The sequence below is a fragment of the Puma concolor genome, chromosome B1 (genome assembly GCF_028749965.1).
Source record: "Puma concolor isolate L17-30 chromosome B1, mPumCon1.1.hap2, whole genome shotgun sequence".
NCBI classification, from domain to species: domain Eukaryota; kingdom Metazoa; phylum Chordata; class Mammalia; order Carnivora; family Felidae; genus Puma; species Puma concolor.
The window spans coordinates 148046234-148190412 of NC_141670.1; the positions used below are offsets into that span (position 1 = coordinate 148046234).

At 39.3% G+C, this 144179-nt stretch overlaps 1 protein-coding gene and 1 long non-coding RNA gene across 6 annotated transcripts; one reads left to right on the forward strand and one right to left on the reverse strand.

Annotated features, from left to right (window-relative positions):
- Window positions 1-476: 476 nt before the first annotated feature.
- COX18 (cytochrome c oxidase assembly factor COX18) lies at window positions 477-90787 on the forward strand. 5 transcript variants are annotated; one of them, XR_015250413.1, is made up of 14 exons: window positions 477-1001; window positions 2154-2254; window positions 4735-4898; window positions 6111-6235; window positions 7999-8106; window positions 16325-17801; window positions 47346-47492; window positions 49888-50057; window positions 50444-50595; window positions 77179-77316; window positions 77899-78098; window positions 84122-84227; window positions 88666-88835; window positions 89190-90787. XR_015250413.1 is itself a non-coding variant. In XM_086704873.1 (7 exons), the coding sequence occupies exon 7, from the start codon at window positions 65988-65990 to the stop codon at window positions 67014-67016; it is 1029 nt and encodes a 342-aa protein (XP_086560999.1). In that variant the 5' UTR covers window positions 11112-11680; window positions 16325-17220; window positions 17696-17801; window positions 47346-47492; window positions 49888-50057; window positions 50444-50595; window positions 65939-65987; the 3' UTR covers window positions 67017-68828. The 5 variants fall into 5 exon arrangements, 4 of the variants coding, with proteins under 4 accessions (XP_086561000.1, XP_025777859.1, XP_086560999.1 ...); XM_086704873.1 differs by lacking the exons at window positions 477-1001; window positions 2154-2254; window positions 4735-4898; ... (5 more) ...; window positions 88666-88835; window positions 89190-90787 and adding exons at window positions 11112-11680; window positions 65939-68828 and having other exon boundaries at window positions 16325-17220; window positions 17696-17801; XM_086704874.1 differs by lacking the exons at window positions 16325-17801; window positions 47346-47492; window positions 49888-50057; ... (4 more) ...; window positions 88666-88835; window positions 89190-90787 and adding an exon at window positions 10943-11399 and having other exon boundaries at window positions 480-1001; window positions 6114-6235.
- On the reverse strand, window positions 27139-54286 carry LOC147581936 (uncharacterized). The gene is made up of 4 exons (XR_015250414.1): window positions 54248-54286; window positions 53788-53912; window positions 32864-33010; window positions 27139-27509 (listed from the first exon to the last, which is right to left on the reverse strand). It is a non-coding gene; the product is annotated as an uncharacterized LOC147581936 (long non-coding RNA).
- Window positions 90788-144179: the final 53392 nt, after the last annotated feature.

Below are 144179 nucleotides of genomic sequence, written 5' to 3' on the forward strand. Positions count from 1 at the left end.
GAATAGGGGCGCCTGGGTGGCTCAGTCCGTTAAGCGTCCAACGGGGCTCAGGTCGTGATCTCCCTGTTTGTGAGTTCAAGCCTCCCATCGGGCTCTGTGCTGACAGCTCAGAGCCTGGAGCCTGCTTCGGATTCTGTGTACCCCTCTCTCTCTCTGCCCCTGCCCTGCTCGCACTCTGTCTCTCAAAAAAGTGAATAAACATTAAAAAAACAAAAAACAAACAAACAAAAAAAACCTACTAAAGTGTAAAGGAATGGAAAGGCTCACGCCTCACACCGACTTAAAAGGCGAGGGCTCCTATAGACAGCCCGGTCCCGCCCAGGGCAGCAGGCCCCGCCCCCGGCAGTAGGCCCCGCCCCCGGCTCTACAATTCCGGTCCAGCGTCCGAGGCGCTCCAGGCCAGCCGCGGGAAAGTTTTGTGTCTGCGCAGTAGGCCTGCCCAGTGCCGCGTGGGAAAGGCGGGACTTTCCTACCTCCTGCGTCATCGCCAGTGCGACGCAAGACGTCACTGGCTTGAACGGGAAGGTCAATAGTAGTGGAGCGAGCGCCCGTTTTTCGCTTTGGGTTTCCGGCGCGTGCGCTTGGCGGTCTAGGTGCCGCGGATCGTAGCCCGATTCTAACCTGTGATGCCTGTGTTTTAGCTCAGCCCCGGCGCCCACATGCTGTGCCGGCTTGGCGGTAGGTGGCTGCGGCCGCTGCCTGCACTGCAGTTAGGAGTCCGGGTCCCGCCTCTTGCGCCAACCTCGACGGGCGGCATTAAGCACTCTGCTCTGCCCGCTTGGGCGGTGGCGTCAGTCTCTGCAGTGGGCTCCGGCGGCCCTGGCAGCTGGTACGAGGCCCTGGCCACGTCGGCGCCGGTGCAGGGCGCGGAGGAGGTGCTACTCGGCGTGCACACCGCCACGGGCCTGCCTTGGTGGGCCTGCATCGGCCTCACCACCGTGGCTCTGCGCGGCGCCGTCACTCTACCCCTGGCCGCCTATCAGCACTACATCCTGGCCAAGGTGAGGGCCACCTGCACCCTGCGCATCAGCTTCGGCGGTGAAGGGTGGTAGACGTCTACCGGGGGCTTAAAATCCCTGGCTGCCGCCGGAGTGCTTAATGTAAATCATCGTGACCGCCTTCTTTGCTAAGAAATTTAACTAGCACTGGATATGGAATTGAGAGATGTCTGGTGATATGTGTACTTGTCATGTCGTTTACCCTGCTGGGTTTGTGCTCCAAGCCCAAGTGGTTGCTGCTGCTTGCTGCTAGAGAATGAGAGAAGTAAAAGAATTAGCCGAAGAAGTTGTGTGGAGAAACCTGTAAAATTTCCGTCTTAAAGGTTGTAGTAGCCTGTATGCCTGCAGCATCTTTTGTCCCCGAGTATTCCAGTTCACCTTATTGAAAACAACTACTAAACTAGCGATTTGCAAACTTGGTTCCTTATTCAGGCCCTGCTGCCTACGACTCGGGTTAGTCGCAGCCACTTGACCTTCAGTGTTTCGTTATTTTTTCTGTGGAATCAAGTAGTAATGCCTTCCTGGCCTACTTCACAGTGTTATATCAAATCAAATACTGTAGGTTAAAGTGCTTTGAAAGCAAAATATTATTCAAATGGGAAACTTCAAAAATAATGTCTTAACGTGTTTTCAAATAATTATTGAGGAAGCGGAGACCCGGAAACAAAGGAAATTATCACCATTAAGACAGTGACGTGCTGTGCAGAATTAACACAGAACAGAAATAAATACAAACTTTTTGTGGCTCTGTCGCTGTCACAGAGCGTATTAAAGACTCTTAATTAATAGACTTCTGTTTTCTCAGTTTACATTATTGGAAGATCCAGGGGTGAAACATTCTAGGATTCAGTTCTTATTTAATCCTTATAATAATTCTGTGAGGTAGGTGTTGTTAAACATTTTATATTACGAGGAAACAGGGTTTTACAGCTTAAGTAACTTGCCTGAAATCACATGGCTAAGAGTATGAGCTGGAATTTGAAATTTGGTTGTAACTGAAGATTTCTTAAGCAAATTAACATCTTCTGCTTAGACTTAAATTTTCTTGACATGATCAGTAAACCACATTTCTGAGTGAGTTAGAGGAATATTATGAGTGATTATGGATAAGATCCTTTATGTGCTCATAACAAATTCTACGTTTTCTTTAGCTAGGTGGAAAATTTGCAGCCAGAAATAAAAAACATTGCAAGGCATCTTAACCAAGAAATTGCAATTCGTGCAAATCAGTTGAAATGGTCCAAAAGAGCTGCAAGGTGAGCTAATTCTGTGCATATAGACCTACATATGTATGTATATATATACGTACACTTACATACATACCCAAATTGTGTCTGTGATTATGTTAATTAGAGGTTTGAGTATTCTGTAGCTGTAGCAGCAAAGTAGTTCTTTCACTCTTTAATATTTTAATGCGTTTGTGTGGTATGACAGTTTCATATAGTGGACTGAAAGCAAGAAGTAGAAAAACAAAGAGCAAGTTCCTTCTTGAGGGACTCCAGCCTCCTGAAAAAGACCTATAATCAAATAATGACATAACAATTATAAAAAAGGTTATGTACAAGTTCGGTCATCATGGAAAGTCAGGGAAGGCTTCACAGGATGAAGGTACCATGCCAGTCTGTTGGAATTTTAGTCAGCAAATGATACAGAATATTTATACACTTGACTGTTTTGGAAAGAAAGGTACAGCAGACAATAACCCACAAGAAGGGGGAGGTAGAAAATGTGAATGTGTGAATGCCACGGTAGAAGAAATTAGATAGCCAAGGTGTTGTCTGTCCACTGTGGTTACCCTGTGTAGTTGTCTACCTGGGCTCTTAGCCCTTAGAAAGTGCTTGAATGGGCTGCAATTCTATGCCTGCACTCAGCCACTGGGAACTTCTAAGTCCTGCTTCAGTCAGCCTAAGTTACTAGTCAAATTCTGGTCCTTACTAGACTAAGTGTTCACCAGTTCACAGCAATGAGAAAAATAAGGGTTTTTATTATGAGTATATGATGTATATATGGTTGTTCATATATTTTTACCTATATGGGTAGACATTTGCCTACTATTTTCAACATGAAATTGCTTCCCTCTTCACTTAGTGTTGAAAATTTGGAAAGACCTGCCATTTATTTTTATTTCAGAGAGAGAGAGAGCAAGCAGGGGAGAGGGGCAGAGGGAGAGAGAGAGTCTCAAGCAGGCTCCACACGCAGTGCAGAGTCTGACTCGGGACTGGATCCTGCAACCCTGAGGTCATGACTTGAATTGAAATCAAGAGCCAGATGTTCAACCGACTGAGCCACCCAGGTGCCACAGAAAGACCTGACATTTAAAAAAAAAAAACATTGTGGTAGCTTAATATCTTTACTTGATAAACTTAACAGTGTTTAAGTTTTATTGATCAGAGAAATCTAAGGACAACAAATCTAGGCCAAAATAACAGATTCATAGCTGCTCATCTGAGTTATAAATGCAGCCTAGACAAGCCTGATACCTTGCTTATGCAGTACTGGCAGAATGATTTTCCAGATACATCCTCACACAGATAGATGACTTTCTAGAAAGACACATCTGAGGGTTTCCTGCATTTTCAATGGAACTGAGTCTTGAAGGGTAAAAGTGAGTTTGTCAGGTGGATAGCCAGGTAAGCGGACTGTCCACGTAGATGATTTAATGACTTCCAAAAGCATGCTGATGTAGAAGTCTGATTTATTGGATAACCTATGTCATTTAGGCACCAGAATATATAGGTGTGCGTACAAGAGTAACAAAAAATAAAGTTCAAACAGTAGGCAGAGTCTAAATTACAAAGCTTGGGATATCTGTGTACTGTCTTAATGTAATACTACACTATAATTGTGTTACCTTCAAGCGTATTAAATGTCTACCTTGTACAAAAACCTGCTACAAGAGAATTAGAGATGAGTAAGACCCAACAGTTGACCTTCAAGGAGACTTTGATCTAGAAAGTGGGACTTAAGGCAAGAGCAGGAATAACTAATAGGATTAACAGAGAAACATGAAGAAAATCTTCATGAAAGAATTGAGGGGCACCTGGGTGGCTCAGTCAGTTAAGCGTCCGACTTCGGCTCGGGTCATGATCTCACAGTTTGTGAATTTGAGCCCTGCGTCAGGCTGTGTGCTGACAGCTCAGAACCTGGAGCCTGCCTTGGATTCTGTGTCTCCTCTCTCTGCCCGTCCCATGTTCATGCTCTGTCTCTCTGTCTCTCAATAATAAATAAACGTTAATAAAAAATTAAAAAGAAAAAGGATTGAAGAATGGAGACCATTTTAATAGGTCAAGAACATACATATTACAGAACCACATTGCTATAAAAGGTATATTCAGAGATCAAGTAATTGAGCTTGCCTGGAATGGAGGGGTTTTAGTTAAATGTGCTTTCCCCTTTAGAATTTCTGGTACAGACTGGTCAGACCATGTCAGTAGTGAAATTTCACTTGTTAAAACCTAATTGGCCAAAGACCATCAGAGACAAAGCTTATAATCCGACAATGTCAGATTTATCAGATTGTTATATAATTCGTGTACATTTCTAGAGAATTTTCAGTAAAAGGCTTTATTTGCCTTTTGTTAGGCAACCCCTTAATATAGCCTATGAGAACTAAAAATCCTGCACAAAACTTTAGCTAATAACCACGACATGGGTGTGTTTGTACCATGGGTATGAAGCACTGTTAGTCAAATGACATTTTCTCCTTTCCCTTTTTTTCCCTCTTCCTTCAAACTAGACTCACTTATCTAAAGAATATGCGGAGGCTTGTTTCAGAGCTGTATGTTCGGGACAACTGCCACCCTTTCAAAGCCACTGTGTTGGTCTGGATTCAGTTTCCAATGTGGATCTTCATGTCCATTGCCCTCCGGAATTTTAGCACAGGAGCAACACATTCAGAAGGTAGTTATTATAGAAGTCTCTTTCCCCCAAATAAGTTCTCTAACAATGTTTTTGTACTCAAAAAACAAAAACAAAATGTGAAAAATCCCTATACTTTTTATAATTAGTATATTGTCACCATCTTTCTTACAAGGGTATAGGTTTTAAAATATCACGTATTAGCTAATTAGCCATGTTGAGAAAACAAATGAATATAGAAAGGACAATAGTAATAGAATTGACCCTTGAACAACACAGGTTTGAACTGGGCAGATCCACTTATAGGTGGGTTTTTTACAGTACGGCACTATAGATGTATTTTCTTTTCATTATGATTTTCTTTTTTTTTTAAATTTTTTTTTTTTCAACGTTTATTTTATTTTTGGGACAGAGAGAGACAGAGCATGAACGGGGGAGGGGCAGAGGGAGAGGGAGACACAGAATCGGAAACAGGCTCCAGGCTCCGAGCCATCAGCCCAGAGCCTGACGCGGGGCTCGAACCCATGGACTGCGAGATCGTGACCTGGCTGAAGTCGGACGCTTAACCGACTGCGCCACCCAGGCGCCCCTCATTATGATTTTCTTAATAACGTTTTCTTTTCTCTAGCTTTATTGTAAGAATTCAGTATATGATACTTAGGTTATAGGTAAGGCTTCCAGACAACAATAGGCTTTCAGTAGTTAAGTTCTTGGAGAGCCAAAAGTTATACACAGATTTTCAGCTGCTCGGAGGGTCAGCACCCCTAAGCCCTGAGTTGTTTAAGGGTCAACTGTACTTCTTCATGGAAGTCATTATAAATTTAGTGTTATAATTCCATGATTAAGTTTTCTGGCCAAGAATTTCTTCTGTATATAAAATTAAGAGCTCAGAAAAGTTTTCACAGTTATGAATGTACACATTAATTAAGAAACAGTATAAACGAAAGCATGTATTTTTTACTTTCATTTAAAGGCATTTCTAACCAGAAAGTAATCTGAACAGAAAGAAAGTAGCCTATGGACAAATAATTATACAAACACAAGTCTGAAAGAGTGCTGCTACTCTATGCTCCTACAACTGCTACAGAGAGCTTCTTGCCTCTTTCTCAGCACAGGAAGGACTAGTTTATGTTGTGGAATGAAAACGAATGAAAGCAATACATGTCTTCAGTGTGAAAGACCCCTTATTTGAATTAGACTACTTATGTCTTGTGTATTTCTTCCTGCTATGTTTTATTTATGAAACTGTTTTAGCAGGTTTTTCTGTTCAGGAACAGTTGGCTAATGATGGGATCCTGTGGTTTCGTGACCTCACTGCACTAGATTCCACTTGGATTCTGCCTATCTCTGTTGGTGTCATCAATTTACTAATAGTGGAGGTCAGTGGTTTTAAATGAGATTTGTTTGCCATTAGAATCATTGAGATTTTTGTTGCTGTTGCACCATTTGAATTGTTGGTGATAGCTCTGAGCTAGAATTGAGATTCGTTGGTTTCTGGTCATAGATCAGACATTGCCAAACTCTGTCTGTTTTAAGCCAGTTCCTTAATCTTTCTGGGGGCCACATGCTTATAATTAGAATGGAGGAGCTGAATTAGAACACTTCCAAAGTCTCTTTCACCTTTACAATGATCTGAATCTAATACATACAATTTTGTGATTTGTTTTTGGTAAAGAGAGTAATTAAGATGCTTATCAATCTGGTTTTATTCTTCCAGTAGGTTGGCAATTTGTGTGTATATTTAAAATGTAAATTTGTAAGCAGGAAACACCATATCTGATTGTCATTTTTTAGCTGTATGACCCTAGAAAAGTTAGAACTTAACTTTATATGATGGAGTGGAAAAATACAGATATACAAAATATGAATTGTCAACTATGTCTTACCTTTATCCCATACTGTGTTACTCAGCAGTTTAGGGAAAGCAAGCTTTTAGTTGTATGAGGAGCTGTTCCCAGACTTTGAGTAGAACATAGTCTCTTTGAACTGGAAGAAACCTTAGAAATGATCTTTAGAACTTCAGTTGAGATCTCACAGACCTGTCACTGGTCTCTGTTTGGGGAATCTAAAATACCATCCTAAAATGATGGTACTCTAATGTCTTGGGTTAAAGTTTCTTGAGAAAAGACTCCATGTGTAGTCTAAGTGTTTTCCTAAGATCACCTAGCACAATCTTATGAATGTGCTTGGTACTTAGTGAATATTTGTTAGAACGAAGGAAGTGGTAAACACAAGGTCACAGTGAATTAATGTCAATCCTTAGTCTTTCCTTTTAGTGACTAATGACCCAGTATATATAAGTTTAAAAAAACTTATTTTTTATTTTTTTAATTTTAGAGAGAGGGAGGGAGAGTGCGAACCGGGGAGAGGGACAGAGGGAGAAAAGAGAGTCTTACGCAGGCTCAACGCTCCATGCGGAGCCCAATGCAATGATCTCATGACCCTGGGACCATGACCTGAGCTGAAGTCATGAGTCGGATGCTCAACCAACTGAGACACCCAGACACCCCAAGAAAATTTATTCTTACTTAATATACACCATGTGGCAGGCACTGTTGTAAGCAATTTACATGAATTAACTTATTTAATTCTTAGAATAATCCTGTGATGTAGCTACTAATATTACCCCTGTTTTAAGTTAGAGAAAGTGAGGTACAGAAAGGTTAAGTAACTTGTACAAAGTCACATAACCACTAAATGCAGGGCTGTTCACATGAATCTAGACAGTTTGGATGTAGATTCTGTGTTCGCAATTATTACACTATGATGCTGCCTTTTAAGTAATTCATAATCATAACTGCTTTTCCTAGCCTGGTTCTCCCCTTATTCCATGGAGTCAGATCACAAACCTTGGAAGTACCTATTAAGTTCCTTCTTTATGCCAGGCACTGTATGTAGGTGCCAAAACAAGGGTAGTGATTCATACATAGTAGCTATCTTGAAAGGACTTTCAGTCTTACAATCTTTAAAAAAAAACCAGATGATCAACCATATGCATTTATCAGTGTTTTATTTTTAACTTTTTTGCTTCTATTAAAATATATGTAGGTGGAGGTCAGTCAAAAATCAGGTTGTATTTTAAAGCTTGTCTAATTTAATATGCTTAATACTCATTGTGTGTGTTTATATTCTACTCTCTCAGATTTTTGCTCTGCAAAAAACTGGAATGTCTCGTTTTCAGACGTATATTACATACTTCGTTCGTGCAGTATCAGTGTTGATGATTCCAGTTGCTGCGACAGTACCTTCAGTGAGTAAGCACCGGCATTGTGTGTAGTGTGCTAAATCCTCTCTGTGCATAGCTTACACTGGCTAGGATTCTGCCTCTTTTTTTTAATGTTTACTTATTTTTGAGGAGAGGAAGAGAGATCTGAAATGGGCTCTGCTCCGACAGCAGAGAGCTCCACATAGGGCTCGGACTCATGAACCATGAGATCATGACCTGAGCCGAAGTCTGACACTTAACTGATTGAGCCATCCAGGTGCCCCAGGATTCAGCCTCTTCTATTGAGCTTCATTTGACTAAGTCCCTTACTGGTTTCCAGGTTTCTGTAGTAATTAATCTATCACCAAGTGACACTCGAATATTTCTTGGGTTGGTTAATCTTCCTCTGTGTGAAAGTGAGTTAACTGTCAACTCTGTTTCTTTTTTTTTTTTTTTTTTCAGTCTTACACAGCGCTGTGAACATAGTATTTGCTCTGTTTAATTAGTTGAAATATTGAATTCCTTCTATCTACATAGACTGGGCCAAGGAATTTAGCTCTTAAAAAAGAAACAAAATTTCATGCTGAGTCCATAATGGCTCATATATAATATCGCTTAACCTCATAAAAATTCAGTGAGATAGGTACATCTGTCCCCATTTACATGTCATTACACTCTGATAGAAATGGAAAAAAATAGTTAACGTTTGCAGTTATTTCCTATTTTCAGCTTTTGTTTATTTCCCAATGAAACTTTAGTGCAAAGAGGGCAAAAGCTGTATTTGGCATTATCTCTGTCTTTGCTGAGGGCCAACACATAGACCATGAAGTAGAAGTCATTTGTTGGTGGTATGTAAAGTTATATCTGCATATATGAAAGTACTTCATTATCCTAAGAATCTGAACCGGTATGTTTTTAGCATCAAAAATGTATTTTTAAAGCTGTCTCTTGGCCATAATACTGTCACTAATCCTGTGTAAAATAAGTAAGTCTCCACATTTCTAAAATAGACATCGTAATGTCTGTGAGAAGTAATGAAATAGCAACAAGTGCTTATTATGGTACTTTTCATGTAATAGTAATGTTGTAAAATACCCTGTGAAAATAGAATAGTACAGAGTCATCGCATTTCTGGGGGAAAATAATACCAGTTATAACTAAGGAAACTCCCTGATCAAATAAGATAGGAGCAGTGAGTTTTCCGTGAGGGATTGGGTTTGAAATGGGTGACAGAGATCTACAGAGCAATGTCTTAAGTACCCAAAAGTTTATTCTCTCCAATATAGGAAATTCAGAGTTAGGCAGTTTGGGGTAGAGCTGGTATAGCAGCTGCGTGAAGATAGGAGAAACCCATCCGCCTTCTTCTCATGGATGATGTGTTCCATCATCCACAGCCTGTAATTTCTATCTGTAAGGCCACAGGATGGTCATGATGGCTGCTGGAGCTTATCTTGCAGGATTGGTAAAAGGGTGTTTCAAGTGCAGTTATCCTCTTTAAGGAGCCTTGCCAGAAGTCACACCAAACACTTGTGCTTACGTCTGACTTATGTGGGTCATAACCTAATTGCAGAAGAGGTTGGCAAGTAGTCTTTTTTTTTTTTTTTTTTTTTTTTAAGATAGCAGTATACCCAGCTAAAAAAGAGAAGTTCATTACTAAGGAAGAATTACTGTTAGTAGGCAATTTCAGGGTAGTTTTTGTGTCCTGGGTAAGTTCAGATGATGATGGCCACTATTTATTTGATATTGACCTTGTGCCAGGCACTGTTTTAAATGGCTTACATATTTTAGCTCATATAATTCATCCAGTGTGCACCGAAGTGGGTGCCATTATAATCTCCACTTTAGTGATGAGGAAATGGGCACACAGAGGGTAAGTAACTCACCCAAGGTCACTCATTTATTAAGTGATACTTAACATCTCTTAAGTATCTAAGGCACATCCAAGCAGTTTGGCTCCTGCTCATAACTAGTATGCTAATCTCCTTTGAGGATGTGTTACGTTCTGCCCCTAAGAATTTACTTTGGAACAAAGGCAGGTAGGTCACCTACTGTGCTTAGCAGTCTCTGTAAGTTATCACATTTTTTCCCCCCAGCAACCTTCTGAAGTAGGTATAGTTCAGTTCCCATTTTACAGATGAGGAAACTGAAACAGAAGGAAAATAACTTCCCCAAAGTCAAATAAATGGAATTCAGATTCAGGCAGTTCTACTCCGGGACCTGGACTAAACCACCATGGGGTCATGCCCCTGGAGCCTGATCACATTCTGATGCCAAAGGAAAGTTTGGAACAGGGATGTATGTATGGGAATATTTTGAGAGGCTACAGAACTTAGTCCTTGACCTAAATAAGTCACCCTGGATGGAAGTACAAGAGAAAGTGGAAGAGAGACTGTCTCTGACAAAGGCTAAGATACTACATTCCTGACTAAGAAGCTGATTACTGGGGACACTATAGACGATAGATCACTGTGTGGAGGGAAATGGGATCCAGGGAGCCTGAATGGCTGTGCCCCACAGTACCCTGCCTCCAGTACAGCAGCTTGTCAGGACTCTTGTTCGGGGAGAAGTGTGCTGTATTGCCAAAGAAGGGAGGTGACATCTGTCTTGAGTCTCTGCCTGGGAGATGCTCTCTGTCATCCACTTTCTATCATGAATACCTCTCCTTTTGCTTTCTTTTCACTTTTTGGTCCTTTCAGCCTCCTTTCTTACTTACTAGATTCATGACAGGTATCTAATAGCCGCTACAGGTCTTGCTCAGTCTGGTGCACTGCTATTTACAGAGATTGTAATTTTCCTTTTTTATTGCCTGTCTGTCTCTGGACGTCAGTGTCCTTGGAGAATGGAGAAGCACTAACATTCACGTCCTTTCTTCTCTTTACAGTCCATTGTCCTCTACTGGTTGTGCTCCAGCTTCATGGGCCTTTCACAGAACTTGCTGCTGCGTTCTCCTAGGTTTCGCCGACTTTGCCGAATACCATTGACCAAGTCAGATTCAGACACTCCTTATAAGGACCTCTTTGCTGCCTTTTACGCCAAGTTCATTTCAAGAACATGATAGGATTTCCAGTAATTTTGAAACAATTGGAAGTATAACTATCACACTACATTTAAGTTTAGAAATTCAGATGTGATTTAATTTGTCTTTATTTAAAATCATGAATTGTGTGAAGTACTGTGGGTTAAGATATAATACAAAAGTAGAATCAAAGTGTCTGGTTCTGCTTATAAAATTACAACTTGCTAGAGGTGCCAAAACTTTGGAAAACAGGATTAGATACTGAATGATGTTAAATTACACTGACCAATCTCCTACATTAAAGTTTTTTAAAGTAAGAGAATCCAGTGAGGTGATTCTTAAAATTTTGGTGGTGTGGAGGATCATAGACCCGTTTGCACATCTGCTAAAGCTATGGTTTTCTTTTCAGAGAAATCCTGGAACTCACAATACGGGGGCCTTCATTGACAACCCCTCTGCCCTACACCAAGGCTCTCTGGTGATTTCCTGGTTGAGAACTCTTATTCTCATGGAACGTACAATGATGAGTTAATGTGTGACTTTTAAAAAATGGACTTAAGATACATGCAGTAGAGTAGTCCATACAAGAAAGTACCTAATATGGTAGGTGATCTTGCCTTAAGACCTGCTCTGAAAGAATACGAAACGGGTACATTCCTTTTTCTATAATTTAAGACATCTGGAATAGAGTACAGCACTAAGTATTGCTAGAGCCCAGAGTGGAAAATCTTAAGCATTAAGTTTATTTAGTCAAAGGAAGAAAACTGGAATGGTGGCTACCTATTGTGGATGTGATTTTATAAACTTTTTTATTTGGAAGATTAAGTACTCTAATGGGTTTATTATGGTAGACATATAGGTGAAATTAACAGGTAATATAAATGGTAGATCCAGTTGTTTGATTTGAAAAGATGATAAAACTAATTGTGGAATAATTTGACAGTTACTTAAGAAGGTGATAAATTGTAAGTTTTCATTAAGTTGGAATGCGAATACAATCCAAGATGCCCTGCCATCCCAGCTCATGTTTTACAATAAAGTAAAAACTAAAGCAAAATCAATTCTTTCTTAAATAATGTCTATTACGTCTTAGCCATTTTGGTTGCCACCTAATTGAGAATTTAGAGGTAGCATTTAGGATCTGGTTTTCTTTTCTTGACTTCCCAGTCCTGGGTTGTGACTGCCCTATTGATGGAACTGTCTTTCCAATCAGTGAAGGAATTGAAACATATGTACAGTCAGTCCTCATTATTCACAGATTTTGTATTTGCCAATTTGCCTACTCGCTAAAATTTATTTGTGACTCTCAAATCAGTACAATGCTTTTGATGCCACAGAGTGGCAAAAAAATTGAGTCATTCGAGGTACATGTTCCCAGCTAGGTCAAATAAGGCAGCACTGTGCCTTCTTGTTTCAGCTTTCATACTATATAACCAAGTGTCCTTTACTTGGTCTATTTAGTGCCATGTTTTTTCTCATTTTTGTGCTTTTTGTTGATGATTTCGCTATTTAAAATGGCCTCCAAGTGTTGTCATACTGAAGTGCTGTCTAGGGGCGCCTGGGTGGCTCAGTCGGTTAAGCGTCTGACTTTTGCTCAGGTCATGATCTCGCAGTTCACGAGGTCGAGCCCCATGTCAGGCTCTCTGCAGTTAGCAGGAGCCTGTTTCAGATCCTCTTGTCTCCCTCTCTCTCTGCCCCTCCCCATCTTGTATGCTCGTGCTCTCTCCCTCTCTCCCTCTCTCTTTCCCTCTCCCTCCCTCCCTCCCTCCCTCACCCCTCTCAAAACTAAATAGATATTTAAAAACAAGTCAGTCAATCAATGAAGTGCTGGCTGGTTTTCCCAAGCACAAGAATGCTGTGATGTTCCTTAAGGGGAAAATACCTACATTAAATAAACTTTGTTCAGGCATGAATTATGGTGTTTTGGCCATGAGTTTACTGTTAATGAATCAGCAATATATTTTATTGAGTTGACAAAAACGTGACAAGAGGCTTGTGGGAACATGACCCTTTTTTTTCTCTTGGAGCAATGGTTTATGTTCACTAAGTCAGTTTTTGTGGTAACTTTGTAGAATATAACAAGAATTGACTTTCTGTAATGTGCAATCAAGGAAGCAGAGGAAGAAATGGGTATGCTAGTTGTATTATAGCAAAAAGAGGAAAGGGAGTTTGAAATATTGGAACAAGTTGACTCTTGCCATGTGTATCATTGTGTACTGATACATACATTTTTCTCATAATGGGGTGAAGGAATTCAGCCCTCTTTCCCCATCTTACTCTAAGAAGTTGTCACTTTCTGACAGTAAGAAATAAAGGAATGCCGTAACTCCCTTTTCCAGTAGGTGAATGTGCTTTCATGAGCATGCTTTTCCTTGTTTACTCTGATTCCTCTTGATTTCTAAATATATACTTAACATCTCTTTTCATATAGATAGTGTACCTAATTTCCTATTGCTCTCCCATTTTCAGACTTCTTGAATTGCTGTTACAATGTATGTAAGTTTATTTAAGAATATTTCTCCCAGATCTTAAAATAATTTCTGATAGGGTTGGAGGTAGCTGGGATCTTGGAAAATACTCATGAATAAAGAAAACTGATATATTATGAACAGAGTTGAATCAGTCACCTGACTTCAGGCTGGTAAATATTCCTCTCATTTCTTTCTCTAGGCAGAGTTGTTAGTAAATAGCAAGTCCTAGTTCAGAAAATTTCATCTGTGGTCTTTGCTCTTACTTCCCCAGCAGTTTGTCATAGTCTGGAGTGTTTCCAGAGCCTGAGGTCAGGGGAGGTGGGTACTGGATGCACACAGAGGACACACATGCTGTTAAGATCCCTTGACAACTTCCTGTTGGATGCTTCTCTGTCCTGTGCCGCTGAGGGACTGGCAGAGCTCTGTCCTGGACACTGCAGAGTTCAGGAAATCTTTCTGTCTTTTCAGATGGAGAGCATAATCTATTTGTGTGTGTTACCCTTCCTCATTTCTGGAAGTCAGTCTTCTTGTTTGTTTGTTTGTTTGTTTCAGGTGGGCCTTGTTTTTGTCTCTCACCCAGATTCACTTTTTTTTCTGGGTATGACTCAGCCCAAGAGTTAGGAAAGAAGTCCTGGATCTGTTTATATTATACCATGATGATACTGGAGCTCGGAAGTATGTTAGGAGATGGAACTGTCATACCCAAATAACTAAATTAGTTTTCCCTGGAATCTCTGTAAGAGAAAACCTGAACAGTCCTATCTTGGCCAGATGACATAGGTGGGAAGAGGAGGCTCACTTAAGTTAAAGGCAAAATCCTTGATTGCCACCTTCACAGATAACCCAGGAGAGGATGGAGAGCAAACCTTTCTAGGTACATTTAAGGTGCTCTAGGTACATTTAACCTTTCTAGGTGCTCAAGAGCTAAAGAGCAACCCTCCCCTCTCAGAAGAGGTACAGCTAGTTCTAGACTATATTGGGGAAATTGTAGTTTCTGAGGAAAAGTGGGAAAATGAGGGCCCACCTAAACCTTAGTAATTTCTCTGTTGTGCATGTATGCTTCATTCATTCCGTGTGTCTTCATAGGTTTCTCCTCTGAGGATCCCAAGAATCCCCCCGCCTTTTTTTTTTTTTTTTTGAGACTCAACCTGTTAAATTGCTTCAATACCAGAGTAAGCCCTGAAAGCAGTAGGAACTCAGATCCTAGAAAAAAAACTAAAGCATGTAGTTTGTTTTTCTCCTGGGATGATAAGTGAAGTTACGACAGAATGCAGAATTTTAAATTTCAAGTATGACCTGTGAATCCGTGCAAGAATTTGGGTTTCCGTATTAAAGCTAAATATGCAAATGTGATATAAAACATGAGACCGTAGTTATAACAGATCATTACCAACACTTGTCTGTTTTTGTAAGCTGATTCTACCAGAACACAGATTATCTGGAAATGCTGCGAATCTATAGAAAATATTCTGAATGAACCTATGGATATATATAGTTTAAAGTTGTAATAACTGATATTTTCTAATTATTTTTATTCTTTTCTTTTTATGTATTCTGTATTTTATGAAATCAGTATTTAGCTTTGGGACATTTGAATTTGTGTAGTATTAAAACCATAGATATTTCTGAAATTTTGGACCTCTGTGTTGTTAAACAAGTAAAATAAGTATATTCATATATATTTTTAATATATTCATATATATAATATGTATGAATTTTCGTTCATGAACATTTCAGGCAAAACCTAAAGACTTTGGGGGTACCTGGGTGGCTCAGTCGGTTGAACATCTGACTTCGGCTCAGGTCATGATCTCACGGTTTGTGAATTCGAGCCCCGTGTGGGGCTCTGTGCTTACAGCTCAGACTGGAGCCTGCTTTGGATTCTGTGTCTCCCTCTCTTTCTCCCCTTCCCTGCTCACACTCTGTCTCTGTCTGTCTCTCTCTCTCTCTCTCTCTCTCTCTCCCTCTCAAAAATAAATAAACATTAAAAAAAAATTTAAAGAGAAAACCAAAGACTTTGAATTTACATGTATTCTTTGCTAATTATATGAAATACAAAGGTACAAAGGTACTCTCTCAAAATCTTTTGAAAAAAATGAAAAACTGGCACTGTGGTCAAGCTAGTGCTAATTGGGGGCATTCTTTGTTTTTCATCAGGTTTTGTTTTTTCATAATGTTGATCAGATTTTTTGTTTATATAATTATTTTATTACTTAAGGTGTTTCTGTACCCATATATATACTTTTAAATTTTAATTTGAATATAATTAACATACAGTGTTCAATTGGTTTCAGGCATATAGTATAGTGATTTAGCAGTTTTGTACATTTTTTAGTACTCCACATGACAAATGTATTCTGCATTGAATTGGGGAAAAACCTTTAAACCTGTAAACCTTGGTATGATGATACATTACATTAAGTTGGTATAAGTATCTTATATATTTCAAGATTTATGGTATCGTAGCTTGCAAAAAGCAAAATAAGTTTAAAAAGCTTGAAAAAATCAGGGTAGTACTTAGCAAATGTTTAAAATAATGACAGTATATAAAAGTACATTAGTTTTAATATTACTAAAATTAAATGATGGGTGAAGAATTAGCTTATTCAGCCAGAGAGTGTGCATAGGAATTATGTATTTGTAATTATGTATTCAGTCCTTAGAGAATGTAAGTAGATCATATAATTGTGAAATTAGATTGTTGTGCAGAATTCTGGAGACTGGGGCTTTGAGTATTTTACATCATCTCAAAGTACAGTAGACTTTGTTCTGGCAGGTGACAGCCACAAAAGAAAGCCACCTCGTAAGAGCTTTGAACTATCAGTGGCTGCAATGCCGACAAAGCAAACTGAAATAAATGAACCAAACGTCATCAGATAAGGACAGACATTGTCACGGAGAGGAATGGTGACTCTTGAACAAAAACAAAAGGAATGATGAAAAAATCTTTATTCAGTAATTGTGTTGCATTGTTATTTTGGAACTCTTATTGTTAGGTAAAATATATAACGTCTATTGGGTATCTTAAGTTTTCTTTGGATGCTGTAACACATTCCTTTATGGCACTTAGGCAACTAAGAGGAAGATGTTATTGACTATATTTGTTGGAGATTTATTTTAAAAATTTGTAAGTGAAGTATAGTTGATGTACAGTATCATATTAGTTTCATGATATTGCAGCACAGTGGAGATACGTAAGATAAATTCTTTTCAAGTTTTTCTTTTAAGATAGCTTCAGGGATCACCCCTGAGAAAGAAAGTGGTCCCACAAAGAGGGTCCTGCCTCCCTGCAGTTCACCACCACCGTACTCAGAAAGCCTAGCCTTCATACCTGTTTGACTTAAGACCTTCCACAATCTCAGTTAGGAACTATACATAAAAGCATTTTGGTCCTGGTTGATTTCCATCCATAGGAACATAAGACCCGGCCAATACCACAAGGGGAAAAAAGTTACCAGCTTGGCAATGGCAGCAAAATTCCCACGAATCAGCTAAACCAAGAAAGTGCTTTCATACAGAGGCCTTGCCTAGTTCTTAGAGCCATAACCTTATGCTCTTCTGTAACTTGAACGTGAGGGAGATCCTGATACAATTGCCCCAAAGGAATTGCAGAGAGAACCCTGGCCCCTTGCGTTCGATCACAGACTGCCTTCTTGAACGCCCTGTGTTTTGGTAAGTTTTACAAAGTCTTACCTTTAATTACCTAGTCCTATACCGCTGGTTTTGTTTAATAAAATGAGGACTTCTGGGTGTTGGGGAACAAAAGCGCTGACAGAAAGACCTGAAATAAAACTAAAAGTACTCCTAGAAAACATCACTTCTACTGAGGTATTCAATCTAAGGTAACAAGACATTTCTATCCTTGAAAGTCTCTGCTAGACTCCAGAGGGCCAAGAATTTCATGAAAAAAGAGGCCTCCGGGGAAAGTGCCCAATTTCTATCTTTTCCATTTCTAGGAAATATCACAAGCACACTTCTCTCCCTTTGCATCCCTGATAAGGCAGTTTACATTTGTTTTGCCTTGGTTAGGAAAGCAGCACTGTATTTAATTTAGCTTTGATTTTTGTCTTCTGGCTAAATTGTAGCTCTCCAGGGAAATTTAAAAATGCATTATGAAATACACCTAACTCTATTCCTTTCATTGCAGCTGCATTTCTGCATATTCCAACCGTAGTACAAATAATTTGAGGGATTTCTTCTAATTACAACCTCAAGCCTCCTGGATCTTCTGTGAGTGATGGCTGCTTCTGAGGGTAAGGAGTATTAAAAATGTAAATTCTTTATCTATGAGAGAGCTAACAGCTTCATATTCCATGCTATTTAAAATTTATCCTATGTGTTGCTACAGGTAGGAACCCTCATAAAATTTTATTATAGAAGCTTCTGTTGTGCTTGACTTTCCTAATAAAACGTCTCTGGCTATATCCAGCCTGATCACCAGCCCTTTCTGTCATGTATTCTCCAGAATTTTTCTTCTTCTCATCTAGGCTTCCTTTTTCTTAACTAAGTCTTCCACTGTGCCTCTACTCTCCCAAACCTTTCCTCTGTTCTTACGTCCATTATACAGTAAACAAAATTCTCCTTGCAACTCAGGATGATGGAAGGTGAAAGACCTTTAATTCTTATTAGTGGATCATTATTTCCCTACTCATATGTAAGAAAACCTTTCTGTATACACACCAACTGGATCTACCACTACCTGCGCTTGTTTCTGGCATCTATTGGCCGTCTGGTCACCCCTGTCATTTACTGGCTTCCTCTCTATCTTCAGGGCTGCCATCACAGTGGATGACTTCAGTAGCTAAGTGGACGTCTTGTTAGGTTAGGCAGTTTGTTAGGTTCCTAACAGGATACCTGGAGGTCACTAACGAAGAAGTCATGGCCAGCTATGGGGAAGGTCAGAGGCCTGTCCTGGCAGCACTCCACAAGAAGCAGGATCAACCCAGACAGGCCCAAGATGGCAGATGCCATGAAAGGAGACCCTTGGCCAAATCAGGAAGAAAAAGCTCAGAAACCCTGCTTCCCCACCACTACCCAAGTAATAAATATTCTGCCACCTACTTCACTGTCAATAAAAGATAGAAACCCGACCGCCCGCGTACACAGCTCCCTCACTGGCCAGCTTAACCTCCCCTTCTCTCTCTCTGTCTTTCCCTCTTTCCTTCTTTCTCTGTGTCCCTCTCTTCCCCCTTTTCCCTCCCTTCAGCTCGCCTGTCTCCTATCTCAAAAGCGTACTTTTCGCTTTAATAAACTTTGCTGCTTGTGTTACTCATCTGCTATGCTATGTGTCTGTCCTCGAATTCATTCTTGTGACAAGACCAAGAACCTTTGGCAACTCCTTTGGGTCTGGCTGGGTCGAAGCTCCAGGACCCAGGGACTCCCCAGTTCACCTGGCAACAGTCTCATCTGACAACTTTGTCACCCAGTCGTTTCACCTGCTACCTGAGATATGTTAGTAATTCCTTTCCAGTCTTCAGGACTAAGTATTTCACCAGGTGATGACAATGTGTACCCTGTAGGCCATAGATTATTGGATCTGGGTTGTTCATGTAGCCCAAGCAGGACCATCAAATCTCTAGGAAATTTAATCTAAGAGCTATGAAGACACCAAGTCAATTGGGTAATTGGTTCATGCTAGACCAGCCATCACACCAGCCCAAACCCACAGGCATGCTACAGCTAAGACTTTGCACAGAAGACAAGGGTAGCAGACAAAGCTTACGCAAGAAGAGAAGAGACAAAATAACACCATCTTGCAAAAGAAGCTGAGACTGAGAGATCCCAGTCTCTACTCCCATAAGAGATAGAGTGGGTGGCCAAAATTCCAAAATTTGAAATTGCAGCCACGTATTACTTTCCTATTGCTGCTCTAGCAAATTACCATAAACGTAGTGACTTAAAACCACACAAACATTATCTTACAAGTTCTAGAGGTCAGATGTCTGATATTGGTTCCACAGAGGTGTGTTCCTTATAGAAACTGTCAGCGAGAATCTGGTTTCTTATGTTTTCCAGCTTTTAAAGGTTCCAGCTTATGACCTGCCTCACTCTTTCAATTGTTGGATCCCCTTTCACTCTCACCCTCCTGACCCCCTCTTATAAGGACCCTTGGGATTATTATATTTGGCCACCCTGATAATCCAGGATAATCTTCCCGTCTCAGGGGGCGCCTGGGTGGCTCAGTCTGTTAAGCATCTGACTCTTGATCTCGGCTCAGGTTATGACCTCACAGTCGGTGAGTTTGAGCCCCACATTGGGCTCAGTGCTGACAGCATGGAGCTTGCTTGGGATTCTCTCTCCCCCTCTTTCTCTGCCCCTTCCCTGTGTGCACTCTTTCTCTCAAAATAAATAAAATCTTCCCATCTCAGGGTGCCTGGGTGGCTCAGTTAGTTGGGCATCCAACTCTTGATTTTGGCTCAGATCATGATTTTGCGGTTTCTGAGTTTGAGCCACATTGGGCTCTGCCTTGGCAGTGCAAAGCCTGCTTGGGATTTTCTTTCTGCCCCTCCCCTGTTCTCACTCACATGTGCGCACGCACGCTCTCTCTCTTAAATAAATAAACTTAAAAAAAAAAGTCTTCCCATCTCAAAATGCTTAACTTAGTCACATTTTTGATCTCGTTCCTCAGGTCCAAGCACATCGTGATTAAGATCTGTGGAGGTGAACATGCATCTTTATCTTCCATGCCACAGTGGTAGATAGTCCTGCACTCTCTACGTGCAAGGAGTCATTCCGTCTCCATCTGCTCCCTTTGTCTTCCTATCTGTAGCCCCCTGTTTGCTTACAAGGGTGGCGGTAGGGAGAGCAGGGCAGCTGTTTTTACTCTTAATTAGAGTAATCCCTCCAATTTTTGTGTTAGCTGATGTCAGTGCCTTAGGCGGGATGTGTTCTCTTCCATCCTCCCTTGGGCAGGAGGTTATTAAAATGCCTTTCCAAGAAAATCCTGACCTTCGCTTCTGATGCCGTCCATCTCAGGGAGACTGCTCATTCTACCACTACATAAATGAGCTTACAGTGGTCAGTTGTTTTTTATGTCTGAAGTGCACAAATGCCATTTTGGGGCTTTTACCTGTCTTGCCATACCTGGTGCTACACCAGAGTGACAGATGTCTTCTATATCTCAGTGATGTGCTGAGGGATCAGACGTTCATTTCCCCCACCCCACTCCACCCCACCCCCAGCTTAATATCGCTGACACCTTGTCACTGATCCTAACATTGTTTAATGGAAGCAGGGCACACGCTCAAAGATCAAAAATGACAAGGCAGTCATGCAGCTGGTAATTCCTTGTGGCCTTGTAGGCATGGCAACCCACACATTGACTCTATTGTTATTTTTGTTCTGTATGCAGAGTTGCTGACATCGTTAGTGAAGTTTTGTTAAAATCCTTGGGTTCCCCTGAGGATAAAAGGGAATAGACACACACACACACAAAGTCCTTCTAAATGGGACATTTCATATGGCCACTTTTCACCTTTCAATTTTTCCTTTGATCACATAGAATAAAAGCAAAAATACTTTTCCCTATTTTTCTCTACCAGAAAGTTGGCATAAAATGATCCATCAGCAAAACTGTGTATGCAGATTTTATTCTCGGATTTTCTGAAAAAGGTCCCTGGATACAAATTCTATGGGTTTGGTAGTTAAAATCAGGTTACCACTGTGGTGGGTAATATGTTCAAACGAATGTATTGGCCACAGGAGTCACATTTCAGTCAAAATGGTCAGTTCTCTTTGGCCTGAAGAGGAATTCCTATATGAGCTCTCAGAGTTCATTTGTTCCCCACTTACACACAGAATGCTTACCTGCAGACTTCTTCCCCCCATAGGACCAGGAGGGAGTGACTCCACTCTTCTTCCAGTGCCCATGGCCACCAGCGGTCATCAGGAAAGAAAAGACAAAGTGGTTACCTAGTGAAAGAGTAACCTCAAGTGAAAATAGAGAAATTCAAAATCTGAATTCTTGAAGGAAAAAAAAAAACCAAAAAAAACCCCACCTGTAACTCCCAGGAGTAATATCTCTAGTTCTCTAAAGTAAATGGGACAGGGCCAGGGTTTCAGCTGAAGTCTTCTAAGGGACAGATACAATTTCTTCCAGATTTAGTGTTTTTGTTCCACCTCAAGTAGGGTTAGCTCTTTTTTTCTGAGCTAGACCTTTATTTTATTTCAATTTTCTTTACTTGCCGTAAGACTGCTATTGACTGTTTTATAGGGTTATTCTTTTAGTCCCAGATATATTCAGATATTACATGCATACTGCCCTTTGTCTGAGGCAAGGGTCTTCAAACAGGTCTAAAATGGAGTCAGTTCGGTTTGTCTGAGGGGTCAGATCTCAGGCCTGCCACCATCAGTCAATCCTTTGCCCACTTCTGGAAGAAGGTGTTCTTTCTTGCTTTCTTTCAAGAAAAAATAATGGGCCTGGGGAGGTATTAAATCAAAATTTTCTTCTCTCATTCAGTACACTGAAGAGAAAAGGTTTTCCTCCTCTCTTTCTGTTGTAGACAGTAACCATCCAGAGCACCATCAGCATAAATCTTGATCCGAAAATGCTGGGCCTGAGAAGAACATTCTAACTTGGGGGCCGGGAGAGGGGTATAAACTTTTTCTTGAGGTTTAGCAAGAAGGGGCACTTGACAATTAGGCAGTTTGGAGAATTAGGCAAGGGTGTTCTGAAGGGGAGGAATAGTTTTCAGATTAGTAGCTATGGTTTGGGCAATTTGGATTTTATCAAGAAGAGTGGAGAGCAGTGAGGGGCTAAGGTCATTGTGTAGGAGAGAATAGATAAGAATGGTTGCAGGAACTCTGGAAGCTTCTCAGTTCCTCAGGGCCTCTTCCACTATTTTTAACACATAGGAAAGCAAGAATGTTTTTGCACATAAAAAGGAGGCTATTTCATAATATTTTGTAAGCATCATATATTCACTTTCCTTGTAGCATTATGTACCTCTGGCCGAGACATAACAGATCCTCGCAGTATGTTGTGGAAGAACAAGAAACAGTATTCACAATCTACCAACTCATATAATTTACAGGAGAAGGAAGAACTGTTCTGTGGTAATAGCTGAGAGTCCCGGTGTTTCCCATAATAACAGTATGAGTCCTCTGGGAAAATAGCCATTTCTTAAATTTAGAACTGCCACCGCCACCACCACCACTGAGCACTTGGCTCAACAGTTGGGGCATTTTGAATTCCCAACAGAAAATACTGATCTATTTTAGCCAATTTTTCCCATGCCATATTCCATATGTATCTTAATTTTGCAGGACTCCAAAATCCAAATACTCTGGTATTAATACATCAGTAATATGGTTTTGTAAGTCAGTAATTTTCTCTAATGAAACAATTATTTTTCTAGGATACTCCTTAAAAAGTGGAGGGCCTCATATTGCTAATGTTATTTCTCTTTAACACATTTTCTATCTGATTCAGTGATGGATAACACCTAAATTCCAATTGATCATTTGCTTTTCCATTGCTTAGTTTCATTACTAGGCCTCTTTTTATTATAATGGATAGCAGCCTAATTCAATCTAACTTCTATTAGAAGGGGAATCAGGGGCGCCTGGGTGGCTCAGTCGGTTGAGCGTCCGACTTCGGCTCAGGTCATGATCTCACGGTCCGTGAGTTTGAGCCCCGTGTCGGGCTCTGTGCTGACAGCTCAGAGCCTGGAGGCTGTTTCAGATTCTGTGTCTCCCTCTCTCTCTGACCCTCCCCCGTTCATGCTCTGTCTCTCTCTGTCTCAAAAATGAATAAAACATTAAAAAGAAAAAAAGAAGGGGAATCAATTTATGTAGCTAGCTATATATAGCTATAAGCTAGAAGACTACCTTATGTAGTCTAGGTAATGTTGGTTTTAGGCATGGGTGGTCCTGGAGCTTAAAAAATATTATCAAGACCATTTTCCTTTATCTTTCAACTTTGTTTTCCTTTGGGATGCCCTGATTCTTGTCTCAAGTGGCAGATATGGCCACTAGTAGTTCTAGGCTCATGATATTTCTTCAGTTAGTGTTTTTTATATTTCTAGAAAATGTTCCAGGAAAGACCTTGATTGGCTTATGTGGTAGGTGGATTAATGGCTGCCCAAAGATACCCATGTCCCAATTTTTAGAACCTGTGAATATGTTACCTTACATGGCAAAAGGAACTTTGAAGATGTGATTAAGTTGTGGCTCTTAAGATGGGGTGATCAGGGGTGCCTGGGTGTCTCAGTCAGTTAAGCATCCGACTTCAGCTCAGGTCATGATCTCACAGTTTGTGAGTTCAAGCCCCACATTGAGCTCTGTGCTGACAGTTTGGAGCCTGGATCCTGCTTTGGATTCTGTGTCTCCCTCTCTCTCTGCCCCTCCGCTGCTCATGCTCTGTCTCTCTCTTTCAAAAATAAATAAACAATTAAAAAAAAAAAAAAAAAGACGGGGTGATCATCCTGGAGTATCCAGGTGGGTCTGAAGTAGTCACAGGAGGAAGGCAGGAAGTCAGAGAAGAGAAAAGATGCTGTGCTACTGTCTTTGAAAATGGTGGAAGGGGGCCATGAATCAAGGAATGAGGTGGCCTCCAGAAGCTAGAAAAGGCAAGGAAACACACTCCTTTCTAGAGACTCCAGAAGGAGCACAGCCCTGAAGATCCATAATAGATAATAAATATATAATAAGTTATTTTAAGTCAGTAAATTTGTGGTAATTTCTTACAACAGTAATAGGAAACAAACACAGCTTTTAATGATTGCCCATCCCCGAACCAACTGGTCAAACCTTAGTGTAAGAGTTTAGGTGTAGTACACTGCTCAGATATGGGTTATGTGCACTCCCAGAACAGGGTTGAGGTAAGTCCAACCTAAATCACATGTGTGGAGTGAAGGAATGAATCCATCCTGTTCTTAACTACTCCGCAGCATGCATATCCATATGTGTGTGTATTTATATACATTTGTATTCTCATGATCCAATTAGCAGTCTCTTTGGCCTCTTGTTGAGTGATCAAACACTGGTATGAAACTTCTCAGTATTTTTTAGTCTTATATGAAGGCCACCAATCCGTCATGTATCAAGGCCAATGCATTTGTGGCATTTAACCCACATATCACCTTGAAGGCAGAGGCTACAAATGTTTCATAACTCTCCTCTGTTTATAGTTCTGATACATTTTATTCTTACTCCTTATTCTTACCACAACCTATAGTCCAGATTCAGCCCATCTGGGAACCATTTTGTGCTCTGACAGATACCTTTAGCTTTCTCTATCTAGTAACATACAACATAAGCTACCTTAGCTCTTGCCCTGACCATCATAGGCCATCACATTGGTTCTGATGTAATCACTGCATATCTATTCCCCCGGTCAAATTCTGTGAATGTATCTTCCCTTTCTAGAAGTGATCCAGATTTCAAAAAGAACTCATCAGTCTGATAATAAGGATGTATATACCACTTTTCCTATATTGCAAAGAAGCTCGGTAAAGGAATTGACCTATTGGGTTTGAAGAAGGCATGGTTCCAGTCTTCTCAGTTTATATACTCACTCACTGACTTCAGTGACCAAATCACAAAATGAAACACTATTTCTCTCTCCTTATGAAGATTCCAAACCCCAAAACCACCTTATTTTGGATCCACTTCTCTTGGTACCATTTGGCTAATAATTTTGGTTGCCAAGGTGGATTGTCTCTTAGCTCAGTTCTTTTTTATGATTTGCTTCAGGCACAACTTGACACTCACATGCCCCTGGGGACACTCCTGTGGGAAGCTGTGAACTATAACTTGGTCACTCTGCATATTATCTTAGAGATAGAAAACTGATGATAAGGAGAAATTGTTAAAGGAAAGTTGGGCACTTGTTCCAACATGGCTTTTTTTTCCCCCACTGGAGAAATGCAGGTGTCTGCTGTTAATTGATGAGGGAAAGCATGCCCTACCTCTTTCTCAGCTGAAAAAAAAAAACAAAACAAAACAAAACCACAAAAAAACAAAAAACACAACAGAGTTGCAAATGAGGTTCATTCAGCTCTCAGTTCAGGTTTGCACTATAATTTAACCCATATAACATCCATTGGGGGTGAGAACTTAAGAATGGCTTTATTTTACCCATTTCATTCTCCATTTATGTAGGTGAGCTTTCACTTATAGCCTCCAATGGGGGCAGGGAGGGTGGTGGCATAAGTCCATCCCCTTCATCACAGAATCTCATCTGGACATTCTTTTTTTAAGTTTATCTTGAGAGAGAAAGCAAGAGGGAGGGGCAGAGAGAGTGAGAGAGAGAATCCCAAGTAGGCGCTGCACTGTCAGCTTGGAGCCTGACACAGGGCTCGAACCCATGAACTGTGAGATCATAACCTGAACCAAAATCAAGGGTTGGACGCTTAAACGACTGAGCCACCCAGGCATCCTGGACTCTCCTTGAGCTATTCCCACGGTCCTTGCTCCTCTTAACTACTTCTCTTTCATCCTAATCCCAACCTACTCTGTTGTGGGTGCTCCTGAAATAGGTCTCCTTTTCTGTTCCCCAAGATTTCTGTGCTGGCCAGGTCCAGAAGATAGAGGAGGGTAAAAGTGCTAGTCTGGCTGGAAAGTAGAATATAAATTTTAAAAAGATCTGACACTTTATATTATAGATGTTTATTTCCTATCAACATATCCCTTTCCTTTTATATCTTACGTTAAAAGCCTGTCCTCTGCCCAGCACAGACAGCCCGCATTCTATCACCTAGGTGTAGAAGCTTTCAGCTTCCAGGAAATAGGGATGGGTGAAAGAAAAACTCACCTCACTATGTCGAACAAAAAATAAGGTGGCAAATGTTAGCTTGGTCAACTTCCTGACACCAATTTACAAACTTCACATCCACTATCTTTACCCCCACTTTCTCTCCTGGTACCATAAAACACATGTCTTTTTTATTATTTATTATTATGTATCATTTGTTACTCTTTTTTTGATGATCCCTCCAGCAGGGACCTCACTGCCATGCTTAACTTAATGGTTCTCCTCCATCATCCAGCATTGCTTAATCTGTATCTTTCAGTATTCCATGTTATTCTCTCTCTCCCTCCTATCTCTCTTCTCCCATTCATACTCATTTTATTTATAAGTCATTCATACTAGCTGTCTCCACTCTCTCATTCTTCATTTCCCCCCAGTTTTCATCACTTTGACCTTTTGATTTATGCTCTAGTTCACTAATTTGTTCTTCAGCTGTCTCTGTCCTTCAGGTGTGTCTACTCAGTTCATCTACTGAGTTTTATTTCAGTTACAGAATTTTAAATTATAACTATTCTTATATATTTTTGCACCAGCCTATTTTGCTACAAGAATATGGTATCTTTTTTTATTAAAGCTTCTAAAGATAATTATACTTTAAAAATCACTCTCGGGGCACCTGGGTGGCTCAGTTGGTTCAGTGTCTAACTTCAGCTCAGGTCATGATCTCATGGTTCATGAGTTCGAGCCCCACGTTGGGCTCTGTGCTGACAGCTCAGAGCCTGGAGCCTGCTTCAGATTCTATGTCTCCCTCCCTCTTTGCCCCTCCCCTGCTCATGCTCTGTCTCTCTTTCTCCCAAAAATAAACATTAAAAAAAAAAAAAAAAAGAAAGAAAAATCACTCTCAGTTTGTTGTATTTATTTTATTTCCTCAGGGGTTAGTTCTGCGTATTCAGATTTATGCTTATGTTTCAGGGTGTGATTTTTGCTTAACTATTTGGTGATTCTTGGTTGTGTTTTTGTCTTTGACTTAACTTTCTCTCCTAGCTTCTGTTATTGTAGCATCTTCCAGTAATTATGAGGAAAAGATACCAGGTCTTCTATGGAGAGTGCTCCTTGTAACTCTTGGGTGTAGCTAGCCATTCAGGACATAGCTTTGCTTTGTGTGAGGGCACGGCAAGAGGACAGCTGTCTGGGAACCAGGAAGTAGGTTCTCAGCAGACACCAAATCTTCTGGCATCTCATCTGATCTTGAATTTCCCAGTCACCAGAACTGTGAGAAATAAATTTCTACTGTTTATAAGCCACCCAGTCCATGTATTCTGTTCTAGCAGCTGGGGCGGATTAAGACAGCATCTGAGTTGGTATAAGTCAAGATTAGAAAACTCACCACCAGCCTTCTTCAAGTATTCAGGAATCTATTTAAAACTGTCTGAGACAAAGACATCTGAACTTTGAAACGACTGGAATTGTTGCCCAGTTTTTCAACCTTCAGTTATGCTCAGATAGCATATCAGAGACTTCTCACTAAGGATATTCATTTCTGTGTGAAATTAGAAATAATCTTATAGGGCACCTGGGTGGTTAAGCATCTGACATCAGCTCAGGTCATGATCGTGCAGTTCATGAGTTTGATCCCAGTGTTGAGCTCTGTGCTGATAGCTCAGAGCCTGGGAGCCTGCTTGGGATTCTGTGTGTCCCTTTCTCTCTGTCCCTCCTCTGCTCACACTCTATCAAAAATAAATAAACATTTAAAAAAAAAAGGAAGAATCTTAAGTTTCCAAAAAAGAGAGTTGACTCAATTTTTTCCTGTCTTTATAATGCAATACAGTGGAAATGAATGAGGCTGATGGAGAAGATAATGTCATTGAAATATTCATGACAAAATTAATGAGAGAAAATCACATTATAAAACAATATGTGCAGAGATTCTTTAAAAGGAAAAGCTAGGGGCACCTGGGTGGCTCAGTCGGTTAAATGTCTGACTCTTGATTTCATCTCAGATCAAGATCTCATGGTTTGTGAGATTGAGCCCTGTGTCGGGCTCTGTGCTGACAGTGCAGAGCCTACTTGGGATTCTCTCTTCTTCTCTCTCTGTCCCTCCCATGCCTATGCTCACACTGTCTTATTTAAGTAAATAAACTTGAAAAAAAAAAAAAAAGAAAAGTTAAATGCTTATAGAAAGGATAAACTACAAAATATAAAGTGATATTTTCAAGATGTTAAGATTTGGGGGATTTATATAGCCTTTTCTGTGAAGCTAAAATTTATTTAGTGAAATGTACTACTTTTGTCATCATAAAAAGTGTTGTTATACACACATTTTCAGAAATCTATCTGGATAAATCAAAAACCTATATAATTGTTCTGGATCATTAAATAACATCCTAATTCTTTCATGCACAATTGTAGTTTTAAAGAGTTGCTATAATAATTTAGGTGATTAATTAAAGATTGAGCTAAAATTATACCACTTAGGAGACTCATGATCAACTTATGGTAAAAACAAGAAAACAATGTCTAATGTTGAGCCTTTTATTCTTTAAATTTTAGTTTTTGTATCTTATAGCAATAGCAAGATAGCAATTGCAGCAGTGGGTAGGTGGGCACAGTTCTGAGAAAAATATTGCAGAAGTGGTTCTTCATTGCCAGCGGAAGCTCATTGCTCACCCTGCAGGCTGTGTCTTAGGCAGTAGCCCAACACTGCCCACTAGTGGTTTGTAGAAACAAAGCATCAATGCCAATAAAGGGCAGGTGTTTTGCGTAAGCTTTCTTATACCTAGGACTTTTAAATTAGAATGAAAAGTTGTGTATGCTTATAGAGTTTTGCAATTCATAATAAACAGCCTCCTTATTTTATAGATGAGAAAACTGAGAAGTTAAATGAATAGCCTTAGATCCCACAGCTACATCGTAATAAAGATGGGAGTGGAACCTGGGACTCCATTGTCCCTAGCCAACATAATTTTTGCCAATCTGAGCTACCTTAGCTTTAAATTAGTTGGCTGATCTCTTAGAAGTCCAAGGTATTTGTCAAACATAGTCCTGAGTTGTAGACTCAATTATGCACAGGAAGCTCATGGCTCCTCATTATTTTCAGCCATCCCTTAACTTTGCCTGGTGATTTGTGATACTTTGGATATAGATAGACCTTTGAATTTTGGGGACCTATTTATTTATTCAAGTTAATGTTACATAGATGAGATGTGCAGATGGTTAATTTAAAACATCACCCAGATATTTGGTTATTGCTGATGAGATAAAGCCAGCACAGGAAGGCTAAACTCTGGAATGCACTCCTTGTCCCTGATAGCAATGGTAACTGGCAGAGTCTAATAACATTTATTGCAGACATATTTTCATTGTTAAAAGGGCATGTTGTTTGTTGAGTTAAGGCTTGTGTGGAATTATTATGGTTTCAGTTTCTTGATCTCCTTGACACCCACAAGTAGAATTGTGGCCTTTATGTTGTGCATTTTCTTGTGGAAGAGGCACAAGTGAAGAAACCACAAAGGTGTTAACAAGTGAGATGGTGATACAGCAAGTCTAACAATTTGACAGGATGTGTATATTTGCATATCTCCTCTTGATTTGATCTTACTTCCTCCCCCGACTGCATTTAGATATGGGAGCACTTGATTAATTTTCAAGTCTGTGATTAGAGGGAAACTCAGCTGCATTTTGAACTGACTTGTAGATAGAGTTCACTGAAATGAGAGTCAGACTTATGATTAATGCCTCTAGGTGGTGCCTGTGACCTGTATTTGGATTCAGTAGCTTATCAGAGACAGGAAGAATACTATAGAGGAGTGTGTGTGTGTGTGTGTGTGTGTGTGTGTGTGTGTGTGTGTGTTCCACTTTACAAGCTCTGTAGGGAAACAGTGTTAAAGACCAAAGAGTGAGCTTGGGGACCCTTTGTGGTTACTCAGTTTTTATTTTTCCAATATCCTTTGTTTTTTCCCTCCTGGGAAGGAGAATTCACGAAGTTGACATAAAGAAGGAGGTGAAACCCAAGGAAGAAATTTGGAATTTTTAAAACTTATGACTAACAGTTTATGTTTTTAGGGGTGAAAAAAATGACTCTTTCATGTATATATTGCATCTAATATTTGTCTAATAAGCATATGCAGAAGGCATTCTGTTAGCATGCTACTCTTTTTCTGTGATGTGTCTGTATAGCCAGTCTTTTTCTCTCCCATTGTTTTAGCCCTCTCTACTGTGCAGCTTGGGAAGGTTGATTTGATCACTCAGGTGTTTTTTCTGAGTTGACCTCCTGTGTGATCTGGAGGTTCTGTTAGTGTTACAGTGTAACTAAGGTGTGTGTCCATGTATTAGTCTAGAAAGCAGAGCTGGAAGGACCTTCAGAGATGAGCAAGGAAAGGAGTTTTCAAATTCTCCGTTTGTGTGATCAATAACATTTCAAGCACAGATTGCCTAATCATATCTTGGGTTTAGAATAATTAAATAAAACAAACAAATAAAAAAGTCGCATAAGTCTGTAATTAACAGAGCCTGGATTGAATTAACAGAGCCTCTCAACTGTTTACAGATTTCACTATCATTCTACCATATCCACTCTTTCAGTGAATTTCAGTGGATTTTCAGTGATTTCATAGACCAAAAATTTGGGGGGTCAGTTTAGGATTGGCAGTGTTTTACTTAGGACATTAAAGCCACCCCTAATATCATGTCACCACTACTTCACAAAAGAAGAGGTATTTTAACACCATGTGGGTAAGAAGGATTTAATCTCAGAATTGATGACAGTCTTTCGATTTAATAATATATGTAAAACTGTACATTGTTCATTTCACCAAGGACAAATGAGCTCCTCTTAGTTTATTGGTAATCCATGAGCAGCAGTAGAGAACTATCTAGGACAGTCTCTTCATTTTTTGGGTGGAGAAACTGAGACCCAAATAAATTGACTTGTTTAAGGTCATATGTCTTGCAAGTAGCAGAGAAATGAGTTTTCCTTATTAGTTCAATAGTTAGAAAATTGGATGGCCCTCTCCCCATTTTTCTCTTTTTTTCTGCTGTTGCTGAGCGAAGGACACATACAAAAGAAGAGGCAGTGTATGTCAGGCAGAAAACAGATCCCATAGTGGAATTTTCAATTCTATGTCATAACGGTATTTTTATTTTCTATGAAATCTAACTTGTTTCTTTTTTTCCTTTGTCATCTGTTTCCTTCTTTTCCATGTTTCCCCCAGATTTACAGAGGTATAATTGAAAAATAGAAGTGCGTATATATAAGGTGAACAACATGATGATGTGATAAGCATATACAATGTGAAATGCTTATCACAATCAAGATAATTAACACATCCATCACCTCACATAGATACCATTTTTTGTGTGTGTCATCCATTTTGTTTCTGAGTCCCGTTTAGAAATATATCAGTACGTATTTAAGAGAAAGGAATAATGTTTACTGAGTACTTGCTCAATTACAGGGATTTTGCTAGGTGTTTTGCATAGTTATTTAATCTTTGCCTGTCTCACAGCAACATCTGAGATCTGGATGAATAACATTAAATGCCAAAATTTCCCACACCATTGATTTTCCTCCTGTTCGGTATTTTCTTTAGAAATACAGAACAGTATCTTCTTGCCATCTGGAATTAATTGTATTATTGCCTATATATCTACACATTCTCCCTCAGTCTTCATTTTACTACAGCTGTGGTCAAAGGAGGAGCTTTTTAGAATTACCAGACAGTGCTGGTGGAGGGAAATAAATCTAGATGAGCTGCATTTGTATGCAAATTAATGAAGGGGAAGGAGAATCAAGTCAATGAATGCCATTTCCTCTTTGGGAATCATTCCCCATGTAGCAAAATGGGTGAAAGTTCCCAAGTAACCAGTCTTCACTAATATGACCACCAGGGGGTGTTCAATACTGTCAGATTCTGGTGGTTCTATCTCCAGCAAAATCACAGCACAAGTTTTCTGTAATTATGTCTTTTCTCTCTGTCCATCCTTTCTGCTTTAGAATGGGACCATGAGGCAGATGTTTTATCTTTACTATTCCTTGACTTTTGGAGCTTTAATAATATTCCATAGAAAATAAGTAGTCCTTTTATGAGATTAGACTATATATTATACATGAAATTTTGAATTTACTAATTACCTTGACCATTGCTTCTTAGACTTACTAGTTACCTTAACCATTCTAGAACCCTCCATGAAATGATGGAGGATAAACATGCCACTGGAAGGCCCTCTGCCTCTCACCTTTAATTTTCTCATTTTATTTTATTTGGTTCCAGGCCATCCTTTACATCCACATTTAAATTCCTTTCTTATTAATAAAATATTTTCTGGCTGTTTGATTCTAGAGAACTTTCTTCTAAACTCCTACAGTTCCTAATTCTCCACATAGTCCTGTATTGTCTAACACCATTAGCTTCTGCAGTGTTTCTTTCTTTCCTCTAGAAGGTTAAGAACTCCTGGAGGAAAAGCCCTGCAAAACCTTTTCCTCAGGCCACAACAGTGTAGGAGTGAAAATGTGGTCTCAATGACCATGGCAAGACATATTTTCAGGCTTCATCCTCACCCACTGTGTGAGAACTCCAGCTCCCCGAGATGTGTCCAAACTAGCTCTACAGGTCTGCCTGAGCTTACTTCACCTGTCGGTCGCTGTCAGGAGGAGGTGGTTCTGGCTCCTCTCTCCTTCAGGGATGCTGTTGCTGGGGCCACCAGAAGCATCTAGAGTCCCTGCTGTTGCATCTGCAGTGCTAACCAGCAAGCTGGCCTCCTCTCCGGTTCCTCCTGCAGAACAAGATTTTAGTGCTTATTGACCTTTATTTACACCTTTTTTTTTTTTTTTTTAATGAACAGCTATCTCTCTTTTTTTCTCCAGTTTACAAAATCCAAGGCCCTTAACAAAAAGTTTTAAATACAGAAATGTTTTTCTCTGTGTTGAGGCATTAGTGTATGTGTACGTGTGTATATGTGTGTGTGTTTACCTAAGACTTTTTGTTTTTATGAAACAGGTATATTACTGTATACTTTAAATAATTTATTTCACAAAAGCCTGTGTCCATAGAGTAAAACAGTCTTTCTATGAAACATTCAAATAACAATGGCTTGGGCACCAACCAGACACAGGAGCAAAAAATTCACGCTTTTCCCTGGGTGTTTTTTTCCAAGTATCTTGAAACTTGCCAAGGTCTCTTATACTCTCACCTCAATTCCATTCCCTAGTTGCTTACCCGCAGCTGCCTTCTGAAACTGAATAGAGCCCTGAGGGCCATAGGCTGCATCCCTAAGCCCCAGGAGAATTCTGCTATGAACTCTACTGCAGCCAGGCATTTCCTCAATGTGGAGGCACCACTGTCATGGTGTTCCTAATGGCCTACTGCTCCTGGTGAAAATATCTATGGAGCCATACTTTGAGGTTTGAAAGAGGATACTTCTCAGCATCATGTTTCATTGAGGTTTCCACAGTAAAAATACATGCCTCAGGCTAAATAATTTTTGATTCACTTATTGATTCATTGACTCACATGTTTTTTTTCTTTCATTCAAGAAAAATGTTCAATGAGCATGAACTCCATGTCAGGGACAGTGCTAAAGAGCTGAATAGACATTGCCCATCTGGTGTCCTCAGAGGACCTGGGGGTGGTGGTGGTAAGAGGCTGTGTTGGAACAGGTTCCAGCATTAGATACACACTGGTCCTGAAACCCACTTTCCTTTCAATGACTTTGGCCTTAGATCTCAGTTTGGGTGATCCGTGGCCTAACCTTTCTTATGTGAGCTTCCTTGTGGACAACACCTTATCTTGTTGACATCTGGCTTGGGTTGGGATATCTCCATATTCTCCCACCCTAGCTCATCAGACATGTTTTTATATCTTTGACTCTCTCAAGAGTATGGCTTTGGGATTCATTTCATTTTTTACCAGGACGCCCTTTTACTTCATACACATTTGTAAAAGCAAATGGTTCTACTCTACCAAAAAGACCTGGGCTCTAAATTCAGTTGCTGTGTTGAGAGAGACATAATTCTTTTAATCTACAGAATCTGAGCCCTGATTCAGATGTAATATCTTGTAATAACTGTGTATATAATTTTGAATTCTTTTTCTCCTCCTCTTCTTCCTCCTAACTTAACTTTATATATAATAAATGCTAGCAGATATTATTAAAGATTCTTGAAAACAAATTTTAAAACCTGCATAATCACCCTTTGTGTGAATGTCCCATAAATGATTTCACCATATGATTGGGGAGTTTGTGTTTTGTTTGTAAATTTTTACTGTTATATAAAAAATCTTGTGATGAGAAACTTCAGATATAAATCTCAGTCCACACGTATTTCTTTAGGAATAACTTCTAAGAGTAGAGTTACTTATTAAACAGGAAACTTTTTTCCATAATTTTTCACCAATTTTTCTTTCTGCCAGCAATGTATGAGAACTATCCCACTGCATCTTTATTAACTTTTAGCATGTATTATTTTGGCATTTTGATAGAGGCATTGTTTTAATTTATATTTTTTGGTTACCACTAAGAATGTACATTTTAATATGTTTGTTGGCTTTTGTATTTCTATTAGTTTTTAATGCTTTTCGTGATGATTTATGAGCTTGCTTTATATGGTAAAAATACAATGACCCTTTGTCATAATTGTGCCAAGAGTTCTTTCTCCATTATGTTGTCTTTTCATTTTGGTTATAGCATTTTTGATATGTATAAACTTAAAATTTTTATATGTCCAAATTTTTTCATATTTTTTGTGATTTCCTGACAAGTATAATTTACATCCAAATATCAGCAAAATATTCACATATTTTTCTATTTAATTGTTTTATTTTAAAGCCATTTAAAAAAAATTTTTTTTTTCAAACGTTTATTTATTTTTGGGACAGAGAGAGAGACAGAGCATGAACGGGGGAGGGGCAGAGAGAAAGGGAGACACAGAATCGGAAACAGGCTCCAGGCTCTGAGCCATCAGCCCAGAGCCTGACGCGGGGCTCGAACTCCCGGACCGCGAGATCGTGACCTGGCTGAAGTCCGACGCTTAACCGACTGCGCCACCCAGGCGCCCCTAAAGCCATTTTAAAAACATGAAGTTTACTAGATTTTATAGAATAACCTCTTCTTCCTCAAAGATTGATCTAGTGTACCTTACATTCTTTGTTGAATAATTAATTTTCCCTCTTGTTATGATGTTGACTTTATGATATGTTCTTTTATGAACGATGGTTATTCTGAGTTTGTCAATTTTGTTTTAGTAATCTGCCTGTCTCCCAGTACAACATTGACTTAATTACTATGATTTTGTTTTTAAGTTTATTTATTTATTTAGAGAGAGATAGAAACAGCATGAGTGGGGAGAGGCAGAGAGAGAGAGAGAGAGAGAGAGAGAGAGAATCCTAAGCAGACTTCACACTGCCAGCCCAGAGCCTGATGTGGGGCTCAAACTCACCAAACCATGAGATCATGACCTGAGCCGAAACCAAGAGTCGGACGCTTAACTGACTGAGCCACCCAGGTGCTCCAGTATGATTTTACAATAAATGCTAATATTTGGTAAAGCAAGACTCCTTTATTATTGCATTAAGAAGTTACTCTGCACTCTTGTCTATTTATAGTTCTAGGCTAAATTTAGAATAATTTTATCCAGTTGGGATTTCTCATTATTCCATTCAAAAAGTGTTTATGGAGTCCTTCACCGTGCCAGGCATTCCTTATTCTAGGTGCCGGGGAATGGAATGCACTTGTGTCCAAGATAGACAATCACTGCTGTGGTGGGGTTCATGATCTCTCAGAGGAGACAGACGGTAGACAAATAAGGAATGGCTGTACGGCGCAGTATCAGGTGGCGTTGGTGTGACAAACAAAAAAGCAGGGCAATGGCAGAGAATGATGGAGATGGTGTCAGAGAATGTTGTTCAAGAATATTTCTCGGAGGAGGCCATGAGAGAGTGAGTGGAAAAGAGTAGTCACAGGCAGAGGGATCATGGGTTCCTGGTGACAGAGGAGCGGGAGGAAGGCTTGTGTGATCCGAAGGAATGAGGGGTTATAGGGATGAGGTCAGGAATGGAGTCAAGGACCAGATCATGTGCAGCCCTGTAGGGCCTGAAGAATACTTTGGATTTTAGCCAACTGTTTTGATTAAGATTATGAAACATTTATAACTTACTTTGGGAAAGAGTTGATATATTTTCAGAATTCCATTTTTCCTTTGAAGAAAGTAGTCTCTTACCATGTTTTTGTTTCCTTTTATCCCTCCACCTCCTTCTACTTTACACTTTATAGTAAAAATATGTCATTTTGTTTATGTAGGTTCCTCACATGTTTTTAGGTCATTTCTAGATATTTTATATATGCTTCATGGTACTGTCAGTGGAATATATATTCTATTGTATTTTCTAACATACTTTCTGGTATACAAGAAAATGTGGATATACATTGTATATCTTACACTTGAATACTAAATTTGAAATTTTCGATTAATTCTTTACCAGTTTTGTATAAACAGTTTTAATTTCATCTTCCATCATAATGACAGTATGTCCTCTCCATTTACATAGCTCTACCAGATCAAGAGTGATATTGGATAGATATCTTTGCCTATTTATTATTTATGTAAATGACTCTAGATTTATTTTTAATATAAGGTTATTATTTTAGAATATTTATTTGCACATTAAATAATTTCCTTCTAGTTCTAGCTCTTAAAAGTTACTTTTTTCCCTGTAAGAATGATTTACTGACTTTCAGATTCCTAGTTAGCATCTTTTGATGATTGTATGGCTTTTGTTCTTTGACTTGTAGATTTAAGGAAAGATTTCTAGAAAAAAAAAGATTTGTAGATTTCCTAATATTAAACAATTACTGGACTCTTTAAATCAATGCTGTTCAGGGGCGCCTGGGTGGCTCATTCGGCTAAGCATCTGACTTCAGCTCAGGTCATGATTCTACAGTCCATGAATTCAAGCCCCGTGTCGAGCTCTGTGCTGACAGCTCGGAACCCGGAGCCTGCTTCAGATTCTGTGTCCCTCTCTCTGACCCTCCCCTGTTCATGCTCTGTCTTTCTTTGTCTCAAAAATAAATAAACGTTAAAAAAAATTTAAATCAATGCCGTTCAATTATGGTAGATGTTTGCTCTAGTCTACTGATCAATTTACTTTGTTCTTATTTTATTTGGTCCTTGTCAAGTTCACATAAGTAAGACCAATTTATAACTTTTGTATTTTGGACTCACTTTGGTCACCTTTGCTATTTTGGTTATGAAATTAACTGGATCACCTACCAGTAAAAATGTCTGGTCCTAAAATCTTTTACTGGATATAATTAGATGATAACCTTCAATTTCTTCAAAGCTTATCGATCTTCTCTTGTTTGATATTTTTCAAGTCAGTTTTGATTCCATATATTTTCCCTCTCAACCTTTTATTTCATTGAGATTTGGGGATTTGTCAGCACAGACTTAGTAATTACTTAATTTCAGGAAAATCTCTTTTCATCGTAAGGCCCTTCTTGTCCCTGTAATTTAGACTTGAGACCATAGAGGCAGGACTGGGGTGATCTGAGAGACTGACATTGGGCTCCACTCATTTGTCCTTATCTCATTATCTGTGAACAAATATATTCAGATGGAAGCAAAGGGAGGCAGAAGGAGATGTTTAATTATTGAACATGGATTTCAAAAAGATGCATATTCTGAATACTTTAACAACACAAGGGCTGGTACATGATGTAGACTAGTGTAGATTGATATAGAGGGTTTTGTTGGCAGACACCTAGGTTTAAAACCAGACTCCATCACTGACTAACTGACCTTGGGAAAATTGCTGTGCTTCCCTGTGCTCTAGGTTTTTCATTTGTGAAATGAAGATTAATTCATTTGCTGATTCAACAAATATTTATTATATTTATTGAGAGCCTCCTATGTGTTAGGCACTGCTTTCAGATCTGCAAATGCCTCAGTAAAAAAAGTACTTGATCTTTGAATGTATCCTACTTGGAGTTCTTGAGCCTCTTAGATATACAGATTAACTTTCCCCACCTTCATTGAGATATAACTGGCACATAACATTGTGTAACTCTAAGGTGTATAATGTGCTGATTTGATGTACTTACATATTGCAATATGATTATCATCACAGTGTTAGCTAACACCCCATCATTTCACATAATTGCCATTTCTTTTTTTTTTTTAATTTTTTTTTTCAACGTTTATTTATTTTTGGGACAGAGAGAGACAGAGCATGAACGGGGAGGGGCAGAGAGAGAAGGAGACACAGAATCGGAAACAGGCTCCAGGCTCCGAGCCATCAGCCCAGAGCCTGACGCGGGGCTCGAACTCACGGACCGCGAGATCGTGACCTGGCTGAAGTCGGACGCTTAACCGACTGCGCCATCCAGGCGCCCCGTCATAATTGCCATTTCTTTTTTGTGGTGAGAATATTTAAGATTTACTGTTTTAGCAACTTTCAAGTGTACATCATAGGATTGTTATTGATTAATCACAGTGCTGTACATTAGATCCCCAGAATGTATTCATTTTCTAACTAGAAGTTTGTACCCTTTGATGAGCACCTCCCCATTTTCCCTGTCTCCCAGCCCCTGTTAACTACCATTTTGCTCTCTGTCTCTATAAGCTCAGCTTTATAGATTCCACTATATCATATAGTATTTTTCTTTCTGTGTCTGACTTATTTCATTTAGCTAATGTCCTCAGGGACCATCCATGTTGTTATAAATGGAAGGATTTCCTTCTTTCTCATGGCTGACTAATATTTTATTATGTAGAAATATAATATTTATATGTACATATTTATGTGTATGTAAATATATATATTTAATACATCTACTTTATCCATTCATCGATCAGTGTTCATTTAGGTTGTTTCTATATCTTGGCTATTGTAAATAATGCTGATATGAACATGGAAGTGCCCATACAACTTCAAGATTTTATTTTCATATCCTTTGGATGTGTACCCAGAAGTGGGATTGCTGGATCATATGGTAGTTCTATTTTTAATTTTTGAGGAATCTCCACACTGTTTTCCATAGTGATTGTACCAATTTACATTCCCACCAGCAGTACACAAGGATTTTCTTTTCTTCATGTCCTCACCAACAGTTGTTACCTCTAATTTTCTCAAGGATAGCTATTCATTCTAACAGGAATGAGGTGATCTCTTACTGTGGTTTTTAATTTTTTTTAATATTTATTTATTTTTTATTTTGGGAGAGAGAGAGAAAGAGTCCACAGATCATGGCTTGAGCCAAAATCAAGAGTTGGACACTCAACCAACTGAGCCACCTGGGCACCCCTCAACCTTTTTTTTTTAAATCAAATTTGAAGGTATTGGTCACTATTTCTTCACATTTTTTTTTTCTGCCCCTTCCTCTCTGTTCTTTCCTCTGTGACTCCTATTGTACATACTTTGGTAGCTTGTAGTTTCCCACAGCTGCCAGAAGCTCTGTTCATTTTCTTCATTCATTTTCCTTTCTGTATAATCTCAATTGACCTGTTTCCACGTTTTCTGATTCTTCTACCAGTTCTGCCATGAAAAAGCAGTTGGGAGTAACTTTGGGGTGGGCACTTCTTTATAACACATATGGAAGTCCTCTTAAATGACATTTGAGTTGAGACTAGGTCATCATAAAATCTGGTTTCCAAAGGTGATGGGTTATTCTCCAACTGAATTGCAGACTCTGCCTCCATGGGTTGGAGTGTTATGCCCAGAATTCGTGATCCCCAAAGACCACTAGGGAGCCGAGTCCGATGCAAAAGCAAAGAGCCTTTATTTGAGCTAGCTCGAGCTCAATCCCCTACCTGCACCGACGCAGCGGTGAGATACCAGGGAAAGAGAGCGAGTTTCAAAAGGACAAAGGTTTTATTGGGGCCTGGGGCAGTTGGTGAGGTAATGGCTATGGCCTCAGCCGATTGGCTGGGGAAGGGTCCTGGGGAAGGGTCCGAGTCCTGTTAAGGCAGGTGAGGGGGGGGGTTACTCAAGGGGAGGAGGTGTGGTCAAGGTGAAGGACACAGAACAAGATGGAGTCGGCTGGCGTAGGCCCGCCCTTTCATTCCCCCCTTGTCATGTAGCTTAGGGACCCAATCATGGGACCGGCTGCATTTATGGTGACAAGGGGAACAGAGTTTGGAGGTTTATGCAAAGTTCTGGGAACCAAGTGTCCCTGGGGTGGCTCTGGGACGTCTGATTAAGTATTGTCCCCAAGCTGGTGTCTATAATCTGCCAGGTGATGTTTTGGGGGGCGTGGGGATTCCCGGCAGCATGAGCAATGACAAGCAGTTAACAGAGTTACCAATATTAGGTAGGTCAAATGCGCTGTAGCTTGAGCTTGAGCGGGTTGTGTTGGTCCCGACTGATGGCCCATCGCGTGACAACGTCCTTCCGGATCGAGGAGGGGTCCGCTGGCTGAGCGTGGGTGTGATGGACCCAGGTCGCGATGCCGTCTACCTTGAGAGCAGTGGGGGTTGTCAACACCACGATGTAGGGTCCCTTCCAGCGCGGCTCGAGAGTCTCTCGGTGGTGCCTCTTGACGTAGACCCAGTCTCCTGGCCTGTATTGATGAGGTGTCGGGATCGGGCCAGCCTCGTAGATGGCACGGAGACGCGGCCAAATGTCCTCGTGCGCCCTCTGGAGCCCACTCAAGGAAAGAAAAAGTTCTTGATCTTTAAATTCAGCAATAAGTTCAGCTCGAAGGCTGGGAATAACAGGGGGTGGCCTGCCAAACATAATCTCGTAGGGAGTAAAACCCAGAGTGTAAGGAGTGTTTCTAACCCGGTAAAGGGCGTACGGTAGGAGAGTCACCCAGTCCCCGCCAGTCTCCATGGTTAATTTGGTAAGGGTCTCTTTTAGGGTTCTATTCATTCTTTCTACCTGTCCTGAGCTCTGGGGCCTATAAGCACAATGTAATTTCCAGTTTGCCCCCACCGCCTTGGCTACTGCCTGTGTTACCTGCGAGATAAAAGCTGGTCCATTGTCTGATCCTACCATGGCAGGAAAACCATACCTGGGTAAGATGTCTTCTAGTAGCTTCTTAGCCGCCGTCTGAGCCGTTTCATGCTTGGTTGGGTATGCCTCCACCCAGCCAGAGAAGGTGTCTGTAAATACTAAAAGATATTTAAAACCATACTTTCCTGGTTTGACTTCAGTGAAGTCGACTTCCCATTGGGCTCCCGGTCTGGTGCCTCTGAGCCTGGTTCCTTTTTTATTTGATGTGGCCCTCGCGTTGGTGAGTTGGCAGGTCTTGCAGGCAGATACAACTTGCTCTATTTTGGTGTCCTGTTGGTGAATCTTAATTCCGGCATGTCGGATTAAGTCTTTTAATTTTCGGGCCCCCATGTGAGTAGACCGATGCATGTGCTCTAATATTGAGACTCCGAGCTGGTCTGGCAACACGAGCTCCTTGTTATGTGTATACCACCATCCCTTTATCTCCTGGGCCATAGGGAGTTTCTTGATCCGCTGTAACTCCTCCTGGGAGTATTTGGGCTGGTCTGGTAAAACTGGGTCTCCCGGGTCTGGTAGTTGTATGGTCATGGTGGGGACTGGAGTAAGGGCTACTGCCTTGGCTGCCTGGTCAGCCTTTCGATTACCTCTAGCTACTGGGTTATCAGCTTTTTGGTGCCCTTGGCAGTGGATAATGGCTAGCTTGGCAGGAAGCCATAAGGCTGTAAGCAGGTTAAGTACCTCCTGCTTATTTTTTATAGTCCGTCCTTCTGCCGTCAGTAACCCCCTCTCCTGATAAATTGCCCCATGAATATGAGCTGTGGCAAATGCATAACGGCTGTCTGTGTAGATGTTAAGCCGTTTTCCAGCTCCCAGCATCAGCGCCTTGGTGAGGGCTATGAGCTCTGCTCGCTGGGCTGACGTTCCAGAGGGTAGAGCCTCCGCCCATACGGTGTCCGTTTCGGTGACCACCGCTGCACCCGCATACCTGTGTCCGTCTCGCACAAAGCTGCTGCCATCAGTGAACCAAGTAGCCTCAGCATCGGGGAGGGGCCGGTCGGTCAGGTCCGTCCGGAATCCATGTACTTGTTCCAGGATTCCCGCACAGTCATGTAATGGAGCACCTAGGTCAGGGTCGGGCAGCAGGGTTGCAGGATTGAGGGCTGCACTGGGGTGGAACCGCACTCATGGAGGGTTGAGTAGGAGGCTCTGGTAATGAGTCATACGTGTATTGCTCATCCATCTATCCGGAGGCTGTTTCAGGACCCCTTCAATGGCGTGTGGGGTCGTGATCCAGATCTCCTGTCCTAGGGTCAGCTTGTCTGCATCCTTGACTAGGAGTGCTGTCGCCGCAATAATTCTTAGGCATGGCGGCCAGCCGGCAGCCACTGGGTCTAGTTTCTTAGACAGGTAAGCCACTGGATGGTTCCAGGGGCCTAAGGCTTGAGTTAGAACCCCTTTTGCTATTCCCTTATGTTCGTCTACAAAGAGGTGGAAGGGCTTTGTAATGTCTGGTAGGCCCAGGGCTGGGGCACTTAGGAGGGCCTTTTTTAACTGATTAAAGGCAGTTTCTTCTTTTTCAGCCCATTTAAATGTTTTCCCCTCTTTGGTAGCTTCATATAGGGGCCTGGCGATCTCAGCAAAACCTGGAACCCAGAGGCGGCAGTAGCCGGCTGATCCTAGGAATTCCCTCACTTCTCTTCGGGAGGTGGGAGTAGGGATCCTTAGGACAGTTTCTTTTCTGGCTTCTGATAACCGCCGCTGTCCGCCCTCCAGGATATATCCCAGGTAACTTACCCTCTTCCTGCATATCTGAGCCTTCTTCGTGGATGCCCGGTATCCTAAGGCCCCCAGGGTAGCCAGCAGGTCCTGGGTCCCTCGCTCACAGTCTTTGGCCGTGTCCGCAGCAATCAGGATGTCATCTACATACTGTAGAAGGGTGAGGCCAGGGTGCTCCCTTCTGTACTCACCCAGGTCTTCGTGTAGTGCCTCGTCGAAGATGGTGGGTGAATTTTTGAATCCCTGAGGTAGCCGTGTCCAGGTGAGTTGCCCACTGGAGCCCTCCTCCGGATCATGCCACTCGAAGGCGAAGAAGGGTTGGCTTTGGGGTGCCAGCGGCAGACTGAAGAAGGCGTCCTTTAAATCTAGTACAGTATACCAGACCCTGGAGGGCGCTAAGGAGCTCAAGAGAGTATATGGGTTGGGAACAGTTGGGTGTATGTCCGCGACCCTCTTATTTACTTCCCGGAGGTCTTGTACCGGTCGGTAGTCATTTGTGTGAGGCTTTTTGACCGGCACTAAGGGGGTGTTCCAGGCAGACTGGCAAGGAACTAGTACCCCTAGGCTTCGTAGTCTCCGGATGTGTGGCTGGATCCCCTTCCGGGCCTCCTGAGACATGGGGTATTGTTTGATCCTTACCGGACTCTCTCCTGTTTTGAGCTCTACCAGGACTGGGGTCCTGTGAGCGGCTAGTCCCATCCCCCCCGTCTCTGCCCAAACCGAGGGGAATTCTCGTAGCCATCTGTCTATATTATCCTCTCTCGGGAGCGCCTCCTGGTGGAGGAGGTATTCATCCTCCAGTTTCATGGTCAGGACCTGGATGGGGTGGCCCTTGCCATCGGTGACCTGAGGCCCCCCTTGTCTGAAAGTTATCTGAGCTCCAATCTTGGTCAGTAAGTCCCGTCCTAACAGCGGGTAGGGGCATTCTGGTATTACCATAAAGGAGTGGGATACCCGGCCCGTTCCCAAATCTACTGTTCTTCGGGTAGTCCATGAATACTGGCTCATACCAGTTGCCCCTTGTACCCAGGACTTTTTGTTGGCTAGTTTTCCTTGTGGGGTGCGGAGGACCGAATGTTGTGCTCCGGTGTCGACAAGGAAGTCAATAGGGGTCCCCTCCACTTTAAGAGTTACCCTGGGTTCGGGGAGAGGGTCCGAACCCTGACTCCCCTAATCACTTAGTTCATCCAGCTCTAGGACTTTTACTCGATCAGTCTTGCTTCCCTTCCCGCCAGCTCTTTTTAGACAATCTCGGGCCCAATGCCCTATCTCCTTGCAGTATGCGCACTGATCCTTCTGCAGCCTCTGCTTCCCCCCCTTGGTGCTTTTACCTTTTCTTGTGTCGTCTGCCAGCTGCCGGAGACGGCGGTCTCGTTCCTCGGGGAAGTCAGCAGTGGTAGCTAGTAGTATTCTGGCCAGGTCTCGAGTCTGCTTACTGCTGGCAGCCGCCATGGCGCGAGCCTGCTTGTCCTCAGGAGGCTCCCGGTTATTATATACCTTTTCGGCTACCACCAGTAAGTCCTGCAGACTTTTTTCTCCTAGTCTATCTATTTTCTGTAATTTTCTCCTAATGTCTATGGCCGATTGGTTTACAAAGGCCATGAGAACAGCTGCCTTGCTTTCCGGAGCCTCTGGATCCATGGGGGTGTAGGTACGGAATGCCTCCATGATCCGTTCTAAAAAGGCAGCCGGAGATTCATCTTTTCCCTGTTGTACATTTCCTACCTTGGCCAAATTGGTTGGCTTTCTAGCAGCCATTCGGAGACCCCCCATTAGAGTCTGGCGGTAGACCCGGAGCCTCTCCTTACCTTCTGCTGTGTTGAAATCCCACTGGGGCCGAGTTAAGGGGAAGGAGGCATCTATCTGAGCCTGGTTGGTGGTGGGATTTCCGTCTGCACCTGGAACTAGTTTTCGGGCCCCACTGAGGATTCTTTCTCTTTCTTCAGTCGTGAACAGGACCTGCAAAAGCTGCTGGCAATCATCCCACGTGGGCTGATGGGTAAAAAGAACAGAGTCTAATAAATCAATAAGCCCTGCCGGTTTCTCAGAAAACTTAGGATTCTGAGCTTTCCAATTGTAGAGGTCACTAGTGGCGAAAGGCCAATAGTGATGGGGCTGATTCCCCTCCGCGTCTGGGGGTCCGGTGGCTCGCAGGGGCAGAATAGTGGAGTCGGCGGCGGAGGCGGATTGCCCCCTCTGGGCCCTTTGTCTGGTAAAGGGCGGGCTTCCCCCTGGAGCGTTTCCGCCTCCCGCTCTCGGAACAGCGTCTGCCTCCCCCGGAGGGGGAGGATGGTGTTCTTCCGGCATCCTAGAGGGGTTATACGGGGGAGGAAAAATTAATTCTTCTTCAGCACCCCCCTGTAGGACAGGGTAGAGGGGTGCTGAAGGCTGGGTAAGACTTTTCCTCTTCTCTGTCTCCTGCAAAGCAAGAATGGGTTTTGGCTCCGGAGGGAGCAGGGTTAGGAGGGGCTTAAGCCAAGAGGGTGGGTCTTCTACAAGGTCCTGCCAAGTGATAATGTAAGGGAGCTGATCAAGATGGCCCGCCTTAGGCTGAGAGATGATACTCCTGACTCAGTGGATGGTAGGGAGGTCGAGGGTCCCCTCTGGTGGCCATCCGACATTGAAAGTTGGCCACTCGCTAGAACAAAAAAACTGCATCCGACCCTTTCGGACTTCCACACTGAGGTTGTTAGCTCTTCCCCTCACATCCTTAAAGTGATCAATCATAATACTTAGAGGAGTAGTCTGAGTCTGTCCCATAACGTCCGTCCAGTAAGTCCACAGAACAAAACAGAGAAACACAAAAACAGACAAACAGAGGGCCCCTAGAAAGCCTCCCAACTCCATGGAAGCAAAACTGCAAGCTAGCTTAGACCTTTGAGGGGATTCCATGTCCCTCCAAAACCGATGAGGGGATTCCACGTCCCTCCAAAACCGATGAGGGGATTCCACGTCCCTCCAAAGACGACGGCCTCACGCCGACCAGCGGGAGCGACCCGCCTCGTCTCAGACCTTTGAGGGGATTCCACGTCCCTCCAGAAGGGAGAATCGGAACGTCTTCCGAAACTCCCGGCCCGTGGTCCTCCAGTGCGTCCACTTAGACCGCGTCGGGCACTACCAGAATTCCAGAAATGAGCTCACACAGAAAAGACAGAACAGACACTAACCGTGGCCAGTCAGGCTCTCCGGGTCGGGGGTCCCTCGGGGGTCTTGGGGATCCCGGGCCGAGCCCCCAAATGTTATGCCCAGAATTCGTGATCCCCAAAGACCACTAGGGAGCCGAGTCCGATGCAAAAGCAAAGAGCCTTTATTCGAGCTAGCTCGAGCTCAATCCCCTACCTGCACCGATGCAGCGGTGAGATACCAGGGAAAGAGAGCGAGTTTCAAAAGGACAAAGGTTTTATTGGGGCCTGGGGCAGTTGGTGAGGTAATGGCTATGGCCTCAGCCGATTGGCTGGGGAAGGGTCCTGGGGAAGGGTCCGAGTCCTGTTAAGGCAGGTGAGGGGGGGGTTACTCAAGGGGAGGAGGTGTGGTCAAGGTGAAGGACACAGAACAAGATGGAGTCGGCTGGCGTAGGCCCGCCCTTTCAGGAGAAGGGGGGTTGATCCTTCCCTGGGCATCTCCACACACCAGTGCACTTGATGGGAATTTCTGTGTTCCTACTTTAGCTCTCCAGATATGCTATACAGACAAGTGTTCTAGTTCTAAGAACTTTATTTTTTAATAACTCGTTGCCAATTGTTCTAAAATCCCTTCCATTTGCAAAGGAACTTTTATGATTTAGGCAGACATGAATTTTTCATAGAGAAGTAGGAGGACTTAATTATAGTTTCAACACACATTGGCATGCTTGGAAGTATCCAAAAGGAAGTCAAAGAATTTTGAGAATTTAAGCCAAGATACTTATTTCATCTTAATAATGTTGTGGCTTGATGTTATTTTACCAGTAAATATTCCCATAAGTATCAGATAATTGGGCCTTATTCTATGGCCTGAAGGCCAATATTCTTGGTGCAACCAACTGAAAGACTGAATTCCAAAAATGGAATTTCTCCATGGAAAATATGTTGTTTCCAGCCCTTGGTATTTACACCTAAGGCGTGTTGGCAGCTGTTCTTTGGCCAGCAGAAACAGGCATGGTGGTACATAAAGGCAGTTTCTATGGAAACCTGAACCCAAATGATACTGGGGCTGTGAAGATCAAAGGCAACACCCTGAATTGTTTGGAGAGCCCAATGAAGGTTTCAGAACTTTATCGTTCTCCACAGAAAACACTACAGCCAAGAATTTGAAATGCTTTCTTCTCCAGGTGCATTAGAACTATGTGCATAAAATAGAAATTTGTAGTTTGCTCATGAATTTATCTGTTCTAATTATTTTACCAGCTATTTTACAACATCCTTCTCTGCCATAAAGAAAATGGTCATCTTCCATTAATGCTGTGATGAATACGGAAGTGTCGATACCACTTCAAGATCCTATTTTCATTTCCTTTGGATGTATACCCAGAAGTGGGATTGCTGGATCATATGGTAGTTCTATTTTTAATTTTCTGAGGAACCTCCACACTGTTTTCCATAGTGATTGTACCAATTTACATTCCCACCAGCAGTACACAGGGGTTTTCTTTTTTTCACATCCTCACCAACAGTTGTTACCTCTTATTTTCTCGAGCATAGCCATTCTAACAGGAATGAGGTGATTCTTTACTGTGGTTTTTAAAATTTTTTATTTTAATAAATAAATAAAGCAATAAGACACACAAAATATGCTGAGCCTATAAATTTGGTGGCAGAGATTGATTTATTTTCATAAACCATGGATAATCTATTCAGTGTGTTATTTTTCCCCACACACTCTTCTTCCTATATACAAACACCCATGTTGCCAGATGCACACACAGCTAAACCACAGTTCTACCTGTAAAGAACATTTTGACCTACAGTAGTATTTTCTCACATTAAGTGTCATCCTTACACTGATTCTTTGTTTAGTATTTTGATACAAATCCCATTATTACAACCTTAGCAGGAATTAAAGTGGAAGAAAATATATTCCCATGAACGTGTCTTCCCAAGAGTGCATTTTGTTTTTATTTTGTGGAGCTTGATTTGGACTCATTTCTTCTGACAAGCTCCCATTTTATTAAAGTCCTGGTGAATGACAAAGGAGCATTTTCTTCCTGACTAGTGCAGATTGTCAAGATAAAATCTCTGAACATACTACATTTGTCTGTGGGGATTTGCATCCTTGGTTTCAAGGGCCATTTTAGAGTCAAGTGGATATGTTAAGGTTAGTTGAAGTAATCAAAAGCATCATATTCACCATGAAGTAATGAAATGAAGACTGGATATGTTTATGCCAAGATTTATGATTAATTTGTGCACATGAAATATGCAGGGAGGGAATGGTATAATTTGAAGAAGCTCTCTATGAAATACTTATTGAACCTTACAAGGCCTTTACTTCTCATAGACATCCAGAACCAAGTAATCAAGCTACGTAGACCGTATTTATTAGAGTCTAGTTTTCTTAACATTCCTGAAGGGAGAAGTTGCTTTTTCCCACCTTACAGGAGCACTCCATCTCTGCTTCTCCTCTCTGAGACACAAGAGTACCAGCCACATTTCCAGGCTGGTTCTACATACTTTCTTTACTTTTCACTCCTGCTTTCATCCCTCACCTATGAGGGGCACACTTGCCAGAATCTCCTCTCATCATACCTCTACTTTTTCCTTTCCCCACCACAAACAAAGGACTTTTGACTCAGAATTGTGATAAACCTCAATCTGGAATTTTCACTTTTCTTCTTGCAAAGCATTATGTTTTAATAGTGAGCTATAATATAACTAAGGTTTAAATCAAACTGGCAAATTGGCTGTTTGCCATTTAATACACAGAATCATAGGATGAAAAGATATAGAAGGGAACTTGGAGAGTATTTATCAGTATTTTGCCATCATTTTTCACTAGAGGACTTCTGCAGAGGAAAAAGAGCCAATTCAGCAGATGTCTGGAGGCACAGAGAAAGTTCCAGTCAGAATGAATATAATATATAATGTCTTTGAAGTTCACTATTTTAGCTTTAAAATTTTCTGCAACTTTGAAGTTGATACTAAATTATACCTTTACTTGTTTTCTAATAAAAGTAGTTCTAGAATTACTTACCATTAAGTATAGTGGTCCCTATTTTTCCTTCACCTTTGTGTAGCATCTAGCACATATCTTTATACCTTGAGGAGATTGTAAACCCCAATGCAAAAAATACAGACTGGACAATTATATCCTATGGTAGGTGAGTAAACTGAGACCTAGAAATGTAGAAATTTGCTTAAGATCACCATGGTAGAATCAACATGAGAATTCAAGTCTAATGGCTTTCAGCCCAGTGAGCTTCTCATCAAACTCAGACATATGTTTCAACCTGATATCTTTTCCACATGTGTTCCTGGAAACTAAGGTTTCTGTAAGTCAGGAACATCTTTGGAACCTGACTGACCTCACTTAACCTGGTTTTCATGCCGTATAAGGATACCTGAAAAACCACTGTAAGAGTAATTGTGTATCTATATATGCCTCTTTCAGTAGCTTTGCTCACAAGGGGAGACGTGAGGGTGTGTGTGTGTGTGACAGCAGGTGAAGTAGGGAAATGGTGAGTGGTGGTGGTGGTGGGTAGCATTCAAAAGATCATTTTTTTCCCCATTTTCTGAAACCACTACTTTTTCCTGAAACCCATTAGTCTGGTTTTGGCTTTAAGCTGCTGAAGGAAAGCATTATTCAGGGAGTACTGCAGGGGCTGATTCTTGTGGAACTCATGAGAGTTAGATTTGGCTGATGTCAAAATTTTCATCAGATTTTGAATTTTCAGAGACATTTTGTACTCTGCTTATGAGATTGATATAAATAGTTTTGTTCTCTGTCTCCCAGATAAAAGCATGGATATAAAGAAGAATTTCATTTGTTCCACATGGAAGATACAAAATATATTTGAGTGATTGGATGGATGGATCTTTGTGGATAATCATTAATCAAATTTACATAACCATTTTCATGAATAAGGGAAAATTTGCTATTCTAAGCTAAGTTGACAAAAAAAGGTAATACTATGTCCCTTAAAAAATATAATACAAGTGAAATGTACACACTCTAACCAACCAGGTAGAAATAAGGAAAAATCCTTATTGTTTCCTTTCATAGGCAAGATTAGAGAATTCTGACTTTTCTCTTTGGTCAGGTGAACTATTCATAGGTATTATGTGAATGCCTTTATCAAATAATCCTGGACTTCTCAGGATACCTATTTCAGTGCCAGCCACTCAGATAGAAGTTGGGAATATAAAAATAGCTAAGGTCAGTTGTGCCTCAAGTTTCTTACAGTCCACTGGAAAGACAAGTACATGAATAACTAACCATAGTATAACACAACAAAGTTTTATGCTGGTGGTACAAATGAGAAAAGAGATTCTGTTAATTGTTACTGCAGGGGGCTACAGAGGGTTTCACTGAGAAGATAAGTTGTAATGCAAGGATGTATTAACTTGGAAGTGGAAAAGTGGAAGGAGAAAAGCGATGGCAAGGCGATGGTTGGAAATGGGCGAGTGCCATGATCTGTTGAGGAAATGGCAAAGAAAAAAGGTAAGCGCAGGTTCGACCAAGAAGGGCACTTACGGCATGCCAGCATGAACCTGGGAGCCAGCCAAGGTTTTAAACCGAGAAATCATTGGTTGGGTTTGGGCTCTTTAAAAAGATATCTCTGACAAGAGCTTGTAGAATCGATTGGGTGGTGGGTGGTGTGAGAAGATTAGAGAGAGGGGGACCAGTGTTATCTAATTCTGTAACCCCTTTTTTTTTTCATACAAACTCAAAAGTTGCTAAAAATAAAGGAAGGTTTTAGAAAAGCTGATTTTATCTCTGATAGGTGAGGTGACAATAAATAGAGATAAAATGAAGTTGCATGCAATGAGAAGGGGAAGTGCAGGTGCAGGAATTGTGTGAGGAAAGACTAAAAATCTCTAAAACAAGACATTCAGAAACAGTGATTTGTCCAAGGTTGTAGGGATGTTGGAAGCCATCACAAAATGATCCTTTAGCCAACTAGAGAAGAGTGAGAGAGCAGTGAGAAGACATATCCGTATTGTGTATTTGTTCCATGTGATGTAATGTTAAATGAAAAAAGATATAAATTTTTTTTAAGTAAACATACTCTCTGCCCTCACATAATCACAGCCTCCCACAGTACCAGCATCCCACATTAGAGTGGTACATTTCTTGCAGTTGACGAACCTACGCTGCCACGTTATTGTCCCTCAAAGCTTTGTAGTCCACATTAGGGTTCCCTCTTGGTGTTGCACATTCTGTGGATTTTGACAAATGTACAATGACATGTATCTACTATTATAGTTTATTACAGAATAGTTTCACTGCCCTAAAAATCTTTTGTGCTTTTTAACACTTTTATATAATAATCATAACATTTTAAAGACATATATGATATATATGTACGAAAGATTGGAACTAAATTGAGCAGCATGTTTTAAGAGTGCTGATTCAGATTTCCTGCTCACTTATAGGTTCATATTTCTTGCTTGGCCACAGGACATACTAATGTCCTTTCCTATGATCTGGCCATTTACTAGATCACTCTAGGCCCATTGGGCATGTTTTATTAGGCCTAAATAACAGCGAAACAGAATTACTTGTGACAGGAGAGAGTTCCAGTTTTTCATGAATGTTTACAATTCATTAAAATATGTGAGGGAAGAGGCTTCATTTAATCCAAGAGCAGTGAAATAAACATGTTAAGAACATCTAAATAATTTCAACATATTCATTTTTGTGTTGGGGGAGGGCAGTCATTTAGAGTCCCAGACTCTGATATCGCCCATACTCTCAGACCCTATAGCAGCAGTGTGAAGGTGTTAAAATCCAGCACACCTCTTCTCTGCAAAGCAGTTATGGTAGTGATAGGGTGGTATTGGGGCATGGGTTGTATATGTGAAGAATCAGGTTCTGTGACTTTAAAAAAGTATAATTACCTACCTACATGGCAGGGAAAAAAATTGAAACATTTAAAGAGAAAAAATGGTGCAGGGAAAAAACATTCTAGGAAAAAACACCTAATAATCTAAATAAACTAGATGACTCTTGTCATCTTTTGTTCCTTTTAATTCTGGGAGTATCCTGGTTGGAGCAAATGAATAAAAATAAGAAATAAAATATTGTTCAGTTATGAATGGGACAAAAAGGGATTTCCATAGTATTCTTTAAATGGCAACGATAACTTTTTCTGAAGATAGATGGATACTTGTAAGGTTACAGCTGGGATAGATCATGTTCAGGGATAGTTTTGGAAAATAAAAAGCTGATATTTTAAATAAATACAAAATTGGAAGATTAAAAAAGGAAATGATTGGTTGTGTTTTGCTGCAAGAAAGAATAATTCTGAGAATGCTTTTTCTTTTGTCTATCTACCGTCTACTTCCTATGAATTAAATATATGAATGTCTTCTTCAGAACATTGGAATGCTACCTTTTAGAATAATTTCCATTTTTTGGTAAAGGTGTTTAAATAAAGACATGTTTGGGCTATGCTTGAGAAGGCAGGAAAGATTTGGCTGTATTGAAATTTATATCCAGCTATAAATCCAGTATCTTTACCTCTTGATTTTTAAAGGCAGTGGTGAAAGGGAGCACAGCATGTGGTGAATTATGAATGAAGACATGAAAGGATTTCTTGGTCTGATGTGAAGCCAGTTCCTCCCCCACCCCACTCTGTTTCTGGAGTTGTCTTGAGTCCATTATAAATATGACTCTAGTGAACCATACAAATATCTCCTTTGGAGTGTTATGCACAGTATTAATATGTAGTCTATCCCTGAGATGCTTTTGTGCAAATAAGAAGTGCTACTTAATAAAAATCAGTGTGTGCAAGGGTACAAACTAAGTATCAAACCTTCAAAGCGTCTTCATGACAGAGATTACCAATTCTGACTCTAATTCATTATTTATATAGCAAAAGCATGTGGGAGTATGTGTGAGCAGCAGTAGAGGAGTGGGGAGAATCTTCCTGTTCACATCAAAGGTGTTAGGATACCAGGGACTGTTATCAGGATTCCTTTTTGAAAAGGAGTCTCCAAGACTTTGGGGGAAAGCTAGCTAACTAACTCTCCAACTAACTAACAGCAGTGAAGGGATTCGCTGAACTGGACACTTGTGCTGTGAGTACCCTTCTAAATATATGTTATACTTAACAAAGTTTACATTAAAAAATAATGGTGAGTGCTTTGGGATTAACAGGCACCTAGGCCACTTGGATTAAGGCACTTAATGGAGAAAGACAATTATTGACTGCTAGTGTCTGGTGAAAATAGGTAGGCAACTCAGGTGGAGATAGCTGACAACTGGTCCTAAAGCTTGGGATCTGGTTTGCTACTGGGGAGAAATGGTTTTGAGAACATCACTTATAAATATTCTCCAACACTGCTCTGTGTGAATGTGTCCCACATAACACCAGGAAGGGGACTGTAAACATTGAAATAGCAATTGGCTCTTTAGTTGCCAAACAAATACTTTTACGTGTGGGGATGGATCCTTGTGTGCTGGAAAGAGAAATTTATCAAAGGTGAGATATCAGAGTTAGTTAAAAAGTGGGCCAGCAATAGTAGAAGCATGGCTGCCAGGAGAAAAGAATGGAAGTGACAGCAGCAAACACAGAGGATATAATCCAAGGAGAAAATGATCCCTGCAAGAGTCAGTGAGACAGAGAAGCTTTCAGGATTTGAAAGAATAATTCAGAGCTCAATATTCAAATGCCACTAGGATTCTTACCTACACACTTGATTGTCCCTGTAACTTCCTCCTCCTCAGAATAGCCCTTCTCCTACAAGTGACCTGGGAAAACAGGGATTATATTCCAGTTGCCATTTTGATTGTCATCAAATCTTGGTTGTTTCCTGATTGGAATGATTTCAGAAAATAAAGTTTATATTTTAAATTAAAATAGCCAGAGTGGGTGGGGTGGACTTTATTTAAAATATGTACATGTTTAATAAATGTATTTATAATTTAATGTATTTATTTAGGGTATTGTGCTAAGCGTTGAGTGGAGTACCAAGAAGTTAAGACCCAGTCTTCTCTCACAAGAAATCTATTGAAAGAACTGATAAGTAGTCATCTGTTTCCAGATTTTCACATCTAGGATTGGGTGGTGGTTCGTGTGGTAAATTATTCAAGATAGGCTAACTGGTGTAAAAACAAAACAAAACAATTCTCAGATTGAGCTACTTACATGTCATATTTTATTGCAGGTCAGTGGAGGTGAAAGGATTATTTACACTCTTTCTATTCCATGCCTCTTACATCACAAAGGGCCTTGGAGTCTTCTATGGGATCCTCTGCATCTGAGCTTCCGTTAGGGTCAGGCCTGGAAGATTTTTATACAGTCTAAGCCTGAATGTCACTTCACTTCATTCTAATGGCCTCACGACCCACTGATTACAAGGAGGTCTGAGAAATGCTGTCTTTCTGCATTCCCAGAGGGAAACAAAGTGGGGTCTAGATGGCGTACAACATAGTCTTGTGCCATCAGAAGGGATCTCTCAGGCTTAGTTTTTCCAATTTCTGAGAGTTTGAATTGGATTTGTTCTTCAGCCATTAAATTTCCCACCTTTTAATAGGAAATAGAAGCAGGGAAGACAACACTTATCAAATACCTACTGTACATATACATGAAATCAATTAGCCCTTAACCAATCTACTGAGATGGGTATGGTTCTGGGTTACATATGTAGTTGCTGAGGCTGGGAGAGGGTAGGCAGCTTGTTCAAGGACACTAGCTAGAGATCAGTGGAAGAAGTGTTTAGATCTGCATGTCTGTTTCCAAGGCATTTATTCTTCTATTATCTCTGAAGTAGGAAGTTTAGCTAAGGAACAAATACTTGTTGAATTAATTAAAAAGATAAAAGAATTAAGTTATGAAAAAAGGCAAAAGTAAGCAATGAAGAAAAAATTGTAAGAAACATTTATGGGGTTTAATAATTTTTTTTTTAAAGTAAATGTATGCTTAGAATTATAAGAAAAAGGTGCTCAGCACTTAGCTGTTGTCCCACCCTTCAACTAAACCTAGGGAGCAGTGACTGGTTCTTTCTTTCTTTCTTTCTTTCTTTCTTTCTTTCTTTCTTTCTTTCTTTCCTTGTTTCTTTCTTTATTTCTTTCCTTTTTTTTTTACCATTCATTCAGCAACTATTTAATGGAAGCTTAGCATGTATGCATCATGAGGATCAGGGACGAAGAAGACAAACATAATTCTTTCACACAACAAGCATACACACACATAAGCCTTAAACACCACTCTCATGTAGCTTTTGTTGGGTTTGGGCAGCCCTTTCTCTTTGGGTGCTGCACTTGAAATCTGCTGATCAATATCTTTGTTCTTTCAAAGCAGAGGGGAGACGTCCTTCTTAGAAAGTAGTGTTTTGAGAATTCTCTCTGTGGGGAAGCACAGTAATAAGAGACTTGTTCTGTATTCCTGAATGCTTCCAAACAGCAGTCTGCTTTTCTAGAAATTGTTGGATGGCTTCTCCCAGGCACAGGGGGGAGCTCAGCATTTAAGAATCCTACCCCAAAGCGTCTTTGGAATGGAGTGGTTAAATTGGTTCTTGAAGGTTGAAATGTATCTTTTCAGCTCTGCAAAATCAGCTTCCTTCATGCTTGTATTCTTCCTTTTCAACCAAATGCTGTGATTTTGTACTTGCCAAATTGATCTGTGGCAGAAAGGAGACTCCCAGAAGCTGGAGATAAAGAGGAGGAAATGCCAGGTGCTAGCCAGATTTTTTTCATTAACTCTGCAGCCGGGGAGTCCCTGAGTAAAAACCATACAAGTTAAACTCAGCATTATAGAAGAATTGTCATTATTTGTTTTAAAGCTAAGATTCTAATTATAATTTTAATACATATTGACATACTAAAATAATCTATAGTACAATTAATTTTTAAATCAGGTTATATTTAATGTGTTCAGTAGCTGATGTAGATGATCCTTCTAGATACAGACTCTCTTCCTGAAGTTTTCTAAAATGTCAGTTTGGAAAAGCACTTCCTTGTATTGAAATATTAATCAGATATATTTAAATTCTCGGTCACTTTCAAAAATTATTAAATCCCAGCAGTGTTTCTTGAATTTTTCCCAGAAATACTCACTTTGTCTTGTTGTATCGTTAAATTATTGTTTCTTTTTCAATCATTCAACAAATAATCATTCAGCATCTCCTTTGTAGCAGTTCCTGTACTAGGTGCTTTGGAACCATCTATGAGCCAACTGGTAAAAGTCCTTGCCCTTTTCCTGAGTTCTAGCAGAAGGAGATAGACAATAAACAATAAGTGTATTAGGTAGATGATATCGTTCACTTATTTGGGCATAAGCCTCCTTCATTGAAAAGGTGACTTTAGAACTAAGACTTGAAGGAGATGAGGAAGTATCCCAGAGGAAACCTCGAGGGAGAGACTTCCAGACAGCAAGAGCACTCATTGCAAAGGCCCTGAGGCAGGAGTATGCTTGGCATACTTGAGGAACAGTGAGGAGTTGAGTGCCCAGAGCAGAGAGAGCCAGGGGAGAGGAGTTCAGAGTGGTACTGTGGGCCAGATGGAGGGTGGGGTGGGTGTAGGCTATTGTAAAGACCTGGGCTTTTGTGCTGAAGGGGATGAGGACTCATTGCAAGTTTTTGACCAGTAGGAACATGATCTTTCCCTATTTTCCTCTGTTCTTATACTTATTTGCTTTTGGGCATTTTTGTAATATTTATAATAGCATTATTAGTAGGCTCTAGTCATGAGTATATTCAAATTTTTATCTGGTATGTTGCCTACAAAATGCATAATCAGATACTGCAACAGCTTAGTTATATAAGCAAACAATACTCTATTTGTGGATTCTAAGTGGCCAGGGGATTTCTGTATTCTGATTGGTTGACTTTGTGACTCAGTCAGTCCAAATATCATCCCTGATGCAACTTTTTAGAGTGCAGATTTTAGTAACCAATCTTACAGTGAAGCAATGTTTGCATATTTTATAACTTATTAGATTCTATTTTTTTCTAGATGGATCTCTGAACATTTACATTTTAATAAACTTCCCCCAGAAGAATACATTCTTCCTGCACACAGTGGCTCCCTTACATGTTTGAAAATATGAGCAAGCTTATATTTTGTATTTTATGCCCACTTCCCTTCTGTGAATGAAGTCTGTGACTTCACATTCTGTATTTTCCAGTTAGGTTCAGAGGGTGTTTTTTTTTGTTTTTTTTTTTGTTTTTTTTTTTTACATATATATATATATTTTTTTATATATGAAATTTATTGTCAAATTGGTTTCCATACAACACCCAGTGCTCATCCCAAAAGGTGCCCTCCTCAATACCCATCACCCACCCTCTCCTCCCTCCCACCCCCCATCAACCCTCAGTTTGCTCTCAGTTCTCAACAGTCTCTTATGCTTTGGCTCTCTCCCACTCTAACCTCTTTTTTTTCCTTCCCCTCCCCCATGGGTTCCTGTTAAGTTTCTCAGGATCCACATAAGAGTGAAACCATATGGTATCTGTCTTTCTCTGTATGGCTTATTTCACTTAGCATCACACTCTCCAGTTCCATCCACGTTGCTACAAAAGGCCATATTTCATTTTTTCTCATTGCCACGTAGTATTCCATAGTGTATATAAACCACAATTTCTTTATCCATTCATCAGTTGATGGACATTTAGGCTCTTTCCATAATTTGGCTATTGTTGAGAGTGCTGCTATGAACATTGGGGTACAAGTGCCCCTATGCATCAGTACTCCTGTGTCCCTTGGATAAATTCCTAACAGTGCTATTGCTGGGTCATAGGGTAGGTCTATTTTTAATTTTGTGAGGAACCTCCACACTGCTTTCCAGAGCGGCTGCACCAATTTGCATTCCCACCAACGGTGCAAGAGGGTTCCCGTTTCTCCACATCCTCTCCAGCATCTATAGTCTCCTGATTTGTTCATTTTGGCCACTCTGACTGGCGTGAGGTGATATCTGAGTGTGGTTTTGATTTGTATTTCCCTGATAAGGAGCGACGCTGAACATCTTTTCATGTGCCTGTTGGCCATCCGGATGTCTTCTTTAGAGAAGTGTCTATTCAGAGGGTGTTTTTGGATCTTGCCTCAGGCCCACAGACCAGAGAGGCTGTGGCCTGGTTCACCTCATGGTAATGGCTAGTAGTAGTGTGTGTGGATGGATGTACTCCTGACCTGGAGCCCTGGGCTCATCTAAGGAGAGAAGTGTTATTTAATATAATTTTGTTTGCATATAAAGAGCCAAATGATTAGAGTATTGAATTAGTTGTTAGATATTTCTACTAATGGAAGCAATTTTATTTTGGCAGCTGGTGAGGTAAAGGGGTATAGGGGAGGAAAAAGTTTTTCCCTATCCTCTTAGGATAACTGGCTGAGTCTGAAAAGTAAACTGATACAGACAGATTAATAGGAAAAATGCATACACATTTATTAACTTTTTACATGTATATGGAAGCCTTCACAAGAGGCTGAGGCCTGGAAGAAACCATGAAAGCAGGAGGCTTTTATACCTTTGAGACAAAGAAGCAATAAATTGGTTAAGGATTGGGGCACCTGGGTGGCTCAGTCAGTTGAGCGTCAACTTCAGCTCAGGTCATGATCTCACGGCTCATGCGTTTGAGCCTTGCACTGCTGGGCTTTGTGCTGACGGCTCAGAGCCTGGAGCCTGCTTCGGATTCTGTGTCTCCCTCTCTCTCTGCCCTCCCCCTCTCACATTCTATCTCAAAAATGAATAAACATTAAAAAAATTTTTTTTTTAATTGGTGAAGGATTGACAAGGCAAAGGAGTTTGGGCTTAGGGTAGTTGTACTGGGGCTAGTAGGTCTTATCTTCCTTAAGTAGGGTTAATTTAATAAGATTTGTTTGCAGATTCCTCTGGTGCTATCTATGAGCTAATGAGAGTTTGTCTTTAGTAAAATAATTTATTTTCTGCCTTTAGGTAGAAAACAGGGAGTTTTTCCCCTAGGTTTACTGCTTAATTGCCTTTTATTCAAATTGCCTTTAATTAAAGCAGCATATTTTAAGGTGGCATATTCTGGTTACCTTTGGTAGGTTGCTGACAATCTCTGTAAAAACCTAAGAAAAAGGGTAAGAGAAGCCTCAGTCTACCCATCTGCAGGCCTTAGGCCAGAGGCAGGGAAGGAATCCTTGTATCTTCCATATGGTTCAAGCCCCTCACCAGGAGTAGGGGCTCCATCAAGGCTCAAAGGTAGTGAGATGATTCAAACTCCTTAGCCTTGTCCTCTATGCAGAGAGAAAGTAAGGGTTCTGAGAAAGAGCATGGGAGGGACACTTAACCCAGATTTACAAAGCAAGGGGCAGATAAGGCTTTCCAGATGAAGTGAAATTGGAATTGAGGCCCAGCAGGGTAAATAGAAGTTAGCAAATCATGAGAAGACAGAAGAGGAGGAGAGGGAAGAGGAGGAGGAGGAGAGGACGATCTCGAACAACACGAAGAGAGCTTAAAGAGTGGGGTTGGGAGTTGACTAGTGGGTCAGGGAAGAATGAAGACTCATTAGAGGAACTACAAGGATTTTGGCATGGTTGAGTCATAGAATGCATTTGGGAAGAAGAGAAGAAGCTAGAGAGTTAGGCAGAAGCCATAGAGGTAGGGTCTTAAAGGCCATGGTGAGTTTCTAGTTTATTATAAAAATATCAGGGAACCTTGCTGGGGTTTTAAGCAGTGGAATGATATGTTTATGTTTGCATTTGAGAAAGGCCATCCTGATAATAGAATAGATTAGAAAGAAACAAGAGTGTGGGGGGAGGGAGGGGATGGGGAGAGAAGGGACCATTGTCATTAATTCAAGTGAAAGAAGATGCTGATGGCTAGAGCTACTTGGATGGCAATGGTTATGAAGAAAAACAGATGTGTCTGAGAAAGAGTTATGTAGTAGCTTTCATTGACAGGACTTGTGACAGACTGGTGTTGGAAGCTAATGATACCATTTAACATAATGGGAGGGAATAGGGGGATTGAAATAAAGATCACAGAGAAGATCCTCTTTGTAGGTTAATATGGAACACACACTGTTCACATCACATCTGGGTTTGGCAACCCTATAAAACCACTGCCCAACTTGGTCTTCATGATGACCACATTCATAGAAGCAGCATGTCTAATAGACAGCTACCCTCTCTTCTTGTCTTCCTCCTCTGCCTTTTACCTGATAATCCTCTAAATTTTTGTCCCAACTCTCATCACTTTAAAAGGAACAGCCCTGGAATGCCAATCTCATGGTGGGATTGAGTTTCAGCAGGAGACTTGACCTGTAGCCTCTGGCAGCACCTTGCTTTGGCTCTTGGATAAGAACCCTAGACAAGAATGTGCTGTAGTTTATTTGGGCATCACCTGATTTTTGAATTAGCCAAGGAACGCCATTGCCTCAGCAATTTGCAGAGAAAAGCAGATTGTTACTAACTTGTCACCATTCAACCCCTAAATGTGCCAAACTTGCCTTGATCTGGACTAGATGTGATTCCATCCCTTAGGCTAATTTTGGGGACAAGAGCCCCGGAGTGGTGGGGAAGAGAAAGTTGTGTGGAAGTTTGAGGGGCAAGTCCTATCAGATAATCTCTCTAGAGATGATGTTCTCTGAAGAAGATTTTTCTTCTTTTTTAACACATACTCTCCATCTCCTCTAATTGTAAAGTCATGCAATCCACAGATGTTGGCTTGGCAAGTGTGTCCACGCAGTCAGAAAAGCGAAGCAGCAGAAGGTTCAGTGTGCCAGGTACCAGGGCATGAGTTTTCAAGGAAGCGGTACCTTCCCAGTGCAATGGTCAATAGTCAAAACATTTTACCCCCTCTCCTCCTTTTTTCTTTGGAGGGTTAGAGAAGGGCTGGGGGGGGGGGTTGGGTTGGACTGGGGAAGAACCACAAAGGTGTTTTTCTGTAGAACAGATGAGGTCTCTGTACCGTATCTTGTGTTTAGTTTGGTTTTTATGGGTCCACAATTGAAATACACAAAAGCTAGGTGCCAAAAGGATTGAAAAGTCATTTGGAATAAGGATAGGAGCTGAACATGACCTCATGGGAAGAATGTCGCTCAGTGGAGACAAGTGGGAAACTTACATAGATGTGGGGGGCTGACACATTGTTCGTTTTCCAGAGAAAGGTTGGTCAGGGGCAGCATGCCAAATGCTGGTAAAAATGTTCTGAAGGGCAAACCTTACATGGCCTGAGCATTTGGAATTTTTTGTTGGCTTCTTTAAACTGCTATATTTTCCAATTCTTTGGGCATACGAAAGCTCTCTTCATTCCCTTGCAGGCTATTAATTTCCTAATATGTAGGTCTTTGTCTCATTGACTAAATCCAGGCCAAAGTTAAGCAAATGAGATATTTATTATCTCACAATTCTGTGAAGATTGGACTTACACTGCCACAAGCCAGAAAACTACCGGAAGGGAGGAAAGAGGCCAGGAGCAGATTCCCAACACCTTCAGAGGAAACATGACTCCACTGACACCTTTGTCTCAAACTTCTAGTCTCCAGAACTGTGAGACAATACATTTTTGGTGTTTAAGCCATTCGTTTTGAGATACTTTGTTACAGCAGCCCTAGGAGACTAACACACCATCTGAGCCCCTTGAACAAATTGAGTGTGAGAATCTATGCTTCTAGTGCCTTCTCTCACTGCCTCTTTTGCAAATGTTTCTTCCTAGAGCGTGAAGATACTAGCTCAGATGGAGTCTGTTTAGAGTATCATTCCCAGTGGTTATGTTTCTGTGTGCACTCGGTGTTTGTGGTTGAGGTGAACTTTGCTGAGTTATATGAATCAAAGTGTTTCAAAATGGACCTCCACATGAACTCTGGATGTCCTTTATTTTTGAATCAAGGAAAAAAGTTCTTAAAATGATTTGGAAAAAAAAAATACTTTTACATTTTAGATGGATTTCAAGGAATTAAATGTTTCCCACATTAAATATCTGTTAGAATGAGTATAATTGGACAACTTCAGATAAGTCATTTACCTGAGTTACATATCTTAAAAATGGTGGTAACAACAGTTTCCTGCTTGCATCAAAGAGTTGCTTTAAAAAAAAATAGTGTGAAAGCCCACTATGAACTATAAAATACTATACACTTTTGTTGACATAAACTAAATTCATGATTATTGTTTTATTTATAATTTGCACTCTGCATTCATTTAAAATATATTTGAGACATAATGAAATACAGATAATTAAAATAGAAAATAAAATACAAAATCATCTAGGGGAAAGAGAACACAAATATGCCTCAAATCCTAAACTAAAATAGTGTGGTAGAAACTGCCTTAGCAAACACCCAGACTACAATTCCCAGTTTTCTTTGTAGTCAGATGTGGTCATATGATTTGGTTCTAGCCAGTGGGTCCTAGTGAATGGAAGTGATCTGTGCCACTTCCTGATCTGACTCATAAAGCCTTCCATGGTGTTTCTTTATGCCATAACCCATTCACAAAGGGTGGAATGGTGACCCGAATACCAGAGTGATTTCGGAAGCCATATATTGCATATGACACAGATCTGTTAGCCTAGAACAACTGTGAGCAGCAGATAGACCCTTTCTCTTCTCCAAAGGCAACCAGAAATACCTGCCCTAGGCTGCTCTCTGAGTGTCTAATGAACCTCTGCTGTCATTGTATTTTGGACCTGTCATTTTATAGTAGTTTAGTCTAACTAGTACATACAGTTACTATATCTGAGTATTAAATTTAGTTCACTTAGTTCATTTTTCAGGTTATCATCTTTCTCTGTTAATCCTTCCGTGTCTCCAGATTGCCTTCACAATTAAATTCAAAATCCTTAACATGGTTCACAAAACATGTTCTGATTTCTCCCTACTTCTCCATAGTGTTTCTTGCTACTCTTTATTTTGCAGATAATTCTCCAATGAAATAAAAACTTGCCTTTCCTCTAACATTCTCATTTCTGTGTTTCTTGCTCTCCCTGAACTGCTTTCTCTTTTTCCTGCCTAGTTTTAGATGATCTCAACTCTCACCTGTGGAAAGCCTTTCTTAATTCTCCCACTCTCCTGACTAAATATTTATCTTATAGTTTCCCACAGCACTCCATCTGTTCTACTAAGACTTACTTCCCTCTATTGTAATCATTGGTTTGATTTAGGGACCTGTCAACTGACCTAGAGTTCATTGATGGCAGAAGACTTTCTTTGAGACATCTTTGTATTCCTAGTTTCTACCAGAGTACCTGAAATGTTTTTCAAATAAGTAAGCAAATTATTTCAGTGCTATTTATTGAGTGCTTCACATGTGTCAGGCCCTTTAAGTGCTGGGGATCCAAAAAATGACAAGGCCTCTGCCTTCATGGAGACAGACATCTAGTGGAGGAGACAGACATCAATCAAATAAACAAAAAATGTACAACCTTGGTAAATGCTGTACATATGCATATATCAGCCATTAATAACGTTCCAGTCTGACTTCTCAGCACTTGAGTACAAGAAATTTATGATTTGGCACTCACAATTATTGCAGTTTGAAAACATGTAAAATTATTGAATCCTATAAATATTAATCAGACCTATCACATATTGAGCTTTTTTTATGGGTGAGGCACTTCAAAAAGATGATCACATTAAGATCTTGAATTCTCAGGAAAACCCTATCAGTTATAGACTATTATTACAGAGAATGAATTTATAATTATGGTCTCTAGACCAAACTCAAAATCAGAACCATCTACCTAAAAGTGCCATCAGGCATGGCTTGGGGAATTAGTTTTTGGCCATGCCTTGTACCAAGCTCTGATCATGGTATTGATCTACAACTTGCTCTTCCTCACAGAAGAAATTAAAAAGTGAGATGCTTCTTAGATCTGGTGACATTTCAACTTCAAATCATGGGCATCTAATGTATTCCTGTGAGCTCTTAGGGAAGCCTGAGAAAGTATACCTCCTGGTGAGGGTTTACTGCATGTTTTTTCCCCTCACCTTTCTTTTCTTTTTTTCCACAGTTTCCATACAATCATCCCCATTTTTCAGAGAGAGAGTTGGGGATTAGTGAGATAACAAGTGCTATGTCCAGAGGTGTGATGTGATTTGCCTAAATTCAGGTATGAAAAGTAAAGAAAGCTCTGTTTTCATATATATATATATATATATATATATATATATATATATATATATATATATATATATATGGCTTATACAGACAGAAGAAAATACATAGGTTTATAATTTTAGCTATTTAAAAAAGGAAGCACTCAGATTTTTCAGGTGGTACATTTCTGGCCTTTGTAGAAGAAATTGGAATTTTATGATCATTCATTCATTCATTCATTCACATATGGGAGTAAAAATGTTCCATAGGGACACTGTCCTTGCTCTGGAGGAGAATGAAAGAGATACACAAGCAAATATAGGAAAAATACTGATTTCTATGATAGAGCAGCTGTTACATAATATGAACATGTAAAGAAGGTGGTAGCTATATTTCCATGGATGGTCAGGAACAGTCTGAGGAGGTGACATTGTCCCCTTGGTTTGAGTAGAAATTCATGAAACAGAGAGAGAGAGAAAGTATATACAGGGAAGAAGTACATAGTGAGCAAGAGCTTGGAGATATTACAGGGAACATAGGAAAAGAGCAAAGAGTTCAGTTTGCTTGTTATAGAGGATACTAGGAGTGTGGCAGTGGTGAGGGTGGCTGGGGGAATGGTAGACTAAATCATGGAAAGCTTTGTAGACTATTACAGGACTAGAAGTTAAGATATTATCTTATGTAAAATATGAAATGTGAGGTTAATGAAGACATTTAAGACAGGGAAAGGACATAAACATATTGGTGTTTTCAAATGGTAACAGTGGAGATAGGAAAGAAGAATTGCTTTGAGAAATATCTTTTCAAGAAAAATTTAGGAGATAGAAATTATCTTATCGGAGATAGAACTGATAGCAAAAATTATTTAGGTGAGAGGAAGGACTGGAGCTGTGCTTTCCCATAGGATAGCCACATAAGGCTTTTTAAATTTAAATTACATTAAATGCAGTGAAAATTCATCTCCTCAGCCACTAGCCACATTCCACATACTCTATGATCATGAGTGTCTTGGACACAATATTGGACAGCACAGACACAGAACATTACCATAATTACGGAAAGTTCTTTTTTTTGTTTAGTAGAAATTTCTATTGGACAACACAGGACTAAAATATCACTCTGTTTTAAGTTTGGGTAGTGAATGACAATGGCACTTATCAAAATAGGGAATATAAGAAAGTTTGAAAGGGAAAAAAAGGACTTCCATTTGGATACAATGTGTCTGAGATACTGTTGGACATCCAGGTGAAAATGTCAAGCAAGCCGTTATTAGATCTGGTACTCAGGAGAGGCAAGTTTAGAGACAGATAGATATCAGAGTCTTCAACTTACAGGCTGAAGCCATGGAAGTGGTATGAGAAGAGGACCAGGAATACCCCATAGATCTTCCTCACTTAAAGGGAAGCAGAGAAATAGTAGTACAGTATGAAAAGTGATCCAAAGAAGAGCAATCTGAAAAGCCCAGAGAAGAATTCTGATAGAGTGATAAAGTTAGTAATGACAAATTAGGCAAAAATATCCAAAGCCTTAGAGCTTCCAAATAGGATTTGTCCTTAAAAGATTCCTCTGGTTTTGGAGGTCAGTAAGTCGTTAGTAATCTTGCCTTCAGTGGTTTCCATGAGAAACGACTGGGAGAAGAAGCTAGATTTCAGCAGAGCTGGAATGGAATTGATGTGTGTTTGTGGGGGGGTGGTGGTGGTGGTGGTGGTGGTGGTGGCGGGAGTGGCATAGGAGAGAAAAGCTCTCCCTTTCTTCTGGAAGTTCAGCTGTGAGGATGGCAAAGAGAGGTAATTAGCCTAAGGGACAGGAAAGGATAAGGAAAAAAAAATTTATTTTATAGAAGGTGTAGACCTTGTAGCTGGGAAAACTGGACAGCGACATGCAGAAGAATGAACCTGGACCACTTTCTTACACCATACACAAAAAAAAACTCAAAGTGGATGAAAGACCTCAGTGTAAGACAGGAAGCCATCAAAATCCTCGAGGAGAAAGCAGGCAAAAACCTCTTTGATTTTGCCCGCAGCAATTTCTCACTAAACACGTCTCTGGAGGCAAGGGAAACAAAAGCAAAAATGAACTACTGGGACCTCATCAAAATAATAAGCTTCTGCACAGGGAAGGAAACAATCAGCAAAACTAAAAGGCAACTGACAGAATGGGAGAAGATATTTGCAAATGACATATTGGATAAAGGGTTAGTATCCAAAATCTATAAAGAACTGATTAAACTCAACACCCAAAAAATGAATAATCCAGTGAAGAAATGGGCAAAAGACATGAATAGACACTTCTCCAAAGAAGACATCCAGATGGCCAACCGACACATGAAAAAATGCTCAACTTCACTTATTATCAGGGAAATACAAATCAAAACCACAATAAGATACCACCTTATACCTGTCAGAATGGCTAACATTAACAACTCAGGCAACAACAGATGTTGGCGAGGATGCAGAGAAAGAGGATCTCTTTTGCATTGTTGGTGGGAATGCAAGCTGGTGCAGCCAATCTGGAGAACAGTATGGAGGTTCCTCAAAAAGCTAAAAATAGAACTACCCTACAACCCAGCAATTGCACTACTAGGTATTTATCTAAGAGATACAGGTATGCTGTTTCAAAGGGACACATGCACCCCCATGTTTATAGCAGCACTGTCAACAATAGCCAGAGTATGGAAAGAGCCCAAATGTCCTTCAATGGATGACTGGATAAAGAAGATGTGGTATATATATATATATACAATGGAGTATTACTCAACAATCAAAAAGAATGAAATCTTGCCATTTGCAACTAGGTGGATGGAACTGGAGGGTATTATGCTAAGTGAAACTAGAGAAAGACAAATATCATATGACTTCACTCATATGAGGACTTTAAGAGACAAAACAGATGAACATAAGGGAAGGGAAATAAAATAATATAAAAACAGGGAGGGGGACAAAACATAAGAGACCCATAAATATGGAGAACAAACAGAGGGTTACTGGAGGAGTTGTGGGAGGGGGATGAACTAAATGGGTAAGGGGCACTAAGGAATCTACTCCTGAAATCATTGTTGCACTATATGCTAACTAATTTGGATGTAAATTTAAAAATAAATAAATAAAATTAAAAATTAAAAAAAGTGTAGACCCTGAATATTCTTTACCTGTAAGTAGGAGTGGGTGGAGTTGAAAAGACTTAAATGGCCTTGGAGTAAATGTGTAATTACTGAGCCAAATGTCAGAGATAGTGGAAGGAAAGATGGGTGAATCTTGAAAAGGGAAAAAGATACTTCTGTTTCCCAGAGCCAGAATGAAAGGAGAGAATGATTAATAGTTGGGGGTGGAGGTAGAGAAATTTGGAACTGTTCACATCCTAGTTTTGTAACTAATGTTTTCAGGTATGATTTATAGACTATACAGCAACATTATGTATATGGCTAATGTTGAACCTTGACAAAAGCCAAAGGCATGTCAACTCAATTCATAAGATTTTGCATCGGAGGAAGCTAATGAAGTCTAAATGGACAATTTTCCAGACTGGGATGATTTATAGTAAATCCATTAAGTAGCTTTTGATAGGTCTGTGTCTAAATTGGACTTCTGTAGAGCAGGTTAATAATCAGCTCAGAGCTGAATTTTGTGGTAAATAAGCTCCAAGAAAAACAAAATGAATAAATGAATAAATCTACTTTACACATCAGAATCAAACTTCAGAGTACGAAATACAGAAAATAAAAAGAAAACCTAAAACACTAACAGAGAAGAGAAAACATTAACTACAAGGGTAGGTAATTAGATTGGCAACAGGCTTCTTAGTGGCAACAATAGAAGACCTAAGAAAGAAGGGAAATATCTTTAAAGAAAACATAGTTGCCAATCTAGTATACCCAACTAAACTATGATTCAAGGGCAAAGATAAAATGAAAACATTGAAGAGTAATCCTGAAAGAATTTACTAGTTATAGATTCTCATGGAAAAAATTAAGGACACACTTTAGGAATAAAATTTTTGAATGTACAGAAGGAAAGAATGAGAAACAAGAGGCAATGTGATAAAAAGAAATGGGCATACATGGCAATATCTAAATAATCACTAACTCTGTAAATAATAAAAATAGAACTGATTAGCTTGGAGATAAAACATATATGGAGGTAAAATACTGACAATAATGTATAAAACAGGAATGTGAGTAGAGTGAAAAGTTCAGCAGAACTTTTACTTATTCAGGAAGAAGAGAGTTAAATTGTTTCAGATTTTAAGTCAAATTATGCATGTGAAAATTATAAGGGTAACCGTTCAAGTTATAGAATATATAAAATTCAAATAACTCAAAATCTGAAAACAAAAAAAGATCAAACTTAAGCCAAGCAAGAGAATAGAAAAAAAGAATTATAGGGAATTTTTTCATATTGCCCTATTGGCTCTGATCAATCGATCTATCGATCTATCTATCTATCTCTCTACCTACTATTTATTTATGAAAGAGCTGCAAGTGAGTGAGGGGCAGAAATAGAGAGAGAGAGAGAATCCCATGAGGTGCAGTGAGAGAGGGAGAGAAAGAGGGAGAGAGAGTGAGGAGTCCAAGCTCACCTTAAGTGGGGCTCAAACTCACAAACTGAGATCATGACCTGAACCAAAGTCGGATGCTTGACCAACTGAGCCACACAGGCTCCCTGGCTCTTTTTTAATTTTAATTTAAAAATGTTTCACTATCAATTGTGAATGTTTTTGAGTTTATGGGTTTAAGAAAAAGGGAGAATATGCAGTTTTCCTCCAAACCTATGACATGCCAACCAACATAGTGCTACATGTTAGTGTTACACAGTGTCATTTTGGTGGTGAAATGACTGTATGCATAGCAATTCTAGCAGAAATAGGAGAAAGCTATTAGAACTAAAAAGAGTTTAGCAAAGTTTTAGATATATGACCTATTTATAAAAATCAGTAGTATTTCTCTATGCAATTATCAACTAGAAAATATAACTGAAATGAGATGTTATTTACAATATCACCCCAAATGAATAAATTTCTATAAATCAATCTAGAAAAGAAAGCCAATATCTTTGTGGAGAAATATTCAAAGCTCCATTAAAAACATAAAAGACATTTTGAATAAATGGATAGGCTGACTTAATGTAGTACAGATGTCACTTTTCCTCAAACAAATCTACAAACTCAATACAATTCCAGTCAAAATTCCATTTATATTTTTTTGAAGAACTTGAAAAACTGTACAAAATCTAGGAAAATAAAAGTCTATGAATAGCTAAGCCACATTAAAAAAGAAAAGAGAGGATTTACTACATCAGATATTAAGACACTTGACAATTATGTGGTTTAAAGTTAAAAAATTATTGGTTATGGAACAAAGAGTGGAATGGAATAAAGACTCATAAATTGAACTTTGAATATGGGAAACATACAGCTGACAGGTAAAGTGACATAATAAAAAAAAAAGATGTAAGAACAGATTATTTTAGTGTCACTGGAACATTCCTCATACAAGAAGAAATTTGGACCCCTATTTTACACTGTATAGGAGGCAGTTCTGCATAAATCAGAGACATCATTGTGCAGGTTAAAAATTCTAAATATAATAAAATATTTATTAAAAAACAACAACATCAATGACAAAACACAAACCCAATGAAAAATGCATTAAGGATATGAAAAGGCAGTATAAAGCAGGAAGTCTGAATGGCTAACAAATTCCCAAAGAGATCTCAAATGTAATCAAAGAAATTAAAGCCAACAGTGAGATGCCCTATTAAAGCTATCAGAACGGCAGACATTAGAAATGTGCATACCAAGTAGAGGTCAGGATATATAATGATAGATACTCTAATGTTCTCCTGTGGATGCATGCAGTGGTATGTTCATTGCTGTTACACCCTATGGTCTGGCAGGCTCTTGGTTATCACAGAGAATTTCTTGCACATATCTATGAAGATCCATATAAGTAAATGTTAAAATATGAAATAATGTGTATGTTAGACCTGATGAAAGCATGAGATATTTGAAGAGACGAGAAAGTAGGGCAGCAGGTTGGTGGGATCTCCACAAGTTTGTTATTTTTTCTTTTGGGTTTGAGTTTTGAGGACAGGCTATAAAACCATCTGGATAGGGATGGGGGAAGCACAGTGACTGGGCTATTTGTGCATATTTTTATGCAAAGCCTTGCCTTTGGCATGAGTCATATCTAACATGGTGAGAGAAGGAAATAAACACAGATGGAGGAAGGTGCCTAGAGGAATGAACCTGAGGTCTTGTGCCTGATTCCACACTGCAGATCATGTGAGGGCAATGAGTGCACTGGAGATATGGACCCACAGTAAGGAGGCAGCAATGTGTGGGGACTTCCTGAGAACCAATGGCTGTATCTACTGACTCCAGCAGTGGGTGTCTGCATGATGCTCCGTAGGGCTAGGAGTGATCAGCCACATTTCAGTAGATGTCATCATAGAATTCCCAGGGACCAAACTGTATCCAACTGCTTCATAAGCCCACATACTAAGAAAAGGCATAAAGACCTACAGGTGAGGAATGTAAACACTCCTTCCTTGAATAGTTAAAATCACATGATTTCTCACATACCCACAGACAACATATTGGAAAGGAGAAAGGGGAAGAGGACGTGTGCTAAAAAGATTGGTAACTTACCCCAAAGAGAGTTAACCTGAAAGAAGTTGTTAAGCAGGAAGAGATGTCTTTAACTGGCATAGGAGATTAGATCAGTTTTAAAATAAGAAGACACTGCATTTCCCCCCGTGCATATATGTGTGTAAAGTTGGTGACATGACCTTACTACATTGCTATATGTATTGTCATTGCACCAAATTAAGAATGTGATTCAGGCAGTTCTTTTTCATACTTGGTCTAAACAGATGGAAACCCCATGGAGCAAATTACAGGATGATTCAGAGCAGGAAACACACTTTCACAAGGAAACAAGAATCATAAGGCTATGGTAATCATGTGTAATGGGTTCACCCATGACTATTAAACAGAGGCCCTTGTGGGATAAAATCAGCCTCTATGACTCTTAATGGTGTTGACAAGCCGAGAAACTTGAGTCGGCCTGCCTCAGGTGATTTCAGGACTCCAGTGGCATTCCTCATGTCCTCACTTTTTTTTTTTTTTTTTTTTTTTTTAAGTCTGACAGATGCTACCCTTTGCTTTTCAATTCTTGGCTATTATTTTCCATTCATAAAATTCATGTACCTTGATTTAACACTGATTTAAAGCAATTCCTCCCCCCCTTTTTTTGGTCACCAAATCTAGTTATTTCTTCCTACTGTGTTTTGAGTAATAATGTCTACCAGCAGGGAGAACTTGTTTTAAGATGGTAGTTTCTCATTTTTAATTAATCAAAGATATAGAACAGTTCAAAGTAGAACTTCTGGTCTGCTTCTAGCCACTTAGTATATATAACCACCTTAGTATATTCTAGGCTACAGTTTCCCTCTATGCTCATTTATCACCTTGAGGACCTCTAAAATGAAGACATAGTAAACAAAGAAGCCAGTACATTCAGTTTCGGGGAAAGAACATGACTGATTATTGAACTGCTTCACATCCTAGTTTTGTTTTTCACTTAGGCAAGATACTAAACGGAGTCTCTCTCATTTATTTAAAAGAGATAAGACTCTGCATTATTGTGAGAAAGTTTAGATGGTTCAATATGCATAACAGTAAAGAGGGGGAAAGAAACCACTTAATTTCCAATATTTAGGGTTATTTTACCCTAGTTTTATCTAACTTTAGCTCTATATATAGGATGCTCTAAATGAGAATAAAAAGTAAAGTTAATTGAGAAGTTTTGGTAAATCCTCCAGTGGAATTCCTCCCAGAACATGAGAAAGTGAACGAATGACGCTAAAGTGAGTAACAAATGTTTCTCAGAGGGAGGTAGTATCCAGTTCTTTTTTTTTTTTTTTTTAATTTTTTTTTTCCACGTTTTTATTTATTTTTGGGACAGAGAGAGACAGAGCATGAACGGGGGAGGGGCAGAGAGAGAGGGAGACACAGAATCAGAAACAGGCTCCAGGCTCTGAGCCATCAGCCCAGAGCCTGACGTGGGGCTCGAACTCACGGACCGCGAGATCGTGACCTGGCTGAAGTCGGACGCTTAACCGACTGTGCCACCCAGGCGCCCCTCCAGTTCTTTAACAAATCAGCGGAGAGATCATTAAACAAATTTTGGCGATAGATCATGGTAGTAATTTCCCCGAGCTGCTATAACAAAGTACCACAAAATGGGTGGCTTAAACGACAGAAATTTATTGTCTCATAGTTCTAGAGGCTGGAAGTCTGAAACCAAGGTGTCAGCGGGGCCATATTCTCTCTTAAGTCTGTAGTGGAGAATCTTTCCTTACCTCTTCTAGCTTCTGCTCTGTATCAGTGATTCCGGGAACTGGCTTGCAGGTGAATCACTCCAGTCTCTATAATCAGATGGCTCTCTTCTCCCTGTGTGTCTTTACCTTGTCTTCCTTCTGTGAGTGTTTGTGTCCAAATTTCCACTTTTTATAAAGACACTGGTCATACTGGATAAAGGGCACATTCTGTTCCAGCATGACCTCATTTTACCCAATTACACCTGCAACAACCCATTCTCGAATAGGTCACATTCTAAGGTACTGGGAGTGAAAACTTCAACATATGAATTTGTAGAGGGGGGGAGGGTGGGGTGGGAACACAATTCAACCCATAACAAGGAGAAAGGCTAACTCATATACAGAGGACTAACCAACAACTTTGGGACACCTGGGTGGCTCAGTCAACTAAGCGTCCACTTCGGCTCAGGTCATGATCTTGCAGTCCGTGAGTATGCGTCGGGCTCTGTGCCAACAGCTTGGAGCCTGGAGCCTGCTTCGGATCCTGTGTCTCCCTCTCTTTTTCTGTCCCTCTCCTGCTCATGCTCTGTCTCTCTCTCTTTCTCTCTCTCAAAATAAACAAACAAACAAACACTAAAAAAATAAAAGGAAATAACTAACAAGAACCTTGATAATTTTGTGTATTCTGTTTTCTTTCAGTGCCGAGTCAATAAAAATTGGGGGTTTAACTGGGCTCTTGGGTATTCGTCACTGGTTAGAGAGCTGTTTGGAGGCTGGGTAGGTTCATTGGAAGTGTAGTTCTATTCCAGAGATGGTTTGGCATATGGAGCTCACCAGGGGTAAAGACTGTGGTAATGTGTGGGTGAGCCAGCAGGAGAGGTAGACAAGTCCAGACACAAGTTGAAAAGAACCTTTCTACTCTGGACTCACTTCCCAAGGCATTGCAGAAAGCAGTTCCTACTGGACCCAGGGGAAGCGCCTTCTCAATAGAATGTGACCTTCTCCTTCCAGAGTCACAGATTTATGAATTTTCCTGTTGGTTTCTTTATTTTCATCTCTCTAGTTGCTCGGAGGAAAATCAGGATAATTCTGACAGTAGAACTTTCAACTTAAGGCCTTTTATTGCTCCTGGGTTTGTGGTTTTGGGTATTACTCATACATTTACATCCACAAAGTAACCTTGAGTTGTTGAAATGTGGTCATTAATTAATCAAGTAATCTAAGTAAAACCTTCCCTGTTAGGCATTTCTTGTATCATTTTTCCAGTGAGTTTGAAACTGGGTTTCCAATAATTTCTGATCATGAAGGATCCTCTGGCTTAGGACTCACAGTAGAAAAGTTCATGGAAAGCCTAGGGTGTTAACTTCTTTCCTGGCTGTATTCCAGTTGGTTTTAAATCACTCTGCTTGCTTTGGCTTTCCCACATTACCTCTTTATGTGGGTGTTATAGGAGCCTTCCACTAGTGTCCAGTAAAACTCACCCCTTCCCTCTCAGTCTTGCTACAAAAGGTTGGAAAAAAAAAAAAAAAAAACCTGGTGGTACCCTTACCTTAAAAGTCAGGCCAAAGGATAGACAGAGGTAACAAAGAGGGGCAGTGGTCATCATTTTTCACACTTAACTGTTTGTGAGGAACAATCAGAAAAGAGCTCTATGGAGGGAATGGCTCTTTATGGAGTAAGCCCTTTAGAGGAAATATGAGTCCCATGAGAATTTGAAGCTCACCTAGAGGTTTAAGAAAGGATTAGCAATTCATGTGTGCTACCAGCCAAAGGCAGAAAGGAAGTTATTCTTGTGTTGTGGGTGGTCAAATGTCCATGGAGCTATGAGATTATCTGACAGAGGTAAATAGCAGTGAAGAAGGACAAAGAAGGGATTTTTTTTTTTTTTTTTATAAGCATACAGCTGTACTACTAAGTCATCCAGGTTAGCACTGAGCACTTAGGGGATGTTCAGATGTAGAGAGCACCACACACTCTCATAATATCTCTTCATTAAAAAATTATTTTTATTCCCCATTTTTTAATTATGAAAATAATACATGCACATTGAAGAATAATCAGACTGTATGGAAACAAATTAAGGAACTGAAAAAAATATATACTATAGACCTTCTACCACAATTGTTTTCATTATTACATATTACCTTCTAGTTTTTGTCTAACGCATTCATTTTCCTTGAGTTGCAATCTGCTTAATATTAAATCATAAACATTTTCCCATGTCACAGTCTTTATCATTATCATTTTACACCACAATATACTAGTTCATTGTATTATGTATGTTAAACCATTTTCCTATGGTGGGATATTGGGAAACATGTACTTTTATGAGTAACTTGAATTATAGTCTTCGTAGATGGTGTTTTGCTTCATTGCATTTGGGGCGAATACATTTTCCAGGAACCATATTGGGTTCATTAGACATAAGAATTTGATACCAGTACCTGAGTTTAATAAAAAGTGAGAATTACCCAGTACCTGTACCACCAGCCATTTGTAGGAGATGAGTATTAGAATGTTGGTAACATGGAATTGGTACTCTAAAAAAAAAAAAGAAAGAAAGAAAAAAGAAAGGAATGAAAAGTACTCTTTGGGTGTCAAAGAAAGTCAAAGAGAATTTTGAGGCATTAGCAGAGAGATTAGTGACTATAATAATGTATTTCTGTGTTCTGGATAAGAAGGCATTCGGCTTGGTCTGCCCAAAATGAAGCCAGAATTCCAAGTAGAAATGCAATAACGTTAAGAAACCTTTTCTTGGCATTATAAGCTCACACATGTACTTTTATATGCTACAAAGTTGAAAAAAAAGTTAAAATTCTGAAGTATTGAGGCCACAGCTATAAAAAATTAAGGTTTTAAACTAGATTTATGAAAGTAAGAAAATATATGTTATGGTATGCTAAATGCTATTCTAACTAGTGCTTTTTCATGCTGGCAAATGTTCTACTTCTGCCAATGTGAACAATTATTTTTGCTGGCCCAAAACAGTTCAAACAAAAACAGAAGTCAGCCACCATTTCTTAACATAGTAAAGTTGAAAATTTCAAACATTTAATGGAAATTATTTTCACATTTATTTCATTGGTATTCAAAGGAAGTAGTAGGAATTCCATAAAAGTTTGTGTTTATGACAAAAGTACATTGCTAATGTAAAGTTATTTGGAGGTTAGAAGTATGATAAATGGAGATGATTTAGAAAGAAACAAGAGTATCTATTTTAAAAACATTATTATTAGCTTCTTCCTTCTTTGACCCTCACAGACTATGTAAGAGTCTGAAAAAAGACACGGTGAGTGGACTACCAAATATTCATTCTTTTTTCATGTTTAACAGAAACCAAATTCCTCAGTGAGTTCCACAGATTCAGCTAAAATACTTTCCCAGACTTGCTTACAGTTTGGAGTAGCTACATGACATTTTCGGCTGATGAAATAATTGACAAAAATGCTAGATTCAACTCCTTTACTCTTCTTTCCTTCTTGTTCTTGCCTGGAAAACAGGTAGTTAGGTTGAAAGTAACATCCAACTTGGGAGACCCCACAGCAAGGATGAGGAATTAGCTATATAATGAGAATGAGGAATGAAAAGGAAGTGGGATCCAGGGACACTGATGACACCATGGAACTAACCACTGGGCTGCTTGTCTCTGCACTTCTTTTTATGTGAGGCGAATTATGTGAGGCTCTATGGTTAAGCCACTGGCATCAGTTTTTTGCTACATACAGTACACACAAATGCTAAATGAGGCAGAGCCCTTGATATAGCCTCTTTTTTGTATCTTGTACTTCTATTTACAAAGTGTCTGCTATGATAATAATGTGTTTAATGATTTTTGTCCTCAAATCTTCTGAGCTATTAACTACATTAATGACTTAACATTTGTAAAGCATCCTCTCTTGTTCATCATTGTATTTAATGCCTACAAGTATCTGACATACCATGTGAACTTAATAAATTATATTTCCAGGTAATTTGGAAAGCTGTTTTGACTCCAAAATACACACGCACGTGCACACACACACACACACGCCCATCTTTACATAAATATATGGATGCACATTCTATATATTTATGTTATGTGTTTTAAAATACTTGTATTGCTTTGAAGTACTCAGATATTAAAGAATTATTCTATGAGAATAATTGTCACTATTTCTTTTCCAGTTAGGATTTGTGTATTACTGTAATAATGGACATTTATGTGTCTCATTGAATGCTAAGGTCTTAGGGAAACATAAGAGAACTGATGTGGCTGAAAGGGAGATAAACAGTGACTTTGTATCTCCAGCTGCATTTGTCAGGCCACAAGCATTCTGTAAAAACAAAACAAAACAAACACGCAGGATTTTAAACTCAAGTAACTTTTGGAAATACAGCATGTTACACCATCTTTATCCTGGTGATTCATGGGTCCATTAAAGTTGCCTACAGTAGAGAAAACTGTTTAACTCTGTGTAATCTGGAATTTTCCAATCTTATGTGATCATCAAGCCCTTCTATTCAAGTTACACCTATTAATAATGCTCAGGGGAGATACTTCTGTGACACATACTCTGAAAAACCCTGCAATTCAGTGACCAGAAACCTGAAAAATCATCGCTATTACATGGTATTGATCTACATTAGTTAGTGTAACTAGATAGTAATGAGAAATAAAACATATGACTTTTGGAAAAGAGTAGAAAAATGAAGACTTTTTGCAGAAGACAGAAATACCTAGTTTACCATGAAGGTGAGGCATTTATTTTGTTCCCTATTTTAGCTCCAGTGGCCAGAGTAACACGTAAGTGTTACTTGTTCGTGGAAGGAAGGCTTGGTGGAAGAAAGGATTGATGGAGAGACAAGGGATCTCATGGGATCCAGTATTCTAGAGAAACATCCTGAGAAAGTTGCCTAACAGGTATGGTTTCATAACCTTTCTGAAGACTTGAATGTGCCTCACATACTGCTTTTTCTCCAAATTGTCATTGTTTAAAACTTTTGAGTTTTACTCTAATGATAGAAAATATGTGGACTTGATATCTATCAGTCAGAATTTTCTCAACATAGTACTCCAGGCAACTACTACCAGCTGATTAGCATAAGGAAGAGAGCGAAAACCATCTCTAACATAACAATTTCCATCTCTAATATAAGGCTTAATATTATTTTTTCCTGCTTAAATAATTTATACTTATCTCATAATCATTAGTCTCATGTCCCTAGCATTATCTGAAGATGAATTATTTACTTTTTTCTCTCAGATGCTATTGTGATTGTTTTAAAATGACCACAAATTCTTTGATGTTTCTCTTCAATAGATGGAAACTAATTCCTTGTCTACTAAGTGTGGGCTGGAGTGGATTTAGTGAATCTCTTCTAATGAAAAGAATTTAATGGAAGTGACATGTGAAACTTTGAAGACTAGATATAAAAAATACTGTGACTACCTGCTAGTTTTTTTCCCCTCCTCTATCTCTATTTCTTGTTTTCTCTCTCTCAGATAATTCAGTGTGGAGGAAGCTAGCATCCAGGCTAGAAGCCCATGTGGTGAGGAACTGAGACCTCACTCACCAACAGCCATATGAGTGAGCAATCTGGAAGTGGTACCTTCAGCCCCAGTCGGGCCATCAGATGAAACTGCAGTGTCTGCCAGTACCCTAACTACAACCTTATGAGAGTCTCTGAGCCAGCGCCACCCAGGTGAGCAACTTCTGAATTCCTGACCCATAGAAACTAAATAATACATGATTACTATTTAAACCACTAAGTTTGGGGATAATATTTAAAATATAAATGGATAACTAATTCAACAATTTTAGGAACTTTTTTAATGTTTATTTTTGGGAGAGAGACAGAGTGAAAGTGGGAAAGGGGCAGGGAGAGAGGGAGACACAGAATCTGAAGTAGGCTCTAGGCTCTGAGCTGTCAGCACAGAGCCCCACTTGGGACTCAAACTGACAAACTGCAAGACCATGACCTGAGCCAAAGTCAGATGATTAAACAACTGAACCACCTAGTTGCTCCAACAATTTTAAGAACTTTTAAAGAAATAGGACTCATTTACAGCCCCTTTAAAAACCCACCCTCCTCTACTCCCAATTTTATTACTTTGGTATGGCCAAATTAGCTAGTTATCCACCAATTCCTGTTTGTTTGTTTGTTTTTTCTAAAGCAGGGGTAAGAAAACTCTGTTAAAAAAGGCCAGATAGTAAATACTTTAGGCCTTGTGGGCCATGTGGTCTTTGTCACAACTACTCAACTCTACTCTTGCAGCATGAAAGAAGCTGTAGACAATACTTACATGAGTGAGTATGGCTGTTTTCTAATAAAAGTTTATTTGTGGACACTGAAATTTGAATTTCACAGAATCTTCACATCATGAAGTATTATTCTAATTTTGATTTTTTCCCCCAACCATTTTAAAATGTAAAAATCTTTCTTAGCTTGTAGGTCACTTAAAACCAGGCAGTGGGCCAGATTTGGCCCACAGGTATAGTTTGCTGATTCCTGTATTAAGTTAATAGAATTCTTGATATTTAACTGTCATATGAATGCCCAAAATAAAGACATATTTCAGACAATAGCCATGTGACCACATTATGGTTAATGGGATGTAGGTGGAAAGGGTATGTGCAAATTCTGAGTCATGCTATTAAAGACAAGTAGTGGACTCCCCCACCCCCACCACCCCCTTTATTCCCCTTTCTCACTGGCTAAAGTGAAGACCATCCTGGACCATGTAGATGACAGAAATGTCCTTGGGGTGGTGGAACAAACAGAGCCAGAATTCCTAGTTTCGGATCGTGTGCAGTCATACTTTTATAAGGGTAAGAAATAGACTACAATCATGTTTAAACCTGTCTGGTTTTAGATCCCTCTTCACACGTCACCAAATGTGAGCTCTAACTGATTCAGCTGGTTAGTGGTTAGCTACCATCTCTTAATGTAATGCCAGGTTGACATTGTGTTGTACTTTCAAGAATCACTGCAGACAGTGGTTAACAGCTATATGTGGAGTTAAAAAAAGAATTCTTGGTTACTTATCAAGTCAGAATAGTCTGGACATAGGATAGCTTTGACTTGATTAAAAAACCAGAATTTCTAAAAAATGGCAGGTATTTGCCTTTTCTTCTGATTGTTGATTTCCTGCAATTTGGAAGTGAACAAATGTGCTTTTGTATCCATTTTCTCCCACCTCTATCATACTTATGGCCAAGAGTGGAATATTGTTAATTGAGAGACACATAAACAATACACTGTTTATAATATCTGAGGAAGAATTAATTCATAGTGTCCTTTGTGGAGCTTATTTATATAAATGAATGGGTTTAAGATCTCCCACCCCCACCCCCCAAAGTATCCCATGGTCCTATGGATCTTCTCATTCATATAACTGAAAGAAAATATAATCATAATAGATATACCTATCTTCTGAGCACTTTTTATTTTCCACACCAGAACTTGGGGGTCCCAGGGTGTGAACAACAGTGAAAAAGAATCCCACAGTCAAAGTCTGGAAAGCACTATGAGAATCATCAGCCATCACTTGGCAGCATCAGAGCATCAGGCATTGTCCAAACACAATTGTTTGAGTTCTTGTGCTGACACACAGTGTTTCCCATTCATCTCTCCCCCTTTCTCTCCCTCTTTCTCTCCCCGCCAAAAACCCAACTCGCTTTAAATAGGCACCCTCTTCCAAGTCCTGGCTGTTAGTGTCCCCAAGAGATTTCAGGGAGATGCAGCCCTGGCTGAGGGTTAGAGCCAGAGGCCAGCCAGTGAAGGGAACGATGTCTGGGTTTTGAGAACAGCTGGAGCTTCAGAGGGAGAAAAGCAGCTTGGCGAATGAGGAAAGAATGTACTTGTCACTTCAGAGGCAAGAAACTTCGATTTCTCTCCTGCTTCTGCCAACAAGTGTTTATTGGAAAGGAGAGTGGTGGTGATGGGCAGGTGACTTTCAGTTAGGATTTTATGGAATTTTTCATGTTTATTTTACCTTTTCAAAGAGCAGATAGATGTACAAATCCCACAGTATAACTATTCTGAATTCTGCTTGTGTTTTTATTGGATAAAGGAGTGTTGTTCCTCAGAGCTATTTTTACGGATGCCGCCCCTGGCCCATTTTGAAACTCTGCTTGCTTTCCTTGTATGTGAGCTAATATTTGTTATAGGGATTTTGGAGAAATGTAGTAGAGGGTATTCAATGGAAGGTGAAGGCCGAAGGGAGGAGAAATCCTGTTCTGAGAACATGAGCTGAATTTACAGATGGGGGAATTGGATGGGCCTGTTCAGTCAAAATAGGGATGTTTTAGCTGACACCAAGGTGAGCTTATAAAAAGTTTGATGAAGTTGGGGGGAAATAAAGTTTTTAAGATGTCATATTCTTTGGTCATGTCTTGAGTTCTCTGATTTTCTTAGATTCTTCTGGAAAAGGATAGAACAACAGAGACTATTTTCCCACTCTGAATTCCTTTTGTTAGACTTGGAAAGTTTGATCTGATTTTAAGTATCCCTTATAAAATGAACAAGGAGTTCAATATTAATATTCAAAAAGTAATAATTGTTACCATTTAAAGGTCTCTTATCTCCTTTTCTCCATTCCCCCAATTTTTTGTCTACTTCAGGATTCTTCTTTTAATTGTACCTGTTCTTGTGTTTGTTTTTTAATTTTTCTTTAGTTGGGGAATAAATATATCTAAAAGTTAAAGTAGGGAATGAGACTTTATTGCAAGAATGTAAGGGACCAACTATATAGTCACTCTGGGTCCCCAAATTTCCCCAACTAGAATTAGTACTTCTGAGAGAAAAATAATATGTTGTGGTCTATTTGTCAGTAACCACAGTGAATTTCCTGACCTGGCAAGGTTCATGCAAGCCACTTCAAAGGCGTGGCCTCCTCCACATCAAACTGTGTGGTAACTTAGCCTTTAACTTGGACACTCTTGTCTGAGGCCAAAGTACCAGGTTTCATTCAGCATATATGGTGTGAATCACAGCAACTGCTTGCAAAAGGTGTCTCTTAGAAGGGGCTTGTGAGCAAAACAGGAACTTAGAATTTCATAGACTCCTTACCAGCACAAGAACAGTCAGTGAACTCCAGGGACTATCCTGGGAGCAACATCTATCACAGTTCTTTATTCACCAGCATCAAGAGCATCTCCAAAGGGTTGACATATTTTTGTTGTTGTTTTTTAATTTTTAATTTTTAAATATTTATTTATTTACTTATCTATTTATTTTTAAATTTTAATTCCAGTATAGTTAACATACTGTGTTATATTAGTTTTGTAATATAGTGACTCAACAATTCTATAAATCACCCAGTGCTTATCATGGTAAGTGTACTCTTTTTAACGTTTATTTATCTTTGAGAGACTGAGAAAGAGGACAAGTGGGGGTGGGGGGTGGGGCAGAGAGAGAGAAGGAGACACAGTATCCAAAGCAGGCTCCAGTCTCTGAGCTGTGAGCACAGAGCCCACCGCGGGGCTCAAACCCACAAACCATGAGATCATGACCTGAGCCGAACTTGGATGCTTAACCAACTGAGCCACCCAGGCACCCCATAATAAGTGTACTCTTAATCCCCATCACCTATTTCACCCATCCCTCCACCCACTTACCCTCTGGCAACCATCAGTTTGTTCTCTATAGTTAAGAGTCTGTTTCTTGGTTTGTCTCTCTCTGTCTCTTTTTTATATTTGATTATTTCTTAAATTTCACATATGAGTGAAATCATATGGTATTTGTCTTTGACTGACTTATCTTGTTTAACATTATACTCTCTAGCTCCATCCATGTTGTTGTAAATGGCAAGATTTCATTCTTTTTTATGGCTGAGTAATATTCCATTGTATGTATACACACATACATACCACATACATGCCATATCTTTAGCCATTCGTCTATTGATGGACACTTGGGCTGCTTCCATATCTTGGCTATTGTAAATAGTGCTGCAATAAACATAGGAGTGTATGTATCCCTTTGAATTAGTGTTTTGTATTTTTGGGGAGTGCAATTGCTGGATCACAAGGTAGTTCTATTTTTAATCTCTTGAGGAACTTTTTTCCATACTTCTTTCCACAGTGGCTGTACCAGTTTGTATTCCCACCAACAGTACATGGTGTTCCTTTCCCTTCACATCCTTGCCAACACTTATTATTTCTTGTGTTTTTGATTTGAGCCATTCTGACAGATGTAAGGTAGTTTTACTGTAGCTTTGGTTTGCATTTCCCTGATGATGAGTGATGTTGAGCATCTTTTCATGTGTCTGTTAGCCATGTGTATGTTTTCTTTGGAGAAATGTCTGTTCATGTTTTCTATCAGTTTTTTTTATTGGATTATTTCAGGAGTTTTGGTATTGAGTTTTGTATGTTCTTTATATATTTTGGATACCAACCCTTTATAGGACACATTGTTTGCAAATATCTTCTCCCATCCCATAGGTTGTCTTTTAGTTTTGTTGGTGTTTGCTATGCAGAAGACTTTTTTTGATGTATTCCCAATAGTTTATTTTTGCTTTTATTTCCCTTGCCTCAGGAGACATATCTAGAAAGATGTTGCTATGGCTGATATCAGAGAAATTGCTGCTTGTGCTTTCTTATAGGATTTTATGGTTTTATGTCTCACATTTAAGTCTTTAATCCATTTTGAGTTTATTTTTGTGTATTTAATATTTAGGGGTGCCTGGGTGGCTCAGTCAGTTAAGTGTCTGACTTTGGCTCAGGTCATGATCTCACTGTTCATGAGTTCAACCCCCACGTCGGGCTCTGTGCTGACAGCTCAGAGCCTAGAACCTGCTTCAGATTCTCTGCTTCAGATTCTGTGTCTCCCTTTGTCTCTGCCCTTTCCCTGCTCATGCTCTGTCTCTCTCAAAAATAAATAAATATTAAAATTAAAAAAAACATATTTCTTAAGGGGCCATTTTTAATAGATTTCCTAGTTTGGGTATATTATCCTCAATATTTTAAAGGCTTGCATGTTTAAGACTAAAGAACAGCTATATAGGGGAGCCTGGATGGTTCAGTTGGTTTAGCATCCAACTCTTGATTTCAGCTTAGGTCATGATCTCATAATTCCTGAGATCAAGCCCCATGTCAGACTCTGCACCTAAAGCACAGAGCCTGTTTGGGATTCTCTCTCTCCTTCCCTCTCTCTCTTTCTTTCAAAATAAATAAACACTAAAAAAAGAACAACTATACATAAAATGTCCATACTACCCAAAGCAATCTATAGATACAATGCAATCCCTATCAAAATACCAACAGCATTTTTTACAGAACAAATAATACTAAAATTTGTATGGAACCACAAAAGACACTGAATAACCAAAACAAATTTTGAGAAAGAGGAGCAAAGCTGGAGATATCACAATCCCAGGTTTGAAGATATACTACAATAATAACCAAAACAGTATGGTATTGGCACTGGCACAACACATAGATCCATGGAACAGAATAAGAGCCCAGAAATAAATCCATGCTTATATGGTCAATTAGTCTATGACAAAAGAGGCAAGAATATACATTGAGGAAAAGACAGTCTTTTCAATAAATGGTGCTGGAAACGCTGGGCAGCTACATGCAAAAGAATGAAACTGGACCTGTTTCTCACACCACACATTAAAATACACTCAAAATGGATTAAAGACTTAAATGTATGACCTGAAACTATAAAACTCCTAGAAGAAAACATAGGTAGTAATCTGTTCTGCTTTTTTTTTCTAGATAAGTCTCCTCAGGCCAAGGAAACAAAAGCAAAAATAAACTACTGGGACTACACCAAAATAAAAAGCTTTTGCACAGTGAAGGAAACCATCAACAAAATTAAAAAGTAAGCTACTGAATGGGAGATGATATTTGCAAATGATATATCTGATAAGGATACCAAGAACTTATGAAAAGAACCAATAAATAGATAGTTAACTTCTACAACTAAGCAAACATAAAAAATCCAATTAAAAAATGGGCAGGGCTAATTATACTTCAATTTTTAAAAAATGGGCAGAGGACCTGAATAGGTATTTTTCCAAAGAACATATACAGATGGCCAATAGACACATGAAAAGATGCTCAACATCATTAATCATCAGGGAAATGCAAATCAAAACCATGATATCACCTAATACCTGTCAGAATGGCTAGAATAAGAAAGACAAAAGATAAGTGTTGGCAAGGGGGTGGAGAAAAGGGAACCCTCTCATGCACTATTGGTGGGAATGTAAATTGATGCAGCCACCGTAGAAAATAGAATGGAAGCTCCTCAAAAAAATAAAAATAGAAATACCATATGCTCCACTAGTTCTACTACTGGGTATTTACCCAAAGAAAATAAAACACTAAATCAAAAAGATATATGCACCCCTGTGTTTACTGTAGCATTATTTACAGTAGCCAAGAGATGGAAGCAACCCAAGTGTCCACCAATAGAAGAATGCATAAAGAAGATGTGGTATATATATATACAAAGAAATATTGTTCAGCATAAAAAAGAATGAAATCTTACCATTTGTAACAACATGAGTGGATCTAGAAGGTATTATGTTAAGAGAAATAAAAGAAAGACAAGGACTATGTAATTTCACTTACATGTGGAATCTGAAAAACAAAACAAAGCATAGCAGACACATAAATACAGAAAACAAATTGATGGTTGCCAGAGGGGAGGAGGTTGGGAGGAAGGGCAAAATGCATAAGGAAGATTAAAAGGTACAGGCTTCCAGTTATGAAATGAATAAATCATGGGAAGAAAAGGTACAGCATAGGAGGGGATATAGTCAGTGGTGTTGTAATGGCATTGGATGGTAACAGATGGTAGCTAGACTTGTGTTGAGAATAGCATAAGGTATAGACTTTTGAACGATTATGTTGGACACCTGAAACTAACATAGCCTTGTGTGTCAACTATATTTTAATTTTTAAAAAAAGGAAACATTATCTGGGTATATCAAGTGGTCAACATACCAAGTCTGGGCTTTTGTAGATCTCTGGTTTACCATGTGGTCCAGCCTTTATTTTTTGGCTGAGGTATTCAGTTTTGTTAATGCTTGAATTGCCTGCCATCAGGGAAACTAAACATAGCTTAGTAAATCTACCAAAGCTTTGTGTATAACAACATGGATTAACCACATGGGTTGCAGGAGACAGACTGCTCGATTAGACCTTGGCTTTGCTTTTTACTGGATTTTGATCTTGATCAAGTTATCTGACCTCTGCATCTGTGTCATCATCTGAAAATGAGGGTAATAAGTACTTCCCATGTTACTATTGTAATGAAATAATGTGAGTAAAATGTGAGGTATGAATGAAATGATGCTTGTTAAGCACTTCACCCATTCCTGGCAATACTTAAAGGCTCAGTAAGTATTAGATGTTGATAGTGATGTTATGTTGTGGATTTTCATCATTTTATTATTATCATAGCTGGTTTTATTATACGAGGCAAAAAGTTAATATAATGAATTTATAATAAAACATAGTATAGTACCTGGAATACTTGAGTTACCTCTCAATAGTACTTCATTTATTGGTTTAAAGATAATTTAAATATAGAAACCAGTAGTTAGAAAGCTGTCTGATTAATAAGGATAAACGATTAGTTTATGGACAAATTGAAACAAGTTTTTTTGTTTGTTTTGTTTTGCTTTTAGCTGGTATCAACTCATATTAAGAGAGTAACTTCTGGTTATCTCTGCTGATAGAATGATGATTGGCCACTAAATTTACTGTTGATTAATTCTTTTGATTGAGGTGAATTCACATAACATAAAATTAACCATTTTAAAGTGTATAATTTATTGGCACTTACTACATTCATAATGTTGTGGAAACACTTCCTCCTAGTAGTTACAAAACATGTTTTTATCACCCCGAACAAAATCTCATACCCATTAAGTAGTCACTTCTCACTTCCTGATCCCGCTAACCCAAGGCAACCACCAATCTACTTTTTGTCTTTTTGGATTTATTTACTTTAGATATTTCATGTAGATGGAGTCACATAATATGTGAACTTTTATGTCTTTCACTTAGCCTAATATTTTTGAGGTTCATCCACACTGTAGCAATTATCAGTACTTAATTCCTTTTTATGGCTGAGTCATATTCTGTTGTGTATATAGGCAATATTTTGTTTATCCATTCATCTATTGGTGGCCTTTGATTACTTTTTACAAGTGTAAAATTACTTAATAAATACAGCCCAGTAGAAAAATACTTTCAATATGGGCTTCCAAAAGGAAAATGTTAGGATCACGAGACATAAATGGTACATTTACCTAGCAACTGTTGACTCTCCAGTGACAAGTACAGAATGTGACACGTGAATGAATTGAATAAACTTGCATGAATGATGATGTTAGAAACTGACCTACAGATGAATCAGTGTTCCCCATTGCACCAACTCAACTGAAAGGCAGAGGGTGAGGGAGCTCACTGCTAGAGTCTATGCAGGTCAGCCATATGGGCACAGGGCACTATGGAGAAAGGCAAATCTGGAAGGGCAAACTGAGAAAGCCAACATATGGACCAAAAGTCACTCAGGTCAGAAAGGGGCAGGTGACTGCCCCTCTCACCTTATTCAGGGCCATAGAAGAATGAGTGACGAGCACCATACACAGACACCCATGCTCGTGCTTTCCGCCATTAAGCCTTACATTCTGGTTCTAATACAGGGAGTTAAAAAAGTAATATATAAAAATTAATGGCTTTGATTAGTATACAGTTACAATTTTGGACACTGCTGAAATTTAAGGCCCACAGAGCGACGGTAATAAAGGGAAACTTGAAGAAAAATTGAGACTTGCCACACTATATATATCATATGCCCTAGATGGTGACTGCAAAGAAGCAAAATAAACTTCATAGAAACTGTGCCAGTTTAAGGAATCTGGGGAAAGATACTTGCTGAAAGAGCTCACCACATGTTTGCAAACATAAATCAAATTTAAGACAAAATTTTCCTTGAATGTGCTAGTTGAAGAATGAAGCCTGGTTATGAGCATAATCAGAACACTTTCACCACCCAAAGCGCCATTTATTCTCAAGATTGTAATGAATTTACTCTGCTTCAGAATTGCTTTATGTCCCACATGCTGTAATTTTTTTTATCTGGGAGTAATTTCATGATGCTTTTATTTGGCTAGCATAATTTAAGATTTAAACATAAATGCTTATGGATAATTTTCAATAATAGTTTTGTGATTTATGGACTTGCCAGGAATTAGATGAGGTCTGTACACGCAGCACTTTGACATATTTTATTGAAGAATATATAAAATTAAGAGGTTGGGAGACAGAAACATACATGAGTAAAAGACAGGGAAATAAGTTATATTGGGGGGCGACTGGGTGACTCAGTGAAGCATCCAATTCTTGATTTCAGCTCAGGTCATGATCTCATGGTTTGTGGGATCTAGCCCCACATCCGGCTCTGTGCTGGCAGCACAGAGACTGCTTGGGATTCTCTCTCTCCCTCTGCCCCAACCCCCTCAAAATAAATAAATACATTTAAAAAGATAAGTTATATTAGGAACAGCTAAATAAATGGATATAATTTAGCTTAAAGAGGGGGTATTTGAAGAAGAGTTATATGGAAAATGCTGACTAACTGGATCTTTCTCTTTGTGAAGGACATGGGATAATGAACTTAATGAATATAAGTGAAGGATATGAATACTGGATTCAAAAGGACTTGGGTTAGAGTCCCGTCTCCAAACACTTACCTGCAGTCTATAACTTTGGACAGATTCCTTAACTTATCTGACTTTGGTTTTCTGATGTGAAAAATATCAGATATAACAGTAATTATGAGGTTGTTGGGAGGATTAAATGAGCTCAGCTTTGCATCCTGATGCACAGTAAACATCCAGTAAATGTAAGCTATTTTCATTGCTCAGAGTCAAGGACATTTAAATACTGGACTAGATCATCAAAGGAATAGATTCTTCCCTTGAGAGCAGAGAATGTGAGAGGGTCTTCTCTGTCTGCAAGAAACATTCTTCTCCAGATGATCCATTTATGTATTTTTCTAGTTCACAATCCTAGCAGCAACGTATAAATAAGGAGCAGCTGTTGTAAAAATCCTTTTTCCTCTTTCATGTCGCCTTGCTATCTTTGGGAAGAAAATTTTTGCTATTTAAACTCCACATTGGTCACTATGCTTGTGGGTTGAAATAGGGGCCTTACTGCTGATGGGGCTAAACCAAAGCTTCCAAGGGGAAGCCAGTGCCTGAGAGGTATGCTGCTATTGGTGCCCTGCTCTTATTTCTCAGGCAAGCCTCCACACTTCAGTTAGGCCAAATCTGCCTGATCTTTTCTTCCAAGCCAAGGGTGACTACCCTGCAATGGCATGTGGCAAGTGGAAGGACCAAGGAATTGACATTCTCCAGGAGCAGTCTTCCCAAGTGACTGGTAGAGGTGGTGGGTGAATTCTTGAGCTCAGGTAAGAAAATTCTCTTTCACACTGTTTTCTCATAGGAGTTCACACCTGGCACCGAGTGGGATTCACTTTTATTTGCTGCTTCCTTTTCCTTTTCTCACTTACCCCACTTTCCCTTTGGTGTTTTGGGGATTACCTCAATTACCTCAAATAAATTGCTTGCATTAAAAATCCTTGTTTCAGAGTCTGCTTTTGGGAGAGCCAAACTGAGGCAGGGTGTGAGTGGCTGTCTTTCATGATTTGTTGATTTATTTTTTCCAGCTTTATTGAGATACAGTCGGCACATAATTGTGTAAGTTTAAGGTGTACAAAGTGTTGATTTGATGCACACATATATTGTATCTTTTATGTTTTCAGAGCAGCGAACATCAAAATAGAGATTATGGGAGACTTGATGTGAATGTGAATGGGAAAGGATGAGATTTATGGGGGAATTCACAAGAGGAGAGTCCATTTATTATAATTACAGACATCTTATTGAACACTAAGTGCCAGACACTGGGCTAAACCCTGCTAGCATAAGAGATGGGTGCTGTCCTGGAGAGAGTCACACTGTTCCAGGAGAGACACTCCTAGCAATTCATCAAGAAATTCCAAGATGATTCATGACTTGAGAAGAAAGCTGAGAGCAATGTGCAATGGGAGTACTGATGAGAGAGAAGCTTGGAAGGCTGATGAAGATGTACTCCAAATTCACAAAGGAAGTATATCTGTGGTAAAGGATGAATAGGACTTTGGTGGACCCAAGTTGAGAAGAGCCTTCTAGACAGAGAAAACAACCTGCATAACGTTTGAAGTTACACGGAGTGTTTGGGTGGACAGCTGGAGAAAAGCTCATCATGGGGTGGAGAAGAGGCAGGAGATAAGGCTGAGAGGACGTGAAACATCTGATTATAAAAAGTCTTGTCTCCTTCAACTGTAGAACAGATGATAGGAGGAGGAAGGTCTTGATGCATCAGAAAATGCAAGTGCAATGCCTTGTCCGTCACTTTCTTTTCTGCATGTCTCTGGTGCAAGGAGAAAAGGGAGAGGAGAAGAGACTCAGGAGAGAGGCTGTGTATCTTCAGGTACATCCATCATTGATGATCACATGCCAGACACCATACTAGTTCTTTCCAAACCTTATCCCGTTTCATCCTCACGGTAAGCCAGTGAGGGAGGACTGTTCAACTGTTTTGCTGGTGAAGACATTGAGGCTTAGAAGAGGTCTAGAAAATTGTAAGATTTGGAATCATGACTACCTGCTTAAAAAGCCCTTAACCACTACATTATACTACTTCTCTTTTGGAAGAAGCAAATATGGAGTGGACAGCAGCTGCTGTGGTTGCCTTTCCTGGATTGGGTGACAGCTAAGTGCACTGAGTTCTGCTTATGGAGCCACAAAAATCAGAAGAAACCAGAAGGAGCAGCCATCATGTTGGAAGTCATTTGTTTTGGTATTTACTTTGGTGAAGTCTCCAGAAGATATTTTGGATTTGGAGTACTTGATTTTTCACCAGATTCATCCTTAGCAACTGCTAAAAGCATTCAACAGAGGACAAGAGAATAAAAAAATTACTTAATTCACACAGTGGCAATGCCAGCGCTCAAGTGACTATTGGCCTTTGGTGAACCATTTTCTTTCAGAGCCCTCGTATAGCACTATCATAATTCTGTAACACCTCAACGCTGACCTTTTCGTTTGTAAAAGGCTTAAGTAAACAAAATTATAGCTTTTATGCTACACTCCCAGCATTTTTGAGCTACTTAGTGTTTTTGAACTTTAACATTTGTCTGAAGAACCCAGTTACTTGAATGAAAAAGTTTGTCATTGACCTGTCATTTAACACTTGAGAAAGTGGGGTCTAATTAGTGTGGCTTTTAAATCTTTTTCTACAAACGGAATTCTGAAATGTAGATAGATAAGAAATATAAAGTGGATCAGATGTTTTCATAAATAAATAATGAAAACCAGACATTTGAATGGTTTAGAAAATTTTAATCACTGTACATTCTCATGCTACCCTGAAGAGGGAAGAAGTACAGAGACAATCTAGAAAATGTCAAAGTACCTGAAGTCTTAACTAAAAAGCTCTGTAGGGGCACCTGGGTGGCTTAGTCGGTTAAGCACTGACTCTTGATTTCAGCTCAGGGTCATGGGATCGAGCCGTAGGTCAGGCTCTGCACTGTCAGCCAACCTGCTTGGGATTCTCTCCCTCTCTCTCTGTCTCTCAGTCTCTCAAAATAAAGAAATGAATGAATGAATGAGTGAATGAATAAAAGAAAAGATCCGTAAATTGCAGAATAATCCATCGTTAATCTTCTGCTAGACTGATAATCTTATTTTTATCAGAAGTCTCACAATAGTGCACTGTAAAAATTTTTTTCAAATAAAAAATTATTTGAAACAACCCATTTCTGTAATGGATTTTAAGAGACCCACATCATCAGATGCCCTAAAACCTGGCACACCACCATTATAAGATCATAGCATATGGGGACTTGGCATTTTGAACAGTGATTATTTCAGGTAGCAATCTTAAAATAAGCATTTAAGTCATTTTTTTTTCATCAACTACTAGACCCCTGTCTTTCTTTTAGAACTGGCACAATGTTTACTCTGTATCAGAATCCCAGTGATCTTTGAGAATCAACCTGAAAATGTTAACTTGCTGCTCCTGATGATGGTTGATGGCTATTCCTCTTTACACTGAAGAGGGAAAAATCTAATGCATTCATCTAAAAACTTTATTTGCTATGGGAATTTGCTTTGGCTAATGCAATGTTTAAGACCTGCTGGTTCACTCAAAGGTCAAGGAACATTTATGTAAGGAATCTTCAATAACATTCTTTCAGCTTGGCGAGCAGAGAGTACCCTGATGCCAGTTTTCACCTCTTTTGAGTATTAAATTTGTGTATGTCTGCATCTAAATTCCTACCAAAGAGTGAAATTGTTTTCAAAATATGCAGATAACATCATGTCAAGTTAGAGCATTTGTTTTAATTTTATTTCCTTTTCAGTGATTTTCCTTGTTGGTTTATCAAAAGCACTACTTTGAAACACTGATCATAACCAAAGCCTGCATTGTGAAAATATCTTCTACCAAACAGGTCGGTTTGCATTAAAGATGCTTCCTAAGGGGATGTTTACCTGCATTTCCCAAAGTATGTTCTGCAAACCTCTAATTCTAAACACTGGTTATGAGGATGGTGACAGTTGTTCAGTGGAAGTGTTCTTTCTGTGATTAAATAAATTTGAGTGATTCTGGGAATGTGGTGACACAGTTTCCTTTCTTCCACTTTCAATTTGAAACTACTTGACTCTCCTGAGCCATGTATCTGTTGAGCCTGAGGACCTGGGGGTGCGGGGGAGGCTTTAGGCACTGTTGGATCCTTTTGGTGAGGAGTGGTCCAGGGCTTCCTTGGATTAGAGGGTACTTTGTAAGCACTTTGAAACCCAAGGCACCTAATCCTGGGAAATTCTCCACCTCCGTTTCAGGTGAGTGTCCCCCTCCCTAACTGTCCACAGATCAGGAGAGAGCTGAAAGACTAAGTGGCATCTACCCTGCCATTCAGGGTAGGAGACGACAGGGAAGTTCTGCAGGACTGGTACACTGGGTTTTCATCACATGCCCCAGGTCCTGAGAATATTTTGCCTGTCACTGCCCTTTACACTTTCTCAACAATAAAATCCAAGTTCCAAAGAAGCTACAAAAAAAGATAGCAGCCCAGCCGAGAGGGTCCAGCCACTCAAGAGAGAAGGAACAAGTTGAGCTATCAGAACGTATGTCACAGAAATACAGAAATAGAAGCGCTGGGGACAAGATTACGGTTCAAGATGGTGACGCAGGAGGCTCCCGGGCTCATGTCTTCTTCCCACGGCACAAAGTCTTCAGAGAAAAACTGTCCGAGCAACTCCTGTGCATCTGGTGAGCGAGAGAAGTCCTACTTTGAAGCAGGTAGGAGAGGCTGGGACACAACCTTGCCATAAGCCCTGTTCCCAGTGCCGTGACCCGCAATTGGGAGGGCACACAAAACCCCGAGCTTCCCCTGGAGGAGGAAGGGTTTGAACCCCACACCAGGCATATCAACTTTTAAGACCTGAGAGACAATCCCCCAAAACATCTAGCTTTGAAAAATAACAGGGCTCATCTCAGTGGGGCCCCCAAGGCTGTGAGGATCTAAGAAAAAACAGCTCTTAAGGGGTTTGCACCCTTGGACTTACTTGCCTGGGGGTTCAGTGCAGAGGTGGCAGATAGAGACATGCTCAGACTTTGTGTGAATGAGACTCATTTGCCGATTTCAAAGCCTGGGTCTGAGGGACAGGCATCTAATTCTGCACACATCTAGGGGCCTGCTAGCTGGTGAGTACCCTCTTCACACTCTCCCTCTGCCTCCCTCTGGCCAGCAGGTGGTGTCTTTTTCTTTCTTTTCTCTTCCCCCACCCTCCACCCCCAACCCCTGCAGGCACCATGTACACGCTTGCCTTGTGTCTCATTCTGATTGGCAGGTGCCATCTTCTGTTGTACCCCTTTTCCCCCAGGAGGCACCACTTATATGTTCTCCCTCTGCCTGATTCCAGCCAGTGGGCACCATCTTGGTGCCCTCCCTCTGTTGCACTGCAGAGCATCACTATCTCCTGGAGGGGAGCTGTTGCACGTGCCTGGTGCCCCTGGTTTTATAGCTGCCACCCAGGGGATGCCCCTTGATCATCTGGCTCTGTGGGCCAGGGGTGCTTGTGATCCTGAGTTGCATGGGACTGTAACAATCAGAGAGACAGTTCTTGGCAGGCTACCGCTCCTGGGGCACTGCACAGACAGCAGACTGAGACACATCCCAGTCTTTCTGTCAAAGAGGCCTGCTTGCTAATGCTGGCAAGGGGTTTGGCACACAACTAGAAACCAACAGAAGTGCCCTCAGGGAATGGAGGCTGGAGAACTTTGCAGTCTCCCTCTGCCTAGCTACTACCACTCACCGTATCTCCCCCAAATGAGCTTAATGCTTGTATGGCACCCTGAGCTTTGCAACTCGCCACCAGGGGACATCTGTACATTGCCTGACACTGGTGGCCATCGGGGACCACAGGACTGTATATATTTGCATACTTTAAAAGCTGCTGCCCGAGGGCCTGGCTTCTAATCAGCTAGATGGAAATGATGATGGAAAGATAAAAGATTGGTGGGTAAATCCAGGAAACTGAACATATGGGTAGTAGGTATTCTGAAGGGGAAAAGAGAACAGATGGAGGAGAAACTGTACTTAAACAAATTCTAGGGGAGCATTTTTCAAGCCCGAGCTGACTTGAGTCTGCAGATTTACAGCACTCTCAGGGCTCTAGGCTGAACTGTTAAGAAAAGATACTCACCCAGTTATTTTCTGGTAAAATTCTTAAACTTTAGTGGATAAAGAAAAACTTTTTACAGTCTTCCAGGAAGAAAGATCAAATTGCCTCTTGAGCAAAAAGAATCATAATGCCACTAGAATACCCATCTGTAAACAAAGGAAACTAAAAGACAATGGAATAACATCAGAGAAAAAGAATAACACCTCAAGAATGCTGTATCCAGCTAAAGTATTGTTTACCTGAATAAAGACATTCAAGGATAGGTGACAAAATAGAGTTATCCAAGTAACTCCTCTGGGATAAATACTTGAGATAGTCTAGCTAAGATGTAAGTGAAACCCAAATGAAGAACTCAAGCCAGAGGCAAGATGAAGAGGACAGGAATAAATGATAAACAGGGAGCCTCACCATATGAACAGATTCATTAATTCAATCAAAAAAATATTTGTTGTGTGCCTGATACATGCGAACATAGTTGTTGACAACAGGGATACTGTAGTGAATAAGATAAACAAGAATTAGATCTTAATAGATGAATCTAATCTGAGAATAAAGAACCTAATGTTAACTAAGGATGGCTGAAAAACAGGGAATACATTGTAAGGGATTTTAAAATAAATACTAAAAAAGTTCCCACAAAGCCTAAAAGAAGGGGGCGAGGAAGAATGAATGTATTCTGAAATCCTAACGGGGTGGGGGGGGGGGGCGTGGAGGAGGAGGGAAATGACAGGTGTTGGGGGTTGGGAAGGTGACATTAAAAATATTCTAAAGAACTTTTGCTATTGGGAAGAGTGGCAAAGCAGTTGTTTTAATTGCAGATGTCAGCTGTGGTAGGTAAAAATCTGAAGATGACTCCCCAACATCTCTTGCCCTAATCCCTAGGACTGTGAATATCATGCATGTGATTATGTTATCTTACATGGCAAAGGCATTTTGCAGAGGCAATTAAGGTTACTAATCAGTCAACTGAGTTAATCAAAAGAGAGATCATCAGGGTAGACCTAATGTAATCACATGAGCACTTTAAAAGCAGAGTGTTTTCTCCAGCTGATGGCAGAAGAGGAAATCAGATAGATTCAAAGCACAAGAAGGATTTGATGCACCATTGATGGCTTGGAAGATGGAAGGGGCCACATGCAAGAACTTGAGGGTGGCTTCTACTTGCTGAGAATAACTTCTGGCCAACAGCCAGCAAATAAATGAAGACCTCAGTCCCACACATACAAGGAACTCAAGTCTACCAACAATGTGAATGAACCTGGAGGCAGATTCTCCTCAGACCTTCCAGATAAGATCCCACCATGGCCATTCACCTTGATTTCTGCCTGTCAAACTCTAAGCAGAGTTTCTCGGTGTCCAGACTTTTGACATACAGAACTGTGAGCTAATAAATGGGTTTTATTTTACACTGGTGAGTTTATGGTGATTTGTAATGCAGCAATACAAAACTAATATGTCAGGTTGTGAAAGTATTGACTGATACTTGACTTTTATTACATCATCTTGATGCTTTTGATTAATAATAATTTTATAACTTAAACTTAATGACAAATAATTAGCTTAGAATAATTTGATAACAAATATCTAAATTGAAATAAATAATAAAGAAAGTAATGTATTTAGAAGCCCTTTGTAGACCATAGAGTGGTATACACTGTATAGAAGCATATACAGAACTTTAGGAAATGCATACAGAGTATTATTCTTTAGTTTGTTGACTCTTTTTCCTCAGTGTGACACTTATTAACATTCAGTGTGTTAACTCAAATGGAAAGTGATCTTTAAGTTAATACGAAGTGTTTTCATGGCAAACCTATAATTAACACAAAGAAATGTTATATGCTTTTTACAGAGATTTGCTTGGTTAATAGATTTTTCTCATGCTTTATTACTGTAGTCTTTTATATTTAAGTATATACTTTACGTAAATTTTCATCCTTTCTCTTAGCATATTCAGCTTTGTTTTCACTCTAATGGTTTATGTCCTCCTCAACTTTTACAAATGCAAATCAACCTTATTATTATTTCTATCTGTAGAATATGGAGTATAGTATTTCTTAAATAACTAATATACAGTTTCTAGGTTCACCTAATCTCATAGCTGCTTAATTAAAAGACATTTAAAAATTATCCAAAGCTTGGGGCGTCTGGGTGGCACAGTCGGTTAAGCGTCCGACTTCGGCCAGGTCACGATCTCGAGGTCCGTGAGTTCGAGCCCCGCGTCAGGCTCTGGGCTGATGGCTCGGAGCCTGGAGCCTGTTTCCGATTCTGTGTCTCCCTCTCTCTGCCCCTCCCCCGTTCATGCTCTGTCTCTCTCTGTCCCAAATAAATAAATAAACGTTGAAAAAAAAAATTAAAAAAAAAATTATCCAAAGCTCAAGAGGCAGTATGAAATAGTAGAAAGAATGTTGTATTATGTTAGAAGCTGGAGAATTGAGTTCAGTCTTCAGACTTCATTGGCTAGTATTGCCATCTTTGGCGAATCTCTTCTCATCCTTCTTGGGCTCTATTTTTTAACATTTGTAATTCAAAGGAGTGGTTTCCATACTGCAGAACCCTAGGCTCTTCTTTGGGGTCCCCATGTTTGCTCTAGAAATAAGTCAGAGCCAGTGGGGTGGCTTTTGGATGCCTACTACTGTTTTAATTGGTGTAGTTCTTTTATCTGTTTCATATAGTGGCTTCTGTATCATATTTCATTTCAAGAAATAGCTATATAGTTTTTAAAAAATGAACACCAGAATACTAGATGATTTCTAAGATTTATCCTGGTTTAAATATAAGTTCCTTTTTCCACTTGAATTTACTTTTCTGAATTCAGTAACTGAATAGATTCAGATAGCAAGGTATATACATTATATACTATGTATTACGTATACTTCACAGAAACAGAACCAACAGGATGTGTTTATTTTAATGAGTTGACTCATGTGGTTATGGAGGCTTTATAAGTACAAAAAATCATCAGGGTAGGCCAGTAGGCTAGAGACTGCACTTTGAGCTTTGCTTTGAGTCCAGACAGTCTGCTGACAGAATTCCCTCTTGGTTGGGACAGGATGGTGCTGATGGTCTTGTCTGTCTTTGATTGGATGAGGTATATCCACATTTTGGGTGGTAATCTGCCTTACCTAAAGTCCACCAATTTAAATGTTAATCTTAGCCAAACAAACACCTTCACAGAAACATCCAGAAGAATGTTTGATCAATTTCAGGGCACTGTGTGCGAACCAAGTTTACATACAATTAACCATCACATACTATCAGGTGCTTGGGTGGCTCAGTCGGTTAAGCTTCTGACTTTGGCTCAAGTCATGACCTCTTGGTTGGTGAGTTGAGCCCCGCATGAGGCTCTGTGCTGACAGCTCAGAATCTGGAATCTGCTCCAGAACCTGGAATCTGCTTTGGATTCTGTGCCTCCCTCTCTCCCTGCCCCTCCCCCATTCTCACTCCATCTCTCTTTCTCGCTCAAAAATAAATAAACATTAAAAAAATTATTTTAAAAATTAAAAAAAATCTCACATACTATGAAGGAAAAATAATAGGACATTATAGCTATATAATTGGTCTTTTGCCAATAGACAAGAATATGCACTAATAAAAGATAAAATATCTTCTTCCCATTTCTTAAATGGATTATTTATTTTTTGGGTGTTGAGTTTGATAAATTCTTTATAGATTTTTGATACTAGCCATTTATCTGATATATCATTTGCAAATACCTTCTTCCATTCTGTAGGTTGCCTTTTAGTTTTATTAATTATTTCCTTCACTGTGCAGAAGCTTTTTATCTTGATGAAGTCCCAATAGTTCATTTTTGCTTTTGTTTCCCTTGCCTCAGGAGACATGTCTAGTAAGAAGTTGCTACAGCTGAGGTCAAAGAGGTTGCTGCCTGTTTTCCTCTAGGATTTGATGGTTTTCTGTCTCACATTTCGGTCTTTCATCCATTTTGAATTTATTTTTGTGTATGGTGTAAGACCCTTTTCCAAAAAAGACATATAAATGACTAACTGATACATGAAAAAGTGTTCAACATCACTCATCATCAGGGAGATACAAATCAAAACCACAATGAGATACTACCTCACACCTGTCAGAATGGCTAATATTAACAACTCAGGAAACAACAGATGTTGGCAAGGATGTGGAGAAAGGGGAGCCCTTTTACACTGTTGGTGGGAAAGCAAACTGATGTGGCCACTCTGGAAAACTGTGTGGAGGTTCCTCATAAAGTTAAAGATAGAACTACTGTACCACCCAGCAATTGCACTACAAAAGATACAAAAATACTGATTCAAAGGGGCACATGCACCCTAATGTTTATAGCAGCACTATCAGCAATAGCCAAATTATGGAAGGAGCCCAAATGTCCATCAACTAATGAATGGATAAAGAAGTGGTATATAGATACAATGGAATATTACTCAGCCATCAGAAAGAACGAAATCTTGCCATTTGCGACGATGTGGATGGAACTAGAGTGTATTATGCTAAACAAAATAAGAGAAAAATACCATATGATTTCACTCATGTGGAATTTAAGACACAAAACAGATGAACATAAGGGGAGGGAAGCAAAAATAAAATAAGATAAAAACAGAGAGGCACTCCATAAGAGACTCTTAACTATAGAGAGCAAACTGAGGGTTGTTGGAGGGGAGGGGGGTGGGGTAGATAGGCTAGATGGGTGATAGGAATTAAGGGGGGACACCTGTGATGAGCACTTGGTGTTATATGTAAGTGATGAATCACTAAATTTTACTCCTGAAACCAATACTAAAAAACACAAACAATCAAACAAACAATAAAGAAAGAAAGATAAAATAGTCACTGGGTTTTATTTTATGGAAAATGACAGAATTAGAAAAGTCAACGTTCATTTTAATAAATAGAGCATAAGTTAAATTGCTTGGACAAGAAATTTCTCCTCTTTGAGTAAATGTTGGGCCTAGATTTATAAATAAGTATCTCCTAAATGATAGCTGTTTCTTTCATTGAAGAAGTATCTCCATAGTTCTTAGAGACCATGGATTCATGATGTCCCAATCTTTACTTAATGTCTGTTCCTTCCTAAGTCTTTGCTTCTTGCATCTGCTGTTTCCCTTTGTTGTTCCTTCCATCTTTGTTCATTTGTTGCTATTGTCTTCAGTAACTTTTCAGTAAATCGTGGCATTTTGCAAAAATAAAATGAACATATTCTTAATAGATTGCTCTATATAAAGAATGTATGTATCTTTTTTATATTTCTTCATTTGGTAATTGTCTGATGCAAGAGGAAGGGGCAAAGTACATTCATCTTACAGAACAATAGAGAAATTAAGCATTCGTTCAAATTTAGTGATAAACATAATGAATAATTAAGGTTCCCTTTTCTCTGAAGACTAAATGAAATTTACATAATTTAGCAATGTATATCATAGAATAAAAATAGTTTGTGCAGTGCTGTAGCTCCCCTTGAGGTAGATTTCCCCCACAGAATGGCATTTTATTGCTAATTTAATTATTCTCTTCTTTGTACCTTAAGAGTTCTAGAGCTATCCAGATGTTAAATATCCTTTTAAAAAAGAAGAGTTTCATTATGAAATGATGCACATGACATATTTGCTTACAATGACACCATACAGCCAAATTCCCAAAGCAGCAACAGCAAAGTTTCTCAGGCCCTCTTAACAACTCATTTGTATTCTTTCAACATGATTCCTTGCTTCTATGCTGCTTCCTTGTGTTGGGTCAAGGTTATAACTGATTTTTCTATTTTGCAGCCTCATGAAGAAGCTTTTTTATTTCCTGAAAAAAAAAAAGATGATGAATAAGACTTTCAATATTTTTTAAAGACTGAAAAGATTGGACATAAAACTCTGGAATAGAGAATACAACTTTTTCACGCTTTGAAAGTAAGTAAGTGCAAGGAAAAAGGAGTTGGTCAGGGTGAGCTGTGAAGACAACAATCTGATGAGCAAGAGTGATCTTCCAATTTTCAGGAAGTGGCCAAGGAGCCAACTCAAAACGTCACCAGCTTTTGAGAAAGATGCCATCACCTGTTAACTATCCTGGATTTGAGGTTACTTTAGAAATGAGAATGGTATGTTCACAGTTACCTTTGAGATTGTTCTAGAAAAAAAGCACTTACCCATTGCCAGAGGTTGAAGGAGGAGAGAGGAGCAGACTTTAAAATTTTGAATGTAGTGTTCTATAGTTAGCGTTTCTCTCTCCACAGGAACATGTTCTACCCTCCTGCTTCTCCAGCTTCATTTAGACAAGGACTGTTTTATTTATTGTTGTGTCTCTGGAACCTCACACTGGTCTTAGGTAAGATTGCATACTAAAGAAATATTTGTTAAATTGAGCTAACTAATTTCTCACTATTAATATGCCATTTATTCTAGCTTTTGCTTATGCTGCTGTATTATGAGATCTTAGAATTACTATGATTGATATTCTTTTAAAGCCCGGTAGAAGCAATTAAGTAGCAGTGACATAGTAGTAACATCATTTGTTTTTAAGAATCAACATACAAAAGAAGACTTAAAGGCAAATTTCAGGTTTGAACCCAGAATGTCCATCTCTATATTAAGTTAAACTGCCATACTTCCAGCACCTACCCAAAGAAGAGAAAATGTTGATTTGCAGTGAGTTCAATCCAATTTAAATTCCTCAGAATTTTTTTCCCTAAACCTTCTCCTGAAGGCAACCAATCCCTAATTTGCCTAAAGCAAACATGAGCCATGCCCCTCTGTGCCTACTCATACATTAGTGTTCCACTTGACCACCTACATTTGGTTATTTCTAATTTGTTAGGGGATAGAACTAGAATCTGAAGTTGCAGACTGATTGTCTGCACCCAGATATGGCTCACATAATTGATTTTGTTTGGTATTTTAAAAATTAGTGTTTGTATTTGGGGGTCCTTAAAACCATCTTTGGGTTCAATGATTTGCTAAAAGGACTTACAGAACAAAGAAAAACTGTTACTCATGGTTACAGTTTATTACATCAAAAGGATAGAGATTAGACTTAGCAATGGAAAAAGGTGCATAGTGCAATGTCTAGTAGACACAAGACAGAAGTTTCCAGCTGTCCTATCCAAGTTGTCATGGAGACGGTGCTTAATTCTTCCAGCAGTGATATTTGACAGCATGCATGGAGTATTGCCAACCAGAGACATTCACCTGAACCTTGGTGTCCAGTGTTTTTCTTGGTTAGTCACACAGGTATGACTGCCTGCCTGTGTAACTGACCCTATCCTCCATTCTGTCCAGAGGTCAGGCTGATATCACAGGACCCAACATCTGTACTATAAATCACACTGTTGGCATAGACTATGTGACATGGTCTAAGGCCCTTAGGTATGCAAAACACCCTTATCAGGCAGGGTATTCCAAGGGTTTGGAGGTTAACTTCCAGGAACCAGGCAAAGGCCAAACCTTTCTTTGGAATGTGCAGAGGGTAGTCAACCTTGACCTGTTGAGTGAATCCTTTGCTGCATAGTATTAATAGTAAACCTATGAGGTTTAAGACATTTCACATTACATATGGATTTAGGATTCTCTTAAAAAACTGGACAAAGTGGCCCATGTGTCAACCTGGCCACCACTGATAGGAGCTGAGCAGCTATTTTTACTTTAGGTAAGTCATGTTCTTTTCAGCTTACCATAGTCCTTCAATATTATATCCAGTTTGTTTCGCTCAATTACATGACTTGTTCATCTCTTATAAGCATTAAATTATAGCTGGCTTGGAAACTAAGAGATTTGCTGAAGATTCAGAATGAAAAAAAAAAAAAAAAGATCATTCTTTTACCTACGGAATTTGTCATGTGTCTCCTGAAGTTGTTTTTCCTATGATACTTTGTTCACCATTTCGTTCCTTAACTCGTGGGATAGTTATTTCTGAGAATATCATCATTATCCAAATTAAAAACCCCAGATTACTGTGGAACAAGTTTTCAAAATTTTTTAGTTCAGTGACTGCAACAAAGTAATTATAGATCATCTACTCTTTTCTTTTCTTTTCTTTTCTTTCTTTCTTAAAAAAATTTTTTTTAACATTTATTTTTGAGAGACAGAGAGAGACAGAGCATAAGCAGGGAAGGGGCAAAGAGAGGGAGATGCAGAATTCGAAGCAGGCTCCAGGCTGTCAGTACAGAGCCTGACACGGGGCTCAAACCCACGAATCACAAGATCATGACCTGAGCCAAAGATGGATGCTTAACCGACTGAGCCACCCAGGAGCCCCTCTTTTCTTTTTTCTTTTCTTTTCTTTTCTTTTCTTTTCTTTTCTTTTCTTTTCTTTTCTTTTCTTTTCCTTTCTGTTCGTTCTTTCTTTCTTTCTCTTTCTTTCTTTCTTTCGTTCTTTCTTTCTTTCTTTCGAGCAGGGGAGGAGCAAAGAGAGAGGATCTTAACATGGACTCAACCTCATGACTCTGAGATCATGGCCTGAGACGAAATTAAGAGTTGGTTGCTTAACCAGCTGAGCCACCCAGGCACCCCCAGATCATGTACTTTTTCTAACCTCACTCATCCCTTTCTCCTAAACTACTCTTACCTAAATTAAAGGAATAAATATTTTTTTTCTTATTTTAATGATATTTTATTCAATACCACACAGAAATTTTAGCTGGAAACCAGGACACAAATTTTTAGACTACATACGGCCACTTTTTCTTGGGACTTGTTCTAAGTTGATCCCCTATAACCTGACAACTAGGTTATAATGAAAACAATTTGCAGAACAAAAATGCCACACATTCAGGTTACTTTTTAAATAAATGTTCTTTAAAAATAGGTACAAAACAGTTTATATTCTTTGCTTGGTAGGCTTGATGAAGTCCCAGCTCTGTGTCCTTTTAGAAGCTTTGGCTGCCTCATTACAAGAGCAATTTGCTCAAGGCACACATCCATCAGTACAGAGGCAGCAATAAGGCAGCTGAATTCCTCCTAATCCAAGGGCTCAGAGCAAGACATTTAAGGATCAAGCCTGAGCATTACGCATAAGGGTGCAGCTGTAGTCTGAATTTTATAGAGTGATCACTTGCCTTAGAGTTGAAACTTAAGCTAACTGGTATCTATAATTATATATTGTCTCTGCTGAATTATTTAAAAGTAAATTATAAATATCTTAACACATTTCCAGATTGCTAGTGATAATGATTTGTAGTGATAATGTTGACCTGTTGAGAAAGAGAATCAATATCATATGATCTGTCTCCTAGTCCAAAGCAGGAGTTTCACTTAAAATATCCATGTGTATAGATATCTGTCATATGGAGAAAGTTGAGACTCTATCAGTGAGTTGGTGGTTATTATACTTTAATTCTTTTGCTGATACTCATTTTGAGAGGAAACGCATGCCAGTTTTCTTAACTTAAAAAGTAATGATTAATAAGGGAATATGATTTATATTACATAGAATATATGGTCACAATGCAATAAATCATAATGAAAATGAATGTATCAGGTTAAAAAAAAAACCTCTTGGCTTGCAGCAGCTTACTTGACTGGCTTTGAGATTTATTCTTAATAACAATAGGCAAGACAATTATAAAAATCTAAGAAATACTGTGTTAGTACAAAAGTATAGAAGCACCGTCTTTCTCTTGAGTTGGTAATTATCAAGAATTGGAAGTTCCATTTAAAGCTATATACTTGGAGCCATTAAGAAGTCAACTTATTACTGAGAGTCCTACAGGAAAACTAAATTTGTTATTAAGACTCTGGAACTCTCTAGCCCCCAATCTCTTTTTCCCTCCACTGAAACAATTGTTTTTATAGCATGATTTTAGATAACTAAGGTTTCTAAGGAACATAAGGATCACATTATAACAGAATAAATGGCGTTTAATGCGACAGTAATAGTATACGCGGGACTAGAAAGAGACAGGTGGAAGGATTTGTGAATATCTGAGCCATTTCCTTTAACACTTATGATTTTGTCTCACATGCAGGCTTTCAGCTTAGTAAGGATTCATTCTTTTGATGTTTAAAAAGAGAATGATGATTTTTTCTTTGTGTAAAATTTATATCAAACAAGTACTTACTCTTTCTGTAGACATAAATTAAAGGTTACATTCTGTATATTCATGTGCTCATTACACACAATACACATATAGTCATCCCCCTACATGCAACTGTTATGGATGCTCTTTTCTTCTGTCAAGAGCTCTCCCTTCACATACTCAAATTGTATCCACCTTAGTGTTTCTTTTCTTTGCCTACTCATGCAACAGCACTCCCACTGAGACATAAATGTGATTAGGAACATGTATAAAAATACAACTGGCAAAAGAGCAGGGGAAAAAAAGAGGGAAAGGTTCCGTGTCAGGGAAAGGGATATTTTATGGGCAGGAACTACAGAAGTCAATAAGATGCGGGGTAGTACTTCTCCATCGTTAGAAGGAATGTCATAAAATGTGTTAATCATTCAAGGAGCCAAACACATTTAGATACCTCATTCATGTGTTATCTTTCAGTAAATCTGAAGCTGGGGCTTGTTCTACTAGTGATTTTCTGCCTACAAAGAGGAAAAATGAGTTACTATTCTTAATTACATGATAGCAGTAGGGCACATTGCCTTTGTTTGAGAAATGTTTTATTGTTTTTTATTTCGGGGATGTTAACAGTATGTTTTATCAGTTTTGAAAGTTTTCCAGTTACAGGTTTAACCACGGGTGGGGTGAGGCTGAGGGGTGAAAGGGACAAAATAGGTCTCAAAATTCTCTCTTTCTAGCACTAGCCAGAAAGTACTCTGTACTTTGAATTCTCCCTCTAGACAAAGAGTCAGAAGGAATGTGGTGTGCATTTTAAAATATATTCATTAACTTGGGGTGCCTGGGTGGCTCAGTTGGTTAAGCGTCTGACTTCGGCTCGGGCCATAATCTCACTGCTTGTGAGTTCAAGGCCCACGTCGGGTTCTGTGCTGACAGCTCAGAGCCTGGAGCCTGGTTTAGATTCTGTTTCTATCTCTTTGCCCCTCCCCTGCTCACACTCTCTCTCTAATATAAAATTAAAAAAAAATTAAAAACATTAAAAAATAAATAAAATATATTCATTAACTAAGCAGGAAAAATAATTCATAGGGTACCAGTTATTTTTATCTTTTAAAATATGAAGATGCAGTGTCCCAACATTTCGAGAGAATTCTCAGTTCATCTTTAGATTAAGCCCAGTCAGCGTCCTAATATTCTAAATTTTGTTACTGTCCTAAGTATACCCCTTTTTCAAATCATAACTTTATTCAAATGTATATACTAAAAACTTCTAGCACATAAACACAATCGGCAGTCATTTGTGGGATTATTATTATGTGATATTTAAAGGGTTCCATTAAAGAGCTTGGTTGGTATCAAGATACCAACCAGTTTCGGGGCATTTGGGTGGCTCAGTTGATTAAGCATTTGGGTGGCTCAGTTGATTTTGGCTCAGGTCATGATCTCGTGGTTTCTGAGTTCAAGCCCTGCATAGAGTTCTGTGCCGACAGCATGGAGCCTGCTTGGGATTCTCTCTCTCCCTCTTTCTGTGCCCCTCACCTGCTCTCTCTCCCTCTCAAAATAAATAAAGATTAAAAAAAATGAAGAAGATACCAACCAGTTTGATAATGGTTACAGAGGAGAGCACAAGACTGTGAGCTCCCAGAGAGACCACCGTCCACATCACTTTTGTCATTGTATTCCTAGCACCTGGTATGGTATTGGCGTATAGACAGCAGGAGGTTAATATGTGGTTTAGTCTGAATAACTGGAAAAGAAGATTGCATAAATTCTGTGATTGACATATACAATGCATCATCTCATTTAATCCTCAAACCCCTCAAGTAGGTACCATTTTTATCCATTTTATTCATGAATTTAACAACTTAATGACTGGTAAGTTTTTGTAGCTTGCCCAAAGCCACATAAAACAATGTGGTGGAGCTGAAATTTGGAGGCAAATTCTTTAACCTTTTGCTACACTAACTTGCTTTTGCCACAGAGTTCTGAACACCTAAACTATTTTAGAAGGAGGGGAGAAGCTCAAGATTTGCAGGGAGAGTGCTCTTGAGACCCACTAGTTTTTTTTTTTTTTTTTTTTTTAATGTTTATTTATCTCTAGAGTGAGTGAGTGAGTGAGAAGGGGAGGGGCAGAGAGAGAGGGAGAGAAAGAATCCCAAGCAGGCTTTGCACTGTCAGCGCAGGGCAGTACTTGGGGCCTGAGCCCATGAGTCATGAGATGACCTGAGATCTAGAGGCGGACACTTAACTGACTGAGCCGCCCAGGTGCCCCAAGACCCAGTGGTTTTGAGGTCCCAGTGCAGCAAATGTTGCCTTAAATGTTCCCAAAAGATTTTAAATGGATGTATGAATGCTCTTAGTTCTGCTTTGGGCAGGAGACTTTTTTGTTTTTTTAATACAAATATTTCCAAATGGTAGAGGGAGGAAAAAAATCTTAAAAATCTTTATTGTCTCTTGAAAAGCCTTTTGAATACACAGGAAGAAAACTCAGCAGCGTGAGGCAGGGGCTCAGATGTGGCTGCCAGAAACTGTTGATAGGTCCAGTTACACCATTTATTCTAATAGTGACACCAACTTATTTTCCTTTAATTTTCTACTCAATTTTCTGTTCTAAGTTTAGATTTTTGTAACATTAAACTGTTTCTGAAGCAGTTTCTAAGGAAACCTCTCAGGCGAGGCGCTTAAATCGGTAATTAGAAAGCCGTTATGTGTAAATTAAGTGAAACAGGCTGCGTGCCTAGAGGAACAGATGGGAAGGGGCAGTTTCAGAGATTTCAGCTACAGTGGCCGATATGTTTTATTCCTTTGCTGACAGCACCCTGGAAAACAAGCTTTCCAAGGTCCCCAAGGATGTTCAAGGTCAAAATATAACAACAATTTTGTGGTTATCAAACTCTGTGCCATCTCTGACCCCCCGGTGATCTTGCAGCCTCACCTTGTCCCAGAACTTTGTAGCATCCCTGATCCTTCTCTTTCTGCTGCCCCCCTGCACACTTGTGATTTCAGCAGTGGGAGGGGGAGAGTGTCCCATGCTTGGAAACTCTCCAAGTGCTCCAGCTTTCTGGGATTCTCTGACCGTGATATTTAACTGAAGTTGATGCAACTTCTTTCCTCTAATCTTGCATCACATGTTTGGTGGGAACTCAAGAGCCGTCCCCATATTTGGGGCAAAAAAAATTTTTTTTGGTGCCAGGGTTGGAAAGTATAGATTATGATTTCCCTGACTTCCTCTCTGGCTCTGAATTCCCACCTCTGCCTCTGCTGAGCCCTGTCTGCTCTGCGTTTTGCTCCTTTCCACTCCATTCCTTGCTGACTCTCCCCAAAACAAAAATTTATCCTATTCTATTATTCAGAGCAATTCAACTTTCTGCAGCCATGACAGTAAACTTAACCCCAGAAATACTTTTGCATACTCAAAAAAATAAAAAAAGCTTCTTAAACAGTCTCTGTGCTCTGTTAGCAGCATGAAGCATCCTCAGAAGTGTTGAAATGACAGTTTTTCCTTTATCTTAGGCCAACTCACATTCTTGGGGATGGCTTTCTCCTCCTTAGGAAGGTAGAAGGCTATAGTTAGTATCATTAGTTTTTGTTAATGTAGTATTCTTATCCCCTGGGTTTCTTTTTTCCAGGACATTCATTAGGCTAACACATCTGGCCTCTCCTTGTCCCTTTGTTCTGTCCTTTGGCAAATCTGGGACAAGAGAGTGGGCGCATGTGGCCCATATCCTTCTTGCTCCTGTGTTTTGGTGTATGCCTGCCTCAAGGGCGTGCACATCTGCTCTGCTATTCCCTGATGTTCATTTTAAGGGGCAGGTGCTCCCCCCTCACCTTTTTCTTTTTTTTTACTCTACTCACCTGTGGTATGTTCTCAGCTCCCAAAGTAATAAAGGGAACACTCTGACCTCAGTTTATTTGACTTTCACATGCCAATCTGTCAGTTATTTTCAGTCCTATTGGGGCTATTTGTTGGTTCCCTCAACCCCCATCTGTTTTAATGTGTATTTACTTATTTTGAAACAGAAAGAAAGGAGAGAGCACAAGTGGGGGAGGAGCAAAGAGAAATGGGGAGAGAGATAATCCCAAGAAGGATCTGCACTGTCAGTGCAGAGCCCAACGTGAGGCTTGAACTCGTGAACCATGAGAACATGACCTGAGCCAAAATCAAGAGTCGGATGCTTAACGACTGAGCCACCCAAGCACCTCTAAACTACATCGTTTTAAAAAAATTTTTAATATTTGTTTATTTTTGAGAGATACAGAGACAGAGCATGAGCAGGGAAGGGGCAGAGAGAGAGGGAGACACACAGAATCTGAAGCAGCCTCCAGGCTCCGAGCTGTCAGCACAGAGCCTGACACGGGGCTCAAACTCAAGAACCACAAGATCATGACCTGAGCCAAAGTCAGATCCTCAACTGACTGAGCCACCCAGGTGCCCCCAAACCACATTGTTTTAAAAAGCACATCGCCCCTCCCCACCAATGTCATGTTTCCATTTTAACCAATATCCTAAATCCCTAAAGCCTGACCCTTGCACCTATCAGTCTCAGAAGACAATCTAACCTCCTGCTTCACAGGGAAAATTAAGCCAGTTGTCTGTTCCTTTGCCTAAGTCATGAACCTCCTTCCTGCCTTCCCCTTTAGTCTCCAAAGAAGAATGTACTTCACTCTTGAAGCAACCACTTTATATCACTTTTTTTTTTAAGTTTACTTATTTATTTATTTTGTGAGAGAGAGTGCATACATGAGCAGGGGAGGGGCAGAGAGAGAAGGGAGAGAGAGAATCCCAAGCAGACTCCAAGCCATCAGTGCAGAGCCCGATGTGGAGCTCGAACTCCACGTGGGGCTTGAACTCATTAACCATGAGATCATGATCTGAGCTGAAACCAAGAGTCGGATGCTTAACCAAGTGAGCCACCCAGGCTCCCCTACACAGCTTGTCATCTCATGCTTTCAAGGCACATGCAAGGTATTGTTCCATCTGTCAGCACGTTCTCTGTTGAGTCATCTGTTTCCTTTCCTGCTGCCCTTCTTCTACCCATAAGCATGCTTGGGTATTCTCATCTTGGAAACCTTTCTCATTACACTGTCTCCATCATTTGCCATTATCCCTCTTTTCTTCTCTTCACAAACAGATATCTTTGAAGAGTAGTCTCTACTCACTACTCTCTCAGTTCCATTTTTTCCTAACTCCTTACAGTCAGGCTCCCATCCCACCATTCTAATGGATTTGTTCTGATAAAGATTTCTGTTGAATTCTTAATTATGAAATCCAATGAATCTTGTTCATTTATCATTCAGTTTTCCTCCCTGCATCACTTAAAAGGTTAACCAACTCCTTGAGATTATTTCTTGGATTTCCTGAAACTACTCCATAGTGCAGTCTCTGGAATCTAGATGAAGGTTTGCATTCTGCCTCTACCACTTACTCACTATGAGGCTTCACACAAGATTCTTAACCTTTCAAAACCTCAGTTTCACCACGTGTAAGACAACAGTACTAACAGTATCCTCATCACAGGGCAGGTGTAGGAATAAAATAGAGAATGGTACATGCTAAACTCTTTACCCTAGTTGGAGGCATAGTCTTCAGTCCTAGGCTCTCCTGAAATGACTTGCCCCGTAGTTTGCAATTCTGTGTCATGAAATCCCATGCATTGTTCGTTCTCATCTTTTTGAACTCACAACATTCAATAATTTTGACCAATCTATCTTGAAAATGCTTGCTTCTCTTGGTTTCCTGGACACCACACTGTCATGTTTTTTTCACCTATCTCTCTGCCCCTCCTCCCCCTGTCAGTCACCTTCTCTGGTTCATCCTTTTTTATTTAGTATTTAAGTGGCTGTGGTTTCTTGAAACCCTCTTCTCATGTTTTATTCTTTCCCTGGGTCATTTTGTCCATGTCCATGGATTCGGTTCTTACCTCTGCACTGGTGACTCCTACACTAGTTTTTCTAGCCAGACTTGTCCTCTGAGCTACACAGCCAGCCATCTATCTACGAACCTACTTGTGTTCACAGGCATCCACAAACTCTGTGTGCCTCAAATGAAACTCAGGGTGTTCTCTTTCCTTACCAAACCCCGACTTCCTCGAGTTTTTTAATATTCCAGAAATCTAATATTCCAGAACCTTGAGTTTTCTAATTTTAGGCTAGGCTGAGCTCCCTATTTCACTTTTCACAGGGTTCAGTATTTCTCTGTTATACTGTTATCACAGTTAGGGTTGTATAACTAGTTATTTGGTATTTTCTACCCCAGGTAGTACAGACTCCAGGACACCTAAAGTGTCTGTCTGGTTAACAAGAAATAATCAGCATGCGGCATTTTACCTTATGGAAATAAACATTCCATGAATAGATAAAATACATTATGTGAAGAAACACTTAATGGAATTCCTGGCACATGGCCATCACTTGAAAATGTTAGCTATTATAATCTTAGCCACCAATCTGTAACTTCCCTCCTCCTCTCTATCCTTTGAAATACTGGTGTTTTCCAGGGTTTCTATCTCTCATGTCATACTTTACATATATTTTTTTAAGCAATATAATCTACTCTCTGGTTTTGTCTATTCCCTGTGAGCTGACATTTTAGTAGGGCTTTCAATTTATACTGAAAGACCAGGGAGATGCTCTTTGAAGAGTAACATTAAGGGCTGAAACTTTCAGAATAAGTATGGGCCTGACCTCCAGAGGCCAGAGGTCTGCATGACCACTATAGGAAATTAGTTCTAACAGGGTAAGTCAGCTACCAAGCATGAGGTATCTGAAACATGGCATTCCAAGTAAATTCATCACTTACTGTTGCTGTCTCTTCCTATATTGAAGACCCGTTCTCTCTGATTTGGTGAAGCAGTGTCCCTGGGCTTGACTCTGACTTCATCTTCTATTTCCATTCATGCAGGCCATTCATTCAACTGCAGTGATTCTAATATGGAATGCAAACAAAAGAGCAAGAAATTTTAAATGTTCATGTAAAGAAGTATTACTATAAACCCTGAATGATATAGATCAAGGGTTGCCAACTTGTTCTGTAAAGAGGCAGAGAGTAAATTATTTTAAGCTTTCCAGGGCCTAAATACATACATACATACATACACAAATAAAAATGCATCGCCCAGTGGTTGACAGAAAAAAAAAAAAGACAAGAAACTTGCAGTGATTCTTCCAGATGTTGGGAGGAAAAATTCATCTCACTCATGGTCAGTGGTATAAACAATTAAAGTGAGACACAACCATATTGTTCTGAGTTCCCGGCATTAAATCCCTTTAATTGATAGCCACACACAATACCATTTTTAACAAAGCAAAAATTATTAATAGTATTCCCTTTCACTCTCAAAATGTCTTGATTTGGATAATAAATTATATGATCACCCTCCTTACAGTTCACTCAACCTAAAGTGACAGGGTAATTGAGAGAGGGAAGGGATTCTAGTTTTGGCTTCTTGACATGCTCAAATCTAGTCTCCCTCATGAGAATCGAGGTCCTGGCATTGAGCTAAGGACACCAATCCTTGACCATGTTTTGTCACCTTGAATGACTTCTTCAGAGCCCTTGGTCTAATTGTAGTTGCTGGCCTTAGCTGGGACCTCCTCAGTATGCAGAGGTATTCTATTTACATCAAATTCTAATATCAGTCTCAATGTCTTTCATACAGGGATGCTCTCAGTCTCCTAATGTGAATTCAAGCATCTTTCTCTGGTATTCTCAGATTCAGCATAACAGGCAGTATTACTTGGCCAAGCCTGAAAACTCCAGTTCTACCTTCTATCTTACATCAAAATGTTTCAAATGATCAAAATAGTTCACTGATAAGACTTAGCTAAGAATGAAGTTCTGTTCTGGGTGCCTGAGTGGTTCAGTTGGTTGAACATCCGGCTCTTGATTTTGGCTCAGGTTGTGATCTCATGGTTCGTGGGATTGAGCCCCACATCAGGCTCTGTGATGGCAGTGCAGAGCCTGCTTGGGATTCTCTCTCTAACCTCTCTCCTTGCCCTCCCCCCCTCAAAAATAGATGAATAAACATTAAAAAAAAAAAAGAATGAAGAGCTGTTCAAGGTGAAATGCCAGTCACCATCACTGAGAGACTTCTAATCAGCTCATAACTTTAAAATGTCAGCTTCTTGGGGTGCCTGGGTGGCTCAGTCAGTAAAGTGTCCAACTTTGGCTCAGGTCATGATCTCGCAGTTCATGAGTTCAAGCCCCACGTCAGGCTCTGTGCTGATAGCTCAGAACCTGGAGCCCATTTTGGATTCTGTGTCACCCTCCCTCTCTGCTCCCTGCCATGGTCTGTCTCTCTCTCCTTCAAAAATAAACAAAAATAAAATAAAATAAAATAAAATAAAATAAAATAAAATAAAATAAATAAAATGTCAGCTTCTTGAGGTTATGCACACATACACACGTTATTCACACACACATTCATTTATATAAGCATAAAAGTATGGAAGGTTATTCATCAAGTGATAATTATGAAAGCTGTTTGTTTTCAAGCCAAACTGAAGAATAAAAAAAACATAAAAATCATCCTGGTTACATTGTCATCAACAAGCATATTTTGAGTACCAGCTGTGTGCCAAGCACCATGTAACTACCTTTTGAAATAACATAAGCAATAAAATGTTATAATCTGAAAAAAGTTGATTTTTTTCTGTAGTTTGTAGATCTCTGACCAAATTAACTGCACATTTATCCTTCTCCCATAGAACATCATACTCCCTTTCAGCATAGCATGCATCATCCTATATGACAGCTATCTGCTTCCATTTTTACTGCCTCTGTCAAATTGTGATCTCCTTGAGGGGAAACTCCATCTTTTCATCTTTATAATGCCAACTACTGGCCCAGTGCCTGGCTTATAATAGGTATGCTAATTTTTTTTCTCTTGATGCTAGTTTTTTTTTTTTTTTTAACTTTTCCTTATATAAGTCAATTTAGAACTAAAATAATTGAGTGGAGTTGAAATCTGTGTAGAATGACTTCAATAGCAGGCTAAGAAAAAAGATAGTTACAGAAATACTTTCCTAAGTGAACTGAGTTGAAAATAAACTTGCAGACCATAGTGTGAAACTGGCTTTAGAGAACGATGTGTAGTTTCAGAATGATTATTGGTTCCAGCCAACTTATCAGTTGGCATATGATAAACTTTAAGTTTATTTTGAATTAAGAACAATATCTTATCAGATCAGTGTAGTCCATCTACATAGTACCTTAAAGTAGGTGTTAAATAATGCTCATAGAATGAATGGGTCTACATTTATCATAGAATTTGCATTAAATGTTTTACCAGAAGTAGTATTTGTTTTGATGTTTAATATTTATTAAATAATAAGGAAAGCCATTACTGATTATAAAAAAAGCATATGCTTAGGAGTTAGTATTTCCTTATTAGTAGAGTAATTATTAAGTGCTCAAAAAATATTTGGCAAAATAATAAAATCAAATGACCATAGTCTTCCTCTATGACTGGTTTAGCAAAACTGAGCATCTTTCCTACTGTCATTTCTTTCTTTTTTTTTTTTTAATGTTTTATTTATTTTTGACACAGAGACAGAGCATAAGCGGGGGAGGGGCAGAGAGAGAGGGAGACACAGAATCTGAAGCAGGCTCCAGGCTCCGAGCTGTCTGTCGGCACAGAGCCTGACACGGGGCTCGAACTCACAGACCATGAGATCATGACCTGAGCCAAAGTCAGACGCTCAACCGACTGAGCCACCCAGGCACCCCTCCTACCGTCATTTCTTATTCTATGTCTATTGTAGTTCTTAGTTTTATGTTTTTATTACTTATATTTATTTACTTCCCGGTTTTACTCAATAGAGAATCGTTAAGCAGCCAGCGTTAGGCAGCCTGGGATTGTGCCATGGCCACATCCTGTCTCTATGCTCTTTGATTCATTGCTCAACTTCTGAGCATCTCAGTTTCCTCACCTATAGTGGAAAAGATAATACCTTTCCTCACAGGAGTGTTGTAAAGATCAAATGATATAGTGTTTGAATAAGATACTTCTTTTCACCTCATTTTCCAGGTATTTGGAGTCATCGCTTCCATTAATAATCAAATAAAAAACCCTCAGACTTGTATCAGATAAAGTGGGAAACCCAATGTCTTCCTAATATTTCTGTGGATTCTTAAAGGTTTGGGAGGAGCTTAGATTCTTCTTCTGTCTGATAATTGAAATCTCTGCACCAAGCTTTAACTTTAGCTACTCTTCCTTCTCTACCCTTGTTCCCAAAGTTGCTGTGTTTTCCCCCTCTAGTATAAACATCCCCCCTTTCCTCCAAAGCACCATTCACACATCGGTGTTATGAATAACAGATTAGCAATTGTTTTGCTGGTGGTTTTGGGGTTATGGGGCTGGAGTGTTAATTGCCATGTAGAACAGGAAACAGCAAATTTAGTCTCAGTCCTCACTTCCTAGGCATTCATCACTTTGCCCACCCTACAGAGTTTCTGATAACTTGTGCGTGCCTCTCTTTGATCTTCCACTAACTTCACTGTCAGAAGTGGTGTGTGTGTTAGTGTGCGCACATGTGCATGCATGTGCCCTGGAGTGCAATGGAAGGAATGAATGACTTGTAATCTTTGAATGGACTCCACTTTGGTATTTAACTGTGGTTTGCATGACTTCAAATGCAAATCATTCTTCTTGGATGTGTATTCTTATATATTGTCTCTTTAATCCTCCTAGGTATTCTGTGACTTCTTGATGTCTGTTTACAAAAATACTTTACTGAAGTGTAATTTACATTCAGTTCAATTTACACATTTAAGTTCACAGTTGATGAGTTTGACAACTATATTCCTTTGTGTAGAGATCACCACTGTCAAAATATAGAATAGCTCTGTCACTCCTAGAAGTTCCCTAGTGCCCCTTTGCAGACAGCCCTAACCCTAGGTGACCACCAATCTGCTTTCTGTCATTATAGATTAGATTTCCTTTTTCTAGATATTTATGTGAATGGATTGTTCTGTCTTCTTTCTCCCATCATAGTGTTTTTGATATTAATTCATGCTGTTGCATGTATCAGGAGATCATTCATTACATACATTACATTGCATGTATATACTAAGTTTTTATACTATTCATTCACTTGCTGATGGACATTTGAGTTGTTTTCAGTTTGGGACTATTAGGAACAAAGCTGTTATGAACATAAATGTACAAGTCTTTGCACAGTGTTACATTTTATTTCTGTCTGTTAAAAATCGAGGAGTAGAATTACTGAGCCATATGATAAGTATATATTAAAATTTATGAGAAACTGATAAACAATTTTCCATAATGGTGGTACCATTTTAAATCCCCACTAATGATATATGGGAGTACTGGTTGGTTGTTCTATATCATCAACAAATCCCTGATATTGTTAGGTTTTCAAATTTTATACATTCCAGTGGGTGTGCAGTGCTTTCCCATTTCAGAGTTTTAATTTGCATTACCCTGACAACCAATGATGTTGAGCACCCTTTCATATGGTCATTGGCAACTCATGTCTTTTGGGGGGGTGAAGACTACAAAATTTCTATAAATACCATTTGGGTCCTTTTATATCTTCTGTACTTGTCCTTATCATATTTATGCTTCCCTTTATCTTCTTGAACATATGGAGCATATTTAAAATAGCTGCTAAAACATCCTTGTCTTCTAATTCCACTAACTCTGTTACTTCTGGATTTGTTTCTATTGATTGGTCTTTTTCTTGCTTATGGGTCATATTTTCCAGTTTCTTTTCATGCCTGTTAATTTTTGTTTTGATTCCAGCTGGTATGAATTTTATGTTGTTTATTGCTGGATTTTGTTGTATTCTTTTAAATATTTTTGGGCTTTATTCTGGCAGGCAAGTAAGCTACTTGGAATCTGTTTGACCTAGTTGAGGCTTGCATTTAAGCTTTGTTTGGGCATGTCTGGAGTAGTCTTTAGGCTAAGGGTAATGAAGTATACTTCTGAGGACTCTATCTACCATCTCCTAGATTGTGAAATCTTTTCAATGTAACTTGTGGGACAGAAACTCTTTGTAGTGCTGAATGAACTCTGTGAATTGTTTGGTGCACTGCTGTTTGATATTTCTTAATCCCACCTTGTGGAGTATGAACCTTGCAAGCTCAGATTGGTATTGAGTGAAAGATTCAAGAACTGTCTCCTCTCAGGTTTTCTGCCCCACAAATTCTAGATGCTTTCACCTTCCCCTATTGTGCTATCTCCTCAACTCAGTGAGAGGACAGTGCTCTGTGCTCCCTCTCCCTGCCTGTTTTCCAGGCAGGAAACTAGGGTTTATCATTCATTTTCCTATTATGAGAGACCACAGCCCTGTACTATCTGCTGTCCGATATCTGAAAGCAGTTGTTGATATGTTTTGTCTGGTTTTCTACTTGTATAGTATGGAAGGATAAATCCAGTCACGATTACTTCTTCATGGCTCAAAACAGAGGTTCATATACTAGTATCATTTAAAAATTTGATGGCTGTAATAGGATTAAGAACGTTTAATTTGCTGATTAACAAAAGGAAAATTTAGACTCGCCCACATTTCATAGAAGAAAAGCTATTTAACAGTAAAAATTTAAGAAATATCTACCTTCAGTATATAGGATAATTCCTTCTATTAAATAAATGTAGTTCATGAAAATTTTACATTATTCATTTTCTCCTTATCACATATGAGTAGAGTTTACTTATGAACCAGCTTTAATCTGTTGGGTTTGGTCAGGAGCCACTGATCCAGGCCATGCCTTCCTTTTCCTATTTAACAGAAAAAGCACTGAGATTCAGATAAATTAATGAGAAAGTGATAAATGGTTAGCAACATGGCCAAGGCAAAAACTTGGATCTCTTGACTCCTGGTGCAGTCCTACATCACAATGAGGTTTTCCATGTGTGTGAACACAGTCAGCTGAGCTAGTGGACACTACCTTCTCATGGAAGTGTTGAATCTCACAAAGTTACTTTGGCTCTTTGTCACTAGTCTCTAATCTGAGTGAAGTACAATTACTTTGATGAAAATGCTAACATTAGCTTTAAGAAATTAGGAAGTAAGCTCAGTGTAGCACTTAAAATAAGAAAATTCAAATCTGTTCATGTGACTTTTGCAAGAGAGAGAGATGCTCACCAAAGCTTCCATCTGCTCTTTAACATTTACCATCCCCCTGCGTTAGGCAGGTCACATAGCCAATCCTGGCCAATTGACTGTGGGCAGAATGACATGTGTTGGTTTTATGCAGAAGTATAGGAAAACTGGAGTTGGACTCACCAAATGCCTTTCCTCTGCTGTGAGGACTGTGGTGTTGTCACATCCCCAATGGTAAAGCTATAAAACAGTTTTTCTTTTAGCCTTGATTTTTGAGTGACTCTGTGGACAAGAGTCCCCACCAACTCACAGTGGACATATAGCATGAATTATAAATATACCTGTTTTTTTTTCCTTTAAGCCACTGGGATTTGGGAGTTACCCCAGCATAATTCAGTCTGTGCTACATTCTCATTGGTTAAAGGATGCCATCCTGAATTACTGATGAAGCAGGGAATGATTCTGAACATACCTGTCACTCTCCATCTTTATCACAGTTCAGTCACATGGATTTTTATCTGTTAAATGTTCTTTTCTCCTTAAACTGCTGCATATCTTGGCAGCTTTGAGGGTAACTGAGTGTCATCATTTGTACCTGATAGTCACTGTGATTGTGCTAATGGATTGGGGTAATTATAGCATGTCAGCATATATTGGGTGAAGTTTTTATCAAATTATATATTTTTCTTAACTGCTATAGAAGTGGCTTTGTGAGGCCATGAACTTACATAAATAGTTCATAGGGGTGGATGGGAAACACAGTATAACATGCATTTTTAATGAATAAAGCCAATTTGAGATAGTTTAAAATATCAACAACAACATTAAGAGAAAGAATATATTGGGAAGATATTTTTCTATCTCACAGAACCCCAAGAACATCTGAGCCTCTGGCCTACTGGAGCAGGAATTGAAAAGATAAATCTTGAATCCAGGCAACACTCTTTCTCTTCAGTCTCTGGTCTCTGATCTGCTCATCATTCTGCTTTATTCTTTTCTATTAACTGGAATTATCTGCTTCTTTGTGTGCATGGGGGTAGATGGCTACACCCCAGTCTCAAGTTTGCATTATCTTGGTTCTAATCATATGGTGGAAGTTAATTAACTGTATCTGAGCCTTTATTCCAAACTCCTAAGAAAAGTATAATTGGCCAACATAGGGTCAGAAGAGAGAGAGAGAGAGAGAGAGAGAGAGAGAGAGAGAGAGTGTGTGTGTGTGTGTGTGTGTGTGTGTAGTGGATTTCTTAAAGAAATCAAATCATTGTGAAGTGAGCAGAGACCCTGAAGTTATTTTCAGCCATTTGAGATATGAGAAACAGTCTCAACAGCAAATCACGGAGTTGGGGCACCTGGATGGCTCAGTCAGTTGAGCATCCAACTCTTGATTTTGGCTCAGGTCATGATCTCATGGTTCATGGGTTCGAGCCCTGTGTTGGGCTCTGCACTAGGAGTGCAGAATCTGCTTGAGATTCTGTCTTTCTCTCTGCCCTTCCCCTTCTCTCTCTCTCTCTCTCAAAACAAATAAACTTAAAAAAGAAAAAGAGCAAATCAAAGAGTTGATAGGTAAAATTCACCAAAGCTTATCTAGAAAAAACGAAAAATCTTTTAAAAAAAAAATTTTTTTTTAACGTTTATTTATTTTTGAGACAGAGAGAGACAGAGCATGAACGGGGGAGGGTCAGAGAGAGGGAGACACAGAATCTGAAACAGGCTCCAGGCTCTGAGCTGTCAGCACAGATTCCGACGCGGGGCTCGAACTCACGGACCGTGAGATCCGTGAGCAAAATCAAAGAGCAAATCAAAGAGTTGATAGGTAAAATTCACCAAAGCTTATCTAGAAAAAATGAAAAATCTTAAAACCAGGAATAGTTTAAGAATCAAGAGAATTGAATTATTGATTATTAAATATAGGAGCAGAGGGTGAGATACATGATAAATTTTGCTTATAGTGGCTTATTTTGATTAGCTAAATGTTTATTAATTTAATGAGCTAGAATAAACAAAATGCATGTCACAGAGAAAGCATTCCTTAGTTTTACTCTTCCTCTCACACTCTAACTTGGCTAGTCTTTTTTTTAATTTTTTAAATTAATTTTTAATGTTCTTATTTATTTTTGAGACAGAGACAGAGCATGAGCAGGGGAGGGGCAGAGAGAGGGGGAGACACAGAATCTGAAGCGGGCTCCAGGCTGGGCTCAAACTCATGGAGTGTAAGATCATGACCCTAGCTGAAGTCGGATGCTCAACTGACTGAGCCACCCAAGTGTCCCCTAATTTGGCTAGTCTTAAGGGAAATATATAAATGGTATAAGGATTATTGGTTATATGGATAGTAAAAAAAACAATAAAAATAAAATTAAAAAAAAAGGAGAGAATTAAAAGGCTTCAGAGTTTCCAAGAAAGGAATTCAAGGAATCTCAAAGGCAGCAAGAGTGTTGTGAAGCTGAAGATAAGCCTGACATCTTGGCCAGAGGGCTGCAAAATGGGCACAGACCCTGAAGGATAAAATGCTGGGATACGGGAAGAAAAGACTTCATTTATATTTATACTTACTCTCTACCTAAAAGTTTAGAAATAAATGAAGCTTTGCTGATATGTAGATAAAAATTGATAGCCTAACCTGTATTGCATGTTAGACTTGAGGTACCATGTCTGACACATGAGGGAGAAGGCAATATGCATCATGCTTAGGATCACAGACTCTGAAACCTCATGTCTGGGTTTTGGTCCCACCTATTAGACTGACTATTTATGTGACCTTACGTGAATTCTGTAACTCTCTGTGTTTCTTTTGCCTTACCTATAAAAGAGGAATAAAAATAATAGTATTTGATTCATAGAATTGTTCTGAGAGTAAATGAGCTGATCCATGTAAAGTACAGTAAAACCTTGGTTTGCAAGCATAATTTGTTCCAGAAACATGCTTATAATCCAAAGCACTGGTATATCAAAGCAAATTTCCCCATAAGAAATAATGGAAACTCAGGTGATTCGTTCTACAACCCAAAAATACTCATATAAAAATGATTCCAATACTGTAATATATTATTAAATAATAAAGAAAATACAAAATATAAAGAAAAATAAACTAACCTGCATTTATCTTTGAAAACTTTTGTGGCTAGTATGAGGGAGACAAGAGAGAGGAGGGTTCATGTGTAGGACGACTTTCACTATCACTAACGGATGTGGACTACAGTACAGTATTAATAAACTTGTCATATACGGTATTTAATGTACCTGGCAATAAAACAGCTGAGGAAAGGGTCTCTATATGTGGGCAGCCTGACCTAGAATGAAGCAAAGCAGTCCTGAGCTTACTCTTGTATGGAAAAGCAAAGGAGTATTCATAGGTGCTTTGAAGTGACAAAAAACACATGAGTGACAGTTGTGGGCACCTTCCAACATTTGGAAAAATCACTGATTTCTGTCAAACTCTGTAGCCTGAGCCCGAGCAGCCAAGCATGGGAGATGATCACCTACAATCCTGCAGCAAGGTTGAGAGAGAAAAAGAGAGAGAGAAGAACCATTGGCTCAGCTGTGATCATGTCACATTCGGCATCACGCATTATTCCTATTGCAAGACGTGGCTCATTTATCGAGTTAAAACTTATTAGAAATGTTTGCTCATCTTGCAGAACACTTGCAGAACAAGTTACTCTCAATCCAAGGTTTTACTGTACTTGGAAAAGTCACTGATACATATAAGCATTATGTGAGTGTTAGAAACAACTTTGATCCTGAGAGAAGTAGGCAAGTTCAGCAGCACAGAGGAGCTGATGGTGGTGCCTTCCCTCATTTGTTCACTTTCAGCATTATGTAATATATTGCCATTCAGATGCACTTCCTTTAATGGAATAATACGGATTACATCATTTAGTTTCAGTGAGGACAGAAAGGATTTTTAGTACCATTAGTATGTAGAAATAAGCAACACATTATTTTTTTCACGTAAACTTAGGATAAGAGCTCTTGATTTTGGCTCTTAATGATTTTTCTAAATTCTTTTCTTTTTCTATTTGTTATTCATATTCTCTTTATTTGAGGTATATTTTAAGGCATTTCACCTAATGCAAGGAAACTGGAAAAGAATGCAATCACATTAATCTCTGCATCAGACTGATTATATCAGGCATCAGCACTATGATGGAATCTTTAATTTGGTGACTTGAAAGATGAAAACAGACCTCAAAGGTAGAACGTGTGCACATAATTGTAATTAGTAGGAGGACCGGAATGGGTCGGATTGTTCAGAGTTTGTTCTGTCTGGTTGGGAACCAGAGCAGGTAATTCCCAGTCAAGTAAGGGGAACCAGTGCGTGCTAAACCCCCTGGGTGCCTGTGCCATTGTGGCACAAAACATTTCATGTTTTGCAGAAAAGGCAAAAACTCAGTAGAACTGATATTGAGAATTTGGAAAATGGTAGAAACTGTTTTTTACATGGTTTCCTAAGATTAAGGATCAGGAAGCAATCCTGAGTTGTTGTCCTTGTGTGGCCCCTTCTTCTTTCTTCTCTCTTCTTTCTGTTATGTGTGGAAAACCAGAATTTGATTTCTTGGGAAGAATAGCCAAATTGAAGGATGTACTCAAATGTTGTAATGGTCAATTTTGTGTGTCAACTTGACTGAGCCACAGGGTTCCCAGATATTTGGTCAAACATTATTCTGAGTATGTCCAAGAGGGTGTTTTTGATGAGATTAACAGCTGAATCAGTAGACTGAATAAAGCAGATTGCCTTCCCTAGTGTGGGTGGCCCTCATCCAATCTGAAGGCCTGAATAGAACAAAAAGATTGGTCTTCCCAAGAATAACATGGAACTCCTCCTGCCTGACTGTTGAGCTGGGACATTAGTCTTTTTCCTACCTTTGAACTTAAATTGAAAAATAAGCTCTTGTTGGGTCTCAAGTCTGCCAGCTTTCAGGCTGGAACCAACGCCATCAGCTATCTTGGGTCTGTAGCTGACTGCAGGTCCTGAGGCCTCTTAGCTTCCATAATTATGTGATTCAATTGCTTATAATAAGCCTCTTCATATAATAAAACATGTATATATAATATATATGTATATATTATATTGGTTTTGTTTCTATTAAAAGCTCTAACTAAAACAAATGTCAATAGCATTAAGAATGATTATTCTAAAAAAAAATAATTATTTTCATTCTAATACATTCTGGTAGTATTAGAATGAATAAAAATGGCCCACATACTGGCTTAGGCAAGATATACTTAAGAAACTTAATTTAGTGTAGAGATCTGAAAAACAAACAAAAATAGGTCTGAATCAAGAATACAAGGCATTCCAAAATACTACTTTTTATGCTAAATAACACATCTTGGTGTGAAAAACAGCATATGAGTGCTTAAATTATTATATATTATATTGATAAATAGAGGAAAGAAATGTAAGTCAAGCTTAAACGGAATCTGTATGTATATAAAAAGTGAATAACTTCATATTTTAATAAGACAGACTACTCTTCAGAATCACACCTTATATTTTTAATGCATTTTATGGAGTTGAACATTAAGAATATTATTGAGTATTTTTTATTTGGCTTTGTCCTTTAACCATCAATTAATATGGATTTCAGTATTCATTTAATGGTATGGCACTGTGATTTGGCAGTGCAGGAAATAAACATTATAGCATGGCTGTTATTATTCCCTAGGCAGCCATGAAACCAAATAAAGCAAAGATGAGACCCAGTGTTTTGAATTTTACCTCTTTTCCTTTGTGCAAAATGGTCTGGGTTTAGTTAAAAAATGTTTCCCTGAAACCTCAGAAAATGTTTGCTTGGACTGAACCTCAAGAACGTTTAGAGTTAGAGAGAGAAGGAAAAAGATGCATTTTAATAATTTGAGTGAAAAAAAGCACAGATTTAATAACTCACAAATGGGGCATACTGCACTTTTTCTGTTACTGTGGCCTTTGAAATAATTTGGGTAGGTGCCTTGATAAGCAACCAGACAATAGTATTAGCGAAATTGATCATGTGGGCACTAAACCCAACTCCAACTTTACCAGTACTTGCCTGGGCTCTTCCACCATCTCAGGTATGCTTGCAATAGCTGGAGATTCTGGGATCGATTTCCTATGCTTCACATAGCCAAAAGCCAAATAGTGTTTGTATTTCATCCCCAGCTTTACCACAAGTCCAAGCTCTTGCCAAATATCCCAATACCGAATCCAGAGTATATTCCTTATGGACTTTCTTTCTCGTAAGGTGTTATTTATGTGACTGTCTTGGGGTTGGATAACATGACTTTTAATTTAACCAAAAGGCAATAGCAATGCACTAGATGCTACTTGTGAGACAGTGTCTATATGAGAACAGTGGTCTCTTGAGGAAGAATTAGACATGCATGTGTAGGAATAGGCTGCCTGACAATAAAATTGTTATTCCTAACAATCAAGTCAGACTTCTTGGCAAACGAGTTCTGGGTAATATGTAGCTTACAATGTCTTTTTACTTACAGATTGGCAGCATCCAGCTGATCTGATTGCTGATACATTACATTCCTCTTGAATAATAAGGAAAATAAATCCAGAGAAGTGGAGTGTGGGGGAGATTGTTGCTATTTTCCCCAAATAGGTAACTACAAAGTGCCAGTGCCAGTGGAAATGCACAGCCCTGAGAGCTACTCTGGTTTCTTGGTGGGGGCTAAGAGAGGAAGGTCAGCTAATATACTTTAAGTCAAAGACTGAAGTGTTTCATAGAGTTAATCTGACCCTCGCGGGGAAGGAAAAACTAGGGCTTGCAATTTCATTTGTTGCAGAATTTCTGCCCTGTTTTTAAAGACATCATGATAATTATATGGAACAAGGAATAATTAAAATCATGGGTAAAACAGTGAATACATCAAGTAATTTTCCCCAGCTTCTTCCCTCCTCTTTTACAAAGCTCTCCTCTTCTTTCTTGTTACCCAGAGGCTTTGTCCTTCATCATAATTACTCTTTCTGTGTCATTTCCCCTGAGGCTCTTCCAGAATCTAATGATAAAACTAAAAATTCTATTTTGGTGAAAGTGTCAGTGATCAATTATTATTCAATGTGTTGCCCTTCCTAGGTAATATCTGCAATTTAAGCAATAGTTTTCTGCATCCCTATCCCTGAGCTCCTTTGTAGTGTTATTCTAAATACAACACCTTGATCCTGAAAAGCAGACATATTAAAATATTCTTCTGGGTCTTAGAATTCAACACATATTTAATAAAACCTACTATTTGCCAGAGACTATTCTAGTCATACAAAAACAAAGGTGAGTAAAATACAACCCTTGCCCTCAGTGAGCCCCTGAAGATTTTACTGGAAAGAAATGTTATAGTCTTCTGTGCATGGTCTTAGAGTCCCCAAGTTGGGAGGAAGTCATTAGCAGTAAGAAGATGAAGCATCTAAGTTAGAGGTAAGAGTTATGAAATGGTGTGGGACATGCTAATCACTCCTGTGTTTACTATTGCACCCTATACTTCATCCTCCAGGTTATACTGGGGGGGGGGGTCTTTGCTTAGGGAACAAATGTTACTTTGGTTCACACTTTTGGTACTTGCAGTCAAACAGCCAATCTGACAGTTCAAACCTTGGCTATACAACTGACCGACTATAATCTTGAGCACGTTTATGTACCTCCTCAAGCCTCAATTTCCTCATCTGTGAAAATGAGGAAATGAAAACCTCTAAATTGCGTATTTTGAGGGGAGGATTTAATTGGATAATTCATGCAAAGCACTTAGTACAGTTCCTGGCACAAAGTAAGCTCTCAAAGAATGTTGGCAAATATAATGTAAATAAAAATTGATGTACCACGTGGCTCAATCTTCACCTGGAATTAAATCAAAGGCAATAGAAATCCAACTCCGGAAGCCTTGATGAATAATGTAGGAATTTGGTATCGTTTTCTGAAAGAAGCAGTCCCAGAGATTTTAGAGGGTCTAACACATAAAGAAGCTTCTAAGAAATGGTCTAGAGTATTTCCAGTCATTTGTTCCATTGTCTTTCTAAATTCCATGCCATTCGTGACAGCTGCTAAGAACCTCTCTCGCTCTCTCAGCTAAATTTGTCTCCTCATTAGCTTCCCCAGCCCCCTTCCCTGAAGAGCCAACTCACTGGTCATGTGAGCATGTTCATGCTCACACTTCCCATGCTCAGGCACTGCCCGCACCCCAAAATGTGACCATCTCTACTAGGTATAACCTCTGAGAAGCTTAGGTTTTCTCTCATTTAGATTTATTTTCTGAAAAGTGTTATTTCCCTTGAAATTGTGATGAATGAAATGTGACATCTTACTGAATAGTAGTAATACCATTATTATTAAGTGAATAATCAATGCATGACTCTGCCATTGTGGCGAAAGGAGCCCTAGACAATATGTAAATGAATGGGTTATGGCTGTGTCCAAAAAAAAGCAGGTGGATTCTAATTTGCTGACCCCGGATGTAGCCATCATAGGGACTTTGACTTTTACTCCGAGGACAAAAGATTCTATTAGAGGTTTCAGGGCAGAAAGGTGACATAATCTTACATTTGAAAAGGATCCTTCTGAGTCTGTGTTGACAATCGACTGTAGTAAACAAAGATAGGAGGGGGAGAACAGGTGAGGGATTATTGCAACAGAGAATGATGGCATGAAAGTGAGAAACAATGGGATTCTGGAGGCATTCTGAAGATAAACATTTACAGGATTTATTTATGGTTTGCATGCGGGATTATAAGCAGTAAAAGTCTGGGAGTGGGAGGGCCAGTTAGAAAGCAGTTAGGTATTCCAGATGAGGGGTGATGCAGGCCTGAACTAAGGTGTGGCTTATGGGTTTTATGCAAAAAGCTGGCCATGTATAGTTCTTAAAGGGTGTGTGTACAGCAGGGAGATAGTGCCTGCTACTTTTTTTACATGGCAAATCTATTGATCTGTCTCATTTCATACCTAAGCTTTCTCTTGAGCTTCTAAGGTGCCTTGAAGAAACTAAAGAGAGAATGTGAGGAGTTGCTAGTAACATCCCTCCTGCCTCTGTGCCTGCAAATTCTGGTCGGAGTGAAGACTATCTTCTTAGCCTGTAGGGGGTGGTGGTTGCCTGCCTAATAAAAAGGGAGTAAGCTGATGTTGACTTGGTTTCTTGTCTTTATGCCAATTTAGCATATGGAGATCTGAACCTAAGTTACATTCCTAAGGTATTATCTAAATACTTTACCAAATTTATGATCCTTTGATTATATAAGTCACCGTTATTTTTTCCCCACTACAAAAGAAACAAACAAAAAAAAGCACTGCTAATTGAAACACAATGCTTCTGATCACCTCGGTTGTGAGACACATCCTGATTTTAGAGCTGTCAAAAGGTTAAAAGTATGAATCTTAAAAATCAATGAAATACAGCATGCTAAAAACAACAACGACGACGACGACAACAACAACAACAACAACAAAACAACAACCATGTAAGCTGACAACCAAATAAAAATAAGGGACTTCTATACTGAATGCCTATATTACATCAGAGTGCCCTTCAGAAACTCCACTATTCACCATATATGCATTTTCAAAATAACTGGGATAATTTATGAAGCCTCTTTAAATGATATCTTAGTGGATATCTTGTTAAAATGTATTATGCATTTCAACTAACCCTACTGCTTTATCTTAAAATGGGCATACTGAATAACATTCCGTCGTTTTATCAGTGGCTTAAAGTCATGATTACGAATAACATTGGTTTCCAAGACACGACTCTCTTTGCTTTACTCCTAGTTTAGTGGCTTTTCTTGTCTCCTCTCAGGGTTCACTGTCATTTCGCCAAGGCCCTAAACTTTCAGGTGCCCCAGGCTCAGTCCTTCTGTGTCATCTTCTCCTGGTGCTCAGGTAAGCTCCCTAACTTCATAGGTTTTAAATACCTTGAACACCACCAGCCAGAACCTCCCTCTGAACTTCTCTCTTACATCCAGTTATACAGTTGTCTCCTTCACTTGGATACCTGATGAACACCTCTTACCTGACCTCTCCAACTGAGCCCCTCATTTTCCTTCTAAAAGCTTTTCCTCTCCAAATCAGTTTTGTTTCAGCAATGACACTTCCATTCTTCCAGTTGTGCAGGCCAAAACATCTGGAGTCATCTTTGACACCACTGTGTTTCTCACCCCTCATATCCAAGCCATCAGTAAGTTCTTTCCATCTTATCTGCAAAATATATTCAGAACCCCACCGCTTCTCACCCCTTCCACCAGGACCATCATTCTCTCTTAGCTGGAGCTCAACAACCTCTCCCTGCTGCCACCCTTGCCTCCCTAGAACCCAGTCTCAACATTTTTATATGGATCCTTTAAGAATGTCATCTGATTATGCCACCTTTGTCATCAAAACCCTGCAATGGCTTTACAACTGTTGCAGAGTAAAATCCAAAGTCCTTACCATGATCTACAAGGTTCTGCATGGCCTTGGTCTCTGCCTCCTCTCTGGCTTCATCTTCAGTCTCTCTTCCATGGGCTTCTTCTGCGTGCTTAACACAGGGTCTCTCAGTCTTAGCACTGTTAGCATATGCTTTGTTCTGGAGGGGTTGTCCTGTACATTATAAGATGTTTGCTAGCATCCCAGCCTCTATTCAGTAGATGACAGCAATACCCCTGCGTTGTGACAAGAGAAAATACCTACAGACGTTGCTGAATGTCCTCCAGGGGTTCGCGTGGGGTGGGGGATGGATCCTGATGGAGAACCACTGCTTTAACAAAACAAAGCTCAAATGCGCTTCTTCCTCTCTTCCTCAAGACCTTCGCATTGTCTGTTCTCTCTGCCTTCTTCCAGATACCACACAGTGTGCTCCCCTACTTGGCCAGGTCTCCGTTTCAAATACCATGTTAACATAAACTAGCCATCCCACTCTCATTCCTTGCCAAGCTTACATGCTTTATTCTCTTCTGTTCCATTTACTGTTGCCTTATTTTAGCCACTTACTCTATCCAGGTGTTTCCTTTAACGTGAAAGGAGCACAATTAGGGTAAAACTCTTGTCCTCTCTGTTCGCTCCACCCCAGGGAAGTGGGAGGATTTAACTGATTGGCATATTTGGTAAGAACAAACTGGGCGTTTGGGGCTCAGTTCTCATTTTCTTTTTGTGTTGGAGGTGTGTTTCTCCCCAAGAGCAAGTGAGGGGATCTGCTGTGTTTAACTCTGTCTGCGACTGCATGGGTAAGTTTGCCTCAATCTGAGGTTCCATAACTTTTTCGCCTTTTTAGCCACACCCTCTTATTTAGCCTTTATCAGTAACAAAGGTGCTATTTCTGGCTCTATATACTTGGTCATCACATATCTTAATTTGTTGAGAATTTAGGGGAAAAGGAGTGATATTTATCAGACCCTTTGAGACTCTAATATCTGAGGCATCGAGAAATAAAGGGGGGCACCTCGGTGGTTCAGTTGTCTAAGCATCTGACTCTTGATTTTGGTTCAGGTCATGAGCTCATGGTTTGTGAGTTTGAGCCCCACATCGGGCTCTGTGCGGATCGTGTGGAGCCTGTTTAGGATTCTCTCTCTCTCTCTCTCTCTCTCTCTCTCTTTCTCAAAAGTAAATAAATAAACTTTAAAGAAAAAAAGAGAGACATAAAAAAAGGACTGGAAGCTGGGGGAAGCACCATAACATGTAAACAACAAGATTCTGGTGTGATCAAAGTAGTATGTAGCTTTCACTGGGGATTTTGTTGTGTGGATAGGGTATACTGACCTTTGCTACTTGTAGAGGATTGTACTTGGGCAGTTTTTAACTACTGTGGCTGGGGCAAGAGGCTTTCAGCCTTGGGCGATGCAATATTTTACCTTTGGTGGATGACTGCATTGTAGAGAGGTATTTCTAGAGTCCAATATCTTTCTACAGAGTCAAGGCTGTGCCTTCTAGGTGTCTGAGAGCCAGGGCTGCCTGGGCCTCAGCAAGGGCACAGGGGTCTCTTGGGCCATGGCACTGGCTGCGTGTGAATGCAGCCGTCACAAAAGCAGCAGGCAAAAGTGCAGGAGGTGCGGGCTCTCCTCATGTGCAGGCCTCGGCAAGTGTACGGACCTCGGCAGAGGCAGATCGGTGGGGCTCCAAGGAAGGGCTGCTGCGGCTCACTACACAGGTGCAGCTCGGCCTTGCATATTGCTGAGGTGAAGATCTGACAATAGGCTAAAGTGGTTTTCCACGTGGCAGGCCTTTGTGACATTAGGGGAAGGAAGCCTATTCACTACCTTGACAGAGCAAAACAACCAAGGCCCATGAACACTACAGAGCATTTACTAGAGGAGGGGAGGAGGGTGTAGTTTTCATTGTTAGTGCCAGGCCTGGCAGACAGCACTACACTCAGGGCCCCAAATTCCATTCCCAAGGAAGGGATGTGGAAGGTTAAGTTGGGATTTATGTGTTCTTTCCATAGGTGAAGAGTTCCCTCCACGTGGTCTCAAGTTGGTTCTTGATTGGTTAATTTTTTTCTAACGGAGAGCTACCCGATAGGAGGCAGGTTTTTCAGGCCTAACAGCCCCTTGATGAGAAGTAGAGGAAACAGCGTGGTGGCCTAGGACTAAAAATATCTGATTTCGGGGGAGTGTGAACAATATAATCCTGGATAGAGCCCACACTCCCTTTACTAATGGGGCATCATAATTGGGGGTTCCAGGGGAAATGGAAATTAGGTAAGTAAGAAGGGAAAGTAAGGCTCTTTGCTGAAGAACTGGTGATTGGTGCCCTCATCAATGTAAAATTCCAGCCTTGTAAGAAGACAGTAACTTCTCAATGTATACACCTAGAAAAGAGACAAAATACACAAGCAAGTCCCTCCCTCCTCCTCTTCGTGCTAAATGTTTAATGCCAAAATGAACCAAAATTCAGTTCTCCCCACTTAAGGTAAGTTTCCAGATCTTGGGTTTTGGGCACCAGGTTTAGGCTGACTAACATTCTGGCAAAACTGTCCTCATTTTTTAAAGATAACATTGAGTCTTTGCAACACTAAATATTTGGTTTCAGAGACATAATTTTTTCTAAGATAACAGTTTTGGGGGTGGGGTAGGGATTTGTTTATTTTCTAATTTAGTGGGTGCTGGCTGGTGCTGTGATATACTTATGTGTCCAATTAACTTTTTGGACTCTATAATAAGGGAAGTACATCAAAGACTTGGCATTGCACTGCGTAGCCCTGAGGCAACCGCTCTCTTCCCGTAAGAGACAGCACACGCTGCAGCTGATTAAAGGACCCCCCACTTCACCCAGGCAACAAGAACCCCTTTAAAGTAGAGTAAGAAATTCTGGAAGAAAAACTTTGGATCTGAATTTTGTTGACCTTTAACTTACATGGGCAAGAGTATTTGATTCCATTGAATTTTAATACTTTTGGACATTAAATCACAGAGATTTAGTCTCTGAACTTTGCATTTTTCTCTGAAATTACATAACAGATGGGAGTTTATATCTAATTGTGGGGCATCTCTGTGTTGGCAGGGTATTATAGACTGCCTTAAATTGTTTACTTTTACCAAAAAATCTCTGATAAGCTTTCTTGGATATGCTTATCACAGTTGGGTATGAGACATTGAATAAGGAGTGAGATGCCAATCTTGGGAGAGAATGACGCTGGAATTAGTTTAAGTATTAAACTGTTCTAGCTCATTTTAGGGTTTTCCAAGAGAAAATTCTAAACCTCCCAAAAATATCTTCAAAAAAGAAGTGGCTGGTATGGAAGGTGTTGCCTCAAGAAGGCAACAGCAGGATTGTTCTAATAAATTTCTTACCTCTACTCTGAGAAAGATAGCAAAACCCAGGGTTGACCATAGACTTACTGGTTAGGCTCACTTAAAAGATCAAAAAGCTGGTGCCTGTTGGAGAAAAAGGTAGAAATGCTTCTTCTTTAAATGCTGGTGTCTCCTTCCAAGTTGAGGGAGTTAAATGAGTGGAATACTTACAGTGTGTCTCCAATCTTTTGCTCAGAGCACAGCTAAGGAAGAACAAATGACTTACCTTATTTGAACATTTGGAAAGAAATAACTGCATGCTTGGGGTTCACTTCTCTACTTCTCTCTTGGGACAGAGATTCCTACTAAGCAGTCAGCTTCCTCCTGGCTCTATATACCTTAAGTTTTAGCCTAGGCAGTTCCTGATAAGAGCACATCTTCCCTTGTCTAGGCTTGCCTGTGACTGTGTGGGAAAGCCTGTCCAAATTGGGGGCTCAGTATTAATGGTCTACTTAGTTGACCAGTCATATCCTTCAACTTAGTCTTTGTCCATAATAAAAGTGATATTTGACCTATTATCAATCTCTCACTTTTGTTTTGTTTTTCCAATTCCTCAAAACTAGAGGAGAGGGAGCTACCCATGCTTGAAAATATCCATACTTACCACTTTCTGATCTATTCTTTCTTTATGTAATGTCTCTCTTTGGTAGAATACGAGTTCCAAGGTAGGAATGTGTTTTCTTCTCTGTTGTATCCACAGTTCCCAGTACTAACACAAGGTAGTTTCTCAATAAATATTTTTTTAATGAGGACCTCAGTTATGATGCCATACAAACTAGGGTGGTGACCTCAGGGACTGAGTTTTTCCTTCATTAAATATGTCCATGTAGGGGAGCCTGGGTGGGCTTGGTTAGGCATCTGACTTTGGCTCAGGTCATGATCTCACGGTTCATGGTTTGAGCCCCATGTCGGGCTCTGTGCTGATAGCTCAAAGCCTGGAGCCTGCTTCAGATTCTGTGTCTCCGTCTCTCTCTGGCCCTCCCCTGCTCATGCTCTGTCTCTCCCACTCTCTCAAAAATAAGTAAACATTAAAAAAATTTTAAAAATATCTCCATGTAAATTGTGGATTGTTAATTTTCTATCTCTGCTTTTTCTTATGAGAGTATTATAAAGGTGCATGCTTTTACTCTCTCTCCATCATCTTATTTTCTAATCTTCTGTGTACTTAGGGTAAATAGATTCTTTTTAATTTGTTTTTTTTTAATTTACTTCCAAGTTAGTGCAACAATGATTTCAGGAGTAGACTCCTTAATGCCCTTTACCCATTTAGCCCATCCCCCCCCAACCCCTCCAGTAACCCTCCGTTTGTTCTCCATATTTAAGAGTCTCTTATGTTTTTGTCCCCTTCCCTGCTTTTGTATTATTTTTGCTTCCCTTCCCTTATGTTTTGTATCTTAAAGTCCTCATATGAGTGAAGTCATATGCTATTTGTCTTTCTCTGATGAATTTCGCTTAGCATAATATTAGGGTAAACAGTTTTAAAATAACAAATCAAGAATCTTTCTTAGTAAAGTACATGGACCTTGTATATTTATTGAGGCTGTTCTGTAGTATTTCTGTTTCTCATGTTTAGTTGAGTTTCAATGACTTCAAGTTGCTGGATAAATGACATCTGAATAAGTGAGGTAGATGACAAAAGTATTGTGTTGTGGTGTTAAGTTACTACTGGCCTTCTATTTGTCAGAAGAAGGATCCTTTGCTTCTGGGCTGTGGTTTCAGTTTTGTTGTCCAAGGTTTCAGTTATCCATTTAGTTATCATAGTCTAGAAGTAGATGATCCTCCTTATGATTTATCATCAGAAGTCTAACACTGTCACAACATATGTCATTCACCTTACATTATCCAATCACGTAGGCATTTTATCATCTCCCCATCACAAGAAGGGTGAGTACAGTACAGTAAGATTTTGAGAGAGTGAGACCACATTTACATAGCAGTATATAATAACATTATTACACTATGTTATTCTTATTGTATATTTTATTAGTTATTCATCTCTTACTGTGCCTAATGTATAAATTAAATTTTATTACAAGTGTGTAGGCACAGACAAAACCCAGTATTTATAGGATTTGGTACTCTCTGTGGTTTTAGGCATCCACTGGGGGGGGGGTCTTGGAACGTGTCCCCAGCGAATGAGGGGAACTATTGTACAAATTTGGGCATGTTCAAGAGTATGCTCAGACACTTTTGTCTCTTCAATTAAACTTCCTACGTGGCCAGCTCTTAGTAATGTTAGGGTTTTGAATTAGGAATTATTTTGAGGCAAAACCGTAAGCTTAAACTTACTAGAGAGAGAGAGAGAGAGAGAGAGAGAGTGTGTGTGTGTGTAGGTGTTTCCATTTAAAGTTTAGTTAAGAAAAAATTTTACATTGCCTTTTTGTTGTTTTTGTTATTGTCCCTGAAGCTTAAAATTCCATTTGGAACCTCAGGAAAGGGGTAGCTCTGTTAGAATCTGGTATTTCTGCATTTTCGTGGTCATGAAGCCAACTTAATATCATCAAAACTCCACAGCAAACTAAATTGGACCTTTTTTGTTGTTGTTATTGTTAAAAGCAACAGAAACCAATCTGTGGTAGGCAGCTTTTAAGGTAGTCCCATTGACTCCCACCTCCCAGCATTCACACCTTGTGTGGTCCCTTCCTCTTGAGTGCAGGCTAAACATAGAGACTTGCTTCTAGTGAATGGAATGACAAAAGTAATGTGGATCACTTCTGAGATTAGGTTATAAAAGACTGACTTCCATCTGGCACTGTCTCACTCTGTCGCCTGCTCATTCTGATGAAGCCTGTTGCCGTGCTAAGAGCTGTCCTATAGAGAGGCTCACATGGCAGGAAACTACAGCAGCCCCTGGCCGACAGCCAGGGAAGAACAGAGGCCCTTAGTCCAACAGCCTCCAAGGTACTAAATCCTGCCAACAGCCACTCAATGAGCACTAAAGTGGATTCGCCCCAGTTGACTCTTGAGATGACATTAGCATTGCTGACACCTTGATTGCAGTCTCTTGAGATGCCCTCAGCTGGAGGACTTAGCTAAGCCATGCTTGGGCTCAAGATCCAGAGAAACTTTGAGCTACTGTGTGCTGTCTCAAACCCCTATGTTTTGGGGGAAATTATCACCCAGCAATAGATAACTAATATACATCCTAAATATATCATGAAAAATTATATTTAATAATTTATTAGCTGACATCTCTTTCAACTTTAGTTAAAAGCAAAGAGTAAGAAATCATTTGACTGACAAAAGGATTTGTTACCCAGTCATTAGAATCATTTGCTTTCTTGGTTTCTGGGAGTCCTACTGCAAAAGACTCTACCAAGATTTAACAAATAATTATCGGTAATATAAGGTGCTTTCTAAGTTAAAAGCTCCTTGTTTAATACAATACACTAAAAAGGTGGGAGATTTGAAATGTTGACTTTATGCATCTTTGCCAATATAACATCTTTTTAAATTGAAGTAGAGTTGACATACACTACTGCATTAGGTTTAAGTGTACAAGATGGTGATTTGACAATTACATACATTACAAAATGCTCATCCCACTGAGTGTAGTTACCATCTATCACCATACTAAGTTATTACAATATATTGAGCATATTCCCTGTGCTGTACTTATCATCCCCGTGACTTCTTTATTTTATGATTGGAAGTTTGTACCTCTTGGTCCCCTTTACCTATTTAGCTCATTCTCCCACCCCTTTCCTTCTGGCAACCTCAAGTTTGTTGTCTGCATTTATGAGCCTATTTCCTTTTCCTTTTTCTTTTTTTTTAAACGTTTATTTATTTTTGAGAGAGACACAAAGTGTGAGCAAGGGGAGGGGCAGAGAGAGGGAGACACAGAATCTGAAGCAGGCTCCAGACTCTGAGCTGCCAGCATAAAGACTGACGCGGGGCTTGAACTCATGGACTGCAAGATCATGCCCTGAGCTGAAGTTGGACACTTAACTGACTGAGCCACCCAGGTGCACCTATGAGTCTATATCTGTTTTGTTTGTTCATTTGTTTTGTTTTTTAGATTCCACATATAAGTGGAATTATATGGTATTTCTCTTTTTCTGTCTCACTTATTTCACTTAGCATAATATTCTTTTTGTGTACCTGTTTTGCTGCAAATGGCAAGGTTTCATTCTTTTTTTATGGCTGAGTAATATTCAATTTGAATATAATATAATTATATATATTATATATATTATAATATAATTATATATATATTACATCTTCATTCATTCATCTAACAATGGACATTGTTTTTACATTTGCTTTTTACAAATGTTTTTACATTGTTTTTACAAATGCTTTTACATTTTGGCTATTGTAAATAATGCTGCAATAAACATAGAGATGCATACATCTTTTTGAATCAGTGCTTTCATCTTCTTTGGGTAAATACCCAGTAGTGAAATTGGTAGATCACATGTTATTTCCATTTTTAATTTTTTGAGGGACCTCCATACTTTTTTCTGCAGTGGCTGCACAACTTACATTCCTACCAACAGTGCGTGAGGGTTCCTTTTTCTCCACATCCTTGCCAACATTTGTTATTTCTTATCTTTATGATATTAGCCGTCTTGATTGGTGTGAGGGGTTATCTCATTGTGGTTTTGATTTGTAATTTCCTGATTATTAGTGAGGTTGAGCATCTTTTCCCATGTCTATTTGCCATCTATATGTCTTTGGAAAAATGCCTCTTCTGGTTCTCTGCCCACCTTTTAATTGGATTATTTGTGCTTTTTTGGTGTTGAGTTGTTTAAGTTCTTTACATATTTTGGATGTCAAACCCTTCGCAGATGTATCATTTGCAAATATCTTCTTTGATTCAGTAGGTTGCCTTTTTGGTTTGTTGATGGTTTCCTTCACTGTGTAAAAGCTTTTTATTTTGATGTGATCCCAATGGTTTATTTTTGCTTTTGTTTCCTTTGCCTGAGGAGACATATCTAGAAAAATATTGTCAAGGCTGATGTCCAACAGGTTACTGCCCATGTTTCTTTTAGGAATTTTATGGTTTTAGGACTTAATATAATATTTTAATCTTTCACATTGCCTTAAACATATTCTCCCCCAAATATTAAAGTTGCAAATTTAGCTCATTTAATTTATAGAAGAAATTTGCCAAAAGCCTAATTTGCAAAGTTGTCCTTATGTTCAAATTAATTAACCAAATTGGATTTACTGTCTGTTGGAAAAAGCCTGACTTTATTTTAAAAATTTAAACATCAAACAAAAAATGTGTTTAAAATACACATTTAAGGAACATTGTATAAAGCACTGAGAAATAAATTGTGGTGCACATCTTATAAGATGCTATTCAAGAACAAACTATAGAGTGCTGGGTTTATTTTTGCCTCAAACAGCAAAAAGATAGATTGGTCTCTGATAGAAGAAGGAGAAGAAAGTGTTTTTCCAGGCATTTACCTGGGAAAATGAGCTCCAGGAAGAATTTCTCAGTTGGGTAATAGAAAATATTAAGTTTCTTTTCTTATCACCAGTGTCACAATATATAACTTTTCATGGGGACTCTCAAATCTCTTTGACATTTCTGTCTGTGGGGAAAATGAAGTCATTGTGTAAAAAAATAATGTTATTAATCTTATTCATAAAAATAAATTATTATACCTATTCTATAGAAAAAGATATTCCTTGTGGAATAGGAAGACACCCTCCAAAGCATGTATATAATAATATTTTTTCTCATTAGGTTGTATGAATTAAGTGGGATGCTCTATGTGAAAATGCCTAGTGTAAGTCCTAAAACTTTGGAGGTACCAGGTTTTTTTTTTTATTAAGTTTCTAATTTTAATTCCAGTATCGTTAACATATGGTGTTATATTAGTTTCATGTGTTCAATATAGTGATTCAACAATTCTGTACATTACTCAGTGCTCATCGTGATTAATATACTCTTTAATCCCCATCCCCTATTTCACCCATCCCCCACCCACCTCCCCTCTGGTAACCATCAGTTCTCTATAATTAAGAGTCTTTTTCTTGTTTGACCTCTCTCCTACTCTCGCTTTTTTTCCCCTTTGCTCATTATTTTTTTCTTAAATTCCACATATGAGTGAAATCGTATGGTATTTGTCTTTCTCTGACATTTCACTTAGCATTATATGCTCTAGATCCATCTATGTTGTTGCAAATGGCAAGATTTCATTCTTTTTTATGGCTGAATAATATTCCATTGTATGTACATACTACATCTTTATCCATTTAACTGTTGATTGACACTCGGGTTTCTTTCATAATTTGGCTGTTGTAAGTAATGTTGCAGTAAACATAGGGGTACCTGTATCCGTTTGAATTGGTGCTTTTGTATTTTGGGGGGTCAGTTCCCAGTAGTGTGATTATGTTGTTTTGTCTTTAATGCATCAATTTAAGGCCATTAGTCTATGTTCTGCAGGTAAAGGTGATGGCAGCAAGGAGTTAGAATGTCTGGGGACTAAGGTTTTGAGTGAAGCTTTGAGGTTTCTGAGGATATTTCAATCTCCATAGTTTATAAGGTGTGTGTATATATATATATATATCCTATATATATATATATATATATATATATATATATATATGTATATATATCCCATATATATATATGATGTCCAAGAGCCTAGACGTTTCTTCTCTAGAAAGAACAAAATGCTGGCCCCTAAAATAAACATGGGAGAGAAAAGTGGCTGACCCTATGGACTGTTAAGCTTTGGAGTGAGCTACTACTGAGGTTATGAAATCCCATCTCCTGGCTGCCTGAAGAAGTAGAATATTTTCTCATCTGTCTGGTATGTTAAAACAGATATGGGATGAGGCTGCAGGACAATGGAGATCATCTCTCATAGTCTATCCAATCCTAAAATTGACTAATTTTTGCAAAGGAATGCATGGTGTTGGGTAACAGGGAAATAAAAACTTCTATTTAGAAGGCATTTTGTGAATTAGAATCTGTAATTCTTGGGAAGTTTTTCAGGAACTGATCAGTAAAATGTCTATAATATATTATTGCCTTTATTTGTAATCTGAGTTTTAAAACGATAGTGCCTATTTTATACCTTGTCCATTTTGTAATTGTACAAAATTGTATAGTGCATCTTATTGCCATTAGAATATATACAGATTCCTTTTCTCTGCTAGCCTGTGCATTCTTCTAGGCAGGTACCATGTCTTCTTTTATCTTTAAATTCCTAGAACCTGACATAAATCCTGGGATGTAATAGGGGCTGAATGAACTTGATGGACTGAACTGAACTGAGCCTGCCCTGTAACAGTGTACCATTTTTTTTGGTAGCATTTATTTTACTCATTTTTGGGTCACTGTCATTTCTATTTACTTTATCTCCAACATTAAGTTTTGCTCTTCTTTCATCTAAGAGAATCAGTGTATTTTAGTGGCAAAGGCACACTGTCAGACTAAAAGTCTGCTTGGGTAATCTGCTGAGTAACTTTGGGCAAATTACTTAATCTCTCTATGCCTCAATTTCTTCATCTGTGAAATGGGGGTATTGACAGTACCCATTTGTAGGTTTTGTGAAGGACTAAATGTGATAAAGTATCTAACGAGTTTTTCACAATACTTTGCATATGGCAAGTGCTCAACAAATGATACCTATTTTTAGTTTCGCCTGTAGCATCACAAGCACCTGATTCCCTACTTCCCTCCCTGTGGATGGGAGGCAAATAATCCAGGTTGAATTCCAATAAATCAGAATTTGGGGGAGAAATAGCCAATGGCTGTAGTAGATAGAGATTTGTAAGAGAAGATTACTAAATTAAAATTTGAGTTGGTATTCAATGTCTTTTAATTAAATATATTTTAATTATTATCATAATCAGTACTTTAAAAAAAAAGTTGCTCTTACCTAAATCTTCATCAGTCCTTTTTACATTCTGCAAGATATGTACAACCTCACTTAATACCATGTGTTTCCCTGTGAGTTTTATGAAGTTAGTACCCAGTGCTGTCATAGGCAATACATTCTCCCAGGCTATTATGGAATGCAAGGATTCATTTCAGAAAAACATAATTGCTATAACAAATGGGTACATTTATGATCCTATATAAATAAAAAAAATGCTAGGGTATATTTTCCCATGGCTGCACTCTAGGAGTAGCTTTAAAACTGTTTTTGTTTTAAGATAGGAATAGTTCATATATAAGGACTGGTGATTCATTCATTAATCTTTACAAGTTAAATTATAGCTCTATGTATCCCATTGCATTTTAATGTCCCCCAAAGGGTCAAAAACAAAAACTAGGATGGTAAGTGAGATGACTTATACCATGGGAGTTATCAATAATGAGCTGCTCAATGCAGTCTATTAGTTCTCAGATCCATTTTCCAACCCCCCTCCACCTACTATATCTTTTTTTCTTGCAGACATTTTCTGGATAGTTTTGGCCAATGGAAGGTACTGGTGGGAGATTGGAGGACAAGGTATTTCCACACCCCTCGTTTGCTTGAGATGGAGAGAGTCCTCTCTGGCAGTGCTTGTGTCTCATCATGGTTATAGCTTTTGCAGGATGGCCACTGATCATTGTTCCACCTAACCCTGGGAAGTCAACTGGTGGAACTAACTCTTACTGCACAGCTTGGCTTTTAGGATGGTCTCCTCATCTCTTCTTCTTCTAGTCCCTCTAGACCTAAAGGTGATCACCGATTCCTTCTGCTACTAGTTTCTGGGTTGTCTCAAGGACCCATTTTTGGTTTTTTATCTCTTCCAAACACTTCATGTCTTTCTGTTGGTTTACCTAACATAGACCTTGATGTTTACAGTAGGTTATTTTGTGAGTTTAGCAATCTGGATAGATAAGCATACACCTTTGAGGTTTTTTTTTTTTAATTTTTTTTTAACGTTTTTTATTTATTTTTGAGACAGAGAGAGACAGAGCATGAACAGGGGAGGGTCAGAGAGAGGAAGACACAGAATCTGAAACAGACTTCAGGCTCTGAGCTGTCAGCACAGAGCCCGACGCGGAGCTCGAACTCACGGACCGCAAGATCATGACCTGAGCCGAAGTTGGCCACTCAACCGACTGAGCCACCCAGGCACCCCTCTTTGAGTTTTTGTCTACACGTAGCAGGTACATAATATGTGCCTTAGTCCGTTTGGGCTGTTGTAACAAAATGCCACAGACTGGATGGCTTATAAACAACAGAAATTTGTTTCACACAATTCTGGAAAGCTAGGAAGTCCAAGTCAGAATGCCTGTATGGTCATGTTCTAGTGAGGAACTTATTCCTGGCTCATAGCCAATGGCTTCTCACTGTGTCCTCACATGATGGAAAGGGCTAGGGAGCTCTCTTGGGTTTCTTTAATAAAAGCACTGATCCCATTCATGAGGGCTAAACCCTTCTGACCTAAGCACCTCTGAAAGGCCCTACCTCCTAATACTATCACATTGGGCGTTAGTATTTCAATATAGATTTTGGGGGTAAACAAACATTTAGACCATAATATGTCTAAATGGGGGAATGGGGAAGTTTCTGGAATCTTGTTCCTTTGAATGCTGGGAGTAAATCTTTTTCTTAGATCACTTCTAAGGGCTTGAATGCTTTAGACAAAAATTTATTAGGCTGTAGCTCTTTCCTTCTCAAAATTGTTGCAATCCTTCTCCTCAGCTTAAATTGCACAACGATTTTTTTTTTTTTTTTTTTTTTTGGTTGATAAGCAAAAGGACAGAGGAAAAGAACATGGAGGCCTCTATATATCCCTCTTGTCAGCTCAGAAAAGGTTACTTCAGGTTCTTCTGCATTGATCTTTAATTTTCATGGAATAAGGAACAGCTCTTTTTAAAAAATGGGTAGGAGTGTTAGTGGGCTGACTGGTGCTGTTGGGTGTAATACATTGTAGGAAGGAGGCTCATCATAGATATGAAAGATCTTTCTCCTTCTGCTCTGATCTTCTCTTTCACAAGGAGAAATATTAAAATTATTTATTCCATAGGAATGTTATCAATAATGAGTTGCTCAGAGTTTTTGGATACATGTGCTAATCTTAAACCATGAAAGTGCCAGAAAGAATGTTTAAGAACACCAGATTACCACTTGGCCAAATAATCTCTTTATTTACTGTTGTTTGTTGTAATCTCATGGATTGGGTTGAGACCATTTGCTGCCAGGCTCTAGTTTTGATTGGTTCTTATTTCTTTGTGCTCCTTTGGAAGAACACAAAGTCAGATAACTAGGCGATGGTGATTCTAAGCAGAAGAGGATTAATTTCTTCCATTTAATAGTGTCATTCTTGATAAAACAGGATGCTATTTTGGAGGTAAAGGGCCAGAGAGATGCATCTATTAATTTCCAAGATGTTCAAGATTCATAGCCCAGCACATAATTTCTTGTGTAAAGAGAAACAACAACTATGACAACAAAATTCTCCTAAGTTTCAATGAGAGGATATTTCCTGCCAGTAACTTCATGACCCTCACATAGCTTAAATTTATGGTTTGAGATAATTTTTTCTAAGGGAAAAATAAATTGGTACTAAACTCTTGTATTGGCTTCTTGTTTCTTGGACATACTCTGTAAACATTCTTACAAAGATTATTTGGAAAAGTTCTTCACAACTTTATATATATTTCTTACTAGTTTCATTGCCAAAATAAACTAGCCCAGGGCCAATAACTGTCTTTCAGTCTCTGGGTTTTTTTGTTTTTTGTTTTTTGGGTTTTTTTTTTTGTTTGTTTTTAAGCATTTGGGAATCTTATCTGGGGAAGTCACTGAGGAGACTAGTGATGTTTCTATTGAATTAAAGGCTTGTAAGCTAAAGTTCAGTTCAGTAAATATTTGGAATATAAGATGAATAAAGCAAGTTCTTAGGACAGTATGTGCTCAAATTTTAGCCTTTATCAAAGTCACCTGGAGAGCTTGCTAAGCTCCATCCCCAGAGTTTCTAATCCAGTAGCTCTAAGGTGGGAACCCAAAATCGCATATCTAAAAGTTCTCCAGTGATGCTGATGATATTGATCTACAAATCATGAAAAGAACAGAAAAACATATGATAAAATGTGATTTGTATGCTTGAAAAATCACAAGGATACACAAGGTGAGATGAATGAAAGAATACCTAAATCCATTGTAGGAGAGGGGTGTTGATCAGGAAAAGCTTCAGGAAAGGATGATACCTAAGCAGGATTTGGTAGCATGAATGAGAATTCAAAGAGGAACAGTAGAGAATAGAGAGGGAATTTTTGTTAAATACCAACATATAGAAATGTACAGAGGCATGCCAGAGCACGATTTATTCACTCATTTAACACATTTTAGTAATAGCCATTACATCTTGAAAATAAATAGTGAAAAACAATGTGTTTACAAAATTACTCATTGATAGATCACTTGGCTGAGGTATGTGTAGCCGAATGCCCTAACAGGATATGGGCCTGGAAAAATGGTCAAGACCCATTAGTGACTCATGGATATTATATGCCATGCTAAGGAGCTTGGATTTCCCCCTCTAGGTAGTGAGGAGTATTTTGGGAAGATCATTCTGGCAGCAGTGGAGAATGGGTTGGAGGGAAACAGAATAAGATGAGTAACAGAGATCAGTAGGAAGGTTATTGCAGTAATCGGATTAAGAGATGATGAAGGATCCAGCAATGTTTTGTTTCATTTTTGAGTCATATGACATATAAACATAATTTTGGTGGGGCGCCTGGGTGGCTCAGTGGGTTAAGCTCCTGACTTTGGCTCAGGTCATGAACTCAGGGTTCCTGAGTTCCAGCTCCATGTCGGGCTCTGTGCTGACAGCTCAGAGCCTGGAGCCTGCAGCCTGCTTCACATTCTGTCTCCCCCCTCTTTCTCTGCCCCTCCCAGACTCATTCTCTGCTCTCGCTCTCTCTCTGTCTCTCAAAAAATAAAATAAACATTAAAAAAATTAAATTTAAAACATAGTTTTCGTGCATTTTTCTTTCTCTATAAACCTATCACCCAGCTCCCACTCCCATTAGAATGTTAACTCTTTAGGGGCTAGGTGATTAGGGTTTTTTTTTTTTTTTTTTTTTTTTAATCAAAGTCTGTATGGTTACCCATGTGTTCAATTAGTATGAAGGAAAGAGTATTCTTGTATAACCACCTAAGCAAGTAATGAGAGTAATTTAGACAATAAGGAAAATAAAATTGACTAGGGAATTTTTGGAATATTTTAAAAACCACCTTTAAATAAGTTATTTCCTGTTAAGTTCTTGTCTCTAAGTTTAGGCAGTGAATCTATTGCTATTCTAAATTTAAAACTGTCTTCAGATTTATAGAGTAGCTGGGGCATTGGTAAAATAGTATGTAGAGCATAAAACACAGAAACTGTCTTTCCTTCTGCTAACTCCAAAGAATATCCAATCAAGGTTATGAGAACCACATAGGCAATAGTCCTCATACCCAAAATCTTTTAGGTCAATTCATGTCTGATTATATTTTCAATTCTTGCCATGCCAAAATGTCCCATTTGATGAAAACATAGCTGCATACTTGAGGTAAGCAGAATTTGTAAAATGACATTCCAAAGATGTCCTGCTCTAATCCCTGGAATCTGTGCCTAGAAATTTTCACCCCCATGACTATATTATCTATGTGGCATAATTGATGTTAAGATAGGAAGAGTGTCTTTCTGGACCTAATATAATCACATGAAGCCTTAAAAGCAGAGAGTTTTCTCCAGCTGATAGCAGAAGGAAAAGCCAGGGGAATTTGATGTATAACAGGTATGTATTCAAGGACCCATTGCTGGTTTGAAGATGAAAGAAACTACATAAGAAGGAATGTGAGTGGCCCCTAGGAAGAGTGAGTGGCCCCCTATTAACAGCCACCAAGGAAAAGGGAGCCTCAGACATACAACTACAAAAGACTGGATTCTACCAGTGACCTGAATTAACTTTGCTATGGCCTGAATTATGTCCCCCAAAAGTATAGGCTGAAGTACTATTTCCTACAGTCAGAATGTGACTGTATTTAGAGATAGGGTCTTTAAAAAGGTAATTAAAATGAGATCATTGGGGGGGGCTCCCAATCCAATATGGTGCTCTTATAAGAGGAAATTAGGACACCAACATGCACACTGGAAAGACCAAACGAAGACAGTAGAAGATGGCCATCTGCAAGCCACGCCTGACAGCACTGTGATGTTGGACTTCTAGCTTCCAGAACAGTGAGAAAATAAATTTCTGTTTAAGCCACTTAGTCTGTGAAGCTTTGTTATTGCAGCTCTACTAAACTTGGAAATGGATTTTCTCCCACTGTGCTTTTAATCTTGGGAGACCATGAACAG

Excerpts from the sequence above, each read along its gene's own strand:
- COX18 (XM_086704872.1), top strand. The coding sequence starts at position 65,988 with ATGAACCTGGACCACTTTCTTACACCATACACAAAAAAAAACTCAAAG.